The 142,921-nt window shown below is 45.6% G+C and overlaps 5 protein-coding genes, 2 long non-coding RNA genes and 4 pseudogenes across 10 annotated transcripts; 7 read left to right on the forward strand and 4 right to left on the reverse strand.

Annotated features, from left to right (window-relative positions):
- The first annotated feature begins 8,536 nt into the window (after positions 1-8,536).
- On the forward strand, positions 8,537-44,772 carry LOC130458795 (uncharacterized). Its single transcript, XR_008918174.1, has 3 exons — positions 8,537-10,357; positions 44,142-44,273; positions 44,594-44,772. It is a non-coding gene; the product is annotated as an uncharacterized LOC130458795 (long non-coding RNA).
- monDomV1R-ps1235 (vomeronasal 1 receptor monDomV1R-ps1235 pseudogene) lies at positions 39,254-40,036 on the forward strand (annotated as a pseudogene).
- On the forward strand, positions 39,254-40,111 carry monDomV1R1242 (vomeronasal 1 receptor monDomV1R1242). The gene has a single exon (NM_001166816.1). The coding sequence runs from the start codon at positions 39,254-39,256 to the stop codon at positions 40,109-40,111; it is 858 nt and encodes a 285-aa protein (NP_001160288.1).
- A 13,063-nt stretch (positions 44,773-57,835) lies between the features above and the next one.
- Positions 57,836-58,752, forward strand: monDomV1R1243 (vomeronasal 1 receptor monDomV1R1243). Its single transcript, NM_001166817.1, is given in 2 exon segments — positions 57,836-58,025; positions 58,028-58,752. Coding segments are annotated over 2 exon segments (915 nt in total).
- Positions 58,753-67,639: 8,887 nt separating this feature from the next.
- Positions 67,640-77,478, forward strand: monDomV1R1244 (vomeronasal 1 receptor monDomV1R1244). Of its 3 annotated transcripts, none has more exons than XM_056825089.1 (3): positions 67,640-67,836; positions 71,827-71,974; positions 74,226-77,478. In XM_056825089.1, exon 3 carries the CDS (start codon positions 74,414-74,416, stop codon positions 75,362-75,364), a length of 951 nt encoding a protein of 316 aa, XP_056681067.1. In that variant the 5' UTR covers positions 67,640-67,836; positions 71,827-71,974; positions 74,226-74,413; the 3' UTR covers positions 75,365-77,478.
- monDomV1R-ps1215 (vomeronasal 1 receptor monDomV1R-ps1215 pseudogene) lies at positions 72,335-72,655 on the forward strand (annotated as a pseudogene).
- On the reverse strand, positions 88,889-89,460 carry monDomV1R-ps1216 (vomeronasal 1 receptor monDomV1R-ps1216 pseudogene; annotated as a pseudogene).
- LOC130458796 (uncharacterized) lies at positions 100,910-124,003 on the forward strand. Its single transcript, XR_008918175.1, has 3 exons — positions 100,910-101,189; positions 120,713-120,903; positions 123,911-124,003. It is a non-coding gene; the product is annotated as an uncharacterized LOC130458796 (long non-coding RNA).
- Positions 119,077-129,657, reverse strand: monDomV1R1245 (vomeronasal 1 receptor monDomV1R1245). 2 transcript variants are annotated; one of them, XM_056825090.1, is made up of 2 exons: positions 128,585-129,657; positions 119,077-121,404 (listed from the first exon to the last, which is right to left on the reverse strand). In XM_056825090.1, the coding sequence occupies exon 2, from the start codon at positions 121,214-121,216 to the stop codon at positions 120,266-120,268; it is 951 nt and encodes a 316-aa protein (XP_056681068.1). In that variant the 5' UTR covers positions 121,217-121,404; positions 128,585-129,657; the 3' UTR covers positions 119,077-120,265. The 2 variants fall into 2 exon arrangements, with proteins under 2 accessions (XP_056681068.1, NP_001160291.1); NM_001166819.1 differs by lacking the exon at positions 128,585-129,657 and having other exon boundaries at positions 120,266-121,126.
- monDomV1R-ps1217 (vomeronasal 1 receptor monDomV1R-ps1217 pseudogene) lies at positions 122,781-123,565 on the reverse strand (annotated as a pseudogene).
- Positions 129,658-141,559: 11,902 nt separating the features above from the next.
- On the reverse strand, positions 141,560-142,477 carry monDomV1R1246 (vomeronasal 1 receptor monDomV1R1246). Its single transcript, NM_001166820.1, is given in 1 exon segment — positions 141,560-142,477. A coding segment is annotated over 1 exon segment (918 nt).
- Between the last annotated feature and the right edge of the window lie 444 nt (positions 142,478-142,921).

The following is a 142,921-nucleotide window of genomic DNA, read 5'->3' on the forward strand; positions in this document are numbered from 1 at the left end:
AAAAAAGGGCAGCGAGGACAAAGGGGCGGGGCGGGGGCGGGGCGGTTGGGGAGAAGGCCTGGGCCCTGGCAGAGCCATCCGGCGCCCGCCACCCTGAGTCCAGACGCTAGTCAGGAGGTGGGAGACGGGAGCCTTCACTGCCCGTCCCGTTGGGGAGGAGAAGGAAAAGGGACTCGGGAGACCCATCAAAAGGAAGACTTGAGGTCTCGGACTTAGGCCCAGGAGGGCCCTGGGTCGGAGGCCGCCCCTCCTCCTCCCTCCCTCCGTCCCTCCCTCCTCCTCCCTCCCTCCTCCCTCCCTCCTCCCTCCCTCCCTCCCTCCCTCCTTCCTCCCTCCCTCCCTCCCTCCCTCCTCCCTCCTCCCTCCCTCCCTCCTCCTCCCTCCTCCCTCCCTCCTCCCTCCTCCCTCCCTCCCTCCCTCCTCCCTCCTCCTCCCTCCCTCCCTCCCTCCCTCCCTCCCTCCTCCCTCCTCCCTCCCTCCCTCCCTCCTTCCTCCCTCCCTCCTCCTCCCTCCCTCCCTCCTCCTCCCTCCCTCCCTCCCTCCCTCCCTCCTCCCTCCTCCCTCCCTCCCTCCCTCCTCCCTCCCTCCCTCCCTCCCTCCTCCCTCCTCCCTCCTCCTCCCTCCCTCCTCCTCCCTCCCTCCCTCCCTCCTCCCTCCCTCCCTCCCTCCCTCCCTCCCTCCCTCCCTCCTCCCTCCCTCCTCCCTCCCTCCCTCCCTCCTCCCTCCCTCCTCCCTCCCTCCCTCCCTCCTCCCTCCTCCTCCCTCCCTCCCTCCCTCCTCCTCCCTCCCTCCTCCCTCCCTCCTCCCTCCCTCCCTCCTCCCTCCCTCCCTCCCTCCCTCCCTCCCTCCCTCCCTCCCTCCTCCTCCCTCCCTCCCTCCTCCCTCCCTCCCTCCTCCCTCCCTCCTCCTCCCTCCTCCCTCCCTCCCTCCCTCCCTCCTCCCTCCCTCCCTCCTCCCTCCCTCCCTCCCTCCCTCCCTCCCTCCCTCCTCCCTCCTCCCTCCCTCCCTCCCTCCTCCCTCCCTCCTCCTCCCTCCCTCCCTCCCTCCCTCCTCCCTCCCTCCCTCCTCCCTCCCTCCTCCCTCCCTCCTCCCTCCTCCCTCCCTCCTCCCTCCTCCCTCCCTCCCTCCTCCCTCCTCCCTCCCTCCTCCTCCCTCCCTCCCTCCTCCCTCCTCCTCCCTCCTCCCTCCTCCCTCCCTCCCTCCCTCCCTCCCTCCCTCCCTCCCTCCCTCCCTCCTCCCTCCTCCCTCCCTCCCTCCCTCCCTCCCTCCCTCCCTCCTCCCTCCCTCCCTCCCTCCCCTCCAGGCGTGATGGAGGTGGGAGGGGAGGCCAGGGCAATGCGGCCTTTTAGCGTTTTGGATCCGCCTTTCCAGCGTCGCTGGGAATCCTCCCGCTGGAGGGAAGCCTGAAAGCACACAGAAGGGTTCACACTGGGGAAAGCTCTTGGAGCCGTGAGTGTGGGAAACCCTTGGTCACAGGGCTGGACTCGCTGAGCATCAGACGGCTCGTGCGGGAGAGAAACCTGGAGTGTGAGGCGTGTGGGGAGGCCTTCGGGCCCAGGACCAGGCGGAGAATCCACAGCAGGGGGAAAGCCTCTGCTTGCAGCCCAGGCGGGAGGGTGGGGAGGCTGCAGAGGAAGCCTCTCTGATCGGCTGAGAATTGGTTTTGCAGAGGAAGCATCGCAATGAAGAGTGTGTGGGAGGCCCGCAGCCCGGGAGAGTCCCGGTGGCGAGAGGCGCCCCCTCGTGCACACGCTCGAGAAGCCTCCTGAGGGCGGACGGCTCCATCGGCTGGGATGTCCGAGCCGTGCGGGGTCTGCTGGAGGGCTTGGCGGACACTCGGCGGAGCCGCTCCTCAGCCCTCCCATGGCCCCGTGACTGTGTCAATGGCCAGCTCTCCTCCAGAGCCCTTCTTCCCCCGGCTACCTCCCGGGCCCTGGGCTTCACCCTGAATGGCCAGGCTCTAGCCGCGCTCCGGGCTCCTAATACACTATCTCGTTGCTGACGACTGTTTCTGGGCTCCCTCGTTCCTCTCCTAAGTCCTCCTGGCCTGCAGTTCTAGGCCTCGGCAGCAGCGCGCGCTCCGGCGTCTCAAGCCGGCGGACGCTCCTCCCGAGCCTCGAGCTTTCCTTCCTTCGGCTAGCCTGGGGACACCCGGCTCTCCTCTCTGGGCTCCCCACCCGAAGGGCCTTGGCTCAGGGGAGAGGAAACACAGAGGCCGCTTTTGCGTCTGCCGCAGAAGTGTGTCCGGTCAGTGCGCGCCCCTTAGCGGGCCGGGCTCTCGGGGGCCCCTTCGGACTTCTCCCGGGGATCCTCTTCAGGAGCCCCTCAGACTCGGGGCTGCAGGAAAGCCTGGCCCAGGCCTCTGGCTCCCGAGAGGTGACACTTCACTTTGATACGCCTTCCTCGCTTCGCCGGCCCTCCAGAACTGGGGTGCAAAGTGCGGGGCCCCCCTAGCAGTCTCTTGGGAGTTCCCTTCCCGGGAGTGGCCGAGTGTCAGTGATCACCAAGCACGATGCTCGCACAAGCGCCGGTTGCCTCCACTTAAAGGAAAGTCAGCCATCAGCACTCGCTGGCCCTGGAACACACACTTGTCCATTGTGACGGTTGCCCTCTGCAAATTGTCCCCCCCCCCCCCATCAGGGAGAGTCCTTGGCCTTTTACTTCACTAAACCCACCAACGCTTCCTCCCCAAACACCAGACTCCAGATCACCAAGGAAAAGCCTAGAATGACCTTTAACTCCGGATCCGTCCCCCGTCGCCTTCTCTTCTTGCTCTCATTTACCGCTAGCTCCAAAACTGCCTTTCCCTTGGCCTTGTTATGGGGTGCAGAGGTGCACCCCTGGGGTTCGGGAAGGGTACCTTTCTGCGAGACTCCGAAACCGAGCTTAGAGATAACAAGTGGCACTCATTGACTTGGAGAGGGATGTTGACAATGGCCAGGAGGGCACAGGTGGAAGAGCAAGATGGAAGGCTGCTCCTCGGGGGGGCAGCACGGATGGAAAGGCTGCCCCCCCGACATCCGTCCTGGGGATCGGATGTCCTTTACGACATGCTGTGTCATGCCGTGGACGCGGCTCCAGAGCGCTAAACCCTCGGGCGTTCCGTCCATCCGCGGTGCCTTGACAGAGTCACGCGTGGGAGCGGGGAGACCACAGAGGGTTCCCTGGTGACCCCGTCCATCAGGGCCCCTTACCCAGGGATCGACACGATTATTCCCCCTCATCTCAAGAGAAATGGCGGGAGCAAATCCACAGGCAATAAAGGTGTGGGTCAAGTCACGGCTGGAGACGAGGGGAGAGACGCTGTCATGAGGTGAATTAGCCACGGAGGGGGCTGAATAAAGGCAGGTCCCAGAGTGACCGACGGCCACGGTCCATCTGCGTCGGGCGGACTCCTTGTAGGGCAGGCTGCCGGCGATGCGGCAAGTGCAGTGATGCCCCAACGGGTGCCACGAAGGGTTTGGGGCGGTTTAAGCTGTTGGAGACCGATTGTGGGGCACAAATGCCCGGACCACCACGCCAGTCCGTGGTCATATTAACGGGGAGCGTAACAAAGGGTGGTTATTCAGCAGCAGATACGGCGCTGGCAGCCACGGAGGGACGAGACATTAAAGTGCACAGCAAGAATCCCTGTAAGTCTGGGGGAACACAGCGTGCAATCAGTGCACAGGCTGGAGTGCGCTTGGAGCTTGTCTTGTCGCCAGAGCGCAGTAATACAGCGGGGGAGAAGCAGTGAATTTCCTCAAAGAAACACGAGTAATGAGGGATGAGGGATGAGAGGTGAGAGGTGAGAGGTGAGAGATGAGAGGTGAGAGGTGAGAGATGAGAGGTGAGAGATGAGGGATGAGAGGTGAGAGGTGAGAGGTGAGAGATGAGAGGTGAGGGATGAGGGATGAGAGGTGAGAGGTGAGAGATGAGAGGTGAGAGATGAGGGATGAGAGGTGAGAGGTGAGAGATGAGGGATGAGAGGTGAGAGGTGAGAGGTGAGAGATGAGAGGTGAGGGATGAGGGATGAGAGGTGAGAGGTGAGAGATGAGAGGTGAGAGATGAGGGATGAGAGGTGAGAGGTGAGAGATGAGGGATGAGAGGTGAGAGGTGAGAGATGAGAGGTGAGGGATGAGAGGTGAGAGGTGAGAGGTGAGAGATGAGAGATGAGGGATGAGAGGTGAGAGATGAGGGATGAGAGGTGAGAGGTGAGAGGTGAGAGATGAGAGGTGAGGGATGAGGGATGAGAGGTGAGAGGTGAGAGATGAGAGGTGAGAGATGAGGGATGAGAGGTGAGAGGTGAGAGATGAGGGATGAGAGATGAGAGGTGAGAGATGAGAGGTGACAGATGAGGGATGAGAGATGAGAGGTGAGAGATGAGAGGTGAGAGGTGAGGGATGAGAGGTGAGAGGTGAGAGATGAGGGATGAGAGGTGAGAGATGAGAGGTGAGAGATGAGAGGTGAGAGGTGAGGAATGAGAGGTGAGAGGTGAGAGATGAGAGGTGAGAGATGAGGGGTGAGAGGTGAGGGGTGAGAGGTGAGGGATGAGAGATGAGAGGTGAGAGGTGAGGGGTGAGAGGTGAGAGATGAGAGGTGAGAGATGAGAGGTGAGAGGTGAGGGATGAGAGGTGAGAGGTGAGAGATGAGAGGTGAGAGATGAGAGGTGAGAGGTGAGGAATGAGAGGTGAGAGATGAGAGGTGAGAGATGAGGGGTGAGAGGTGAGGGGTGAGAGGTGAGGGATGAGAGGTGAGAGATGAGAGATGAGAGGTGAGAGATGAGGGGTGAGAGGTGAGAGATGAGAGGTGAGAGATGAGGGATGAGAGATGAGGGATGAGAGGTGAGAGGTGAGGGATGAGAGGTGAGAGGTGAGAGATGAGAGGTGAGAGATGAGGGGTGAGAGGTGAGGGGTGAGAGGTGAGGGATGAGAGGTGAGAGATGAGAGGTGAGAGATGAGGGGTGAGAGATGAGGGGTGAGAGATGAGAGGTGAGAGATGAGGGGTGAGAGGTGAGGGATGAGAGGTGAGAGATGAGAGGTGAGAGATGAGGGGTGAGAGGTGAGAGGTCAGAGATGAGAGGTGAGAGATAAGAGGTCAGAGATGAGAGGTGAGGGATGAGAGGTGAGAGGTGAGGGATGAGAGGTGAGAGGTGAGGGATGAGAGGTGAGAGATGAGAGGTGAGAGATGAGAGGTGAGAGATGAGGGATGAGAGGTGAGAGATGAGAGGTGAGAGATGAGGGATGAGAGGTGAGAGATGAGAGGTGAGAGATGAGAGGTGAGAGATGAGGGATGAGAGGTGAGAGGTCAGAGATGAGGGATGAGAGGTGAGAGATGAGGGATGAGAGGTGAGAGGTCAGAGATGAGAGGTGAGAGGTGAGGGATGAGAGGTGAGAGATAAGAGGTCAGAGATGAGAGGTGAGAGATGAGGGATGAGAGGTGAGAGGTCAGAGATGAGAGGTGAGAGATAAGAGGTCAGAGATGAGAGGTGAGGGATGAGAGGTGAGAGATGAGGGATGAGAGGTGAGAGATGAGAGGTGAGAGATGAGGGATGAGAGGTGAGAGATGAGAGGTGAGAGATGAGGGATGAGAGGTGAGAGATGAGAGATGAGGGATGAGAGGTGAGAGATGAGAGGTGAGAGATGAGGGATGAGAGGTGAGAGGTCAGAGGTGAGAGATAAGAGGTCAGAGATGAGAGGTGAGAGATGAGGGATGAGAGGTGAGAGGTCAGAGATGAGAGGTGAGAGATAAGAGGTCAGAGATGAGAGGTGAGGGATGAGAGGTGAGAGATGAGAGGTGAGAGATGAGGGATGAGAGGTGAGAGATGAGGGATGAGAGGTGAGAGGTCAGAGATGAGAGGTGAGAGATAAGAGGTCAGAGATGAGAGGTGAGAGATGAGAGGTGAGAGATGAGGGATGAGAGGTGAGAGATGAGGGATGAGAGGTGAGAGATGAGGGATGAGAGGTGAGAGGTCAGAGATGAGAGGTGAGAGATGAGGGATGAGAGGTGAGGGATGAGAGGTGAGAGATAAGAGGTCAGAGATGAGAGGTGAGAGATGAGGGATGAGAGGTGAGAGGTCAGAGATGAGAGGTGAGAGATAAGAGGTCAGAGATGAGAGGTGAGGGATGAGAGGTGAGAGATGAGGATGAGAGGTGAGAGATGAGAGGTGAGAGATGAGGGATGAGAGGTGAGAGGTGAGAGATGAGGGATGAGAGGTGAGAGATGAGGGATGAGAGGTGAGAGATGAGAGGTGAGAGATGAGGGATGAGAGGTGAGAGGTCAGAGGTGAGAGATGAGGGATGAGAGGTGAGGGATGAGAGGTGAGAGATAAGAGGTCAGAGATGAGAGATGAGAGGTGAGAGATGAGGGATGAGAGGTGAGAGGTCAGAGATGAGAGGTGAGAGATAAGAGGTCAGAGATGAGAGGTGAGGGATGAGAGGTGAGAGATGAGAGGTGAGAGATGAGGGATGAGAGGTGAGAGATGAGAGGTGAGAGATGAGGGATGAGAGGTGAGAGGTGAGAGGTGAGAGATGAGGATGAGAGGTGAGGGATGAGAGGTGAGAGATGAGAGGTGAGAGATGAGGGATGAGAGGTGAGAGGTCAGAGATGAGAGGTGAGAGGTGAGAGATGAGAGGTCAGAGATGAGAGGTCAGAGATGAGGGATGAGAGGTGAGAGGTCAGAGATGAGGGATGAGAGGTGAGAGGTCAGAGATGAGGGATGAGAGGTGAGAGGTCAGAGATGAGAGGTGAGAGATAAGAGGTCAGAGATGAGAGGTGAGAGATGAGGGATGAGGGATGAGAGGTGAGAGGTGAGAGATGAGGGATGAGGCTTCCATGGCAGACACGCCAGGAGTGCAGATGAAGTGGCTAGCATGGCACGGATTAAGGCACTAGTACAGTCAGGAGGCGCACGTTGTTGCTCGTCCACTCTTTGTTCTGCTGGGGCTGCACGCGTCCCATTTGTCCCCACGGAGGCAGAGCATCTTCTTGTTTCAGCACAGTCTCTGCGTTCTCCCAGGCTTGCTGGGATGGGAGTCACGGCAGGGATGGGCGGACCTTCTGGAACCCAAGTGTGTATGAGGGTAGCTGAGGGAGACACACACGGATCCTCGCCCCAAGGAGGGCTGGGGCTGCCGATGATTAATGATGATACGTTTCCAATGGACCTTTTGCCTTTTTTTATTGATTTCAAATTAGCAAGAGCTTTGGACGTACGTGTTGGGCCATTATGTGTTTTGAAGGTTGGGAGAGGCAGAGAGCATAGTGCGCCGCAGTAGTGCGGGAGGAAGCGAAGGCTGATTGGAAAAGCTCTGCAAGGCTACCCGGATGGGCAGGATGTAACATCTATTCCAAATAGCAGTTAGTAACATGGATGACACTTGAGCTGATTTTCTTTTCATCTTCATGGATCCTGTTTGTCGGGACTCTGATCTCTGGGGGCCGTGTTGCTTTGGATAAGTCCTTTTATTGAGAGAAATTCTGGGAGAGCTAACATATGTTGTGAAGTAAATTCTCCTACTTCAGGAGATATACATGTCCTGACGTCTTAACCTTTTGCTGAAAAAGTTTAATGCTCTTTCCCTCATAAATAACTAAATTATATTGGTAACACTTAATTGTAGGCCAATCAGAATCTCAGGAAGGAATGCAGGGAAAGGATGTTGTTTAAGAATATACATGCATAGACTAAGCGGCAAAAGCAGTAAAAGCAAGAGATCACGGGTGTGGCTGTGATGATTATTTTTTAGGAACAAAAACTACCCTTTATCAAGAATCCTCCAGTTGTCATGTTTGGAAACAGGCTGCTTGCGTGTCTACATAACGTAGCAGTTGTTAAACTATTTGCCCCAAATCAATGCAAGGTTCTCGCTAACTTTGCTGCATAGAAGCTTGATTTATATACTTGTCACTACAGTGATGGAAAGCTGTCCTGTCCTTTCTTAAAGTCTATGTAGAATGAGTATGATGGAACTTTTGTGTGCTCTCTAAGAATTCTCTTTACTGTAGAGGAAGAGGGAGGGGTAGCAGGTAACTTGCTGTAATGGGAGAAAGAGGGGGGGGAGTGTGATGAAACAGGTTTACTCAGAAATTAAAATAATCTTTAATAGTATTATTGTAAAGTCACAGGATTATTGTTTTCAAAATTATGTGGATTCCCATACATGTAGGTGGGTAATGGGATCCCTTTTCCAATAATCAATGAAATGATTTGTAATCAAAAACTGCTTCTGTTTGCCAGCTAGTGAGTGATGACTTAACTCTAGCTGTGGGCAGAAAGAAGGGGGGGGTGGCAGGGACTCCGAAGGAGCCATCACGTTTGTATCCTAGTGATTCTAAACAGTTCCTTTGAGGAGTTAATATACTTAGCTTCTCAAAATGGGATCTTAAATTTCTATCATGAATGTATTACGGTGCACACAGAAGCATTGATAGAAAAATCTGACCTGTTGATGTATGAAAAGCAATCCAGATATTTTCTCAGAAGTTTGAACCATAAGTTTTTTCCATTCTAATCTATTCACATCAGCATCTTAAATGGTTAATCCAATTATTCATAAATCATTGCATTTTTATTTTTGTTTAATTAACTGTAGTATATCAATTGTTGTTATTCAAAGGAAGGCATGTTCTCTAACCTGAGCTTCTTTAGGATTCTGGATTCATAGTTTGGACTTTTGCAGTTGTATCACACAGCCAAATTGTGCAGTTTCAATTAAAAACCCTTTTATTTCTGTCTGCTTCTAGAAAAGCTCACATTTTTTCTTAGTAGTAGTTTACGGAAATTATAATATTTAGGCAAACTCGAATAAACTCTTAAATTTCCTGTTCATTCTTTAAGCCTCAGTTGTGAGATGTCTTATTATCAGGTCAAGATTTATTCCAGCTAACCAGGTTTTTCAAATTATATCTCTAAAGTTTAGCTAAGGTAGCTGGAAACCTTTATCTGTTTAAAATGTCTTCTTGTGTTGGTCCCTTAATTACAAATGTAAAATAATTGCGAGCCCTTTTGTTCTCCGTCCTGTACCTGAGGAAGGGGCTGAATCACTTTTGGAACGTATCCAAGACAGTAGCTGCTTGACTGCACTTGTAGTCTGAGATCTTTCCTTTCTGTCCAATCCTTTTTTAACGCTTTAGTTACATGCTTTTAAAACCTTGCTATTAAATCACTGCCAATATATCAATTAAGAACTTCACACCTTCCAGACTCACGTTGTTTAAAGTTCCCTGACAGTGTTTCCTTAAGGTTCCAGTTTTCCTTCCAACCTTCCGCTCCAAGCAGGACAGAACCTTCCGTTTGGGGCGCTATCACTCTTCCTATAAGTAGGGGGAGGCGACTGCCTTATTTAATAGCCCAATAACGAAACCTAACTTGACTCCTGGGCTGCTCAGACTTCCTCTGCCAGGAGCACCGCGCACAATCTGCATAAAAGTGACCGCGCTTCGCAGCCCAGTGTCACACCTACTTTGTGCGCGTCTGTGATGACATCATAACAAAACATACTGGAATAGATGCGAGTTTCTCCTTAGTCCATAGCACGCGTCTTCCCAATCAGGAATGACGTTGTCTGAAGCCGCACATCACGCGCTTCACAGCGCTGCAAACTCCCTCGTGCTAACCGCCAGTCCTGAGCTCCTCCAATCCCGGCGCCCGCACTCAGCACTCACTCACTTGGAAATCCAACCTTAGAAGGAGTTCTCTGCTACAACTCGTGTCTGGCTGAGTTTGACGCAGAGACGTCGCCCGTCTTACTAAGCATCCAGGGCGGCTTTTGCCTTTTAGAAACCCCTCTTGGCGTCAGACTGAGTTGGTCACCTCCCGCCAGTCTGGACGTACTGCACGCGCGCGCTCGCGCGCTCTTATCGGTCCTCTGGCTTGCACTGAGCAAGCGCGCCGCTTCCACCTGGGCTCAGTCGTCGCCACAAACCCCACTTACGCCAGCGCGCTTCAGACTAACTAGCCGCTCCCCAGGTCGCCCGTGTAGATCTTTGATATCAGTTGTAAAAGAACAGCCGGTTTGGGGGACAAACGCGCCTTCTGTGTGTCCCAAATCACTTTCCTCCTTATCTTCTGGGCGGGCCCTCCCCAAAACAAGAGGAGAGACGGTTACGGCACAGACGGGCTCTGAAGCAATTTCTGCAAATGACCAATTAAGGAGCCGCGAACACAAAACTTAGGACGCAGACACACGGTGCATCCCACGTGACAGTCATTAAACACGGACTCAGGGAAGCGGGCTTGTAAGAGTTGACGTGTTCACGCAAGATCTTGAGGAAGAAAGAAAGAAGGGAAAATCCATCTTGCTCTTTCCAAGGCGCATCCCTGTGAGACTGGGACGGGTGGAAAAAGCTTTGGGCTCCACCAGCCTTGTTTGAAAAGGTAGGTGACGGGGTTGACAAATGGGCTTTTCTGGGCTACAGCCGAGGATCTGGGGGTCGTGGAGGAGGAGGAGGGAGGGGGACCCCTCCTTCCCGTCCATTCACTCCTCCTTCCCTCAGGTGGGGGGTTGCTGGTGGCTGTCTAGCCCGAACAGGGCTGTTATAAGCTTTTAAGTCAGCGCTGATTGTTTCTTCTGTGTCTAAATCTATCATCCTTACGTTGGGGAACCACAGACTGCAATTCTGAATAAACTCCAAGAACTTAGACAGCTGTGAAATGCTTGCTTTCTTTTAACTCACTGGGTCCCATGGCGGCCTGTTCTGACACCGCTCCTCCTTGGGAGCCCGCCCCTCTTATATTGGGGGGCCGTGCATCACTCCCCCCAAACCCTGCTCTATCCACAGGGGAGCCCGGGACCTCTTCTGGGGGGAGAACCTGATCCGTTTGAAACTTTTAGGGCAAGGGGAAGGGGACTTACCTAGAGCTGTTCCGGTGCCAGAATGCCGCGGTCAGGGTCCAGCCCCACTTGGGACTCCAGGGTTCCCGACAGGTGGTGAACAATCGGTTCAAATAAATAACATAAAATAAACAACAAATGGAAGACAGTTAATCATAACAGCCATGGGATTGCTTTGCATCTGACAGCTGCTCTGCTCTCCCGATGTCTGATCTTTATTTTCATACCCATTCTCTTGGCATGCAGATACACAAAATCAAAGAGAGATAATTGGGAAAGGGATACATCAACTTTCAACAAATCACCCGATTAACAGTCTATCTTCTTGTGCTGTGATTACAGGTGGCTCACTAGGGAGTTTGAGTTCCTGATTTGTGTAATGGAGTCACTGAGGCATACTGAAGCGTAGTGTACCTGTACTGTACCTGTACTGTACCTGCACTTATTGCTTGGGACTCTAGGATTGACTTGTGTGCTGCCTTCGTGAGAAAGTTCTGGGCTTGGCTTGTCACTCGGGTTTCACTGGGAATTATGTACCTAAGTCAAAGTTAACCCATGATAGTCTTTTGGGATTGGGTTTGAGGGTCTGATTTTTGGGGATTTGGGGGGACTTGGGGTACAGGTGTTTTGCTCTTGCATTATTCCTTCTGAGACTAGGAGGAATAATAATCATGTCAATTCATAGGTAAGGGGCATTGATGAAAGGGGTCATTCAAAGGGGATAGAGCAGGCAGTCATATCTCGCCAAGGACCACTCTGTGGTCTCCCCAGCTACCACGCGTGACTCTGTCAAGGTGTCATGGTCTGATGGCCCCCAGCACATTGGTACATGTGAGACACAGGAAGTGATGCAAAGAACTGCTTTTATATTTCCTGTCATTTTCCTGTGATCATGCTCAGCAGTGTTGAGAGCTCTTGGTGGCATTTGGTGTGCTTGCAGCTTTGGCAGACTTGGTGAGTAATATGGCTGACTCCCCTTTCCCTTGGCTTTCTGGAGAAGGCCCCTTGGCTGAGGCCTCTGAACTCCCCTTGGCTTAGGCCAAAGTGTAGAAAATCTTATACCCTTTCCTTCTTTTCCTTCTTAATTTCTTCCTTTTATAGTAATTAAACCACCATAAAATACCAAACGGACTTGAGTATTTTATTGGGATTGAATTTTAATCCCTGGTGACCACTAATATACTATATTCAGTCAGTAACCCTAAATTTTACCTTAATTTACTTTACCACAAAGAGTGCAGCTAGGAATATTCTTGTACAAGTTTTTTTCCTTATTATCTCTTTGGGGTACAAACCCAGCAGTGCTGTGGCTGGATCAAAGGGCAGAAAGTCTTTTATCGCCCTTTGGGCATAGTTCTAAATTACCCTTCAGAATGATTGGATCAATTCACAACTCCACCAGCAATGAATTAATGTCCCTACTTTGCCACATCCCCTCCAGCATTCATTACTTTCCATAATTGTCATGTTAGCCAATCTGCTAGGTGTGAGGTGATACCTCAGAGTTGTTTTGATTTGTATTTCTCTGAATATAAGAGATTTAGAACACTTTTTCATGTGCTCACTAATAGCTTTGATTTCTTTATCTGAAAATTGTCTATTCATGTCCCTTGCCCATTTATCATTTGGAGAACAGCTTGGATCTTTGTACAATTGACTTAGCTCATTGTAAATTTGAGTAATTAGACCTTTGTCAGAGGTTTTTATTATGAAGATTTTTTAACCTGATTTGTTGCTTCCCTTCTAATTTTGGTTGCTTTGGTTTTGTTTGTACAAAACCTTTTTAATTTAATGTAATCAAAATTATTTATTTTACTTTTTGTCATTTTTTCTAAGTCTTGCTTGGTCTTAAAGTCTTTCCTTTCCCAAAGGTCTGACATGTATACTAGTCTGTGTTCACATAATTTACTTATAGTTTCCTTCTTTATGTTCAAGTCATTCACCCATTCTGAGTTTATCTTGGTATAGGGTGTGAGATGTTGATTCAAACCTAATCTCTCCCATACCATCTTCCAATTTTCTCAGCTCTATTATATATACCTTTTAATATAATGTAGTTTCCATATTTATCTCTTTTAGATCTATTTTGGTCCTTAACGTTGAGATCATTATTGTCAATCCTTCCTTCCTTCCTTCCTTCCTTCCTTCCTTCCTTCCTTCCTTCCTTCCTTCCTTCCTTCCTTCCTTCCTTCCTCCCTCCCTCCCTCCCTCCCTCCCTCCCTCCCTCCCTTCTTTCCTTCCTTCCTTCCTCCCTCCCTCCCTCCCTCCCTTCTTTCTTTCTTTCTTTCTTTCTTTCTTTCTTTCTTTCTTTCTTTCTTTCTTTCTTTCTTTCTTTCTTTCTTTCTTTCTTTCTTTCTTTCTTTCTTTCTTTCTTTCTTTCTTTCTTTCTTTCTTTCTTTCTTTCTTTCTTTCTTTCTTTCTTTCTTTCCTTCTTTCCTTCTTTCCTTCCTTCTTTCTTTCCTTCCTTCTTTCTTTTATTTTTTGACTCATTCCATTATATTTGATTCAGCCTTGATGTTTCTATCTATAAGTGCTCCTTTGAACCACCAAAGTAATGAAATCTCTCTTAAGCTTTAAATACAGCATTTCTCACAGGAGAAGTAAACAGTTTGACCTTATTCAACCTTTTCTATGGCTCTCTCTTCTTACCTTCTTATGTTTTGTCTTATTCTAAAAATCACATTTTCCATTTAATTCTGGCCTCTTCTTCAAGAATGTGTGAAAGAGGAGGGTAGAGCCACGTTGGCAGAGAAGGTACAGGGACCTGTCTGATTTCTATCAAATGGCCCTCCAAAAAGCAATGATACAATGCCTCAAAATGATTGTGGTGCAGCATAAACCTAGAAAAGACAAAGTGAAGTAATTTTTCAGCCCCAAACAATTTACAAGTCTGGCATGAAGAATCTGGTGTGCCAGGGTAGAGATGGAGTGCCATGCAGCAGGGCAGACCCCACGAAGGCAACACCAAGCTTCTGGAACTCTTAGCCACTAATGGTAAGCGGGGGGCAGACAGCTGCTCAGAAGGAGATTACAGATGTCCCTTTGATGGCTCTGGGTGCAAGATTTTTGTCTCATTGCCCAAATGCAGAGCCGGGTCACAGCTCTGCAGGGTGAGGAGGAGTACCAGCACCCACCAGTGCTTCCAGTCACGGGGCAGCAGGGGACTCTGGTCACACTTCCAAAGAATAAAGGAGTGCTTGACATTGCTCACACACCAGAGCACCAGCTGGGAGAATATTATTAGACATGGCACTCCTTACATTATACGACCTTGGAAGAACTGAAAGCAGATAGATCCACAGTGACATGTCTGAAGGAATTTTGCACAAGGAACCTGAAGTTTGGGAGATTGCACCCTTTACTCCCATTATAGAGCCCAACTTTAATAGTTTATTTTAAACTAAAAGAAAAGGAAAATGCAGGAAAACGAGCAAACAATAAAAAAAGAAACTCAACATAGAATGTTATTTTGGTGGCAGGGGAGACTCAAACTCAGAAGAAAACAAAGTGAATACTGCAGCATCTAAGACCCACAAGACAAATAGGAATTGTTCTTAAATCCATAAAGAATTCATGGAGGAACTCAAAAAGGATTTAAAAAATCAAATAAGAGAAGTAGAAGAAAAAGTGAGAAAAGGAATGAAAGTGAGACAGGAAAATCATGAAAAAGGTGTCAAAAGGTTGGTAAAGGAGTCACACAAATACTAAAGAAACCAATACCCCCCAAAACAGAATAGACCAATTGATCGATGAGGCATACAAATCGAAAGACAAGAAAAACTTCTTAAAAAATAGAATTGGTCAAGTGGAAAAAAAAAGATACACAAAAATGCACTGAAGACAAAAACTTCTTGAAAGATAGAATTGGCCCTTTGGAAAAAGAGGTGCAAAAACTCACTAAGGAAAAGAATGCATTTCAAAGTCAATTTGGCCATATGGAAAAGGAGATACAAAAACTCACTCAAGAAAACCATGACTCAAGAAAAAAGTTAGAATTGAGCAAGTGGAAGCTAATGATTTCATTAGCTATCAAGGAATAATCAAATAAAGTAGAAAAAAGGGGAAAGTGGAAGAAAATATCTCATAGGAAAAACAACTTCCCTGGGGAAAAAAACCCAGGAGAAATAATTTAAGAATTATTGGACTACCTGAAAGCCATGATCAAAAAATGAGTTTAGTCATCATCTTTCAGGAAATCATCAAAGAATAACACATGTATAACCCAGTGGAATTGCTTGTCAGCTCCAGGAGGGAGGAGGGAAGAGGAGAGGGAGAAAAAATGAATCATGTTACCATGGAAAAATATTCTTAAAAATAAAAAAGAAAGCATCAAAGAAAACTTCTCTGATATTCTAGAATCAGAGGAAAAAATAGTAATTGAAAGAATCCACTGATCGCCCCCTGAAAGAGATCTCAAAAATATACTCCTAGGAATATTGTAGCCAAATTCCCAAACTCCAAGATCAAGGAAAAAATATTGCAAGCAGCCAAAAAGAAACAACTCAAGCATCATGGAGCCATAATCAGGATAACACAAGACCTATTAGCAGCATGTACATTAAAGGCTTGGAAGACCTGGAATATGATATTCCAGAGGACAAAGGAGCAAGAACTTTCACCAAGAATCACTTACCCATGTTATAAATAAAAATTAATCCCAAAGGCTTATTACTAGATTTATATGCATTTATTAGTAAAGAGAAATGAAACAAGAAATCAGGTTTCAACCTTTGTAATGTAAGATTTAAATTTAATTTTTTAACTAAATATGAGAGTTATAAAATAATATTGTGGTCACTGATTTTAAAACATTATAGCTTAAGTCATAATGACTTTTAGCAGCTTTTATTTACAAAGAGGTGGAAAGAGTGAAAGCATAAAATGTAGATAAAGAGACAGATTCCTAACAAGCCTACCAGCCCTTCTCTGGTAAAGTCTGGCTCAGCCCCAGCAGGGACTTCCCCAAGTCTCTATCCCTATGTGGATTTCCCAGTAATCCCTAGCCAGAGGTCCTGGTGGTGTCTTCAGCCAGTGTTCCATCAATGCAGCCTCCTCCAAAGCCAAGGCAGGAATCTCAGCCACTCACTCCAAATGCCAGGAAAAGAATGATGTTCCAGACCATGTTGGTCTCTCTTGATACCCCCTTTTCCACATCACTTCCTGTCACTCCTCTTCACAGAAACAAATGGTAGTCTTTCAGTTGGCCTAGCACTGTCCAAGGGGGCAGGCAGTGGCTTTTGGAGGTGTGAGCTTACTCTAGTAAGTGACTCTGAACTCTCATACTTAATGGTAAGTAGGGTGCTTTACGTTTTTGATTTGATTAGCTAAGAATAGGTAAGGGGAGAGTTAATCCTAGCTGCACAGTAACTTGAGGTAGGATGGGTCCCCCAGTGCAGCCTATGAGGTTCCCTCCTTGCCAGAGAAGACCAGACAAGGTAAGAGGGCTCAGGAAGAGTTAGTTCAGACATTAGTTGTGGAGAAATGAGAGCTCCTCAAGTGCCCAGCTGGACTTGCAAACCTCAGCTCTTTCCTTGGCGAATGGCTTTCACACATCATGCGGTCTCCCCTGACCTCCTGGTCTCCATGGTGATGGTACAGGCATTGATGCTGTCAGTCAAGTGATTCTGAGTTCTATATTGCATCACTGGAGTCCATGGGCTCCAAGCTGGGATCGAGGTCCCCTAAATATTTATGGCACGTATCCAGAAAAACTGAGCATAATCCTTTAGAGAAAAAATGGCTATTCAATGAAACAGGATTTTCAGACATTGCTGATGAAAAGACCAGAACTGAATGGAAAATTTAACTGTCCAATACAAGCCTCAAGAAAAGTGTAAAAAAGCAAACTAGAAGACAATAAAACATTCAGTAGGTTAAATTGTATACCCCCCTTCGTGGGGAGATGATTTGTGTCATGCCAAAGAACTTTGTCATGATAGTGGCACTTAGAAGGAGTAAACAGACAGACGGCAAAGGGTCTGAGTTGAATATGATGGGATGATGTAAAAAAATAAAATTAGGGTATGAAAAAGAAGAATGGATTGAGAGGAGGGGGAAGGGAAAAATAAATTGGAGTAAATTATCCCTCATAAAACAGGCATGAAAGGGCATTTACTATGGGGTGGGGGGGTGGGAGATGGGGAGGAAAGCTGGGAAACTTATTCTCATCAGAATTGACTTAATGAGAGAAGAACATACACAGTCAATTGAGCATAGAAAGCTATCCTACCCTACAGGGAAGTAGGAGGGGAAGGGGATAAGAGAAGGAGGATGGGACTGAGAGAAAAGACAGTAAATTGGGGGAAGGAGTGTCAGACACTAAACAGGGCAAATAAGATGCAAAGTAATACACAGCAATCATAATTGTTGCAGCCTGCAGAACATATAAACACCTGAGTCCTTAACCCGTGAGGGAAGACACGGACACAAAATATGGGAGAGGAGAGAAAGTAAAGGTGTGAGAAAACACACACAGACAGGTTTTGGAAGGAGCCTTAAAGCCTCTTCTCTTAGGGCTCGCAGCTTCAGCTTTTATTTGCAGCTGGACCCATTATCTCACTGACACTGCTGATAAGCCCCACAATGGTTCATTCCAAGTTATAAGTTGTGTTTCCATAAAGATAAGCCCAAACTTTTGGGACAGGATGTTTATTCCTCCAGCTGATGATCTTAGCAAGGTGGCCCCAAGATGTAGGTGTCTCCTGGAAATTATGATGTAGCACGAGCTTCACTGAGCTTCCTCTTCAATGTATCTTACCTATAGTGTCCTTTTCCTGCTGTGAAGGTTGTGTATCATGTAGAGAATGAATCTGCCTGCAGTGTTGATTTTGGAGAGCTGGCAGATGCCTTTTTTGGGGGAAGCCAATTCCAACTGGTATCCTGCCCTCTGAACTGAGCCTTTCAATCCCAAATCATTTCTTTTATTGAAGATTTCAGTAATTATGAATCCTGTGGATTCCTAATATGGCCACAACAAGAAAACTGCCTTTGCAATTATATCTTGCTTCAACTGTCCCTTGACCATTGCCACCAGGATCACTTTTGCTCATATTTAGCATCTCAGGGTTCGTTAGTTCTGATCTCTTCAGTTATGGTGCAGTTTTTTTAGAAGTCTCTCCAAGAAAGGCCTCATTTCCCAAATACAGAGAAATGAGTTGAATATATAAGAATACAAGTCATTCCCCAATTAATAAATGGCCAAGGATATGAACAGGCAGTTCTCACACAAAGTAATTAAGGGGCTCTCTATGGTCATACAAAAGGGATCTAAATCACTTATCATTTGAGAGATGCAAATTAAAACAACTCTGAGGTACCATGCCACATCTATCAGACGGATTATTATAACAGAGAAGGAAAAGGACAAAACTTGGAGGGGATATGGGAAAGATGGGACATAATGCTTTTTGGGGGAGTTGTGAATCACTCAGGAGAGCAATTTGGATCTATGCCTGGAAGGACTATAAAACAGTACAGAACCCTTTGACCCAGCAATACCATTACATTACTCTGTCTGTCTCTGTCTCTGTCTGTCTCTCTGTCTCTGTGTCTCTGTGTCTCTGTGTCTCTGTCTCTCTTACTCTTTCTCTGTCTCTCTCTGTCTCTTTCTTACTGTCTGTCTCTCTCTGTCTGTCTCTGTGTCTCTGTGTCTCTGTGTCTCTGTGTCTCTGTCTCTGTCTCTCTATGTCTCTGTCTCTGTCTCTCTCTGTCTCTTTCTTACTGTCTGTCTCTGTCTCTCTCTGTCTCTCTCTCTCTGTCTCTGTCTCTCTCTGTCTCTTTCTTACTGTCTGTCTCTGTCTCTCTCTGTCTCTCTCTCTCTGTCTCTCTGTCTCTGTCTGTCTCTCTGTCTCTCCCTCAAATATCTTCTTTGGGGTAAGTGTTAACAGGACACGAAGCCTGAGCTGGTAGTCCAGAGAAATCAGAGCATCAGAAGGGCCTGGAGGAGTGCTATGTGTTAAGAAGAAACGTGCCTCGGAGGAAACCCAGGAACGGAGGGAGCACGAGGGGAAAGATAAGAGGGGAAGCCAATGAAGCAGTCATGTGATCGTGACAGATCTGGTCGAGGAAATGGACAAGGAGTTTTTTGGGGGAGAGGAAATTGGCATGATGGCGTTACACAATAGTACCTTTCCTGCCCCCAATATTTGTCTCAAGGAAATACTGTAAGTGTACTTGGAGAAGCAGAAAGACAGAACTACAGAAGAAAGAAGCTTGTAGGAAGGAGTGTGGGCTGCCATTTAAAAAAGTGATTGAGGGGGCAGCTGGGTAGCTCAGTGGATGGAGAGCCAGGCCTAGAGATGGGAGGTCCTGGGTTCAAATCTGGCCTCAGACACTTCTCAGCTGTGTGACCCTGGGCAAGTCACTTGACCCCCATTGCCTAGCCCTGACCACTCTTCTGCCTTGGAGCCAATACACAGTATTGACTCCAAGATGGAAGGTGAGGGGTTGAAAAACAGTGATTGAGACAGTGACTTGTTGGGACCCTCATATGTCAGAGTGTGTGTACGCGTGTGGACTTCATCTAATCCCGGAGGTTTTCTTTTCTATGCGGAATCTGTGAAGAAGGCACGGGAAGGAGGCGAGGAGAACGAGGTTCTTTTTTTTTTAAACCCTTACCTTCCATCTTGGAGTCAATACTGTGTATTGGCTCCAAGGCAGAAGAGGTAAGGGCTAGGCAATGGGGGTCAAGTGACTTGCTCAGGGTCACACAGCTGGGAAGTGTCTGAGGCCAGATTTGAACCCAGGACCTCCCATCTCTAGGCCTGGCTCTCAATCCACTGAGCCACCCAGCTGCCCCCGAGAACGAGGTTCTTATTGGGACTCTTCATTCTAGGGCAAGCCTTTGGAAGCAGAAGAGGAGTCGGAGTGCTGATCCCGATGGGAGAACCCGACACTGTGTACAAGTCGGAGACTTTCTTTGGTATCTGGAGACGATTTTCAGAATCCATCTGAATCCATAGACAAGTGGAACGCAGTCAGCTCCGGCTCCACGGCGGGCTCAGGGCGACTCATGTTAGGGCCTTTGGGCAGAGCCAGGACACTGCCAAGAATGGTGGCGTTGGGCCTCGGTGGGGCTTTTCCGTCACGTCTCCATGGGCCAAAGAGCACAAGATCCCTTGGTCTTCTCTGGCTCTCCAGGTGTCTCCAAGTTCGAATTCGCTGCTTCCGTGGCACTGCTCACCGGCAGCCTGGCTCCTCCGTGCTTTATAACATCGGGGTCCTTCCCAGGGAGCCCCAAAGCTTTCCGCTTCAGAATGCGACCTTCCAGAGACCAGTCGGGCTTCGTTGCCTTTAGCTGATGTCCAGAAGATGCACCCCAAGCTGAGAGCATCCATTCGGAAGCACCCTGTTTTCCCTTCACACTTTCACAGCTAACCCCCCCGCCTGCCCCCCAGCTTTGACCGTATGGGCCTTTGGCAGTGAGGTGGCGTCTCTGTCCTCCAGATCGGCCAGATTGCCATCCAAGGGGGAGAGCTGGCAAATCCCAGCACAGCCTGCTGTGGTCTTCGAGCCCAAGAGTAGGGCCCGACACCACTCCCGCTTCTTCTAACCCCCTTGTCTTTCCTAGGGAACCCCCAAAGCACCAGAGAGCCCGAAGCCACGAACTAGTGAGTGAACTCTTCCCAGAAGGCTCCCTGCCCAGCACTCCCGTGATCGCTGTCCCTGCATTTCCCGGCTTGTGTCATCCTCAGCACTTGGACAGCTGCCCAGGATTTCTGGCTGTTCCCGCGGCTACTCCACTAGGCTTCCAATGGCATTTCTCTCCTGACCGAGTGCAAGTCCACTCAAGGGGCTTCCTAACGCTGGTCCAGATGTTCCTTCCCATCCTCAGCTGGGCCTCCCCTCTGCTTCTAGTCTTTATTCTCCTCCTGGCAATCTGGGATCCAGCCAAACTGGGCTTCTTGCCCCGCCTCCATTCCATGTTCCTTCACACGCAGTCCGCTTCTCGGGAGATGGCCTCCCTCCTCACTTCCTGTTCCCCTTGATTCTTTTAGCCATCAGGGCATATCTCACCTTGTGCCTGATGACCTTTCTGGGGAATTCCTTCATCCCCGATGCCAGCGGCTTCCGCCACTAGCCGTCGCCTTCAGTTACGCTGCCCACACCGGCGTTTGGCATTCGTGCCCCCATGGCCTCCCTCGGGAGAATAGGCTCTCCGTGAGAGCACAGACCTTACCTTTTTGCTTTTCTTTGGACCCACCGACCAGCACAGTGCCTGCCACATATTAAGGGCTGTCCACTGACTGCCTGACTCAACTTGGACTATGGCTCCCGAGCCAGTGCCTTTTCAGCCTCTACCCATCTCGGGTTAGTTCTGGGTCACACAGCTGTCAGTGCCTTCCTCTCTGCGATTTCTGTCTCTATACTTTGTGTATATGGTGCTAGTGGTCTCCATGCCCCCTGTTGCCGCCATTAGACTATGAGGCCCTTGAGCGCAGGGTCGCTCGTCCTTCCTTTGTATTCTCAGTGCTCAGCAGACTCTGGCTAATGGGAACCTTATGTGCAAATATGAATAATGCATCCACCAAGTGTCTAGAACATTAACTGCCACATAGCAGAGAATTAATAGATGCTCGGTGACCTACCTTGAGTTGAAAATTTGTAATACCTGTAGTATACCTCGTGATTGCCTTCCTGGCCCTAGCCATGTTTACTGAAGAGGGAAGCGGAATTCCTTCCATTATTCTCGATTTGCTTCAGAAATTTCTCCATTATTCTTAATTTGGTTCAATGACAATTTTATGTTTTAAAAGAGGGAGCAACCAATAAGTGAAATTTTTGTCACAGATCTGATTCTCAGTAATGGACAAGGAAGACCTTCTCTCTTGCAGTGTCCCAGGATTTCTTCTTGGATTGGTGCCACTTATCATTTTCTATCATTGGCTTAGATAAAGGCTTAGGTGTGTGAACTTTAGATTACTCCACCCTACTTAGTCTAACAAAATCAGGAATGTCTACACCCCCACTTAAGGATTAAGTGTTGAGGAGGATGGCCTGTGACAGACGTGTGCTAGCAAATGACAAATCAGAAACAACTGGCAGCCCCCTGGGCTATCCTAAGTCAAGCTTAAGCTACCACTGCTACATGTGAGACACAGGAAGTGATGAAAAAACAGTATATATTTCATGTCACTTCCTCTCTCCGGGCTCTTTTCGCAGAGAGGTGGCTTTTTTTTTTTTTGGTGGTGGAGGAGTTGAGCTCTGGGTTTCTCTCTCAGAGACATTGGGTTCGACTAGCAGTTTGGCTCATGGCAGCATTTTGGCATCTTGGTGTCTTGCCATGGGTCAGGTGAGGCGTCTTTTCTGAGCTCTCTCAGAGTTTAGGCTGATTCCTTTTTTTTTCCCTTTCCCTTTCCTAAAACACTGTCCTCCTAGGAGACCCCTCATCTTGGAGGAGGCCTTGTGGCTGAGGTCTCTGAACTCCCTTTGGTTAGGCTGGGCCTGAGAAATCTTATACCCCTTTCTCACTCTCGTATTCTTAATTCCTTCCCTCTATATTAATTAAACTACCACAAAATTCCCAAACTGACTTGAGTATTTTTACTGGGATTTGAATTAATCCCTGGTGACCAATTAGTATAATATATTAGTCAAAACCCCTAAATTTACCCCTTACAGGTGCAATAGTTATCAAATTAACAAGTGACAGAAGTGTGAAAGCAGCAGATACTACATTGGGTGATATGGTAAGTGAGAGTTCAAGAAGACTATCTAAGGTTAGGACAATAGTCCAAATCAAATAAAATTTGGATAAGGAAAAAGTCATACCCTTGGTTTCAAGAACTCAGTATCAGAAACACAAAATGAGCTAGGGGAGGCAAGGCTAGATTGAACATTGTAAGAGTTGTAAGAATTTAAATTTAAGCTTTAGGCAAAATATGAAAATTCTATGTAATATTATGGTGGCCAATTAAAAAATATTATAGTTTAAGTCAAAATGACTTTTAGAAGCTTTATTTACAAAGAGGTAGAAAGAGTGAAAGTGGAAAAATGTAGCTAAAGAGACAGATTTTAAGAAGCCTACCAGTCCTTCTCTGGTGAAGGGAGGCTCAGCCCTGGCAGGGGCTTTCCCAAGTACCTTGTCCCCATTCGGATTTCCCGGTAATCCTCAGCCAGATGTCTGGTGGTGTCTTCATCCAGGGTTCCAACAATGCAGCCTCCTCTAAAGTCAAGGCAAGAATCTCTGGAATCAATCTCTCCAGAAGCCAAGAAAGGAAAACCAGCTACTCACTCAGCAAGCTGACACAGGATCCAAGAAAAGAGTCTCCTCCTTCAGTCCAACTCACCAAAGTCAAGTTCAAAGACTAACGCCAAAGGAGAAGTCCCTTGGACAGGAAGTTCAGGACTTTTTATAGTACTTTTCCATACTACTTTCTGTCCCTTCCCCACTTTATGGGAACCAATCACAGTCTTTCAAATTGTCTAGGACTTCCCAGGGGCAGGGTAGTACCTTTGGAGGTGTGAATTTACTCTAGTAAGTGACTGATGAATTCTCTTACTTAGTGTTAAGTAGGGGTGCTTTGAGTTCTTGATTTGTTTAGCTAAAAATAGAAAAGGGGAGAATTAATCCTAGCTGCACAAGATCGAGGAGGTTTGATGGTCTATGAGTTTGATATGAGGTAAACGAGTAACAGGGAAGTCCCCCAACTCTTATTAGCTTGGTACACTAAGAGATACTTACAAGTATATGAATATGTATATAGATGGACTGTTGTGTGGTTTTATGCCCAGCATTCTATACAGGGTGCTACTAAGCTGAAGAGGATCTAGAAGAGGGTGATCAGGATTGTGAGCAAGAAAAATCTTCAGCCAAGAGAAAGTAAGGCCCAAAGTGCTGGGCATGGTCCGTAAGGTGCTGGGCATGGTCTGTTTACTAGCAAGGCTTGCAGTTTCCAAAAGGGGTTCCAGGTTTCTCACAGACAAATGGAGGGGCTTAAAGGGGGTATTTTTATATTCATTAAAGAGGAATCAAAAGATCTGGAATGTTGAGTGACTTATTTCAAGTGTGGGGTTTTCCTTAATGGACTTCCCTGACCAGCAGGGGCCCACAAGGGAAGGGGCTCCCCTTTGTGATGGGACCAAGGAGAGGTAGGAACCGAGAACCAGGGTGGAAATGAAAGACACGGACAAATCAGTGATTGGATAGGGCAGGCAACCCCTATGATTTTCCTTAAGGAGGAAAATGAGGATAATGGAATACAAGGTGGTTGAGGAGATTAAGATAGAGAATGAAGGCCCAGATGGTCACAGCCTCGGGGAAGGAGAAGGTCAAGAAGAGAGAGACAGAGTCATTGAGGAGCCCAGTGGAGCTCCATGGAAGGGAGAAAGGCCAGGAGGAAGTTCATGGGATTGCCTCTGGATTTATTCCTGTCCTGCCTGGGCCGTACTCCCAAGCACGCAGTACCCACATCACAAAGTATAGACAATTAAGATTGGGTGGCAAGGCAGAGGGAACACCTTTGGGCGTGTAGATGGGAAACCGCGCTTTCCCGGGGAATTGAGTCCGAGCATGTTAATGAGTTTGTCTTAGCCAAGGGCCGCATGGCCAGTTCAAGGTTACATTCACAAGCCTCCTTGGTATCACCTTATGCTTGGAGACACAGTAATCATACAGTCATTTATATTTCATAGATGTGAATATGCTTGGGATGCTACATCAAGACCCATCATTGATAAGCAAAGCATCTTCCCTCCAGGCTCCAAAGAGAAAAGGGGAGGGAAGACGCATTCCTTAAGTGCTTGCTGTGTGGCAGGCACATTCCTCCATCCTGGGAGGGGAGGGTCATCACTTCCTCCATTCTGCAGCTGAAGATAACCAGAAGGTAAACGGCTTCCCAGGCCCACGCTGACGTACGTGGGCTGCAGTTTCCCACAATCCCTTCTGCCAGGACTAGCTGATTCGCATGGAGCCGCCTTTCGGATATGTCGGATTGGCAAGAAGGAGGAAACGCCTCTGGGGACATCCTTTAGGTCCTTGGCTGGGTCTCTGGACAGCGAGTTCGAGGGATTCCGCTTTCCATTCACTCAGGACCGGGTTCAAACCAGGCTCACCTTCCGCACTCTCTGCCTTCTCAGAGTCTGCACGGAGAAGAGCAGGGTTTGACCTAAGGTTGCCCGGGGGCATCCCGTTTATAGGGTGATTTGCTGCCCCCCCTGGAGAGGGAGTCAGGTCAAAGGGCACCCCGGCTAACGTGACGCCAGGTCACTGCCCCAACAAGGCCCCCTTCCTGAGACTCCTGCCCACGCGCTTCTCGGTGTAAACTTTAGGTTCATCGGATGGGGCTTCATGGGAAGAGAGCAGCGCCGAGCTAAGGCCGCTCCCGCCCTCCGTGCCTTAGCACAGCATGCCCGAAGGAGCGAGCGCAGGGCGCTGGGATTTGGGACACGCCCTCCCCTGTCTCCCTCCTTCCTTCACCCCCCCAGGCCCCCCCCCCCAAATTGACGCGGGGGAGCGGAGACGCCGGGCGCAGTCAGGGAGCCGCTGGGTCCCCTGAGCGCTGCAGACACAGCTCAAACCAGAGGCCTGGATGTCACAGAGCCTCCAACAGCCTCTTCCCTGCCGAGGAATAGCTTTCTCCACCATGAGTCTTTCAGGAAGGGGCAGCTGGGTGGCTCAATGGATAGAGTCAGGCCCAGAGACGGGAGGTCCTGGGTTCCAATCTGGCCTCAGACACCTCCCGGCTGTGTGACCCTGGGCAAGTCACTGAACCCCCACTGCCTAGCCCTTCCCACTCTTCCGCCCTGGAGCCAAGACACACTATTGATTCGAAGCCGGAAGGGGAGGGTTAACAACGTAAAACGAGTCTTTCAGGGTGTCCCAGACTGTCCCGCTGCTGAGAGGAGCCAAGTTAGCACAGATAATCATTGTCCAATTGGCTGTGACTGTGCACAATGTCCTCCCAGCTCTGCTTGCTTTGCTCTGCATCGGCTCCTGCAGGCCTTTCAGCTCTCTTCTGGAATCATCTTGCTTCTTTCCGACAGCGTGAAGGGGTTCCATCCCCCGCACGCAGCACAATCTCCAGCCGTCCCCTCACTTTCCAATTCTGTGCCGCTACAAAAAGAGCTCCTAGAAACATTTCTGCACAGCAGGGCCTTTCTCCCTTTGCATTAAGTGCCTACTTGTGGTATTCCCAGGTCAAAGGGTCTGCACTGTTTCTCGCCCTTTGGCCATCGTTCCAAACTGTCTTCCAGAATGGGGGAATCAGTTCACAACTTCACCAACAATGCATGAGTGTCCCCATTTTGCCGCATCCCCTCCGACATTTATCACTTTCCTTTACTGTCACATTGGCCGGTCTGCTAGGAGTGACTGTAGTGCCTCAGTGTTGCTATAACTTCGTTAGGACACATTTTAATGTGATTATGGATGGCTTCGATTTCATCTGAAACTTGCTTATTCATCTCCTTTGTCCATTTCTCATTTGCACAATGGCTTGCACTCTCACCAGTGTGACTTAGTTCTCCATTTACAGAGAAATGTGTTGTAATTTTTCCCCGTTTCCCTTTTAATCTTGGTTTCATTCGTGCAAAATCCTTCTAATTGAATATCACCCAAATGATTCCTTTACATCTTATAAAAGGAGAGGGTGCGGCTTCTGCAGACTCTGGAAATACCAGTTCGAATCCTTCATGCAAGCTGGGGCCCCAGAGAGGATCCTGGTCCCTAGAGACGGCTCCCGGGAATGCTGGATGGGCTCGGTTGTCGCGGCCTCCGGCTCCACACTTGCTCAGAGGACACCAAGTGGCCTGCAGGCGTCCAAATGAGAAACCCGGCTGGGAGGGTGCGCGCGCTCGCCCACCTCCTTTCCCAATGCTTCTTTTATGTTCGGGAACCGATGAAAAGAGGCTCTAAGAGATTCGGAGGGCTTTCCTGCCACGTGGAGGATCTGCCGCCAAGTTCCTTCATGGCTCCGGACCTGGACCGCGTTGTATCCACCCAGACGACTCAGCTAGAGAGCCGCCCCTGCAAAGACTAGGCAGGACCGCGGAGTCTCCTACAGATGGCGCTGCCTTGCCACAGGGCCCAGTGGGTCAAACTGTAGCCCTCAGCCACGTAGCGCCCACAGATGTGAGCTCTCTTTAGGTATTTTGCTCACAAAGGGCTCCCTTCACACACGCATACACAACGCACACTGCAGGACGAGTGCCGAAGGTATGGCAAGTATTATATTTGATGAGATTTATTAATGATCACGAGCCGTGAAAGAAGTAAAAGGCAAAAGCAGATGCCTGAGTAAAGAAACCTTCCCCGGCCTTGTCCGTGGGAAGAGAGGTGGGGTCGCACCAGACTTGATCTCCGCACTGTAAGGGTGTGCTGTGAGGACACACACGGGAAGCTGGCATTTAGAGGCCCCAATTACACAATCCCTCCCGTGATTCCATTGGGAAACGAGCATGTAGAGTCGCCCAGACTTCGGCGCCGCCTTCCCCAGTGACTCAGGACCCAGAACCAAAATGGGTCTCTAAAAGCCTGTAGCTAGAGGCTTGTACCGCCTTGCCCTCCCTGAGGGGAAATTACAAGCATTTGGGGATAAGCGGGAAATAAAGCGAAGAGAACAAAACCAGGGATTGCTTGGCACGGTGACGGCAAGCCAATGAAGGGGCGGTCCCCTTCGGCAGAAGAGCTTGCGTTGAAAATCAATGTCCCCCCCCCCCTTCACAGTCGCCACATCCCAAAGCTCAGACGGGGGGTGCAAGATCTTCACTAATTATGACAAGGAGAAAATTGCTTATTCCTGCAATAGAAGGTAGAATGTGAGCGTTACATCTCTTAAGAGGCCTAACTTTCCCCCAGAGAACTGTTTATGGAAAGCCGCGACCCCAAACATTCTGGGGCCACTTCTGCAGACCTAAGCAACTGAGGGCTGTGCGAGAATCAGGGCCATTTGGTCGTGACACCACACAAGCTCCTTGGGTCGTCAGAGTAGTCAACCCAACAAGTCAAGGACGACTACGAAGGAAGGTTTCCAGAGATGTCGCTATCGAGTTGCAACTGAGACAACACTTTTGAACTGCCGTCTTGAGGTCCATTCCTGCCATGAAACCCCAGGCAAACTCACAAGCATGTCTTCCATGGCTGCTTTTCCCAGTGGGCCCAATTTGTCCTGGGTTCCTCCGTATATATTCAAAGAAAATAAAATCTCTTCTTTATTTGGATTCCAATCGGGAAGATTTGGAAAACAAGATCAATCTGTGACTTCTGAAAACGGTGCTTAAACAAAGGAGGCTATTCAACTGTCTGTCCGTCATTACTGGGATGTGCCCGTTTCTGCCCTCCATCTTGGTGTCTCCCGTTCCTCTCAACAGACAGACAGCTCAATACCACCCCCCACAGTGGCTTTCTAACCAGATCTTCAGCAGTTCCGCTCCCGCCATCAGAGGCTTCATGACAAACGGCCTGATTGCTGCTTTGCATGAATTTTGTCTCCAGCTGTACCCTCGTTGGTCTTCTCCAACAGAATGTAAGCCAGTACAGGGAAAGGAAGGCTTTTTTTTGCTCTTTGTAGCCTCAGCACTTGTTGGAGTGTCTCTCGGATAATAAGTGCTTAGTAAATCGTTGCTACACCGTGGATGGGTCATTGAATCGGACCTCAGATTTGCTAAGAACATGAATCGCCTTTCCAGGCCATTTTAGCGGTTGAACCCTGAAATGTCCATGGTTGCTCATGCTGTCGTGACAATTTAGCACACCAGCTAGTCTGAGTATAAGGCCAGCCCTCATTTTCTCTTTTAAAGAACTAAAATCCAACTTTTTTACATCCTTTAGATGATTACAAATGAGGAGGTATTGTGGAATACTTAGAGAACACAGAAGACCCATCAGCTCAGGAGAAACGATTCTCTGAATATTATGTCTCCAAAGAAAAGCTCTGTCATCCCCAAACTGGAGTGGAAATGCAGGAGAGCGAGCCTAATTCAATTAGAACATCAACCTTAAGAGGCAAAGGACTCCTTTGGACTCGCTGCAGAGCTGTCCGTGGTACTCGAACGTTGGTAGACTAGTCTGCTAGTTAAAGCTATCTGGTCCAGACGTTTCTTTCTCACACCATCTTTAAGGTTGAAAATTCCTCAAGGCCAGAGAGCTGGCTTTCTAAACTAAGCTCCTGACAGTCCAGATGAATTCTAAATTGCTTCAAAGACAAAGAACGATGATTTGCACAGCTACAGGGAACAAGAGGACCAAATCAATTACTTGTAAGTAGGATCAATGGGACAATGACGCAGGATCCATGTTCATATCTTCAGCAGAGAGAGGGTGGGAAGCAAAAAGAGAAAGACATTGAAGAGAATAGAATGGAAGGAAATAATACAACGATCAAAACTATGAATGTGAATGCAACAAATTCACCTGTAAAATGGAAAATTATTGTAAAGAGAGTGATCAGAACCCACTCATTACAAGAAACACATTTGAAACCTCAAGCTTCCCAAAGTGTTCTTTTTTAAAAGGTGGCTACAGCCAGATGCATTTTGTTCCAATGGACCTTAGAAAACCTCAACCAGGGCAAGCAATTGTGATTTTAGACAACTGACACTGAAACTAGCCTTGCTTAAATGAGAAAAAAGGAAACTACATTAGGCTTAAATATAACAGCCAATGAACAGTGTGCTAGTGGAAGAGCACCAGGCTAGCAATGAGGAAGACTTACATTTCTCAGGCTCTCACTAGTTGTGTGGCAATGAACAAATCCTTTCATCTCCTTCAGCCTCAGTTTTTTCTATTGCAAATGAAGGGAATAATTGGACAAGCCTGACAGGATTGCTGTGAGTTTAAAAATTATAAATAAATGACCAAGGTTTATGCACACAGCGGTGACCCAAGAGTCTGGATCTGATGACAGATCAGGAGCAGAGTTGAATGCATATTGGACTCCCACTAAATTATAAATTCGTCAAGGGCAGGAGGGACAACCTTTTCCCTTTCTTTCTTTACCCACCTCTTGGCACATGCCTTCCAGAAAAACCCAAGAGCCCATTTTGTTTTGTGGCACACAGGGTTTCCGGGAAGTAATTGTACAAGAATGGGAGGGTTGTGTGCTCATGGGTATGTGAAAGGGTGTATGGGAATGGAAAAGAAGCCCTGTTTCTTTGTGTGCTCATGCATGTCTGAAGGTGTTGATTGTGTGTGCTAAATCAGAAAGGAGGAAATTGTTTGGCCAACAGGTCACACTAGGTTATACCTTCATATCACTCTAGAATGGGAGTATGGGAATGAGTTGGACTGAACAAGAAATGAGCTTGCTTTCATTTGTCTTCTCCCTAGATCCCACTCGCGCTGACTACAATGCTCTCTACTGCTCCAAAAGGATGTCTCCAAATGATAAAGTTCTGAGAATAACCTTCTCAGATCATACGTGGAGTCCTTGGGAACCCCTTCTGTATATCCATTTATAGATTCATGTTTCAATAGGCATACAATGAGGCCCATGGACCCATTCTGACCCATCTTACTTTCTGAAACAGCATAGTACTACAATCTGGGATATCTCCCTTCTGCTTCTTATTCCCATTGGCTGAGCCATAGTCAGATCTTCATCTATTTACAATTCCCTAATTCTAGGTTCTCTCTAAGGTCATGCCCTAGACATTCTCTCCTTTCTCTCCCCTTGGAGATCTCATTAGCTCACATTGGTCTACAGATCATCTCTATACCGATTGACTATTAAGTCTTCTTGTGCAGTCCTAATCTAGTTCTTGAGTTCAAGTTCAGCATGACCAATTACTTATAGGATATGACCAACTGGATGATTCATTGGAATCTCAACAAACGTGTTGGAAAAATTCATTGCCATTGGTCACTCAAAATACATTTGTCTTCTAAACTTCTTTATTTGTATCAAAAGATTTACCATCCTTTAGACATCCAATTTTGAAGTCTTGGATTTGTCCTCAAAATTTAACTTTCTCATCCCTCTCAAGGTTTGTTGTATCTACCTCCAAACTCCATCACATGACTCATCTCCATAGCTATAGTCTTCATTTAAACCTTCATTGCCTTACCTGGACAAATACAATAGCCTCCCAAGTATTACTTCTATCTCTCCCCTCTACTGTCTGTCTTTTGGGGAGCTGCCAAATTATATCTTTTGTGAATCTTAAAATTTCTCAGACTCTACCTTAGAAGGTTAAGGTTAGGACCATTCCCCATTTTAAAACAATGAAGGGACTTTGGTCAGGAAGGTGGGAACTCTAACATTATTCCACCCATACTTAAGCATACTTTAGGGGAAGATAAAGTTGTAAAACTCCTTACTGAACAATGAAAAATACTTAACCCGTACTTAAAGTAAAGTTAAAACCCTTAAACTGAGTCTATTTTTAGATCTAATACAAAAAAGTGCTAAGTACCTGTGAAGGCCAAATTAATCACTAACAGTTCAAGCAAGCTCAGCAAGAGGTGTGAGGTTTTAGTCTACTCAGGTATGAATTACTCAAAAGTTTAGTCTATTCAGGTGTGAATTAAGAATGGTCAGTCCTGTGAAAAAGTCTACTGTGATTGGTAGATGTGAAAACTTAGGAGAGGTGACATAGGAGAAAATTCTCTTTAAAAAGGAGGCCAGAAGGCCTCTGAATGGGAATTCAGCTATGGAGCTGAATTGGAGGCTGGTCTCTCTCTTGGTGGCTGAAAAGGAGTGCAGCCTTGGTAGCTGAGTCAGAGCTCGGACTAGTTGGAGTAGCTGGGTCTCTCTGAACACTAGAATCTTGCTTGGACAAATCTTGTGGTGAGTGGATTAAAGACTGACTGATCTCTCTCTTAAGGCTTAAGGCTAGGCTGGCCTAGGCCCCTTTCCCATTATTTCCTCTTACTCTCTCTCTCCCTTTTCTTAATTCCTTCATTTGTATTAATTAAAATCTCCATAAAAACCCAGCTGACTTGTGTATATTTAATACTTGGGAATTTTCCCATGGTGACCACTTTATTTTTAATATAAAACCAAGACACTAAAAATTATCTTTACAGTTTTGGCTATTCAAAGTCTTGAAACCCATATTTTCGCAGTCACAGTTTAAGGCAACCACTCTTTTGTAAGTAACACTTTGCAGCAATGGTCCAGACATGTCACTTCCTTACTCAAGAAAGTCCAGTGGCTCCCTATTACATTGGTGGTTAATACACAGTTTTCTCTTTCCCTTTGGTATTTAAAGGCATCTACTAATTGGCTCCTACTCATTTTCTAGCTTCTTAAATATGATTAATCATTAAGTATCATGTAGTCCAGCCAAACTGACTTGTTTGCTATTCCTCACCCTTGAAATTAGAGTTTCTATATCTGTGGATTTGCATAGGCTGTTCTCATGTCTACAATGCATTGTTTCCTCCCCTCTGGCCTTTAGAAGTGTAAAAATAGACTCGAATCCAGGACTTCAATCCCCAGAAGCCCTTGCTCCACTTCCCCAGAATGCTTTGTAATCTCACTGAATTCTCACCTGGGATGAGAGCAAAATTTTATTTAAAGGGTCTTCGTTGTAGGCGGGGGCTCTCTTCTCTTCCTGGCTTCGCTGGCAAACAGACGTGTCTCATGATGTGAGTGAAAGTTGGGTGGGCCTCATGGCCCACCTAGCATGTGCTTTTCTTACTTGTATATTCTTTAATCCTTAATCTTCAATAAACCTCTAAAAAATATAATACTCCTTGCAGAGAGAAACTAATTTCTACCTGCCTCAGTCTCCCCTAAATTTCAATCTTTACAGAAGGAAACGTTGAGAGCAAAGTGGTAGAAATGGCAACTTATCCCTGTATGCTATGCACTACAAGGCTGAAACACCACCCTATTTCTCCTGCATTGTGTTGACTCTATTACTCATGCTACTTCACCTTTCACAGTTATCAGCGAATCAATGAACATTTATTAAGCACCTGCTCTAAACCAGGCAACGTGGCAAGGGGAGGGGATAAAAGAAGAGGTAAAAGAGAATCCCTGCTCTAAACGAGTTTACCATTAATGGAGGAAACCGTGTCCAGACAAATCCACAGAAGGAAAATGATATACAGGGTAAACAGGAAAGCATTGAAGAGGGAAGGCACTAGAATGAAGAGGGTGGGCAAGAAAATGGGAGAGGGGGAATGACAAAGAATATTATTCCAGCCAGCAATCTCAAAACTATCCTGAGTGCTGAAATCATTTACAAATGCATAGGCAAGGACTTCAGCAGAGGGGCAACAGAATCTAAGACTAACTGGGAGGTGGAACTGACGATTGTAGACAGAATTACTGATGGATGCCATCAGTGGTCATGGGGTAGATGTGTATAGGTAGACTAGGAACATCGTTAGTGTAGATACTGTGATTTTTAAAGATCAATGGACAGTTTTGTTGGTTGAAGACGTGGATAATCAAGTTTGGATCTCGGGGGAAGAGATCTAAACTGTGAGCTTAAAGCAACCTTTTTTCTTCTTGGCCCCACATTACTTTGTTTGCCAAGCAGAAGAGGTACACAGCACAGGTGAGCAGGATACAGCCCAAAGCCAGGGAGAAGTGCCAGGAAAAGAATCATTATTATTCAATTCCATCCTAAATAAATGACCCAAATAATATTTTATTGAACTGGAAAAAGCAAGAGCAAAATTCACTGAAAACCCAAAAGGCCGAGAATATCAAGGGAATGAATGTAAAAATGAAAATGAAGGAAGGCCAGATTTTGGACTATATTCTTAAAGGCGTTGTCAAAACTATCGCGTAGTCACTGAGAGAGAGAGAGAGAGAGAGAAACTGATCCGTGGAACAGAAGAGAGTCGTCTTACAACAAACAGTTGTAAAGGAGTTCAGTAACTTTATGTCTGTCAAAAGTAGACTCAAGGTTTGGGTTAAGCACTCATCTTCTGGAAAAAAAGTTATTGAGAAACGAGATACAGACCAATAGATTATACCTGTAAGAACGGGAATAGTAGTTCTCCCCAGATCCATATTTTATGCAGTTTTATTAGAAAGGGCAGACAATCTTTCCTCTAAGTAACCTGCCCACTGGTGCCCAGCCTGCAAGGCTCTTCCTTCTTCCCCCTTTACTGCTGGATGAGATCCAGATAGAAGAACACGGAACATATTACCTCGCTAATTCACGAGTGGAAGAATTTATGAATAAACAAGAGACAGAAAGAATTGTGAGATAGAAAACGGATGGTTTGGGATGCATTCATTAAAAAACCTTTTGTACGAATAAAATGAACATAGCCCAGATTAGAAGCAAAGCAGTAAGTTGGGAAAAGGTTTTATGGACAGTTACTCTAATGAAGCTCTGAAACATGTAGAGAATGTGATCAAATATGTAAGAAGATGAGCCATTCCCCAACTGATAGTCAGAAGATATGAACAGACAGTTACTGGATGAAGAGAAAAATTCTAGATATAAATATATGAAAAATACTCTAAAGCATTACGAATTAGAGAAACGCGAGTCAAAGCCACATCTCACACCCATCATGTTGGCCAAAAGGATAAAAGGGGGAAATGACAAACATTAGAGGCTATGTGGGAAAACAGGGACACCACTACACTGTTGGTGGAACTGTGAACTGCTCCAGCCACTTTGGAGAACAATTTGGAATCGTGTTCTAAGATTAGCCTTTTGGCCCAGCAATGCCCCACTAGGTTTCTCTTCTGAGGCGATCAGGGGAAAGAGAAGAGTCCACATGCTCTACAATATCGAGACCAGTCCTCTTGGTGTTGCCAAAGCTGTGGACACTGAAGGGACACTCATCCATTGAGCAATGGTTCCACAAATTGTGGCACATGGCTGTGGGGGAATCCTGGTGCACAGTCAGGATGCTGAGCAGATTCATTTGGGGGATGGAAAGATCTACGAGCAGTGATTAGGAGTGAGAGAAGCAGGAGCCAGAGAACGTCATCCACAGAGACAGAAGCCGGGCTTGAACGCCTTGTATCTGACCACCTACAGAGACAGAAGTGAGAAACAAATCAGTGACACGTTGTTTTCTTCATACATACGTGACCGTGTCTCTGACGGAGGCAGGAGTTACCGGGATATCTCAGTGTATCCGCCAATGAAGACACTTCAACTGGAAGAGAAAGGAAAGAGCCAAAGATCGCGTGGAAACGGATGAGCTTGAGCAGGGCAGCAGGACTGACTGCAGTGGCAGGAGGAAAGCAGGCAAGCACGGGGAGAGCTGCCTTTGGTTCCCTTCTCGGAGTCCAACTGGAGGGGCCAGCCATGGAGGGGAGGGAATTCCCAGACCCAGCTGGAAGCACTCGCAGCTCCCGATGCCTCTCGGGAGCTTGGAGGAGGGAGGGAAAGCTGGGCTCCTTGTGCCCATTGCTGGAGGAATCAACTGAGGCTTAGAGAAGAGGACGCGACCCTCGGAATCCCGCCAGAGAAGGTCCTTCAGCTCAGCTCCTCGGACGGGGGAGCCCGGCTGTTGGTCTGCAGGGAGCGCTCCCCGCTGCTGCGCACCCCGAGGGCCTGGAGCCAGGGAGCAGGCTGGGCTGGAGGCGGCCCTGGGGCTGTGGGCAGTTCTGGGCCCAGAGTCCGGGCCAGGCCAGCAGCGCCAGGCGGGCCCTCCAGGGGGCCACCGCCGCGTTCCCCTCTCAGCTGCCCCAGCGGCGGGGGAGCCTGTCATTACGCAGCCCTGATTGTCCCCCAGCCGGTCCCGGGAGCCCCAAGTCCCCCGCCGGCCCTCCCGCAGGTGACGGCATCCTGACAGCTCCGGAGGGAGCTGAGCGAGGGCGCCTATAAGTGGCGGCCCGCCGGCCTCTCCGCGGCGCGCTCCCAGGGCTGACGGCAGTCGGTGAGTGTCCCAGCTCGCAGCCAGGCTGTTGGCTGGGCGGTGGCGGGTCTCCTCGCCCTGGGGAGGGAGCTGTGGCTGGGTGCGCGGTGCGCTCCGCTCCGGAAGGGGCCGGGTGGGGAGGAGGCTGCCCGTGTGCCCCCCTCAGAGAAAGGACGGGCTCCAAATAGCCTCCCCCCGGCGCCAGGAGCTGCGCTCAGCACCCGAGGGTGGCAGGGATCCGAGCTCAGCAGCCCCTGGACTCCTCTGCCGCCTAGCGAACAACTGCCTGGTGCATCCCCTCAAGAAGGGGGCCGGAGGATTCTCCTGGCCTAAGCGGGGCTCAGAGGCTGCCATTGGGCCTGGGGGGGGGATGAGGAAGGTGGAACAAATGCAGACGTCAGCATCCCTCCTAGTGCAAGCCCCTCTCCAGGCCTGCACAGGCGTGTCTCTGTGAGTGTGCACTACACGAGTGTGCAAGTGTGCTCCCGAGTGTGTATGTGCACGTGTCTCTGTGGGTGTGCACACACATGTGAGTGTGCAAGTGTGCCCATGAGTGTGTGTACATGTGCCTCTGTGAGTATTCACACATGTGTGACTGTGTAAGGGTGCCCACAAGTGTGTGCACGTGTGTCTGTGGGTGTGCACTACACGAGTGTGCAAGTGTGCTCCCGAGTGTGTATGTGCACGTGTGTCTGTGGGTGTGCACTACACGAGTGTGCAAGTGTGCTCCCGACTGTGTATAGACGTGTGTGACTGTGGATGTGCCTGTGAGTGTGTATGTGCACGTGTGTCTGTGGGTGTGCACTACATGAGTGTGCAAGTGTGCTCCCGAGTGTGTATGTGCACGTGTGTCTGTGGGTGTGCACTACGCGAGTGTGCAAGTGTGCCCATGAGTGTGTGTACATGTGCCTCTGTGAGTATTCACACATGTGTGACTGTGTAAGGGTGCCCACAAGTGTGTGCACGTGTGTCTGTGGGTGTGCACTACACGAGTGTGCAAGTGTGCTCCCGAGTGTGTATGTGCACGTGTGTCTGTGGGTGTGCACTACACGAGTGTGCAAGTGTGCTCCCGACTGTGTATAGACGTGTGTGACTGTGGATGTGCCTGTGAGTGTGTATGCACACGCGGGTCTCTGTTCATTTATGTGTGTGTGAATGTGTGTGCTCCAGAAGAGCTCCTGAGCTCCTGAGCTGGCAGCCCTGGAACATGTGTGACTCACAGGCACTTTCTGGCTCCTCCATCTGTGAGTGTAACACTTTGGTGTCCTTCACTACCCTAAAGGCGCTTCAGAGAGGAATCACCCGGGACTCCCCCCCCCCCCAAAGCCTTCACTGCAGCAGCGTGTCCTCCTGCCAAAGGTAACCCCCAAGCACCAACAGCCCCCAATTTAACCACTTTGGCAGAATCTTTCTGCTCTCGGAGACAAACAAAACCTGGGGATCCCCATTGGATTCCCCATGTAAATACTTGGCGGCCAGGATTAGGCCAGTCTGTAGCTCCTCTGAGTCGTTTGCTCGTCTTCCTCTTTATTTAGGACACATGGCCCGCATTGAGTCAGACTTGGCCAGAGTCCCCAGTTGGGAAATAGTCCTTACATCTGAACTGACGTTGGGCTCTCGGGGCACTCTTCCTCACAAACTCCAGCTCGGCTCTGGCCTGTCTGGGTTTCACACAATGCCAGTGAACTGGAAATCTTTGGGCTGCAGCCTTCGTTACTGTTTCTGAGGAGAGACCAGGCTGGGGAGGAGCAGCCGGGCAGAGAACTGACTCTTTCGGGGAATTTCCCCAGGACTCTCCTGGCTCTCCTTTTGGGCCCTGGCTCAGCCTGCCCTCTGCCCCATGTCGGGTCCAGCGGCTAGAATTCAGACACGCAGTCTAGGTCTCCAATGTGCCCACGCTGCGTTTCCCTTTTCCTAAAAAGGAACTAGAGCCCAGGGCAGGCCCCCGAAACTGGCTTTGATCCCTCCCGCTCTGAAGCCGGATTCTCTCCCTGAGGAAGTAGTGGAGAGATCCAAGACGAATGTCCTCATCTTGGCACTTACAGTTGGCCTTTGCCTAAATATGTAAGTGGGGAGTGTTAAAGCCCCCCGGAGCGGGCAGGACTCAGACCAGGGACGCACAGGCAAGGAATGAGGAAAACAATCGAGGAGTAACAGAGGCCGAAATTCCGGAGACCTTGCCAGTAGGTAAGGGCAAAGGAACCGCTAAGAATCAAAATAATAACCGACACAGTGTGGAGTCGGAAGGGATTTTGCCCACTGATGGAGGACAAAATACAGTTTATTGCAGGCAACTCGGGTTGTTAAAGGTGCAGATCACAGAGAATGAGGTCACGCCATTGAGACGGGCCCTTGGGGAAAGTGCCACGAGGATGGCAGCTACGACACCTGCTGCAGGAGGATTCCAGGAATTCGGGTCAGAGGATTTCCAAGAACTGGGGATAGGCACTTGGGATGCGATCGTGCCCCAAACACCATCCAAGGTTCATGGAACGGTCAGCAACAGCATGTCTTTGCAGCAAAAGGTCGTGAGAGACCTGAAGAAGGGGAGGCAGGGAGAGGCACTTGGCTGGGATCTCAGACAGACTCTGAGCTTCCACCTCTTGTCAGAGGGCTCTCAGACCTAGATCTAGCAGCTCTAAGTTCTCAACCTCTGACAGCAGAGCGTCCATACTCTCGTCTTCAAAAGAGCCTGCCCTTCCCCAAGAGGGACTGCCGTGGCGCTTTGGTTCATTCTTAGTCCTTTCTTCAGCTCACAGGCCGGAGCCCTTGTGCATCATCTGAAATACAGATCAGGGTGTCACCCTGTGCGTTTAAATAGGCCTCTGTGAAAAAGACTGACATGAGGAAGGACTCTGCTAAGGCGAATAAAACTGCAGAGCGCGCATTGGCCCATGCCCGCTGCTTTCTGTAGGGCGCAGTTCACGCTCTTGGGACCTCACCTCGTATGGCTCACTCCTTATTAGGCAACTCCGAAAGATTCTTCTTTCACTGTCCTCAAGGACAAGAAGGGGGGCTTCGACTGCTCGCTGCCTGCATCTCCTCAAGTACTCTATTTGTCTGAGCTCTGAAGGGCTCAGGGACTAGAATTCCAGTGAGCGGAACTTACATGAGAGGGGAAGGATTGCTTTAAAGGGAAGGGAGAAAAGTTCTCAGCTGAAAAAGCAGAAAATCCCTCTTTTCCCACAAGAGAAAACTCCCAAAGGCTCTATGAAGGCAAGCTAGAAATGGGGAAAGGCTGAGGAATTAAGTCGCCGGCCCAGAGTCCTGGTAGCTCCTTCTGTCTCCTTACTCAAGACTCAGGAGCCTTTCATGAATCCAAAGAGGTGACTGAGAATTCTCTCCACCAACGTAGAGTCCAGTCTCCCACTACACATCCGCAATCATCCAAAGGTCTAGACATCATTGCACAAGTAGCAATCAGTGTGGCTCATGGACTCTGGAGAGCCCGCGGAGGATATCTGGGCAGAGGAAGAAGGATTGTGTTCCCATGAACATGGACGTGTATGGGACTGTGTGACTGGGAAGAAGGGGCTGGGATGTACCACTCTAGAGGATTCTGGAGGCACATGTGGCCCCCAGCTGCCACTGCATCGTGTACATCCATCACTACTCTCATAGGGAGATCATGAGCCTCATCATGAGACATTGTTTGATTGCTTTTCATCTCTTCTCTCATGCTATGTCCAGTGGGGCCTCCATAACACCCTCCAAGCCCATGTCTGTATTGGACACCGTCCTGGGGGTTATCTTCCTTTCTCAGACTGGAGTTGGGGTCCTGGGCAACTCCTTCCTTTGCTTTTACATCTTCACTTTGTTCAGCAGCCGCAGGGCAAGGCCGATGCATGTCATTCTGGCCCAACTGACAATGACTAATATCATAGGGCTCATCTCCAGGGGATTCCCAGAAGGTGTTTTCTTTTTGCAGAAAGGTTACTTACTGGGAAACCTAGGCTGTAAAATGGTCTTTTACGTCCAAAGGGTCAGCCGGGGCCTCTCCATTGGGACCACCTTCCTCCTGAGTGCTTTTCAGGCTGTCACCGTTAGTCCCAGCAACTCTAGGTTGGCCAAAGTCAAAGTCCAGAAGCTCATCAGGCCCTCGTGTGTCTCCTTGTGGATATTCAACATGATCCTAGAAATAAATGTGCCATTATATGTAACTGGACCGAGGAGCCACAACAGCAGTTACACAGGTGGATTTGATCTCCTTTACTGCTACTGGGGAACGGTGTCACAAGGAATTACTATCCTGCCCTCCCTTCGAGATATCCTTTTTGTCGGAGGCTTGGTCTGCTCCAGCGGCTACATAGTCTTTCTGCTGGACAGGCATCATCAGAGAGTCCAGTACATTCACAGCGAGAGCCTCTCCTCAGGGACATCTCCAGAGCTCAAGGCCACTGAAACGGTGCTGATGCTGGTGAGCATCTTTGTTTGTGCTTACTGCATCAGCTGTGGCATCACGCTCTACAAAGTGTACGTGACTCACTCTGGCGTCTGGGTGATGATTGTGGCTACCTTTGCTGCACTGTGTTTTCCAACCATCAGCCCCTTTTTGCTGATTCACAGGCTAATATGAGGCTGTGCTGCCTGGCAGAGGCCAAGACTCCATTCTGGGAGTAGCCATCAGGCTTTACAGATTGATTTTTCTCTGGCTAAAACTCCTTAGTGAAAGCCCCTGCCTGACACTCCCTTATCCTAATGAGGAAGTCAAAGTGGACTCGGATCTCTGGTTGTTGGAGCTGCAACTGTTCTCAACCAGAAGAAAACAGAATAAATGGGCTTGGAGGACTTGGCAGCCATTTGGGCATATGCTCCCCTCAGCTTAGAGTTTGACATGTTAAGCCTTCTGTGTCAGCCCTTGCCAACCTGACTCCAAACTCTCTTTCCAGCATCGTTGGTTGTCACTCCTCCTCCAGTCCTTTAGTGCTGGAGGCCAATGTACCCCGACTGATTGACAAGGTCCAAGGAGGCAAGGTCAGCAAAGCAGAGCCCAGAATGAAGGCCCCCCACTGATTCCCCTTTTGTGACTTCTTTCCCCAAATTTTCCCCACTAGTGGACTTGTTATGATTATTATTTTCTCTACAATACAGGAGAAATAACATGAGAGCAAATACTAATAGAATCAATAAATATATAGCCTACTTTAAGCCCCCCAGGTTATTACCCACAAAAGACTGCAATTACAGAATGAAAGCACAAAGATTACTGCCCATGACCCCTCCTTTCCCAAGCACAAGACATGCTCCAAGGCCCTACAGTAAACACCAGCTGAAAGCTTGAGGACTATAATGAATCTTGTCCTACAGTTACCACACTCGAGTGAATTTGTTGGAACAGAAGCCAAACAGCATTGCCAGGCACTTGAAAGTAACACAAGAAAAACAGAACCTGTAAATTGAGGAAAACCCCAAAATTGGTCTGCCTGAAGTCCTCACACCTAGATAGGAAGATGTTTTGTTGTTCATCTCCCAAGCAATTATGCTGGAGAGTGAAAGCTGGCCAAAAGCACAGGGATCCTCTCAGCAGGTCAAGGCGTAATAACCTACAAATGACTTTATTCACACTAATCATATCTATCACAGAGTGTTGTAGAAACCTTGTAAATGATCACAGAATTCTTTGTTGGAGTAACAGCACAAGAGTGTTGTTTAGGTGATTTGATAATATCCAATCAAACTGTAGAATGTCACATATGTAGAGAATTGGTTATGTGTGTGTACCCAAAACTATATAATAAATGTACCATGGTACTATGGCAGAGCACTGCGTGCGATGCCTGCATACATGGGCTGAATGCACGGTGTCTCTCACCTCATTTATCAGACCGTGACGTCATACTTGGGCAGACAAATTCTGGGTCCTCGGAGAGGCCACTGGACAGACCTCTGTACTTTACATTCCACCCAAATCTTAATTCTCTTTGGTTATCACACACTCTGTTAATGCTCTTCCTGCTTTGGTGCTGTCTTTCCCCGTACACAGGGATATTAAAACACTTCCTCCATCTTCTGGCTCTCACAGAGACATAGGTCAGTTTTGGAAAGAGAGACAGACAGACAGACAGACAGACACAGACATAGAAACAGAGAGAGAGACAAAGAGTCAGACAAAGACAGAGAAGGGGACAGACAGACAGATCCAGTGACAGAGACAGAAAAACAGAGACAGTGACAAAGAGATAGACACAGTCACAGATTGATACAGAGAAGCAGAGAGAGGGACAAGGATCAGAGACAAAGTCCATAGACTCAAACACAATCCTTCTGCCCTCTCCCATTGGTACACCATAAATGTCTGAATCAATACTTCAGAGATGCTACTCAATCTATCATTTGCAATCAGGACTGTTACAAAACTGATTTGATTTCTGTTCAATTGGCAAGGGACTCTTCAATGGGGAGTTCTAAAGTCTGTCTGTGTAAGTCCTTTGACTTTTAATGCTCAGGTTCAAATTGAGCTCGACCTTTTCCTCTGTATTTCAGCTCCTGGGTTCCTCCTGCTCAGGTTTTGGAATTTCCTATCTTTTCTTTGGAAACAGATGTCTCTCAGACCCATTATGTGTCCTGTGTTCTCTGTCTACAGCACAATAACTAACCTTTTGTAACAATCTAAATGGATTTTGTTATAAGTTCTTGAAATTAAAAAAAAAAAACAACAACCAAGTTCCGGAATTCCAATCAGGCTGTCTGGTGCAATGAATTGTCTACAGGAAAACTTGAACAACACTAGAGATTTCAAGGTCCATCCACTGAAGTGAGCTGAAATTTCAGTTCAGGAACTTAGTAATTCTGACATTGGTCAGATTTAATAATCAATTAAGTAGCAAGGATTGATTACATTTTTATTATTGAAGAGGAATCCTGTATCTGTGTACACACACACACACACACACACACACACACACACAATTCCGTCCCTTCACCATTGAACCCTGCCGAGGGGAAATCTCAAAAATGTAGATGTAAGTGTAGATAAGATCCATGCAAAGAAGCCTTATGGTAATTTTCATGGAGCCATCAGGAGCTGGGAGGCAGAGCTGGAGAAGCTTAAAAAAGTTCCTTGTGTAAGGTGGAACGTGAGCTGTCTATTGAAGGAAATGAGAGACAGTAAGAGATGGAGGTCAGAGGGGTTTGCATTCTAGGAATGAGAGACAGACACGCGAATTGCCTGATTTCTTTTTCTGAAATCACAAATTAATTTTGCTTTTGAAATCTTCAGAATTGGAATCCAAAAGAAAAAGACATTCCGTTGTCTCCTCATTTAGACTAATTGACAAAGGGAAGCTCTTCCCCAGGAATGAGTCCTGGAGAAATGGAAAATCCAAAGCATTGATGAGCAAGTTTACATAATCTGTTTCCCCTTTAATTGACGGACATTGGTCTTCCCTGTTAAGAACAATTCTTTATGCCTGTTTATCGCCACGATGTCCTTTTCCTGCCATTACAACTAGAGGAGAAATACTGAGGTGATAATATCCGGTACTGGGTGGCAGCTGTGAGAATGACAAAGAGGAAGCGATTGGAACTTGTAAAGTAGGAAGATGAGCAGATCATGAGAACTGAGTAAACTGAGGTAGGAAGAGGCTGTAGATTATGCAAGGGACTCTCTTGGCAGGTGATATGATGGCATACTTACGAATGGCACACTTTAGAAAATTAGCTGACAATTACCCGAAAGAATTAACAACTTTAGCACAGTTCCAGGATATAAAAGAATCCCACAGAAACCATCAGCATTTCTATATATTAACAACAAAGCCTGGTCACAGACCTCCCACTCAATGCATGAAATGGGTGTTCACACCTTTTTGTAGTTAGTTTGCACCTTCTTGTAGTTAAAATGGGTAGATCTACTTTAAATACTGAGTTAACACTTTTGAGGATTAAAATCTAAAAATACGGGTTTACAATTCAATCTTCCCAATAAAGAAGAGCGAAGTACCTTTGTTGTTACAGTCAGGAGATAGATAGCCAAATCCAATCTTCACACAAATTTTGCCCCAAAATTAGAGCCAAAAAAGAGGGCAGCAGTCTCAGAATCATTTAAAGCTCCTCTTTTAAAAACACGTCTGTGTCTAGAAAGGAAACAAACTTAGTGGGAGAATGGTGGAAAGATGATGGTATGTGAACTTGATAGAAAATACTTGATGAAAAGATATAATGGCCAGAACCAAGGAAATTTGGACAGACTTAGATGAAGTGATGGAGAAGGTCCTCCACTCTACCTCTCCTGAACTGAACATCCGCCATATGCTTTTTAGACATGGTGTGCAATGGCATGAAGAGAGAAGATTATTCACTCATGTGGATTGATTGCTCTCAGGATTATTTATTCTTTCTCATGGGTGCTCGGTCCACCTCCTTCTTGCAAGTCTAAATCACATCTTCAGGAATGTTTGATGGGCAAGTAAAGTTACTCAGGAGGGGGAGGGGATGAGCTTCATTGACACATAGGGAACAGAAAAAGCTTCGCAGCTGCTCCCACTCTTGGCTGAGCCCTCATTACTCTGTCCCAATTGCTGCCTGGGATGGGCTCAAGGGACCAAAGTTCCCCAAACACCTGGAGACATCTCTGGCTCTAATTGGATGAATCACTTCTCTGGTAGGTGACAAGATAATGGCGGCTCTGGAGGGAGATGAGGTCAGACATCCAGTACCTATAACTACAGCCCCGACGGGTCCCTGCATTCTGCATAGGATGAAACACAGAAATCTTCAGTGGCACAGCGGAGAGCCAGGTGAGTGTCAGTTGATAGATCCTGGGATCAAAACCCCCCTTTCCCTTCCCCAATCCCTACCGGGACTGACAGCCCCCCACCCCGTCCCCTGCACCTGCTGGGACTCCAGAACAAAGCAAGTAGTTCCACTTCCTCAGGGCACTGCTACTTCCCTGCTATGACCTGACAAATCCATGGTGGATGGATGTTCTGGACTTATACTGTCTGTACCATACTAAGGACTAGACAAGCCTGGGCAACAAAAGCCCCAACCCCAAAGCCAAGCCCCTTAGGGTCATCCAATCATCTGATCACAAGTACCCCAACTCTGCCCAATACAGGTTCCCCAATCCTGGACCAACACCCTATAAAAGATTCTCTCCTTCTTCATCCCCCATGGAGACCCCTAGCCTTCTATAGACTGTTGGCTCCCCCCTTGCTCTCCCATCCTCCCCCTCCTACTCCATGGCCACTGGCCTTCCATCCCCCTCCTTTCCTCCAATAAAGCCTTGCTCCATCACTCAAGCTCTCTGTCTCATTAGTCTTGGTTGGACTCCAGGTGAGCCATTAGGGTCTGCTTCAGACTTACATCCTAGGGCTGGGGAGGGTGCCATGGGCAGACTTGCTGTGTGCTAAGAAAGGGGCCGACACCTCCTAGCAAGGGACCCCAATGGGGAGGAGGGTTTTCTCTGTTTCTGGGTGATTTTCTCAGCCTCTGGGCTGAGATTATGGCTTTGCCATTTGGGTCTTGGTTGAAATGGTGTCATCTCCAGAGGTAGTAAGTCAAAGTTGGTGAGACTTCACCAAGACTAGGGCAGCCTGACCTGATGTTCCTTCATTGAGGCAGTAATTAGTCTGCTGGAGTAGGGAAGCACCACTGGCCTGGGGCTCTTTATGCTGCAGGAAACCATTTGCCCGAATTCCTCATGCCGGCTTTGGAGCCAGAACTGAGAACTAAAGAAGGATTATCTGGTTAAACGGACTTGGCACTAGGTGAATGGCTAGACCCCAAAGTGCCCACTAAGGAACGGATTCCCAATTGGATGCAGACCTCTGATGCATCACTGGAGACGAGTATGTGTGAACCTGGGTGGTTCCTTCCCTATAAACATAGAAGTCAGCCTTGTCAAATGCGGAGATGCCCCCTAGCTGCGGAGCAGCCATCACAGAAAAGCATTTGAAGGAGCCGGGGGGAGGGGTCAGATCCAAAGGGACGGTACCTGGCAGAAAAAGGGTGACTGTCTCCCCAGAGTCCAGCTAGCAACGTCACCCAGAGGAGGAGGTAGCCAAGCAGAGCACAGCACTGAACTGGCACGGAGGGCTTCCCAATAGGACAGAGCACTGGGAACAGGCCAGCGTCCTGCCCTCCTCTGCTGGATCAAGGCTCTGAGCTAAGCCAAGCAGGGAGATGGGCTTTCCCTTGTTGGGCCACGCCATGCCCAGGTTCAGCGGCCATACTTTAGGGAAGCCATTTGGAAACTGGAGCATGTCTGTAACCCCGGCAGACGTGGAGCTGGTGAAAGGCCTGGAGAACAACCCTCCTGAGGGTGAGCTGGAAAACCTGGGGAGGCACCTACGGAAGAACAGGAGACTTGGGGGCACATCTGCTGGTACTGGAAGGGTGTCGTGGGCTAAACAAGACCTGGGACGTTTCAATAGCCCCTCACCCAATGCAACTCCCCTGCAGGATCCCATCGATCTTCAGAGACACGAGAGGCAAGAACTAACTGTAATGCCGTCCCCTTCTTATACGTGAAGCCAAGCGAGGTGTGAGATGGGTTACTGGCTCCCCCTGGACACCCCAAACCCCAGAGGTGTCCCAGGTCAGAGAGCATGTAAGGAATCCCTTTTCCTTACACCCCTGCAGTGCCAAAGGAAGGTGGCTTTGAGCAACGGAAACCTATAAGGAAGGGTTTCCAAGAGAGACACTCCCTTGGCCTCTCCCTTGGCTCTTTGATAAGCACAGAGAGGCACCTCAGTTTGCTTCTGATGAGCATCTGTTTGTATCTCAGATATCTAATCATCTCCTGAACTGCCCAGTTCACCCCCTTTAGTCTTTGAGCCACAACGCATCCCCCCATCAACCCCTCTTGGGTTACAGGGAGCCCCTGTTGTCAAGAGGGTTTAAGAACCTGAAACTCCATCTTTTCAGGGAGGCAGCATTTGACCTGCACCTGCCTTCTGGCCGTTTGACTCAATAATTCAACTTGCATTCAACTCAATACATTTCTCTCTCTCTCTCTCTCTCTCTCTCTCTCTCTCTCTCTCTCTCTCTGTGTCTCTCTCTCTGTCTCTGTCTCTCTCTCTGTCTCTCTCTGCCTCTCTGTCTCTGTCTCTGTCTCTGTCTCTGTCTCTGTGTCTCTGTCTCTGTCTCTGTCTCTGTCTCTCTCTGTCTCTCTCTCTCTCTCTCTCTCTCTCTCTCTCTCTCTCTCTCTCTCTCTCTCTCTCTCTCTCTCTCTCTCCTTCTTGAAGGGGGACCTTCCCAGCCTGGGGTTTTTTCTCAAGCTGTCCCAGAACAAGTGTTTTTAATTCATTGTCCTCTGAGTTCAAGCGATGATCTTCCCTGTCTCTATAGGAATTACCAGTAAGTAGGTTCTTTCTCCTTTGTTTACTCATTTTATTCTAAAAAGTTTAAGAGCCGGCCCAGTACATTTAATTACTGGCTTTTTAGTGGATTCTCAGGGTTCCTATTGTGCTGCTGTATGTTACCTCAGATTCAGAATTGTTTTCTGTTTGTTTATACCTGGGTCCTATTCGTTTTTCCAGGTTTCATAGTCCAGGGTCAGTTATAATCCTGGGATTCCCACTCAAGCCCCAGTTCATGCTTGACCTCAGGCATTCCATGCAGAGCCAAAGGGCCGTTCTGCCCCTGCTAGTGCAAGCAGCCAGTCTGACTCCCAATGCCTTCAATCAGGGACTCCACTCTGGGAGTGACCACAGCTGACTGTCTCCAGTCTCTCAGCAACCACTGACTGGCGAGTGCTCCTTTCCCACTCCTCCTATTCCATCACCTCAGCTTTCGACAGAGCAGGGTCCAGTGTGGTTTCTATGCGTTTTGTCGTTGATGTGGTCATTTGTGCTGATGGTTTTCCTGTTATTGAACCTTCCCTGCCTTCCTGGTAGAAATCCCACCTGCCTGGGGCGTATGAGTCTTGGGATAGGATGTTGTCCTCTCCTTGCTGGTATTTTCTTTAACATTTTTGCATGAATGTTCCTTCGGGAGGTTGGTCTGTAGTTCTTCTTCTCTGTTCTAGCTCCCTCGTTTCGATATCAGACCCATATTGGTCTCATGAAAAGAATTTGGGAGGATTCCCTCTTCCCTCATTCTCCTAAAATTGCTGTAGTGCTGGGGTTAGTCATCCTTTGAAGGTTGGGCAGGACTCAGTGTGAGTTCATGTGGCCCCGGGACCCTTCTCTCAGGGAGGTCTTCGATCGTTTGTTCACTTCCTTTCTCGGTGATGCAGCTCTTTCAGTATTCCATTTCCTCTTTCATTAATCTGGCGAGCTTATATGTTGGTGATTATTCACCCATTTCACTGGGGTTGTCAGATTTCTTAGCATGTAGTTGGGCAGGAGATACAAGATGGCCTCCAGGGACTTCCCTCTCTAAATTGTATCAGAAATGGCGATGATAGACTAGCCTTACCTTGAGTGCACTGTATATATGGATGAGTTAGGGATTGTGTGCTGCAGGAAAGCGAGAGTGTGTGTGTTTGCATGCATGTGTGTGCGTGCGTGTGTGTGTGTGAGCGTGTGTGTCCGTGTGTGTTCTAAAATACCTCCTCCCGGCCAGTCTCAGCTCCGTAGAGCACCCCATAATATTGCCTGATGAAAGACGTTGGTCACCATTTCTCTTCCGGTTCCTCAGTCTGTGAATTTAGCTTTTAGTGAATTTTAGCAGCTCTTTGGCTGCCCTGAAGGCATTTTCGAGCAGGGGGTCCCCAGGGACCAACCGCAGAAGACACCTTCTCTTGGAGACGGAAAGTGCAGCCCCTCCTAAGCTCAGTCTTGTTTCCTTCAGATTTGACTCTCCAAGTGGAGGCCATCAGTGCCAGCCTCGTGGTCTTCTGGGATGTGCATTGGAAGGATGGCCAGAGACCACCTCATAACCATAGCTAGCACTGATGTGTGTGAAGCACTAGGCGGAGTGTTTTGTACTTAGTATATCAGTGGGCCTTGATAACAACCCTGGGAGGTAGGGGTTATTTTTATCTCCATTTTACAGATGAGAGAACTGAGTCAAAGAGTGGACACATGACTCGGCCAGATGACAAAACCAGTCACTGAGTCTGGATTAGAACTGAGACAGTTCTTCCTCTGGGCCCAGCACTCTTTCTGCCATTCTACCTCAGATAGCAGGAAGCCCCTTCACCATGGGACAGTCTATTTCTCTGACGATAACCCAACCCAGCCCAGCACGTCTGATCTTCTGATTTAGTCAAAATGAACTGAAATGTAACCTTTGGGGGGGCTGCCAGAAGTAAGGGTGAGTCAAGGAGGGCCTAGAATTTGTGCTTTTTCTGATCTTCCTTTACTTCTGCCTGGTGAAGTGAACTGATGATTAAAGAGGGTTCTGGGAGCGAGGCACGCTCATTGTCCCATCCATACAAAGTTCCATTCAGAGTTCTTTCGGGTAGTGTCCCCAAAGGACCATTTGGAAGCACAGACCTACGTGCATTGCTAAATTGGAAGGACAAGAACTTTTCTAACTTTAAGTCAGATATTTATCTGCGACCACTGCCCTCTCTTAGTAAGCACTAAAGACAAGAGCAAGGATTCCATTTTTCCTCTTGCTTTGTGAAAAGCTCTCACAGGTTCTCAGATTGTTTTTCTCTCTTCCTAAAAAATGGACTAGAGTGCGAGCCAATCTCTTACAAAATGACTTTGATTCATAAAAAGCATTATACAGTCCCTGTTCACATGGCAACCAATGACTTCATTCAATAAAAGTCTTTTTGAATGTATTCAAGATGCTGAAGACAAATGGGGGCTTCCTGACAAGTATATGTCCAGATTAAGTTGTCTAAATTTTTAAAGGGACATGATCATAGGGAGTTCTCTCTGTAAAGTGGCTCGCTCCTCTCCAAGAGAGGCGACTGTCTTTCTTTCTCTTGTTGACTCTTAGCCCTTAACTTAGGCTCATAGACCTGACCTGAACTTCAAGAAGCACCATTTAAAACATTACATAGTGATGTTAAAAGGGTTTAGCAAGAGTAAAAGCAATGCTACAAACCAGGAATAGGAAAGGAAATCCTGGTGTGCAGAAGCAGGGGCAAGATTCTGGAGCTCTGGAGAAGTTTCTTCTTCTGGGAGGAACAGTTAAGGAGCCACAAGGGTTTTCTGTCTGGTTCTTCTGGGGTGGACCTTGAGAACCAGATATTCCCTCTCCTGTGGCTTTCCTTGAGATCCTGCCTATCCCTGCTGCTGCCGAAGAGTGATTTCCAACAGAGCTTCTCAAGACACCAGAGCACAACTGTCAGTGAGACTTTCTTCTGAACCCTGTTCCTGCTATCTTCATTTCCTTCCCAGTTTTATATCTTAACTCAGGGGGTTTAATGTAACTAGTTGTGGGAGATAAATTCATAGGTAGAGAAGTGTTAGGTAGTGTAAGTTAACAACTTGATTTTTGGTTTTAGAGATATCATCCCAATTCCCTTCCCTTTCTTCCATTCCCTTAAAATAAATTATTGTTTTAGTTATATATATATATATATATATATATATATATATATGTATATATATATATATATATAATTTTAGTGTAGTTATTTCAGTTGGTGAGTTAAGTAGGTTGAATCTAGAGAAATTGGACTAGGATAGAGGAGTTTATAAGACTGACATTTGGGGCACTTTGCAACATTCCATTTTTCCTTGGGAGTGACTGCTGCTGTCCAAAGTTCTGAAAAATAGAATTTTCAACTGATTGACACTAGGAGGGATTTAAATTTTAAAGGGACAATTTAAAGAGCCAGTCAAAATGGACAAAATAGCACATGTGGTAGGGGAAATTTTTCTCTTTTCTTTTTCTGTTCTGTTGGTGATTCCTTTTGGTACTTGAGTGGATACTAATACCATCTATCCTACACTGTATTACACGATACTCCATACTATAGCATCATGACGGGAGACATGATTAATGTAATTTTACTGTTTCTATATGATTGTTTACTTTATATCTCATGTGAAATTTTTACATTTTTTCCAGAATATTGTTACATACTTTTAGGCTATGATTGGATAAAACCAATAATGTCTGTAAGAATCCAAACTATTTTTTCATATGTACCTCTTGTGAGTTTATGTTTTGGTTATGTATAAATGTAGAAAACTGTTTTTTTTTTGGCAATTGTTGGTAAAATGAGAGTAATATTTCAATGGCTGACCAGAGATTAAGAACTAAAACAAATGCAATTAGTAATGCAAGCAAAGACTGATGCTATAGAACAATGTATTAAAGATGTAATGGTATAGAATAATGTTGCGGGATATGGTTTAAAGGAGGATGTTATGGTTGAGGATGTATCTGAAGTAAAGGGTAAAGAACAAACTAGATTAGAAAGAGAGGCTGCTACGTTAAATAAGACCCCAGTAAATTTGTTCCCTCTTAGGGATGTGCCAATTATTAACCATGATGAAATCTTTAATGTAAAATCCCATAAAAAATTCACATCTAAAGATCTGGAAACAATTAAAAGTAGAATGCCTAAGTTTTTTGATGAGCCTAATAAAGTCATCAAAGAATTCCAAAGGGCAATTAAAATCTTTTACCTGGACAATGCTGATTTTTTTCCCTGTTGATGGAGGAATTCCTCACAAAGTGAGAGAGAAATGAGTTTATGAAGGAAACCAGGAATAGTCCTCCTCTGACCCAATGGCCGGAAAATTTCAAAGAACTGGATATGAATTCTGTGCCTAACTATAGAATGATGAAGCAGGCCATAAAAGCAAGCAATTATTGAAGTCATAAAGAGACACCCTAGGCATCCCAATGCATGGTCTAAATTTGAAAAAGTAAAATGATGAAACAACAGCTAGTTTTCTTGACAGACTTTTAGGTCTTGCTGTGATGGGAGATGACACCATTGCCCACATCAAAATATTATTTGTAAATAATGCCTGTCCAATGATAAAATGTTTTTTTTTCTAAGAATAATTGTCCATATAGGGAAATGCTAACTTTGGAGGAATTTAAATGGAAAGCAAAATCTATCTATCTATCTATCTATCTATCTATCTATCTATCTATCTATCTATCTAACTATCTATCTATCTGTCTGTCTCTCTGTCTGTCTGTCTATATATCTATCTTTAGAAGATGTGCATAGATGTTATGATGATAAAGAATGGTGATTGAAGATTTAAAGAAAAAAATAAGGGATGCAGAAAGTAAAGCAAGGGATAGTGAGATCAAAGAAATAAAAGTGGTGTCGGCACTTACATATCTACATAATCAATGCATGTTGAGAGGAAGGAGATCAGGAGTTCTGAGGTCTTTTCTATGTAATCTTGTAGGACATTTTGTAAGAGGGTGTAGCTACAGAGGACAATTTTCTAGACAAATCAATAGAAAAAATGGGTACAGTAGGCAATATAATAATAATGGATGGAGAAAAATAATTTGAATAACAATAATGGTTATCAAAGACAAAATAATGGTAAAAATTGTCCAAATGCTTATTGTCAGGGAGCTCATGCATCTGATTTGTACACGATGCAAGAGTGGGTAAAATCTGGAGCAAGTCCTCAATATAGCCAAGTTGTTAGTGGACATAAGAGTGATAAGAACAAAGGGCCATGTTCATTATGAAGCTGTACCCAGAGTTCTCAAGTATTTGAAAAATCAAAGGAAAATTGATTGGAAATAAATGGGATTGATTGTAATGGAGATAAGACTAATGAACTTATAAATGATGTGATTGAAACAAAGGATAATGTAAATAGTGTTAATAATTATGAGGAAAAAGAAAATTGTAACATAAAAGTAATTGAAAATTCTGATGATTGTGACATAATGGAAAATAATGAAGAATGAAAATTAGATAAAGATAATGCATTTGTAAATGAGAACAGTGATACCAAGGTAGAGGTTATAAGGACCAATGAGAGTAGTGAAAAATCTGATGAAGGTGTTAAAGATGTGAAATCCTGGGAATATCATGCAATTCAAGCAGATGTAAGTTTGGATGGACAGGAAATGACTGTGCTTTGTACTGATGTTACTGTGTTAGCTCTGGTGTTGGAAACATTCCAAGTACCAAATAGTACAGAACCATATGTGACTGTGACTATTGAAGATCAGATTTATGACCTTCTGGTTGATCCTGGAGCCATCAAATCAGTTTTCAAAGTTTTCCTGAGAATTGTAGAGCTTTTGGTACAATGGAAGTAACAGGTGCTACTGGTAAAACAGAGAGAGTAGCAAAATTACAACCTAAAATGATTACTTTAGGTCCTTTATCTGTGGAGCATGCATTCCTGTGTATGCCAGAATGCTCAATGGATCTTTTAGGTAGAGATTTGTTATGTAAATTAAAAGAAACAATTCAATGTACTGATATTGTTGATATCTTATTATATCTACCAGAAGAATCTTTAAAAGCTTTTCCATTGCTGTTCTTAGATTCAGTCAGTAAGGAGGGTTACAGAATCAATCTATTCTATAGCTGAAGACATCCTTGAAGATTTTTGGTCAAAGTCTTCCACAGATGTAGGTCTATTGAAATCAGCTACCCCTGTAAGCGTGAGGACTAAGGAAGGACTAGTTCCTTGTATACATCAATATCCCTTGACTAAAGAAGCAATTGAGGGTATAAGAACAATCATTGAGTCCCTAATCCAGCAAGGGATTATAATATGTTGCTTCTCAGAATTTAATACTCCTTTCTTCCAATTAAAAAGCTAAAGCTGGATGAGAATAGCATACCTATAAATCATTTTATCCAGGATTTAAGAGCAGTCAATGATTATATAAGCAAAACTCATCTTGTTGTACCAAGCCCAGCTGTTATAATTTCTTCCATTCCAAGTCAGGGAAAATATTTCACTGTGGTAGATTTATACTTAGCTTTTTTTTCAATTCCAAATCATGAGGATTCTCAAAAGATGTTTGCTTTTACCTAGGAAAAAACGCAGTGGACTTGGACTCATCAGTCCCTGGGGTATAAGGACTCACCTAGCCAATTTTCACAAATTCCAAATAGAGATCTGAAAAGTATAACATTCAAAGAAAGTAAATTGGTGCATTTTGTGCACAAGATATTCTTCTTGCATCCCCAACTGCAAATATGTGTCTGAGAGACAGAAAGATTCTTTTGTTAGAATTATATAAGCATAGGCATTAAGTCCCCAAGACAAATTACAATGGATTTTGCCTCAAGTGCAATATCTAAGTTATTTATTATCAGAGAGTTCAAGAAATATCACACGGAAAAGAATAACTGATATCCAGGAAATTGATGATCCTAAGAACAAAAAGCAACTCAGAGCTGTCCTTGGGACAACTGGATTCTGTAGACAATGGATACCTGGATATAGTGAATTAAAAAAATGTCTAATGAATTTAACCAGTAATGTAGAACCTGAACCCCTGAAACTAAAGCCTGAGCATCTGCAAACCTTAAGTAATCTTAAAGAATCCTCTTTATCTGCTCCAGCTTTGGGTATCCCAGATGATACAAAACAATTTGCTAATGAGACCAAAGATATTGCTTCTGGAGTACTGACACAGACTTTGGGACAAAGTTATCATCCAATTGGTTATTATAGTTGTCTGCTTGATCTAATAGCTGCAGATACTGTACTTTGTCTAAGGGGAATGGCTGCTGCTGCTCTGTTAATCCAGAAGTCAGCAGATTTAGTTTTGAGATGTCCATTGACTGTATATTGGTCACATCAAATAGAAGTATTAATGAGGAAGTTTCATACTCAAGTGTATTCAGATCAAAGAATTTCTAACTATGAAATTATTCTCCTGGGTAGTGAGAACATCCGGTTGAGAAGGTGTAGTGTATTAAATCCAGCTATGCTTTTTCCTGATTTGCCAAAGAATGGTGAAACATTACATGAGTGTGTAGAAGTAGTAGATCTAGTGGATATGCCTAGGATGGATTTGAAAGACATTCCTATTGAACATCCAGACTTGGTGTTATTCATTGATGGTTCTTCATATTTGTGTAATGGAATTCGATGTACTGATGCTACATTAGTCATAGAATTTGAAACACTGTGGTCTGGCTCATTACCTAGTAATCTTAGTGCTCAAGGAGCAGAGTTGGTGGCATTGAAGCAAGCCTGTCTTCTGGCTGATGGTAAAAGTGCTAATGTTTTTACAGATTCTCCGTATGTTTTTTCAGTATGTTGTGCAACAGGAAAAATCTGGAAACAATGAAGTTTCATTACTGCATCAGGAAAATCAATCACACATGCAGAAAAAATAACTGGCTTGTTAAGATGCTAAACTTTAGGTGGTAGACCTTTAGCATACTGACAATTTGAGAGTTTGCGAATGAATTATATAAGCATGCCACAATCTGGGAGATACAAGTTTTGTCTTGTAATTGTAGATAGATCAAGAAAGTGGCCTGAAGCTTTTCCACCTAGAACTAATACATCTAGCTTTGTGGTGAAAGTGTTATTTAAGGAAATTGTTCCTAGGTTGGTGTACCAATTACCATAGATATTGATAAGGGATCTCATTTTACACAAGATTTTCTAAAAAGAGTCTATGTGAATGTAGGAATAACACTTACATATTATGTTCCTTATCATCCACAAATTTCAGGTCAAATGGAGCATGTGAATAGGGAACTCAAGTCTATGGTGGGGAAGATTTGTGCTGAAACTCATCTAAAATGGCCAGATATTCTTTCCATACCTTTGTTTTACCTATGTACAAGATCAAAAGCACATTTTTTTCATATATCATCTTATGAAATGCTCTTCGGACATGCTCTATTACAGTCAAAAGCTTGTAAGTTTCTTTAGACATCTCTCCTAGGAGGAGATTGTCAACTAGCTTCATATTCAAGTGAATTACAACAATGACTTAAAGACCTGCATGATTTGGGAGAATAGATACAATCTGGTCCATTGTATTATTCTTTTCATAATTTTCAACCAGCTTATGTGGTGTATGTGAAAAATTTTGCAAAAACATCAGCAACACAAGAGAGGTGGGTAGGTCCTTACACAGTTTATTAGTGTTACACTCTTCAGGAAAAGTATTAGGAAGAGAATCATGGTATCATTATTTGTTTGTGGAAAGCTGAAATTCATGAGTCAAATAGAGTCTGCAGTCAAAAAAAGATCAGGAAGGAGAGTACTATTCCAGTGGAACAGGACATTCACATGGAGGACATTACTGTGGAAGAGGAGGATTGAGAAAATTGATGGACATTATACAAAGACTGAAAGACTTATAGATGTTAAGCAGATAAAGACTTTGAAGAGAATTTTCAATGAAGAGGATCAGGTGGTGGATGGACTAATGGTTCTAAGGAATTTAGGTAATGTAATATAGCAATATTACACATATTCATAAGCATTCACCAATACATATTATTACCATGGATTTTCATGAGGAAGAAATCATCAAACAAGGTGAGAAGAAAGAAAATCTGAAGTTTTGGTAAGTATATTGCATACAACAGTAATATAACATAGCATAGCATGAATAACAGCATCATAAAAAATATACACAAACATGGTTAGGATAAATTGATTCACTAGTTGGATTAGGGAAACAATGTATAGTTAGGTACTGACAATGTTATAATTAGTTATAAAGTGGTGAGTTACTAACAAAGAATAGTGACTTAGTACAGAATTTAAGATAGGATTTAGGTAGTTTAGAATAATAATAATATACGTAGATAGGATTAGTTTTAGGAGATTTTATTAAGATAGGGCTGTAATTTGATAGATAGGAGTTTAGGGTTGATAAAATAAGGTAAGATATTGAATTACATTACAAAATACATTGCAGCATACTTTACATAGTAAATATGACATATAACATCACATATCACACAAAAATGTAAATACACAAAATAGTGCGTAGTATAGTCAGGATTGCGGAATTGTATTATAGTGAATGTGTATATAAATATATATGTAACACATAAATATGAAGTATATGTATATTTATGTATAGTATACATTTATATATTGTGTGTATTGTAGGTATATGTAAATATTATGTAAATAGTTTTAGATTATGTTTAATTTTCATCTATTTTTGAATGTGATTTGCATAAGCAAGTTTGATGAATTGGTTTATTTTTTTAAACTTTTGCAATGTTGTGTTCATTGTATTTTTTCAAAAATTTTTTCATCTAAGTTTTATGTTTTTTACAATGCAATAGTAATAGACTTTTCCACATTACTTGATAAGAGTACTATTTAAGGATTTTAATGTTTTGCATGAAATTTGTGTTTGCATTTTAATTTTGATGTTATTTGGTTGCTTTCATTTTGCATATGTTTGATCTGTATTTTGAACTTTGTAATTGTTTATTGTATCATTTTCCTTTTCCTTTCCTTGATCAAATCCTTAGAGTAAGGTAGTATTAGATAGGATAAGACAGATGAGTGTAGGTTTTTTGTTTTTTTGGGTAAGAATTTCAGTTTTAGTAAAATATAAGTTGGTTTCCACACAATTTTGGCTTTGTGCAAAGGAGGGAACTGTTATAAGGGAAATCAGCAAGAGCAATGTCACCAACCAGGAACAGGAAATCCTGCAGAGAAGAAGCAAGAGGAAAATTCCAGAACTCTAGAGAGGGACAGGGCAGTTTCTTCTGGGAGAAACAATTTAGCAGCCCAGAGGGTTTTCTGCCTGGTTCTTCTGGGATGGACCTAGAGAGCCAGATATTCCCTCTCCTGTGTCTTTCCTTGAGATTCTGCTGCTGCTGAAGAGTGATTTCCAACAGAGCTTCTCAAGACACCAGAGCACAACTGTCAGTGAGACTTTCTTCTGAACACTGTTCCTGCTCCTTCCCAATTTTATATCTTAATTAAGGGGGTTTAATGTAACTAGTTGTAGGAGATAGATTTATAGGTAGAGAAGGATTAGATAGTGTAAGTTAACTTGATTTTTGGTTTTAGAGAAATCATCCCAATTCCCTTCCCTTCCTTCCCTTCCCATCAAATAAATTATTATTTTACATACATACACACACATATATGTGTATATATATACATATATATATATGTATATATATATATAATTTCAGTGAGCAAACGTGGTCATGCAAATTTGATTCTGTGAAAAACAGTTTGAAACTTCAGTGCTATGGACCCATATCCCAAAGAAATATTTATGGTAAAGGTAATAAACCTTGAGGTAGGACATTAACCCTTTCTCCCAACTTCTTTCTGTCTGACACAGTTAGAGTTATATTCTTGGGCTCCTGCTTCTCATTCCTCACTACTTATTCCTCAATTTAGAAAAGATTCTTCTAAACATCCATCATGACTCACAGGTAGACTATGAGCCTTCACTGTGTTTACTAGGAGAGATTTTTGATTGTTCTTTCCTCTCTTCTTTCATGATATCTCTAGATGTGCCCCTGTAACACTCCAAGATCATGTCTCTCTATGACACAGTCCTGGGGATCATCTTCTTTTCTCAGACTGGAGTTGGGGTCCTGGGCAACTCCTTATTCCTCTGCCTTTATGTCTGGACTTTGTCCAATAGCCACAGGTCAAGGCTATTGGACCATATTCTGGTCCAACTAACACTGACTAACACCATAGTGCTCCTGTCTAAGGGATGCCCATAGTAAATTTCTATTTTGGGAACATTTACTTCCTGGGAAACCTAGATTGTAAAATGGTGTTTTACTTCCAAAGGGTGAGCCGAGGCCTTGCCGTCTGCACCACGTGCCTCCTGAGTATCTTCCAGGCTGTCACTATTAGTCCCAGCAACTCTAGGTTGGCCAGATACAAAGTCAGAGTTCTGAAGCTCATCAGACCCTCATGTCCCCTCTGCTGGATATTCAACATGATCATAGAAGTAAACGTACCCATATACATTACAGGATCAAGGAGGATCAACAGCAGCCACACAGATGGATTTGATATGGTTTATTGCTACTGGGAAAAGGTGTTTAAGGAGGTGATCATCCTGCCCTCCCTGAGAGATATCCTCTGTGTAGGAGGCATGGTCTGGGCCAGTGGCTACATAATTGTTCTGTTATACAGACATCAACAGAAAGTCCGGCATATACACAGCACGAGTCTCTCCCAGAAGACGTCTCCAGAGATCAGGGCCACCCAAACCATCCTGCTGCTGCTGAGCATCTTTGTTTCTGCTTACTGCATCAACTGTGGCTTCACACTGTATAAGGTGTATGCGACTCATTCTGGTGACTGGTCGGTGGTTGTGTCTACATTCAGTGAATTGTGTTTCCCAACCATCAGCCCCTTTTTGCTGATTCACAGGGACACTCAGATCTTCAGGTCCTGCTGTGCTCCCTGGTGGAAGCCAAGTCTCCGTTCTTAGAAGCGCTGTTGGGATTTCCCAATCAATTCACCTGTGGATCAAATTCCTTAGTGAAGATTTCTGGGAAAGGTCCCATAACATAGTGAATCCAAGTGGACCTCGACCTGTGGGTGTGGGAGATTTCCACCTTTCCCCATGTTAATTATAGGACCCAAATAGAGTGAAGTGACTTGTCCAGAGTCACATAGCTAGTAAGTATCTGGCATGAAATTTGAACTCATGAAGAAGATTCTTCTTGACTCTAGTCTAGGCACAGCATCTCACCACCTAGCCAGGATTGGGGTTGCATGGGATGTTCAGGAAGGACTAGCACCTCTGGAATGAAGCTTACTGAGCCCTTCTCAGGCCTGCTCACCCACCCCTTCAAGGGTTCTACCTCACTTCTGGCTCCAAGTAGTTGTAACATGAGCAGCTGCCCACCCTGCTAAAACCATCTTAGCAGCCAAACTAAACCAAGTTGTGGGTCACTGACAGGCCTCAAATGTCTTGGTAAGCAGGTCAGTGGCTACCCCAGGCATGTGATGGCTTCCTCTGCCTGAATGGGTGGATGAGCACAATTTGATTCAACGGCCATGAAGGTAGCTGGAGCAGACGCTGTGGTCAGACCCTGAAGATGCCGAGGCCATTCGCTCTGTCCCAGGCCCTCGTCAGAGTTCTTGACTTTTGGGTTTCCTCTGAATTGGATGATCTGGAAGAACGAGTGAGGCTGATGCTTCTGGGCAATACAGCCTTACCTAAAACACTGCACCAGCAAGTCAAGGCATCATCCTGTGATGTCCCTGGTCCTCTTTGAAAGTGAGGAACAAGCAGCAACAAGAGCAACATGATGCCCTGAACCTGCTGCATTGTGAAGGAGACGATCATGTTATCCAAATATCTGTTGGAGATTTTCACAACCGAACAGCAGACTGGCAGATAGTTTTCTTTTTCTGCTGTGAAACGTCCCTTCTAAAGCCATTTTCCTATTCACACACACATTCATGGATGAGGTATCCAATCCCTGGCTGCTACTTCAAGTCACTGGTGTATTCCCACGTCTGCTTATTCCTCGTATTTTAGACCCAAGTGGCCAATGACACATTTCCCAACAACAACCACTTGCCTTATTTAGTGTAGAGCAAGGACATTTAATGAATGATTAGAGTAAAAACCATTGAGGGAAAAGCCCTGCCCACACCAGAGCACATGAATGGCACATTCTCCCAGCAAGAAGCTGGGAAGGGAGGGACCCGAGGTAGAGCCCACCGATCGTCAGTAACACGTGTGCCTTCCAAGGAAATGCATCTCCTGAGGCCATGGGGGTGAAAGCTGAAGAATCAGATGAGTCTGGTCCTCAGAACTGAGATTGGTGAGAGCCAAGCAGGGAACAAAAAGGGGATATAAAGGAAGTGGAAGAAGGAAGATGGAGTATGGTCACAAAACCAAAAGAGCTACTTCCCTCTTCTCTCTCTTCCCTCTCTGTGTGTGTCTGACGTTCTCTCCTCTCTTTGTATCTCTGTCTTGAGGTGTGAGTTTCTTTTTAAAACTTTGTACCTTGTCTCTAGTACTGTTCCAGTTTTCCTGTTGACAATTCACCACACCAGATAGTGTGATTAGGCTTCTAGAACTTATTTTTTCTTCTACTTAAAGAACTTATAATACAGTCCCTGCACACATCGTTTAGATCCCCCAGATGGTAGTTAGTATGGTGTGTAAGGAATTAAGTTTAGGGTTTGACCAAATTATGAGAATCTTCGCGTAATCTTGTGGCCACCAGTTTGAAAATACTGTAGTTCAAGCCAAAATGACTTTTAGTAGTTTTATTTACACAAAGGCAGAAGGAGTGAAAGAAGAGAAATGTAAGAAGAGAGTCAAGAAAATGTCTCGCCTGTCACACTAAATGCTGATCCAGTGTGTGGCTCAGACTGGCAGGGCTTGTGAACCCTCAGCTGGAGGACCCAGTGGTGAATTAAATAGAGGATCCTTCCACTCACTGGGCCTCCTCCAAGAAGAGAAGGGAGGCCACTCTGCAACCCATCTCTCCAGAAGCTAGGAAGGCAAGGCCGGCTTCTCACTCACCAGGAGAAGATCCTCCCAGAAGCAGCCCAAGAGCCAAAGTCCCAGTCCAAGCTGACTCAAAGGAGAAGTCCCAAGCCATGTCCAAGAGGTAAGTCCCCAGCCTGATGATCCCTTGGACAGGATGTTCAGGACTTTTATAGTCCTTTTCCCATGCCACTTCCTCTTCCTTCCCCTCTTGCCAAGGGCCAATCACAGCTTCCAAATTGCCTAGCCCTGCTCAGGGAGGCAGTGTCTGTGGGATCCACACCTCATCCTCTGAAGGTATAAACTCTCATTAAAGGATTCACAAGTTTCTGACTGACTCAGTTAGAAGAGAGGAGCTCTCCAAGTAAGTGACTGTGAACTCCCTTACATACTATTAAGTAGGGCTGTTTTCAAGTTTTGGGGTGATTAATTTACAATAGACAAAGAGAACAAAGAATTCCCTTTCCCAGGTGTAGTTAGAGAATACAGGAGACAAATCGGGTTTCAGGAGATGCCTGTTTGCAAAGAAAAGCCAGGAAACCCCCGAAGTTGAGCAGGAGGAGTCTAGGAGCAGAAATACAGAGGAAGAGGGTGGCCCCATTCCAACCCCAGCATTAAAAGTTAAAGGGCTTATTCAGAGACTTCAGAACTGTCCGTGGTACTGGAAAGTGAACAGAATCCCTTGTCAGTTGAATAGCTATCAGATAAGTTTGTGAAATAGGCCTGATTGCAAATGCTAAAAGAAAGAATCACTGTGGCATTTATTAACCTAATTATGGAGTCCAGTGATGGGGGGGGGGGGAGGCAGGATTGAGTGGATATGGGAGACTGTTTGTTCCTTACTTTGTATTATCTACATTACTTTTTCCTCAGGCAACACATTGATCCTTTTTCCTGGGCTTTTCAAAAGAAGAACCATTAACTGACAGGCTCAGACTGGCAGGGCTTGTGAACCCTCAGCTGGAGGACCCAGTGGTGAATTAAATAGAGGTTCCTTTCACTCACTGGGCCTCCTCCAAGAAGAGAAGGGAGGCCACTCTGCCTAACTGAAGAACCATTTCCATGACAGAAACTGGCTTAAAGAAGAACACATATGTGATCTATAAAACGTTTATTAAATGCCGAACATATATATCGCATCCTGCAAATTCTCAAAGGCTCATAGGCTACAACGGGGAAAAAATGAAACAAAATGTAATGAAATATTCCTTGCCCTCAAAGAGGCTGTATTTCACCGAAGGAAAACGGTATGGATCGAGAAAATGAAGAACAAAACACACTCAAAAGAGCTAGAGCTGTGGAGTGGAGGACACCAGCAGTCGAAGGCACCAGGATGGGATTCTTGTAGGATGTGGCCTGAGTCACCCGAGTCCTCAACGGAGTCCAAGTATTCCTTCAATCTGGAATTCTGGGAGACACGTGTCGCAGGCCTCTGGGGTCACCCGCCTGCCTTCCTTCCTTCCTTCCTTCCTTCCTTCCTTCCTTCCTTCCTTCCTTCCTTCCTTCTTTCCCTGCCTGCCTGCCTGCCTTTCTGTCTCTGCGTGTCAGCATATCTACATGCAGCAATATTTGCTTTTCCTAGTTATCGATATGCTTGTCTTTCCTAATTTAAAAAAATTGCTCCATAGCAGAAATGAATGACAGGGAAATAGGTTTCAAGTGACAACGTTTGTACCACCCAGGGGAACTGCTTGTTGGCTGGGGGGGGGGGAGAGGAAAAGGGGAGGGAGAGGAAATCAATCATGTTGACATGGAAAATATTTAAAAGACAAATGAATAAAATTCTTTTTAAGAAAGCATCTGAAGTCTCACTGGGAGCCACTTGCCGCACCTTCCCTCTTCGTGCCAGGCAGTCAGCCAGACAGGCATCACTCAGCATTTCAAGGATGGACAGCAGTTGGGCACCATTTACTTAGAGAAACACAGATTCCTTCCCAAATACCCGACCACGAGGTAGCTTTATGTAGAGCCATGGAAAGAGTCAGCTTCCCCAGAGAGGTCGGACCGAGTTCTCTAGTCTTCCCCTAGATTTCGACTGCAAGAAAGCCCAGATTAGGCAGCAATGTAGCACCATCTTTGGGCTCCCGGGAACTGTGGTTGCCTGATGAGAAACATCCAGAGATGAGAAATATCCAGAGAAGGAACTCTGTTGCCAATAATTCTTGCTTGCAAAAAAATAATTCCCAGAGAAGCCATATAAAGAATGGCAAAAGTCTTGGCGATTCCCATTGTAAGGGGTAAAAATTAGAAGCTTGGACTAAATATTTAACAATGTGGTTGTCCCAAGCCAGAATGACTTTATAGCAATTCATTTACAAAATAGAGTGAACGAGTGAAAATAAGGATGGGGGGGGAGAGAGGGAGGGAGAAAGAGAGAGAGAGAGAGAGAGAGAGAGAGAGAGAGAGAGAGAGAGAGAGAGAGAGGGGGGAAGAGAGAGAGGGAGAGAGAGACAGAGACAGAGAGAGAAGAGGAGAGAGAGAGAAAGAGAGAGGGGGGGGAGAGAGAGGGATAGTAGATAATTACTTTGGCCTGGTCCAAACCAGGCAGGGCTTCAGAGGCCCCAACAAAGGGGAGCCGTGAGGTAAATCAATCAAGGGTTTTAGCCACAAGGTCTCTTCCAAGTTGAGGGGCCTCTCTGGAGACTAGAACGTCCAGAAAGCCAGGGAAGGGAGTCAGCCTTTTTCACTCACTCACATGGCAGTTCTAAGGGAGCAGTCTGAGAGCAGCCTGAGAGCCTGAGCTGGAGTTCCTTCAAGGTCACGATCCCAGGTGAAAGAGATGGTCACAGGAAGTTCTTGCCACTTTTAAAGACCTTCCTTTCATTACTTCCTGTGCCTTCCTTCCACTTTATGTGGGCCAATTGCAGTTAGAGCTTTGCTTAGGGCTGTCCAGGGGGCACTCAGTAGGTTTCTGGTTTGTCACCCGCTATTGCACACGTGGGTCGCAGAGCTCCTCACACTGAAGGATAAGTGGGGCGCCCTCGCTTCTGGTGATTAAATCTACAATTGGGCAAGGGGAGAGTCCATCCCATCTTCACACCATGAGGTTACTAAGTACTGCTAAGCTCATTGATTTGATGCTATGCTAATGCATTGGCTGAATGCTTGTCTAATTCATAAGTTGATATTCTGACCCTCAAACCAGTTTCTGGAATATTTTAATCATTGTACACAAAGATGGATACATTGTAGCAGGATCAAATCTAACTGACTTTGCTACTAGCAGCAATGCAATGACCCGGGTCAATTCGGAGAGACTTATGAGAAAGAACGATATCCACATCCAGAGGAAGAACTGGGGGAGCAGAAACAGAAGAAAAACAACTGCCTGATCACATGGGTCGATGGGGATATGACTGGGGAGGTAGACTCTAAACGATCACCCTATTATGAATATTAACAACCTGGAAATGGGTCTTGATCAAAGATACATGTAAAACCCAGTGCAATTGCTCATTGGCTACAAGAGGAGGGGTGGGGGAGGGCAGGGAAAGAATGTGAATCTTGTAACCATGGAAAAATATTCTCCATTAATTAAATAAAAATTTCCAAAATAAAAAATAAAAATAAAATTTGATATTAATTTTTTAAAAAGTGAATGCAATGAAAAATCTAGCAGTACTGAAATGAAGAGGGGAGAAAATATCCCCAGGCTCCCTTTCAAGGAAGGGTGAGGTGTCAAGGCATTATATGTTGCAAACATTTTACTTTTTTTCAGTGTATCAGTTGGGCTGATATTTTCCTCTCTAAATATACTATTTATCTTATGAGAAGTCTGGGAAGGGGAGAGAGAAGACCACTGAATAACTGAGGATGTAAGAAAAAGAAAACATCAACAAAAATAATTTAATTTTTTAATGTCTAATATGATTCCTTACTAGCCTCATTGGAGTCATAATTTAAATGTTTCAGCTGAACACGTGTAACACAATTTTAGCAACCAGAAAGGTTAGGATGGAGCCAATATTTTATGATGAATACCCCAAATATTTCGTTATGCTGGGGAGGGTTTTCAGTTGTTTCAGTCATATCAAGCTCATTGTGACCCAATCTGGAGTGTTCTTGGCAAAGATACTGCTGGTTTGATCTTTATCTATTCAGCTTAGTATCCAGATGAGGAAAGGAAGCAAACAAAGTTAAGTGACTTATCCAGGGTCACAAAGCTAGGAAGGGTCTGAGGTGAGATTTGAATCTTAAAAGCTGAGTAGGTCCACAGTCAATGCACTTCCTTGAAAGGAGCTTCTCTTCTCTTGAGAACTGCTCGATTTCCCCCTGCATCTCCTACCTTACATACTTGTGGTAGCCGAGCTCCTTAAAAACTGGCAGGAGACGCCCAAATCAGAATGAAAGTCTTTGAGTTCAGGAAGATTGATTGAGGGTGGCCAGTGGAGGTCTCCTCTCCGCATGTGCCTCCACTCTGCCCTGTGCTAGTTTCTGCAGACCAGAAGCCATCAGACTTGTAGGCAGTCCCAAGGAAGGCCAGCCAGCTGGATGCATCTGTGTCACACCAGTGAGGAGAAACCAGGAGTCCAGCGGGGCAGCCTCCACCCTACCTGGAGCCCTGAGGGGGATCTTCAGCCGAGGAGACATGGCGGAGAAGCAGCTTTGGGACAAGAGCCAGTGTTTGGCCCAGCCCAGCCCAGCAGGTTGAAGCAGAAGGGGGAAGTCCAGAGGTAGCCCCTGGCATGTCCCTCCCCAAACAGGCCTGATCATGCTGCGGGACAGCTGTCCCATCTGCCTGGGGAGGACGGCTCCCTTCTAGAACCCCAGGCTCTAGATCAGTCTCAGAATGGAGAGAGTGATCCGGAGGGAGGTTAAATGGCCCTTCAGGCCATGAGGTGACGGGGTGGAACACCTTCTGGGTGGGGGCCACGGCAAGAGGCCCAGCTCCCAGGAGGCTGGCTGAGGCCCAGCGGACAGTAGCAAACAGCCTTGCTCCCCCCCTGGGGCTGCCCGCTTGGTCACGCTGGCTCTTACTCAGACCCTACGAAGGACCACAAAAAGTTTCTGTCTCAGCTGCCGCAGCTACTGGCTGCTGCTACAGCTACTGGCTGCGGCTCCCATGACTCGGGGCTCATTACTGCTCAGGCTGGCCCGAGGCCAGAGTTCCTCATGTGCCTAGACACCACCGAGTCCTTAATGAGACGTGCCAGGTGACACGATAATGGCTGCTCTGGAGGGAGATGAGCTCAGCCACACAGTGCCTTTAAGTTCAGCTCAGAAGGTCTTCCCAGGGCTGGGATGGATCACACGCAGCCTTCTTCATTGGCACCCAGATGGGGGCCAGGTGAGTGTTGGTGTCTGCTTTCGGGGGGCCTCCAGGCAGTTCAGGGCACCTGGGTGACCTCAGCCTAGGCAAGGCTGCTGCGGGGGCAGCTCAGACCCATCCCAGGAAGGGAGCCGCATGGGAAGGCTTTCCCCTCGCTCTGCGGGATGTTGTCCACCTTTGTGGTTGCCTTACGTGACCTCCAGGGGACGCCCTTTCTGAGACTCCCTTCAGAGCCCGGCACTCTCATGGCACTCTTCTCTCAAGAGATTGGCTGGAGCAAACCAGTGTAGCCCCTCTTCGCTTTTCAGGAATCCGTGCCCCGATCAATGTCCCAGCTAGCATGAGGCCTCAGCTGAGATCCAGGGAAAGATTAGCCCATTGCCTGGATTTGGAACTGGGTGAGGGCCCAGCCCAAAAGAACCCACTCAAAAATATCTGACCCCCTAGACGCAGGTCTTCACTGTGGCTTTTTATTTGTATTTATTTATTTTTATTAAACCCTCACCTTTCATCTTGGAGTCAATACTGTGTATTGGTTCCCAGGCAGAAGAGTGGGAAGGGCTAGACAGTGGGGTTTGGGGACTTGCCCAGGGTCACACAGCTGGCAAGTGTCTGCGGCCAGATTTGAACCCAGGACCTCCCATCTCTAGACTGGACTCTCCATCCACTGAGCTACCCAGCTGCCCCCCATGGTGGCAGTTTAGACACTAGCGATGAACAAGTCTGCAGAGACAGCATTGCCACGTTTGGAGAGGCAGCAATCCCAGAAGACAGTTTCAACAGCCGGGGAGAATGGGCCAAACTGAAAGGGATGCTTCCTCATGGCAGAAAAGGCCATCGCCCGGCCAGAGAGCCAGGCTCTCCATGAGACACACAGAGGACGAGAGAGCCAGCTCCAGGGCACTGGGTGGGCACGGGGGCTCCAGGGCAATTCCAATAGAACAGGCCCCTGAGAGACACTGCAGGAGTCCTACTCTCCTGGCCTGCCCCATCAGGGGCCCAGCGTAGTGAAGGGGACTGGCAATGGCTGCTGTGCATTCTTCTCTTAGTGGGTACCCCCAATAAGCCAGGGCTCTGTGCTCAGTTCCAGGAGCCTCGCTTTAGGGAAGCCATGTGGAAACTGATGTGGGCTAGCCTGGAGAATACCTGGGCAAGGGGAGCTGAGGCATTTGTAGGGAAGGGGGAACTCGGGGCACCTCTCTTCTTGCCAGGGTGCCTTCCTATGGAGCAATAGGAGCTCTCCCTGTGAAGCCGCTGGCCTGCATGATCCCATTGGTTTGCAGAGACCAGGAGGGAGAACCCCTAAGGATACTCTGGTGCTTGGGTTACAGATGGGGCCAGGTGGGGCTCTGAGACCTACTGGGATCGGGTAATAGCATGCAGAGAGCATTCTTGAAAGGGGATTTGAACCCAGTTCTTCCCTGACACTTTCTCTATTATAGGGCACCTCGAGGAGCAGTTGCAACAGGCCAGAGAACAATCAGGGGGTGTGTTCATGGGTAAGCATTTATGAAGTGCCTACTGTGTGCTAATCCCTGGGATGACAAAGATAGGCAAAAGGTCATCCAGATCCTTTAGGAGCTCACAGAGTAATGGGGAAGCCCAGCAAACCCATATTCATGAAGGAAAACTGTCAAGGGAAGGCAAGCATTAGAAATGAGAAGGAATGGGAAAGCCTCTGTGTGCAATGTGGAAATTTGGTCAGGACTGGAAGCAAGGCAAGAGGAGAAGTTGACTCTGAGAGAGCATCCCCGGCCAAGAGGACAGTCGGAGAAAATGCCCAGACAGGAGAGGTCTGAGTCTTGTGGGGGACCAGCAAGGAGGCCAGAGTCTCTGGATCTAGGAGGAATGGGCGTGTGTGTATGTCTGTAGGGTGATCTAAGGCAGAGGGAGGTGGGAAGGGGGGACAGAGGTTTGTGAGCGATGTTGAACACCAAACAGGTGCTCTTCTGCCTGATCTTGGGGGTTCTAGGAAGCCCATGATGGAATATGGGCGGTGACAGGGTCTAAACTGTGCTTGAGGAAGATACCTTTGGCGCCCCAAGGGAGGACAGACAGGGAAAGTGGGAGGATGGTGCCGAGGTGTCCGCCCCGGCCAGGGAGAGAGAGGGGTGCCCTCGGAAGTAACAGGGAAGCTTGGAGGGGGTGAAGGCTTGGGGGATAGAATGGGCTCATTTTCAGACATGTTGATTTGAAGATGTCTCCTGGACATCCCATTCACGATGTCTGAAAGGCAGTTCGAGATGCAGAATGGAGGGCAGTGAAGAGACTGGAAGAGGAACCTGTGAGAAGCATCAGTGAGGAGAGGGGACTAAATACACCAGCACCAGAGGGGAAAGGGAAGAGGGCTCAAGGCAAGCCCTGAGGGTTGCTGGAGGGAAGGATCTGCTAGAGGACAAGCCAAAGGAAAGTCCTGAAGAGCGATCATATGGCACTGACCATCGGGATTGGGCCATGGTATGATCTAAGCTCATTTGGGAAACGTTCCACAGCAATGAGAGCTGTACCAGTGTGGGATGGTATCTCTGGAGGTGAACTGAGGCTCTATTCTAACCCACTGAGGTCCTCAGCGGAAGCTTCCAGCAGAGACCAGGAGGAAGCATGTCACAATGGATTCAGCAAGATCTTCATTGAACTGGGTGCCTCCTGAGGTCATTCTACTGTATTCTACTGTATTCAAAGGCCCCAAGTGACATATTTCCTCTCTCGAGGCTTAAGCTTCCTCCTCACTGAAATGTGGATCATCCACAAGGCCTCTTCCATCTCGGAATGCTGTAGGAGAAAAGGCCTGTGGTGGCCCTCACCTTGTCTACAGTGGGCTGCATAGATGGCTGAGACGGGCTTGTGTGCTTAAGGAAGATTCTCCCACACTTGGGTCCTGACAGGCATCACTTTCATCCCTTTGGCAACAGTCTGGGGTGATCCCTGACTTTTTGGCCAATCCTATCCCCAAGCCAAGCCAGGCCCCTGTGTCAGGTGTGCATTGGAGACGCAGCCAGCAAGACGTGTGTCCTAGGAAATTCCCTTCCCCATCTGCTTCCCAAGAGCAAGTGCCCAGTGATGAGCTCAGCACCTGGACTTCTGGCTCCTGTGTCACTGCCCTGGAAGCCAGCTGGGTACCTGGACTCCTGCGTCCTGACACAGTCCCTTCAGGAACTGCCTCCTAGTGGGATGCTCAAATAGAGCCTCCACGCCCACCCAGTGGGCTGTCAGCTAGCTGAGAAGATGCAGAGAAGAGAGAGGAGGCTGCCTGGCTCCCATACAGGTCCTCTGCAGGCTAAGAGCCTGCCTTCCTTTCTAGCCCCCGGTCCAGTGGCCGTTTGAGTCCAAATCTGATTTCACTTCCATTTCCCAGCCCAGCTCTGAGCCTCCAGGGTTCCTCTGGTGTTCTCCCAAGTTACCAGCTGAGCGTGACGCCCACTCGAAAAATAGAAGGTGTTTTTGCCGGGGCCTACAGTCCTGACCTGGGCTTCTGGCCTCCAGGATCTCATTCAAACTCTTCAGCTGACTTACAGCAGGCGTCTGAGCCCTTTGTGACGCAGACACAATTCTTGCCTGCCCAGGCTAGATCAGCATGAGTTTCCTTTGTCTAACTGTGGCAATATGGCACAGGCTTTGGAGGAGGGTGAGTGAGATTCTGAGTGTCCATGTATATGAATATGTAAGTACGTGTGCATGGGTGAGAAGGTGAGTGTGTGTGTGCCTGAGCTTGTAGATATCTCTGAGTGTGAGGGACACGGACTGCCACTGTATCTGAGTGTGTGGGTGGATGCGTGTGGCTATGGGTTCTACATCTGGATGAGAGTCTGTGTGTGTGTGTGAGAGAGAGAATGTGAGTGTGTGTGAGAATGTGAGTGTGAGTGTGAAAATATGTGAGTGTAAGAGTGCTAGAATATGTGTGAGTGTGAGAATGAGTGTGATTGGGTGTGAAAATCTGTGAGTGTGAGAATGTGTGAATATGAGTGTGAGAATGTATGAGTGAGTATGAGTGTGAAAATGTGTGAGTGTGTAAGAGTGCTAGAATATGTGTGAGTATGAGAATGAGTGTGTAGGAGTGTGAAATGTGAGTGTGAGTGAAAATGAATGTGTGACTGTGTGTGTGAGTATGAGAACGTGTGAGTGTGTGTGAGTGTATGAGAGTGTGTGTCACTGAACACCTCCTTTGGGCTAGGTTCTCTCCTCCTGAGCCTAGGAGACTGTACTATGGCCGGCCATTAGACTGTGCCTGCCATTTATTTCCTGGCATCTCAGCCTGTGGGTTTCACCCTTTGAGCTCCTGGCCTACGCTACAGGTATTGCAGAGCAGGGGTACGAAGGGCTCTGCCTTCTCTCAGTATTCTTCAGTTTGGTGACAGAAGGTCCAGCTCCAGCCCTGACTGGTCCTGTATTGACTCAGGTTCACCATCCAAAGTAGTGCTGGTTCTTTCATGCTAGGCCCCTTTTGCTCCAAGGTTGCTCAGAGCCCACCTAGGACAATGAGTGCTGTAGAATGATAGCTACCATCATATAGTGCAAGGTTTGTGCTAACGCTGTACTGTGGGCTTTGCAATTATTAGAATGATCCCTATAACTGTTACCTGGACAGGTAGTATTATCTTCATTTTACAGATAAGGTAACTGAGGCACACTGTGGATAGGTGACTTGTCCAGGGTCACACAACTAGCAATTGTCTGAGGCTGGGTTAGAACTAGTTCTAATTCTAGGCCCCACACTCTTTCCAGTGCTTTACTTCAGGGAGCAGGAAGCCCCTGCCCCATTGCTCTGACTATGTGCCTATCCAATTCATCAAATCCTACTTCTGAGTTGGGAAGAAAAGAAAAAAGAACATATTGGTCTTTTGGGATGCTGATTAAAGGAGGGCAGGGCCCCCCAGTGCTTCACCTGGTCCTTTTGGGCTTCTGCCAAGTGAAATGGAGTATAATCAGAGAGGATCATGGGAGGGAGGCAAATTCACTGTCCAGTCCTTACAGAGCTCCCCAGAAGTTTTGGGGGCGGTTTCTGGGATCGTGGACCTCCACTAGTGTCCCTAAAGGTCAAACAACAGAACATACCCAAGAGCCTTTTGATAAAAAATTGACCAGAGCACAGGGCAGTGTCTGACACCTCTCATTGGCTCAAAGAATTATCCAGTCTTTGGTCACCCTGATGCCTGATTGTTTAATTCAATTAAATTGCCTCTGAATGTAGTTGAGACCCCAGAGTCAATGGGCTCGCCTTGCCATGGATACTTAGCTGCTGTGTCTAAATGGTTCAGTGGGCAGAAGAGCTTTCTCTTTGGTCCTCTTCTAGAGATCCAGCTATCTTGTCCTTGGAGATTCTTAGTGCCTGCTTAACCGGGATCCCAGTCCTGGCCCAGTTCCTGAGTTCCTGCCTCTCTCCTCCCCACTCACTAGGCCCTTTAGGAAGGCTCCTTCTGGCTCTGGTCTCAGGGATCTGTGGTTGGGCCCTGCTAGGGCCTGCTCCTTCTGTAATAATTGGTATCATTTTGAGCTCTGGAGGGCAATGGGCTTTCAAATAGAATTCCAGTGGTCAGGGATGATATAGAAAAGGAAAGGATTGCTCAAAAGGGAAGAGGAGCAAGTTCTCAGCTGAAAAAGAGAGAGCACCAGTTTCCCCCAAAGAGGAAGTCTCCAAAGTCTCTAGGGAGGGAAGCAGGAAACTGAGGCACTCGATGGACCTCACTTGCCCCAAGGCTTGCTACCTTTCTCTGTGTCATTACTCAAGAACCAGAAGCTCTTCATACATCCAAAGCTTTGACTCAGAATTCTCTCTGTCCACTTAGGGTCCAATTGACCTTCAAAGAGAGTGAATTATCCCCAATAACCCAGCAGTAGTTGGAAGCCCAGTTACACATCATTTCACAACTGGGCGTCGATGTGGCAAGTGGAATATCTACAAAGCCCATGGATGACACTGAGGGAGAGAAAAAGGTACTGTGTGCTCATTAATGCGTACGGGCTTGCGATGGATGGTTGGGAAGACGGGGCTGCCCATGTGTGTGCATCGGGGCCAGGATGCGGACCTTGAGAAGAGTCTGAAGGCACATTGGGCCACCAGCTGCTACTGCATCATGAGCATCCATCACTCCTGTCGCAGGGGATTTGGAGCCTTCATTGTGCTACCATGAGAGATTTCTGAATGTTCTTTCCTTTCTTCTCTCATCATATCTCCAACTGTGCCTCCTTCACACTCCAAGATCATGTCTGTATTAGACACAGTCCTGGGGATCATCTTCTTTTCTCAGATTGGATTTGGGGCCCTCCCTTCGAGACATCCTTTTTCTAGGATGCATGATTGGTGCCAGCAGCTACATAGTATTCCTACTGTGGAGACATCACCAGAGAGTCTGGCAGCTTCACAGCACCAGCCTCTCCCCAAGGACATCTCCTGAGGTCAAGGCCACCCAAACCATCCTGCTGCTGGTGGCCATCTTTGTCTTGGCTTACTGTATCAATTGTGGCTTTGCTCGGTAAAACGTGTATGCCATTCATTCTAGTGCCTGGGGGGTGATTGTGTCTACACTGGCTGTACTCTGTTTCCCAACCATCAGCCCCTTTTCCCTGATTTATAGGAACACTCAGATCTTCCAGTCCTGCTGTGCTCCCTTGTAGAGGCCAAAACTCCATTCTTAGAATAGTTCTCAGGGTTTGAAAATAGAATTTACCTCTAGAGAAATTTCTTTACTAAATATATTTGGGGAAGTCCCCAACTGACACACCCTTATCCTAATAGAGTTGTCTGGTCTGGGCCTTTTCTTAAAATGGAGGTGGTTGAGAACTCATCAGTGAGATAAACTGGGGATACAAAGACAGCAGAAGAAGCAAGTTGAGGCATGGGAACAAAGTAGAAAAGATCCTCTCCTTTCTCTTCTTCTCTTTCTCTTCCTCTCTGTCTCTCCTCTTTCTCTCTTTCTCTTCTCTGTCTCTCTCTCCTCTTTCTTCCTCTCCCTCTCTGTTTTTTCTCTCTCTCTGTCTCTCTCTTCCTCTCTCTCTCTCTCTCTCTCTCTCTCTCTCTCTCTCTCTCTCTCTCTCTCTCTCTTCCTCTCTTTGTCTCTCTCTGTGTCTCTCCTCTCTCTCTCACTCCCCCTTCACTCTGTATTCCTCTGTCTCTGTCTCTTCCTTCTCCCCCCCCACTTCCTCTCTTTGTCTGTCTCTCCTCTCTCCTTGTCTCTTCCTCTTTCTTTCTCCCTCTCTGTCTCTGTCTTTCTGTTTTTCTTTTCAGAACTTTGCACTGTCTCCTCTTCATCCTATAGCTATGATGAAATTATTGATATGATATACAGAAAGAGAAAAAATCGTGTTTTTGATTCTCCACAAAATCCTCCCAATCCTTGACTCCTCCACTCTGACTGCTTTCTGTAGGTCAATCAGGAAGCTTTTATTATGGTCCTATTATGTGCCAGGCACTACGCTAGTGCCTGCAGAGGATATAAAGGAAGGCCAAAGGCAGTCCCTGCCCCAATGGACCGCACGGTCTAATTAAGAAGTCCTCTAAAACACGCAAACAAGATATGGGCAAAAATATTTTTAAGATAATCAACAGGGAGAAGTATTAAGGATGCCTGGGAAGAGCTTCTTGTGGCCAATGGAACTTTAGTTGAGATTAGATGGAAGCTAGAGGCAGAGGGGAAGAGGGGCATACTCCTGGGCACCAAGGATGGACTGTGAAAATGGCCAGACTCAAGGGATAGAGTATCTTTGTCCAGGAATAGAAAGGAGCCCTGAGTGGCTGCACCGAAGGGAATGAAAGGGCGAGTAAGGTGCCAGGAGACTGGAAAAGTAGGAGCGGAGCAGGTTCTGAAGGGGTTTTGAATACTGAATCCTGGATTTTGTATTTGGCCATGGAGATCAGAGGGAGTTGAGTTGTGAGTGAGGAATCCCCCAGCCCCTTTACAATGATCAATTTTAGTGCTAGCACTAGGCTTCAGATAATCACAGTTTTAATTTGAGGACAGTTAAATAATATTAGCATCAGTGAATGACATTATAATACCCCTTATGATTTTAGTTTAGACTCTTTTAGGATCAATTTTAAGGTCTGATTCCATTAAACAACACTTTTAATATAGTTCATCACTGATAGTCAGCATTTGGTGAATATGGCCTTGAACTGGTAACCTTGCTGTGTCATGTTCCCTTGGCACTTTCAGCGTAAATCACATGAGTGTCTTTTTTCTTACAGAGTGGGGCTTTGCAGAGAAATCTGGGCAGAGAAAGAAGGATTGTGTTCCCATGAACATGGACGTGTACGGGACTGTGTGACTGGGAAGAAGGGGCTGGGATGTACCACTCTAGAGGATTCTGGAGGCACATGTGGCCGCCAGCTGCCACTGCATCGTGTACATCCATCACTACTCTCATAGGGAGATCATGAGCCTCATCATGAGACATTGTTTGATTGCTTTTCATCTCTTCTCTCATGCTATGTCCAGTGGGGCCTCCATAACACCCTCCAAGCCCATGTCTGTATTGGACACCGTCCTGGGGGTTATCTTCCTTTCTCAGACTGGAGTTGGGGTCCTGGGCAACTCCTTCCTTTGCTTTTACATCTTCACTTTGTTCAGCAGCTGCAGGGCAAGGCCAATGCATGTCATTCTGGCCCAACTGACAATGACTAATATCATAGGGCTCATCTCCAGGGGATTCCCAGAAGGTGTTTTCTATTTGCAGAAAGGTTACTTACTGGGAAACCTAGGCTGTAAAATGGTCTTTTACGTCCAAAGGGTCAGCCGGGGCCTCTCCATTGGGACCACCTTCCTCCTGAGTGCTTTTCAGGCTGTCACCGTTAGTCCCAGCAACTCTAGGTTGGCCAAAGTCAAAGTCCAGAAGCTCATCAGGCCCTCGTGTGTCTCCTTGTGGATATTCAACATGATCCTAGAAATAAATGTGCCATTATATGTAACTGGACCGAGGAGCCACAACAGCAGTTACACAGGTGGATTCGATCTCCTTTACTGCTACTGGGGAACGGTGTCACAAGGAATTACTATCCTGCCCTCCCTTCGAGATATCCTTTTTGTCGGAGGCTTGGTCTGCTCCAGCGGCTACATAGTCTTTCTGCTGGACAGGCATCATCAGAGAGTCCAGTACATTCACAGCGAGAGCCTCTCCTCAGGGACATCTCCAGAGCTCAAGGCCACTGAAACGGTGCTGATGCTGGTGAGCATCTTTGTTTGTGCTTACTGCATCAGCTGTGGCATCACGCTCTACAAAGTGTACGTGACTCACCTTGGTGTCCAGGTGATGAATGTGGGTACCTTTGCTACATTGTGTTTTCCAACCATCAGCCCCTTTTTGCTGATTCACAGGGGCGCAGTTTAATATGAGGCTGTGCTGCCTGGCAGAGGCCAAGACTCCATTCTGGAAGTAGCCATCAGGCTTTACAGATTGATTTTTCTCTGGCTAAAACTCCTTAGTGAAAGCCCCCGCCTGACACTCCCTTATCCTAATGAGGAAGTCAAAGTGGACTCGGATCTCTGGTTGTTGGAGCTGCAACTGTTCTCAACCAGAAGAAAACAGAATAAATGGGCTTGGAGGACTTGGCAGCCATTTGGGCATATGCTCCCCTCAGCTTAGAGTTTGACATGTTAAGCCTTCTGTGTCAGCCCTTGCCAACCTGACTCCAAACTCTCTTTCCAGCATCGTTGGTTGTCACTCCTCCTCCAGTCCTTTAGTGCTGGAGGCCAATGTACCCCGACTGATTGACAAGGTCCAAGGAGGCAAGGTCAGCAAAGCAGAGCCCAGAATGAGGGCCCCCCACTGATTCCCCTTTTGTGACTTCTTTCCCCAAATTTTCCCCACTAGTGGACTTGCTATGATTATTATTTTCTCTACAATACAGGAGAAATAACATGAGAGCAAATACTAATAGAATCAATAAATATATAGCCTACTTTAAGCCCCCCAGGTTATTACCCCCAAAAGACTGCAATTACAGAATGAAAGCCCAAAGATTACTGCCCATGACCCCTCCTTTCCCAAGCACAAGACATGCTCCAAGGCCCTACAGTAAACACCAGCTGAAAGCTTGAGGACTATAATGAATCTTGTCCCACAGTTACCACACTCGAGTGAATTTGTTGGAACAGAAGCCAAACAGCATTGCCAGGCACTTGAAAGTAACACAAGAAAAACAGAACCTGTAAATTGAGGAAAACCCCAAAATTGGTCTGCCTGACGTCCTCACACCTAGATAGGAAGATGTTTTGTTGTTCATCTCCCAAGCAATTATGCTGGAGAGTGAAAGCTGGCCAAAAGCACAGTGATCCTCTCAGCAGGTCAAGGCGTAATAACCTACAAATGGCTTTATTCACATTAATCATATCTATGACAGAGTGTTGTAGAAACCTTGTAAATGATCACAGAATTCTTTGTTGGAGTAACAGCACAAGAGTGTTGTTTAGGTGATTTGATAATATCCAATCAAACTGTAGAATGTCACATATGTAGAGAATTGGTTATGTGTGTGTACCCAAAACTATATAATAAATGTACCATGGTACTATGGCAGAGCACTGCGTGCGATGCCTGCATACATGGGCTGAATGCACGGTGTCTCTCACCTCATTTATCAGACCGTGACGTCATACTTGGGCAGACAAATTCTGGGTCCTCGGAGAGGCCACTGGACAGACCTCTGTACTTTACATTCCACCCAAATCTTAATTCTCTTTGGTTATCACACACTCTGTTAATGCTCTTCCTGCTTTGGTGCTGTCTTTCCCCGTACACAGGGATATTAAAACACTTCCTCCATCTTCTGGCTCTCACAGAGACATAGGTCAGTTTTGGAAAGAGAGACAGACAGACAGACAGACAGACACAGACATAGAAACAGAGAGAGAGACAAAGAGTCAGACAAAGACAGAGAAGGGGACAGACAGACAGATCCAGTGACAGAGACAGAAAAACAGAGACAGTGACAAAGAGATAGACACAGTCACAGATTGATACAGAGAAACAGAGAGAGGGACAAGGATCAGAGACAAAGTCCATAGACTCAAACACAATCCTTCTGCCCTCTCCCATTGTTACACCATAAATGTCTGAATCAATACTTCAGAGATGCTACTCAATCTATCATTTGCAATCAGGACTGTTACAAAACTGATTTGATTTCTGTTTAATTGGCAAGGGACTCTTCAATGGGGAGTTCTAAAGTCTGTCTGTGTAAGTCCTTTGACTTTTAATGCTCAGGTTCAAATTGAGCTCGACCTTTTCCTCTGTATTTCAGCTCCTGGGTTCCTCCTGCTCAGGTTTTGGAATTTCCTATCTTTTCTTTGGAAACAGATGTCTCTCAGACCCATTATGTGTCCTGTGTTCTCTGTCTACAGCACAATAACTAACCTTTTGTACTGATCTAAAAGGGTTTTCTTATAAGTCCTTGAAATTAAAAAAAAAAACAACAACTAAGTTCCGGAATTCCAATCAGGCTGTCTGGTGCAATGAATTGTCTACGGGAAAACTTGAACAACACTAGAGATTTCAAGGTCCATCCACTGAAGTGAGCTGAAATTTCAGTTCAGGAACTTAGTAATTCTGACATTGGTCAGATTTAATAATCAATTAAGTAGCAAGGATTGATTACATTTTTATTATTGAAGAGGAATCGTGTATCTGTGTACACACACACACACACACACACACACACACACACACACACACACACACAATTCCGTCCCTTCACCATTGAACCCTGCAGAGGGGAAATCTCAAAAATGTAGATGTAAGTGTAGATAAGATCCATGCAAAGAAGCCTTATGGTAATTTTCATGGAGGCATCAGGAGCTGGGAGGCAGAGCTGGAGAAGCTTAAAAAAGTTCCTTGTGTAAGGTGGAACTTGAGCTGTCTATTGAAGGAAATGAGAGACAGTAAGAGATGGAGGTCAGAGGGGTTTGCATTCTAGGAATGAGAGACAGACACTCGAATTGCCTGATTTCTTTTTCTGAAATCACAAATTAATTTTGCTTTTGAAATCTTCAGAATTGGAATCCAAAAGAAAAAGACATTCCGTTGTCTCCTCATTTAGACTAATTGACAAAGGGAAGCTCTTCCCCAGGAATGAGTCCTGGAGAAATGGAAAATCCAAAGCATTGATGAGCAAGTTTACATAATCTGTTCCCCCTTTAATTGACGGACATTGGTCTTCCCTGGTAAGAAAAATTCTTTATGCCTGTTTATCGCCACGATGTCCTTTTCCTGCCATTACAACTAGAGGAGAAATACTGAGGTGATAATATCCGGTACTGGGTGGCAGCTGTGAGAATGACAAAGAGGAAGCGATTGGAACTTGTAAAGTAGGAAGATGAGCAGATCATGAGAACTGAGTAAACTGAGGTAGGAAGAGGCTGTAGATTATGCAAGGGACTCTCTTGGCAGGTGATATGATGGCATACTTAAGAATGGCACACTTTAGAAAATTAGCTAACAATTACCTGAAAGAATTAACAACTTTAGCACAGTTCCAGGATATAAAAGAATCCCACAGAAACCATCAGCATTTCTATATATTAACTACAAAGCCTGGCAACAGGTGATACAAAAAGAAATTCCATTTAAATTAATGACAGATAAGATAAAATAGTTGTCTAACTGCCAAGACAAACCCAATAAATGTATGAATGTTCTTACAAAACCCTTCTCAAATGGTCAGATTGAAAAAAATTTAAAAATATTCATTGCTCCTGTGTAGGCAGCACCATAACAATCAAACTGAACAAAAATTATTTTACAGAGTTAGAAAAAATAATTAAGAAATTAATCTGGAGGTCAAAAGACCAAGAATATCAAGGAAATTAATGAAAAAATGTGAAGTGAGTAGCCTTAGGAGTACTGTATTACAAATCAGTAACCGTTAAACCAATCTGGTGCTTTCTAAGAAATAAAATGGTGCATCTGTGGAATAGATTAGGTCCACAAAACCTTGTAGTAAACGACCATAATAAGTTAGTGTTTGACAAATCAAAAAATCCAGTCTTTTGGAACAAGAACTTATTGTTTGGCAAAAACTGCTGGAAAAATTGTAAAATGGTCTGGTAGAGTCTGGGAACAGATCAACATCTCACAGAACAAGTAAGCTAAGGCCAATATGAGTAGATAATCTGAAGATAAAAGTTGATATTGTAAACCAAATTAGGAGAGCGTGGAATAGTTTACCAGTCAGATTTATGGATAAGGAAAGGGTTGTACAAACAAAACAAATGCAACCAAGAGTACAAGGAAAGAAGAAAGCTGGGAATTTTTACAAATTTAACTTAATTTTCCCCAGCAATGTGTAAAAACAGTTCCCAACATTTTAAACATAATTTTCCTCTTCAATTCTCTTTCTCTCTTTCTCCTCCCAGACAGTAAGCAATCTCATATTAATTTTACATGTGAAATTATGTATATAAAACAATATCTATATTAAACATTTTGTGGGAGGAAACTAAAAAATTTAAGAAAGTGAAAAAAAATTTACTCTTTTTCTGGATTCAGACTCCACTGGTTCTTTCACTAGAAGCAGATGGCATTTTAAAAATCACAATGTTGCTGGGATTATTTTGGACCATTGTATCTCTGAGAATAACGAAGGTATTCACAATTGTTCATGTACAGTATTCCTCTTATTGTGCATAGTGTCTTCTTGGCTCTGCTTATGTCACTCTGTTTCAATTCATGTAACACAATAATTGTATTCCAATAAAATCATATAGTATATCCTACTCAACGGTTCCCCAATTGATGAGTATCCCTTCACCTCTCAAAAATTTGTTCCCCAAAAAAGAGCTACTTTTAATATTTTTGTACATATGCATCTTTGCCCTTTTTGGTTTACAAATCTAGTAAAGTTAGTGCTGATTCAAAGGATATATAGTGTTTCATAGCCCTTTGGTCATGCATCTAAGCTGTTTTCCAGAAAGGAGAAATTGATGTATTGTCTATCAATTGGGGAATGGATTAACAAGTTGTATTTTAGGATTGTTATGAATCTCATTGTGTTATAAGAAATGACAGGCAGGATGATGTTGAAAAAAATCTGGAAAGAATTACATGACTTGAAACAAAATGAAGTCTTTAAAGCTATTTTTTGGTATTACTTTCATTATTTTTTCTCATTTTTCTTATACCTCTCTTATTTGGTCTTTGAATTCCTTTTTGAGCTCTTCTAGCACTTGAGACTAATTTCCATTTTTCTTTGAAGTTTTGAATGTGGCTGCTTTGAAATCCTCACCCGAGTCTGTGCTTTTCTCTTCTTGGTCTCTCTAAAAACTTTCTATGGTTAGGTGTTTCTTTTATTATTTCCTCATTTTCCTAGACTTGTTTTACATCTGTCTTAGAGGTGGGCTCTGTTCTCAGGGTAGAGGGGACAGTCTCTTAAACTTGAGTTTTTCCTTGCTGCTAGTTCTGGGTTCCTTCAGGTCTGATCTCTTCCAAGTTGGTGTAAAAATTAAAATTAAATCTCAATAATAAAATATTATATTTTAAGGTATTTATTAATGATCATTAGAAATCAAGGAATAAAGAGGATACAAAATAAAGACTAAGTTCCCGTGGCTGATTAGCCATTTCAAATCCCCACTCACTGCTGTCACCATGCTGACAGGATGCCAAAAAGGCCAAGCAGGACCACCCATTCAATATTTATCCCCTGTCTACTGGAAGTATGCAATGACAGGAAGTCAATGGGCTCCCGGGAAATGTAGTTCCTTTTTAGGGTAACAGATTTTCCATTATACATTGGTATGATGGCCTGTGGGCCAGGAGTCCTGAAAGTAGCTGATTCAATCCCTCTAGGGACTGCTGCAGCAGCACTCAGAGCTCTGGGAGCTACTTTGCCCTGGGGTTGGGGGCTTCCCCAGAGGTTTGAAGGGGCTGAGTGCTATAGACCCAGGGACTTGTCCCAGGGCTCAGGGTTTTCATGGGTGGGTGTGGGAGGTTATGCTGTTGGTTTAGGCAGGGCCCTGGGGTCTCAAAGTTGGCTTATGCCCAGAATCAGAACCTGGTGCAGCAAGTAGGGGGTGAGCTGCCTGTACTCCTCTGTGCCCAGTTTGGCTTTTGGTTTCCCCTTATATGATGTAAATAGATCCTTTCTGCCTGTCATGTTGTTCTCTGCAGGAGAGTTACTTCACTCCTTCCCCTTGTTGGTTCTGTGACTCCAGGTGTTTTGGTTTGAAAGGATTCTCAGAATGGTTCCAGCTTTCACTGGTCCTAAGCCATCATCGTCTCCCTTTTATGTTTTAACCAACTATCTTTACTATGATGCTTGTAACCAAGGAATAATCACTTTAAAAGCTGGCATTTCCATAGGGATCGGAGTCTTACAAAGCATTTTACAGCTATTATCTCATTTAATCGTCACACCAACCCTGAGGGGTAGATGTTCTTATTTCCTCCTTCTCTAGAGGGGAAAACTGAGGCAGAAATAGGTTCAGGCACAGCATTTAAGTGCCAGAGACCAAAATGGCATTCAGGCCTCATGGCTCCAAGTACAGAACATCATTATCTAGGCCACCTAGGTGCCAAGAGCAAGTATTACAGAAATCCATGATCAAGTTGCTGAAATATTGATATGAAGCCTTTCTATGGCACCAAACAACAGGAAACCAATGAGTACCAATCAGTAGGAGAGTGGCTGAAGAAATGATAGAATGCACATGCTGGGAGAGATGAAGGAATGACAACAAACATCAGGATCTTAGAGTCAGAAGACTTCGATGTAGAGGGCAATATAGAAGCGAACTAATTTTTCAAAATGTTGAGACAAGAAGGGGAGAAGAGTATAGACAATATTGAAATGGTGGCCTGAACAAAAACAGAGGGAGAGCTGAATGGGAAGTCATGGTGAGAATGAAGAGGGAAAGGGGTTATAAGATAAAGAAAAAGCTGAAATGGTAAAATATTATGAATAAAGGATTTGGAGAGCAATTTTGAGTAATGGAGAGGTCCAAAGTACGAACAATGGCTGAAGATGAGAAGAAGAATAGTTCATATTCAAATTGAGGTAGGGTAAAGACAAGTTATGTGAGGGAATAGCATACATGTGTTGAAATCTCCTGATATAAGGGAGGGAAGAAGTGAAGTGGGGGGAAAGGACCGAGTCACGCGCTGAACTTAGGAAGAAAGGAAGGACGGAGGATGCTCTGGGGATGAATCACTGACAAGTATCAATATCTCGATTAAGCTAAAATTTGTATTGAATGGAGGATTATTCCTGAAGGTGTAAGGAAAATCTAGAAGCTACCTTGGGAAGCTACTGCCAGAATTCTGACTTCCTCACCACGACCACTGTGTAAGGGGTCAATTTTATGGTTGGACTGAATAGATTTTTAGGTGGTCGCCAGGGATTTAAATTCTAAATCCCAATGAAATACTCAAGTCAGAATGGAATTTTATGGTGGTTTATTTACAACAAGAAGGAAGAATTTTTTTCCATTTGAATAAGTTTCTTTAGTCAATTATGAACATTATTGGACTTCCGGTTAAGATGGCGGCTTAGAGAAAGCTAAAGCTCAGATCTCCTGAAAACCCTTCCCGACCAATCTCAAACGATAAGCTCCTAAGGCGCCGAAATTCAAAACGATCAACAGCACAGACCCTGGGAACCCTCCTCCTGGACCTGGACCCGGATCAAAAGGTACGGCTCCCCTCAAAAGCCAGAACCCGAGATCACTCGGACCTCAGGGGTAGGAGCGCAGAGTCCAAGGCTCCCGGAAGCCGCAGCCCGGCTGGGCTCAGAGAGCAGAACCCTCAGGGCCTTCTACAGTCCCAGTGAAAGTTACTGCCTGGGGCTTCCGCTGCAGAGAGCTGGTCGAAACAACAGCAACCCTCAGGGTGGGCAAGACAGCCTCACGGGCTGGATCCTGCTATCCAAGTCTCAGTGAAAGTCCTTGCCCTAGAGCTTGGGAAAGCTGCAGCCCATCCCCCCGCAGGCCAACGAAACAGCCTCACGGCCAGCGATTCTGAAGGCAACTTCCGGAAAGCGAGCCGGGGGGAGAGTGTGGCCTCGTGGTCCGACCCTTCCATTCCAGTTCCAGTGAGGCATATTCAGTTTAACCCAGGGAAAGCTCATAGAACCATCTGCCCAGGACTAAAGCCTCTGAACACCAGACAGAGACAAGAAAAACTAATCCTCCACATTCAGAAATGGCAAACTCCACAGAACCACAGAAGCCCCAAAATACCAAGAAAAATAAGAAGAAAGGGGCGACTTTGGACACATTCTATGGAGCCAAAATACAAAATACAGAGCAGACAGAAGATAATATAAAAGAAAATGCTCCAAAACCTTCCAAAGGAAATGGAAACTCTCCACAAACCTATGAAGAATTTGAATCAGAAATGACCAAAAAGATGGAAGCCTTCTGGGAGGAAAAGTTGGAAATAATGCAAAAGAAATTCACGCATCTACAAAACCAGTTTGACCAAACTGTAAAAGAAAACCAGGCTTTAAAGGCCAGAATCAGGCAGCTGGAAGACAACGAACGTGTAAAAGAGCAAGAATCAATAAAGCAAAGCCAAAATACCAAGAAATTAGAAGAGAACATAAAATATCTCACCGACAAGGTGATAGATCTGGAAAATAGGGGGAGAAGGGATAATTTAAGAATAATTGGACTCCCAGAAAAGCCAGAAATAAACACCAAACTGGACATGGTGATACAAGATATAATCAAAGAAAATTGCCCAGAGATTCTAGAACAAGGGGGCAATACAGCCACTGACAGAGCTCACAGAACACCTTCTACACTAAACCCCCAAAAGACAACTCCCAGGAATGTAATTGCCAAATTCCAAAGCTATCAAACAAAAGAAAAAATCCTACAGGAAGCCAGAAAAAGACAATTTAGATATAAAGGAATGCCAATCAGGGTCACCCAAGACCTTGCAAGTTCTACTCTGAATGATCGTAAGGCATGGAACATGATCTTCAGAAAGGCAAGAGAGCTGGGTCTCCAACCAAGAATCAGCTACCCAGCAAAACTGACTATATACTTCCAAGGGAAAGTATGGGCATTCAACAAAATAGAAGACTTCCAACTTTTTGCAAAGAAAAGATCAGAGCTCTGTGGAAAGTTTGATACCGAAAATCAAAGAGCAAGGAATACCTGAAAAGGTAAATATTAAGGAAAGGGGAAAATGTTATCTTCTTCTTTTACTCAAACTCTCTTCTATAAGGACTACATTTATATCAACCTATGTATACTAACATGTGGGGAAAATGTAATGTATAAATAGGGGGTAAAGAAAGACCAAATAGAATAATCATTCTCACACAAAGATTCACATGGGAAGGGGAGGGGAAGAAAACTCCTATAAGAAGGAGAGGAAGAGAGGGGGGGGGTTACTTAAACCTCAATCTCAGGGAAATCAGCTCTGAGAGGGAAAAACATCCAGATCCATTGGGATCTTGAATTCTATCTTACCCAACAAGGGTAAGGAGAAGGGAAAACCAAGGGGGGGAGGGGGAGAGGGAGAACAAAAAGGGAGGGAAAGAGAGGGGGGGAGGGGGAGGGAACAAAAAGGGAGGGACTAAAAAGGGAAACATCAAGGGAGGGGACAAGGGGGACTGTTTCAAAGTAAATCACTGGACTAAAAGGTAGAGCCGAAGAAGAAAAGGTTAGAATTAGGGAAGGCAATCAAAATGCCAGGGAGTCCACAAATGACAATCATAACTTTGAACGTGAATGGGATGAACTCACCCATAAAACGTAGACGAATAGCAGAATGGATTAGAATCCAAAACCCTACCATATGTTGTCTTCAAGAAACACACATGAGGTGGGTTGACACCCACAAGGTCAGAATTAAAGGATGGAGTAAGACCTTCTGGGCTTCAACTGATAGAAAGAAGGCAGGAGTGGTAATCATGATATCTGATAAAGCCAATGCAAAAATAGACCTGATCAAAAGGGATAGGGAAGGTAATTATATTTTGTTAAAAGGGACTATAGACAATGAGGAAATATCATTAATCAATATGTATGCACCAAATAATATAGCACCCAAATTTCTAATGGAGAAACTAGGCGAATTGAAGGAAGAAATAGACAATAAAACCATACTAGTGGGAGACTTAAACCAACCATTATCAAATTTAGATAAATCAAATCAAAAAATAAATAAGAAAGAGGTAAAAGAAGTGAATGAAATCTTAGAAAAATTAGAATTAATAGACATATGGAGAAAAATAAATAGGGATAAAAAGGAATACACCTTCTTCTCAGCACCACATGGCACATTCACAAAGATTGACCATACATTAGGTCACATAAACATAGCACACAAATGCAGAAAAGCAGAAATAATGAATGCAGCCTTCTCAGATCACAAGGCAATAAAAATAATGATTAGTAATGGTACATGGAAAACCAAATCTAAAACCAATTGGAAACTAAACAATATGATACTCCAAAACCGTTTAGTTAAAGAAGAAATCATAGAAACAATTAATAATTTCATCGAGGAAAATGACAATGGCGAAACATCCTTTCAAACCTTTTGGGATGCAGCCAAAGCGGTAATCAGAGGTAAATTCATATCCCTGAATGCTTATATTAACAAACAAGGGAGAGCAGAGATCAATCAATTGGAAATGCAAATGAAAAAACTGGAAAGCGATCAAATTAAAAACCCCCAGCAGAAAACCAAATTAGAAATCCTAAAAATTAAGGGAGAAATTAATAAAATCGAAAGTGATAGAACTATTGATTTAATAAATGAGACAAGAAGCTGGTACTTTGAAAAAACAAACAAAATAGACAAGGTACTGGTCAATCTAGTTAAAAAAAAGGAAGGAAGAAAAGCAAATTCACAGCATTAAAGATGAAAAGGGGGACAGCACCTCCAATGAGGAGGAAATTAAGGCAATCATTAGAAATTACTTTGCCCAATTATATGGCAATAAATACACCAATTTAGGAGAAATGGATGAATATATACAAAAATACAAACTGCCTAGACTAACAGAAGAGGAAATAGAATTCCTAAATAATCCCATATCAGAAATTGAAATCCAACAAGCCATCAAAGAACTTCCTAAGAAAAAATCCCCAGGGCCTGATGGATTCACCTGTGAATTCTATCAAACATTCAGAGAACAGTTAATCCCAATACTATACAAACTATTTGACATAATAAGCAAAGAGGGAGTTCTACCAAACTCCTTTTACGACACAAACATGGTACTGATTCCAAAACCAGGCAGGTCAAAAACAGAGAAAGAAAACTATAGGCCAATCTCCCTAATGAATATAGATGCAAAAATCTTAAATAGGATACTAGCAAAAAGACTCCAGCAAGTGATCAGAAGGATCATTCACCATGATCAAGTAGGATTCATACCAGGGATGCAGGGCTGGTTCAACATTAGGAAAACCATCCACATAATTGACCACATCAACAAGCAAACTAGCAAGAATCACATGATTATTTCAATAGATGCAGAAAAAGCCTTTGATAAAATACAACACCCATTCCTATTAAAAACACTAGAAAGCATAGGAATAGAAGGGTCATTCCTAAAAATAATAAACAGTATATATCTAAAACCAACAGCTAATATCATCTGCAATGGGGATAAACTAGATGCATTCCCAATAAGATCAGGAGTGAAACAAGGATGCCCATTATCACCTCTACTATTTGACATTGTACTAGAAACACTAGCAGTAGCAATTAGAGAAGATAAAGGAATTGAAGGCATCAAAATAGGCAAGGAGGAGACCAAGTTATCACTCTTTGCGGATGACATGATGGTCTACTTAAAGAATCCTAGAGATTCAACCAAAAAGCTAATTGAAATAATCAACAACTTTAGCAAAGTTGCAGGATAAAAAATAAACCCACATAAATCATCAGCTTTTCTATATATCTCCAACACAGCTCAGCAGCAAGAACTAGAAAGAGAAATCCCATTCAAAATCACCTTAGACAAAATAAAATACCTAGGAATCTATCTCCCGAGACAAACACAGGAACTATATGAACACAACTACAAAACACTCGCCACAGAACTAAAACTAGACTTGAACAAATGGAAAAACATTAACTGCTCATGGATAGGACGAGCCAATATAATAAAAATGACCATCCTACCCAAACTTATTTATCTATTTAGTGCCATACCCATTGAACTACCAAAATACTTCTTCACTGATTTAGAAAAAACCATAACAAAGTTCATTTGGAAGAACAAAAGATCAAGGATATCCAGGGAAATAATGAAAAAAAACACATATGATGGGGGCCTTGCAGTCCCTGACCTAAAACTATATTACAAAGTAGCAGTCATCAAAACAATTTGGTACTGGCTAAGAAACAGAAAGGAAGATCAGTGGAATAGACTGGGGGAAAGCGACCTCAGCAAGACAGTATACGATAAACCCAAAGATCCCAGCTTTTGGGACAAAAATCCACTATTCGATAAAAACTGCTGGGAAAATTGGAAGACAGTGTGGGAGAGACTAGGAATAGATCAACACCTCACACCCTACACCAAGATAAATTCAAAATGGGTGAGTGACTTAAACATAAAGAAGGAAACCATAAGTAAATTGGGTAAACACAGAATAGTATACATGTCAGACCTTTGGGAGGGGAAAGGCTTTAAAACCAAGCAAGATATAGAAAGAATCACAAAATGTAAAATAAATAATTTTGACTACATCAAACTAAAAAGCTTTTGTACAAACAAAACCAATATAACTAAAATCAGAAGGGAAACAACAAATTGGGAAAAAATCTTCATAGAAACCTCTGACAAAGGTTTAATTACTCATATTTATAATGAGCTAAATCAATTGTACAAAAAATCAAGCCATTCTCCAATTGATAAATGGGCAAGGGACATGGATAGGCAGTTCTCAGATAAAGAAATCAAAACTATTAACAAGCACATGAAGAAGTGCTCTAAATCTCTTATAATCAGAGAGATGCAAATCAAAACAACTCTGAGGTATCACCTCACACCTAGCAGATTGGCTAACATTACAGCAAAGGAAAGTAATGAATGCTGGAGGGGATGTGGCAAAGTAGGGACATTAATTCATTGCTGGTGGAGTTGTGAATTGATCCAACCATTCTGGAGGGCAATTTGGAACTATGCCCAAAGGGCGACAAAAGAATATCTACCCTTTGACCCAGCCATAGCACTGCTGGGTCTGTACCCCAAAGAGATAATGGACACAAAGACTTGTACAAGAACATTCATAGCTGCGCTCTTTGTGGTGGCCCAAAACTGGAAAACGAGGGGATGCCCATCAATTGGGGAATGGCTGAACAAACTGTGGTATATGTTGGTGATGGAGTACTATTGTGCTCAAAGGAATAATAAAGTGGAGGAGTTCCATGGAGACTGGAACAACCTCCAGGAAGTGATGCAGAGCGAGAGGAGCAGAACCAGGAGAACATTGTACACAGAGACTAATACACTGTGGTATAATCGAACGTAATGGACTTCTCCATTAGTGGCGGTGTAATGTCCCTGAACAACTTGCAGGGATCCAGGAGAAAAAAACACCATTCATAAGCAAAGGATAAACTATGGGAGTGGAAACACCGAGAAAAAGCAACTGCCTGAATACAGCGGTTGAGGGGACATGACAGAGGAGAGACTCTAAATGAACACTCTAATGCAAATATTAACAACAAAGCAATGGGTTCAAATCAAGAAAACATCTAATGCCCAGTGGACTTACGCGTCGGCTATGGGGGGTGGGGGGGAGGAAAAGAAAATGATCTATGTCTTTAACGAATAATGCTTGGAAATGATCAAATAAAATATATTTTAAAAAAATTATGAACATTATTCCTTGGTTACAATAATCACATTATTTCCCTTCCCTCCCCTCCACCCACTCTTCCGATCACGCATCCCACAAGAAGGATGTCTTGCAGGGAGGGCAGCACGACAGCCTCCCTAAACACCTTTTTCCAGAGCAATAAAGAAGGTCAAATCCGCCTGAGTGACTGCTGTTGCTGCTCCGTGAGCCCGTCATGTAGAGCGGCACAGATTTCCATCATGCTGACTGTCCTGCTGAGGAGACGCGAGGGCCTGACGGGCTTCAGAATTCTGGCTTGGACTTTGGCCCACCTAGAGTTGCTGGGACTAATTAATAGTGATGGCCTGCAGGGCACTCAGGAGGCAGGAGGTAGACATGGAGAGGCCTTGGCTGACTCGATGAAGGTAAGAGACCATTTTACAACCTAGATTTCCTAGGACATATCCTTTCGCCAAATAGGAGATTGCTCATGGGCTTCCTTGCGAGAGGAGCACTATTGGTCACTGCAAGCTGGACCAGAAAGGGGCCCATCGGTCTTGACCTGTGACTGCTGGATGAAGCGAAGCCATACAAGCCGAGGAAGAAGGAGTTGCCCAGGACCCCGACTCCAGTCAGAGAAAAGAAGACAATCAATCCCCAGGACCGTGCCGTAGTGATACATGCTCCTGGAGTGTTGAGCAGGCGCAGCTGGATTTACTCTGAGAGAAGAGAGGAAAGAACAGACAGAAATGATACGTGGCCATCACGGGAGCTCCTTGGGAGAATAGAGGTGTAATGGGGATGTGGTGGCAGCTGGGGGCCATGGGACTTCCGAATCTTCCAGAGGAGTATGTATTGTGATCACCAAAACTCAGTCTGGAGGCTTATTGTGAGATTTGTGAGCATTTCTTACTAAAGAGAGAGGAAGATAGAAAAATGGGTTTGAAGATCCAGGCCTCCATTGCAGTGGACAGGCCACACAGTCTCTGGTGAGAGATGCCCTGGTGCGACGAGGGAGCAGAGGAGAGGGCAGAGCAGCCCAGGGATCCAGTTAGTTTAAGCCCCAAAGCAAAGACAGCTCTTTGCTTCTCACGCTGGCCAACAGCTTTCTGTAGTCATGGGTGATGGTGGGTAACTGCAACATTGCTGTAGCTGTCCAGCATCCCTGTAGGATATAAGCTACCTCTATTGGACCTTGATGGTGAGTCAAGGACCTGGTATGATTTGATATACTGTATTTCTATACATGCATGATTTTATTATATTCTTTAAAATTTAATTTTCTCTCTCCTTCTGTTTTGGGGGAGAATTGATTCATCTACCTTACAGCTGAGCCATGCGTCCTGTGTCAGTTCTTTTGTTGGTGTATATCCTCCTGAGGGGGGATTGGGTAATAATCGTAAGAGTCCAAAGTCTAAGATCTTTTAAAAGAACTTTAGGAGAAGAAATCTCCAATACCCTGGGCCAGGGAAGTGGATCTTCTGGAGAAGATGCTGTAGGGCTGCTTGCAGAAATCAGACACTACATTAGGGGATCTGGAGTGAACCTTTGGATATCATGAACTGAACTGAGGAGGAGTTCATTTATCCTGCTCATAAGCACTTATGCCAAAGGTGAAGGCCTCCTATATGGCTCTTTGTCGATGTGCCTATTGATCATTTTTCTTTCTCTCCTTCTCTTTCTTCTTACTACCTGAATTGTAGTAACTCCCTCCAGGAACTGTACAATATCTTTTGTGCTCTCGTGCCCCCAATGAGAAAATCCCAAGTGTATAAACTCCATATGTGGAATGATTCACTGGGGAAACCAACATGCTAATCTCCTGGAGAACTAAGAGTGGGGAGACTGCACATGCCGGTCTCCCAAAGAATCAGAAAGGGGGGAATTGTGTGAAGTAGAATTATCTGGGAGACCGATAATCCAGTCCAGTCGCGGAAGACGCACCCCAGCACTGACTGCAATGGAGGACGGGATCTTTACCTAAAGTTAGAAAGGTTAAACCCCCCTTTTTCTATCTTTCTCGCTCGTTACTAATAAATGCGTGCACAGCTCACAATAGGCCTCCAGATGAATTGTTATTTCCAACACTACCTTCTCATCCAAAGGCACCAGGGCCAGAAGAATGTTTTCTACATTGCCCAAGCGGTGAGAAATGGGAGGCAGGAACTCGGGAACTTGACTCTCACTGTGCCAAACAGAAGGAAGCTGGGAGAGGTGTTGATACCTTGCCTCAAGGTTTGCTTGCCTTAGCATACAGTATTCCTCAGGACTGGACCATAATAATAAAATTTTAACCTTTTTTAACAGATTCATATTTGAGAAAGATTCCTATTTGCTCGCTGTTCAGAATTTTAAATGATGCTTTTGTTTGGAAGGAGGGATGAGACCTGCGAGTCCAAGTTAAGGGCTTGCAATCAACAAGGTCAACATGGCAGCCCTGCGTGGAGAGGCCTGAGTCAGTTAGAGAGTTAACTGTCTATGCTGCCCACTTAGCTACTTGACAGCATACCTGGGCATACACATTTCAACAGGGAGTGTCAAGGTAGCATCATTTGCCTGGGATGTCTTGTCTGTGTTCAGGAATATTTTTTGTTTAATTGAATAATCAGGCTTTCGCACGAATAGTGCCTATACAAGATTTTGGGTCCAACAAAGCCATTTTGTGAGAGACTGTCTTGCCCTCTAGTCAATTTTTCTGAAAGGGAAAAGTAATCTGAGAGTTTGGGGAACTGCGCTTCTCAGTATCTAGACCGTAGCAGTTGGAACCAGCATAGGGCACAGGGAGGACGGAGCCATGGCAGAGAAGGGAGAAGCAAGGAGAGGTCGTGGTTCTCTGAGAATCATGCAAGGGATCTAGTCTCAGGGAAATCCCCAGAAAGAGCCCCTTTTCCAGATTCCCCTCCCTGGGCTTGTCTATCCAAGAAACTCTAATACTCTGTTTTGTAAACCAAAGGTTTCCAGTTCATTGAAATTGCCGGAAACACAGAGATCAGAGATGAAGCAGAACGAATGAGTCGAGTCACCCGGAGAATCCAGTCTCTGTTGAGGTATTAGGAAGAGTTGCTAGTTGGGGCCTCAGAGGGATTTTGGCTGAATTCAGAACTCTGTCTCCGAGTGACCCCCCTGAACGCCAAGAGAAGAAAAGCAAGTGGGTATGAGGAGGGTTTTGTTGATTCTGTAGGCTCTGAACCAGTGACTCATTGTCATGAAGTGTTCGAAATGGGACCCTCACTTGGCTGTGTGTCTGGCTACATGCATCTAGCGAGCTTTCTCCAGGAGAACTGAGACATGATGCGGAAAGGCATCTTTGCCACTGGTTGGCAAGGTTGCCCTTTAGGCCTGGCACGCTGCTCCACTGTATCCGGCGGGACCTTTTAGGGACTGTTATGACGGGAAACTTAATTCGGACTGAGAGCTCCTCGGCAGTTAGCACGGCCTCAGAGCCCTTTGGGCTGGGATCAGTAAAAGTCGCAGATGGGCAGATTCTGGGGCAGGTCGTGAGCTGATGAGAATGGAAGTGAAAACTGTTGATTCGGGAGTTGTTATCCATAGGGGGCTGCTGAAACCTGAAAGGGGCCGTTGTTGGACGCCAACATTTCAGGAACTTCAGGATCAGAGTGAGAACAAACTGTTGATGAGGCAGTCGTACTGCCGGAAGTCAAGCTCGCCCCGCTCAGATGGCAGAAGGGCTTTGAAGGGACTCAAAGATTGTGCCAGCCTAGTGGACAGACTTACCCTAACAACGCTTCACTGCCTGGAGACGCACAGAGGAGGTTCTGCTGGAGGCCAATGGCAGACGGTATGCATCGTTAGAGACAGCAAAGATAAGTCCAGTGTGGGAGAGTTGCCATCTGGGAAGATTCCTAGTTCCCCATTCAAAGCCTCTATGGAGCTCTGACCTGGGCATGGAATGGACAGGTTTGCAGAATTCCAGGCCTCTGACAATGGCAGGGTGTTTAATGCCTGGAAGGAGCTGCTTTGGGTTGTGCCACCCAAAGAAATCGCCTTCAGATGTATATGCGCCCAAGTGAGAATTAGTCTGGGAACCGAGCCATAACAGTAGCAAGGACACGCACCGTGCTTGAGAGCAGGAAATTCAGAGAGTCTCGGGAGAAGAACCATTTTTCCAGGATGGCAGCAAGGGCGCGCCAAGGACAAAGACTCGGCCAGAAGGTCTCAAGCAGCTCGAGGATTAGAGAGCTGGCCTGACTTAAAAGGACGCAGTTTCCGGAGGGTCAAAGCCCAGAAACCACCATTTAACTGGGATAAATTGATATGCTATGTGAAACCCTGAAGTGCCAAGAAATGTCTTCCAGGCAAATCGTTCCGAATAACAGTCTTACTTGGTACAAGGGAGCTAAATGGAAGAACGATCTCGGAGGCGCCAGTCCAGCTAAAGGATTTCACAGAAATGCCAGCATCCTGGAACCAGTGCCTCCCACCTGGAAAAGAAGTGGGAAACGATGGCACTTGGTTGTGCCATCCGAAGGAAGCCAGAAAGGTCCTTCTGATATGATTGTGGACGAGCTAACTATGTGCAGGTCGCAGGCATCCAGGAAGACAACGGAGCTTGGCTGGTGCAGAAGTTGAGGTCTACAGGATGGACTTCGGGAAAGGAAATGGAATCAGAGAAGACGGCCGTCCCAGTCCTCCCAGACTATGCCATAGTCTCAGCAGCCACCCTTAATAATTTTCTCCCACCTAGTTTTGTCATATAGGAATAGAAACCCTGTCACGGCGCCCGTTGGGAGGGGACGATTTGTTTATTTATTTTGCGATTTTGTTAGTGGTTTACCTTTATTTTATTTTTCATAACAAACTTCCACACAAGTTGTCCAAAGTTATAGGACTTCTGATGTCTCCATCCTTTCTTCCCTCCCCCTTCCTGGAGCTGCCAAACAATCCAGCCTGGGTTATACAGGTGTTACCACTCAGAAGCTATTTCCATATTATTTATTTTCGCAAGTGAATAATCTTGCAAAACCCAAACCCCAAACCATATGCCCAAATATGCAGGTGACAAACCGCGGGTTTTCGCCTGCATTTCCACTCCCACAGTTCTTTCCCTGGAGGCGGAGAGCACCCTTTTTCAAAAGTCCCTCCGAGTTGTCCTGGATCATCATGCTGCCATTGGTAGCAAAGTCTATCCCATGTGGGTGTCTGGGGGCGGTTTATTGATGAAGATGAACGTCCAGCTCCTGATGAGTGGTGGGCAGGGTCGGTGGGGGCAGAAGGGGCCCCGCCTTCTTTAGCCAGCTCCCAGGCTCTCAAGCTTTGGATTATTTTTGGCACATTTGACTTCCAGTTTCAAGAGGAAAGGTGGGAGAGGCCATCTCTGCCTCACTTAGCTGAAGGAAAAGAGCTGGGGAGACTTAGGAGGGAGCAGGGGCCCTCATCACACCCCTGCCCCACGTTGAGGAGTTTGGGAGAGGCCATCTCTGCCTCACTTAGCTGAAGGAAAAGAGCTGGGGAGACTTAGGAGGGAGCAGGGGCCCTCATCACACCCCTGCCCCACGTTGAGGAGTTTGAGACCAAGGACTATGTCTGGTATGGACTCTTGTTACTCACTGGGTGGCCATCGTGGACGCCGTGTTAGATGGGGAATGGAAGAAACCTTTGGTACAGAGCTGAGGTCTCGCCCTCATTTCCAATAAGGACCCAACCCTCAGAAGGTCGATTGAACCTGAACATGGCCGCCCAGCCAGACAACGTTTGAGGGAGCGGACAGACAGGGCGTTAGCCTTGTAGCCTCTCTCCTTCTGAAGAGGACAGAGGAGACACTGCTGACCCCACTTTCCTGCAGCTCCTCCTGGCGGGGATGAGTGTACCTTGGAGAACGCTGGGGAGCAGGGAGCGAGACATGAGATATGCCAGTGACTCCCCCGCGCTCCAGACTCCTTCACGCCAGGTCTTCTCTCCCAGGGACCCCTCTGTTTGCAGAATATTGGCGAGATTCGACTGTGAAAGGAGCAAATGGAGATGGGCGGCGCGAGTGGCTCTGATGTGACAGCCATTCTGTCAGAAGAGTCGAGGAAAGTACCCACACGGCATGCCTTGAAGGGCTGAGTGAGAGAACGCGGCATTCCTGAGGCTCGCTGGCGTCCCTGCAGCAACGACATGATGCGTGTCCTGATCTTGGGGTTCCCAAACTCAGTCTGCATCCATGGAGGGCCAGCTTTGGTCCTCAGCATGGCAGGCTGATTAGGGTTGGCGCCACCGGTTGGGGCTTGGGCATTCTTGCGGGAGAGGAGAGGCGGGGGGTCCCAGGGAAGAGCCCAAGAGTCCTGGACATCCATCTCAGAAGAAGCCTCGGACCCGCTGGCTTGGAGGGACCCTTTGCTACCCGAGAAGAGAACGGAAGGAGTGGCGGAGTCGGAAATTTAGCCAAGGAATAAATATCGTCCCCTTTTGGTGTTCAATTGCTGACCTTCTTTCTTAGAATCAATGCTAACTTCAAGGCAGAAGAGCAGTGAGGACTGGGCAATTGGGGTTAAGTGACTTGCCCAAGGTCACACAGCAAGGAAGTTTCTGAGGCCAGGATCAATAGATTTTGAGATCAACATGGTGTAAAGGGAGGGATTCATAAGACAATAATACTGCTGGCCGATTTTCTACCCCACCTTACAGCGTGCAGATGGCTCCGTTTGGATGGTCACAACAAGCTTAGGAGAGGCGCTGCTCTCACTCCCTAAGTGAAGAAGCAGAGTGGCTCCCCATGAACATGATGACACCTCAGTAAGCGTCCTGTAGGCCAGCTCGCACCCCCTCTCCGTGCGCTTGCACAGGCTGTGCCTCACGCCTGGAACGCACCGGTCCTCACTTCTGCTTCTTCCAAGGAAACGTTGAGAGCTCAGAGGTGGAAGCCGTGCCAGCCGGCATGGGAAGAAGAGCTCCAAGCTAAGACTCTCCCCTCGGGCTGGCTCCAGCTCACTCTTCCTTCCCTTCCATTTTCCTTTTCCTATCCGAGGGGCCGCGGAGAGGATCGTGCTTCTTCCCAGCGCTGTCCTGGGCGGGGGCGGGCGGGGGCGGGCGGGGGCGGGCGGGGGCGGGCAAGGGTGGGCGTCAGCTCTGCTTAGGAAGAACAAAGAAGCACTCAGAGGGGACCCAGGAAGAGCCAAGCTCTGTTTCTGACGGGCCAGGCAGACGGCTCGTGCTGAGTGGTGACGGAGAGCCCCCCTTCCGAGGAAGGGGGACGGCGGGCCGTGGGTGGCAAAGACCTCGTGGCCTCCCCTGCCACAGAGGCACGTCACAGGCAGAAATGATGCTCCAGAGATTCAGAAAGCGAAAAGGAGGCAGCAGCCCCAGTGGCCCCAATGGCCCTCAGTGTCTTCCGAGTCAGTCCATCCCATGCAGGGGGGACGCTGAGGGAAGGGAGTGTCTGCCAAAGAGGGCAGGAGAAGCAGGGGAAGCTGGAGCGCCTCGAGAACCTCCCAGCCTGCCCTGAAACAGGCCTCAAGGGAGAAGAACTACTTGAAAGGAAGGCCCAGAAGGGCTGGTCACTGGCCTGAAAGGGGACCAGGAGGCTCCCCCGGGAGCTCCTGGCCAAGCCAGCCACAAGCCCCCTCCCACCTCGCCTCTGGGCTGGGCCTGAGCCGCCGTCCAGATCCTCAGAGCCTGCCTAAGCCAGCAGCAGGCACGTCCCCTGGAAGGCCGGACCAGGCACAGCGGCCAGAGCACCGGCTGACTCCGCCAGAAGAGGAAAGAAGAAAACCGAATGGCCGGCATTGAAAAGGGGGTGGGGGTGGGGGTGGGAGTGGGGGTGGGGGTGGGGGTCCCCGAGGAGGAGGGAAGGCGGAGAGCTGCCCCAGGACCCCTGGCGCTCTGGGCCAAGTGGACGATGGGGACAAGGTCAGAAACCCACGCAGGGACAGAAGAGGAGACAGAAGGCTGGACAGAAAGCGATGGAAGGAGCCACCCAGGCCGTCCCCAGAAGGGATCCCAGGGCCAGGCGAGGCCTGAGGGGTGTCTGCCCACATTTCCAGGATGGCTGATCCCAAGACTGTGCAAACCACGGGAACAGGCAGAGACGGGGCCCCACCACGTTCTTCTTGTGACGCCAACACCATGCTGTGACCCGTCAGGAGGAGCAAAGCCAGAGAAAGGGAAGGATGGCCAGTCACTAATGACACAGGTGCCACCGCAGGGCGGAGACCAAAGCTCGGAGCCCAAAGGGGCTTCCCTGGGACCAAGGCAAGGCCACTTTGATGCTAGGAACACGATCAGCATAACTGATCCCCTCAGCAACCAGAGACATCCCAGAATCGCCACAATAGAAGCAGAACAAGCCTTCCACAAAAAAACACCCATTCCTGGGAAAAGCACTAGAAAGGGGCAGCTGGGTGACCCAGCGGATGGAGAGCCAGGCCCAGAGATGGGAGGTCCTGGGTTCCAGTCTGGCCTCAGACACTTGCCAGCGGTGTGACCCTGGGCAAGTCACTTGACCCCCCTTGGCTGGCTCTTATCGCCCTTCTGCCTTGGAGCCAACACGCAGCATGGGCGGAAGGTGAGGGGTTAAAAAAGTACCAGAAAGCAGAGGAATAAATGGGCCGTCCCTTATGATGACAAAACCTTCCCAAGAGAAGAGAGGCCTTGGGGTCTGGATGCCTGACCGAGGGTTTGTCTCGGGAGAACGACTAGGACAGGCCAGTGGAGCGGGACTGAGAGGATCAGTGACGGACGCCACGGATGGGGCACCCTGGAATAGCTGGCCGAGGGTGCCCCCCTGCCGCCCTCTCTCCCAGGACGAGGCCCCTCTCGGGCACCGCAGGACGCGATCCTGTCCGGCCTTTGGTCCTCTCGCTGAGCCCATGCCGGGCTCAGGATTCTTCCCTGGTCCTGGCTAGCTCCTGGTGTCCTCAGGCTCTACCCAAAGTCCGCCTCCTACCCGACACATTTCCCCAGCGGGCTTCCCTCTGTCCATGCTCTCCCTGTGGCCCTGCCTCCATCGTGCTGTGAGCTCCTGGGCCCCTCCTGGCCTGCCCCAGCCTCAGTAGGGTGCCCAACGCAGAGCAGGTCCTTAAAAATGTTTCTTGATTGACTTACCAAACTTGAGGTTTTCTGTGGAAAACAAAAGGAAACTTGAGACCTGAGGAGGCCCCAGTCAAGAGCATGTCTTTGGACCGACAAAGCGGGGGAGGCCAGGAAACAGGTTCTCTTTCCCCAAAGAAGGGCTCATTATTTTTATTATAGATGCTTAATTGATCTGTTATTAATAATTCTTTTATTTAAATTCATTCAATTCCATTGGGTGTATTCAATTTCATTTCATTATTATCAAAATAAAATAAAAACGTTAAAATAAAATTTCCTGCAGCTTTTACTTCTCGCCTGTGGGTGGCGGCACACCTGTGTGTAGAGGCTGGGCCTCCTAAGGCTAGAGGACGAGGCTTCCTAAACTTAAGAAGAGAGACAAAGAAAAAAAATGGTTTGGGTGTGGACACCTCTAGGTTAGCTTCAGAAAGAGGGCGGCAGAAGCCTTGAGTGTCAGCTAAGAGCTCTCTCCCTTCCCCTTAGGGGTAAAAAGACAGTGGCCACGTGCCTCCAAGTGGGAGTGCCAGGGCACTAGCCGAGAGGCACCCAGACCCTGGGGCTTTATGGGGAGAGGTTGTCAGGGAGGCCTGGGAGGGCCAGAGGCAGAGAAAAAACTGGTCTCGAGGTGAGGGAAGCCTGGGCTGAGGGCAGGGTCCCCTGCTGGGATTTTGCCCTTAGGGGGCCCCCAAATGCTTGTCAGGGTCAAGGGAGAAGAAATGGAGGTGGCTGGGCCTGGAACCCTCCTGGTAGTGAGGTAGCTTTAGGGATCCTCCTGTTGCTGCTCTCTACAGTGCCTACCTCCCACGTAGGCAAAGTGGGGGCTCAGAAAGGGCCTTAAAACAAGAAAAACAGACTCCCAACAGCAGAGATTTGGGCTATAGAGCTTACTCAGCCTTTCTCAGCAATCCAGGCTTTGGGGGCGGGAGGGGGTTGCTGCACCAGAAGGGGGCTGCAGGGCTGCAGATTGTTGCTAAAAGAGCCCACTCATTGTACAAGAACATTCATAGCTGAGCTCTTTGTGGTGGCAAAAACTGGAAAATGAGGGGCTGCCCTTCCATTGGGGAACAGCTGAACAAATTGTGGTATATGCTGGTGATGGAATACTATTGTGCTCAAAGGAATGATGAACTGGAGGGATTCCACGTGAACTGGGACGACCTCCAGGAACTGATGCAGAGTGAGAGGAGCAGAACCAGGAGAACATTGTGCACAGAGACAGATACATTGTAGCATGATCGAATGGAACTGACTTGGCTACCAGCAGCAATGATGATGCAGGAAAATTCTGAGGGACTTATGAGAAAGAACTGTGGGAGCAGAAACACAGAAGAAAAACAACTGCTTGATCACCTGGGTTGATGGGGATATGACTGGGGATGGAGACTCTAAGTGATCACCCTGGTGCAAATATCAACAATATGGAAATGGGTCTTAATCCAGGACCCATGTAAAACCCAGTGGAATTGTGCATTGGCTACAGGACAGGGGCGGCAGGAGGGGAGGGAAAGAACATGAATCATGTAACCAAGGAATAATGCTCTAAATTGATTAAATACAATTTTCTAAAAAAAAAAAAAAAGAGTCGGCTCACCAGGCAGTGGGGAGGGGACAGCCTGTGACTCAGCTGTCCTCAGTCACCCCTCAGCCTCAAGTTAGGTCAAGGGAAAAGGGGTCCATCTCTGGCAACAGGTGATCAGCTGAAGCAGTGGGACGGGCTTCTAAAGCTTTACAGTGTCAGGACTGGCTGTGCTAAGAATTTAATTTAGGTTTATGCTAAATAGGAGAATTCTAAGGTAATATTGTGGTCGCCCATTTAAAGAATGACAGCTTAAGTGAAAAGGATGTTCAGCAGCTTCATTTACAAGAGGAGGAAAGAGTGAACGTGGACCAATGTCCATAGAGACAGAAAGCTGCCTCACTACAAATCCCCTAAATTTAATCCTAACATCTCCAGATGCAAATGCAAATCCCAAAGCGAATCTCACCAGAATCCAAAGTCCTAATGAGGAAGCCAAACTCCGAGGAGCCAGGAGACTGTGAGGAATCCTCCAAGAGCCTTCCATGCACACGGCCAAGAATCACCCCAGAACTCACACTGATGGGAGGGTCCCACCAAGGCGCCAACCGCAGAGCGGCTCCTCACTGAAGAACCCAGCAAGGAATCGCTGCACTCACCACCACCAGCCCAGGCAGGATCCAGGGAGAGTCTCCTCCTCCAGGCCAGCTCACCAGTGTAGAGAGAGATGGAGTCCCCGAGCTGGCCTGTTTAAAGCACTTTCTCCAAGTCACCTCCTGCTGCTCCCCCACCTTACGGAACCCACGGCAGCCTTTCAATTTGCCCAGCACTGCTGGGTGGGTGGGTGGGGGCTCTGGAGTCGCCCAAGGGACCGGAGAACTCTCAGACTTAGTGCCTGGTAAGATACTCCATTGAGGTACTTCGGTTTTGGATGGATTTGCTTAAGAGTCGAGGATTGATAGACGAAGAGTTTGATTCCCTTCACACTGGGGCCTTGAAGCTAATCTGTCTTTTGGTCTCTAAACAAACACACAAACAACTGCGAGAATTACAGTGCTCAACTCCAGACTAACGTGGGTCGCCAAATCTGTCCCATTAAAACGAATGACTGCAGGGCCTTGTTTTCCATAGACTTTGCAGGGGGAAACAGATCTGTAGAGATTTAAGGCTAATCCAGCATCACTCTGCCCACTGGTCTTGCACAGGGCTGCCTCCAAGGGAAGAGAGAGCCTCAGCCCACACCATTAGCCTTTCTCTCGAACCCAGACCGGCACCTTTCGTTCTGGGTCATGTTCCTGGGGCTCTTCGCCTGCGCCCCATTGTGGCGAGGCCGGGACCGCTGGGGCAGGAGAGGATTCTCTGCACACCGTGTGCCAGGCTAGGTGTCGGGGTGACAGTTAAAGAATGCAATAAATAATCTTTGCCCTCCAGGACTTCCACTCCGAGGGGGACACAGGAAGGACCTCCAGTGACAGGCAGCTCCCTTGCAGCTCGTTTGTGACGGCGGAGGGGGGTGTGTGGAGGTGCCCAAGTGGTACGTGGGAGCCGGAGCAGGGGGTAAGCAGACACTCCCCAGCTGCGGGGGAGCAGAGATCATAGATAGAGGGTGGGAGGAACAGAGGGTCATTCTTTGGGCGGAGTCGGCTGGAGAGCTCGGGGTCGTCTGGGCGGGTCCACAACGCTTTGTAGTCCCGACAGAAGCAGACGCCAAGTGATGCGGCATCCTCCTGGGCCCTGAAGGCCGGGAAAGGCTGCCCTCTCGCCCACGGCAGGCCCACTTCCACTGGGCTTCTTCTCTCACAATGGGAGGTCAGCCAGGGGCTTTCCCAGAATCTGCACGAAGGAATTTCCCCCAAACCAGGTGAGTCCGTGTGCAAATCCTGGCGTTCTCCTCTGTGGAGGCTTGCTGTCTGCCAGGGAGCCCGCAGGACCTGAGCATCTATCTGCGTGTCCTGCGAGAAGCCCCAGGCAGCCAGGCACAGGATGAGGCGCGCAGCAGCAGGCGTTTGGGTGAGCTGCATCTCGGGAGCTGCCCTTGGAGGGAGGCTGCTGCGAAGGTGCCTGGTGGGCGTCGTCTGCACCTGAGCCGCCCGAGGGAGCCGCTGGCCCAGACCAAGCGGCCACAAAGGGCCTGGGGGGGGGGGGGGGAGGCGCCTCCTTAAATGCCTGTTTCCTGTGGCGATCAATGAGGGCAATTCGGCTGTGTAAGGGCCGCGGCTTCCCCTCGATCCTGTGGCCCTTATGGGCACTCTGGTTTTCTCTGGCAGAGGACTCACGAGGGGCTCCTGAGCTTCAGGACTCTGGCTTTGAGTGTGGCCACGCTAGAATCGGCGGGACTAAGAGCGACAGCCCGGCTCACCCTTTGGGCGTAAAAGGCCACTTCACGGCCTGGGCTTCCCAGAGAATAGCCTTTCCTCGTGGGCAGGCCAGCTAGTGGGCGTCCCTGGAATGGAGCAGCCGAACGGGGCCCATTGGCCTCCACCTGTGGCTTCTGAGCAAAGTGAAATGAAAGCACGCAAACGGGAAGGAGGAGCTCCCGAGACACCCACTCCAGCCTGAGGAAAGAGGATCGTTCCTTCCCAGGATGGTGCCAGATCCCTGTTCCTGGAGTATGCAGGAGGCACGGCTGGAACTATCACGAGAGAAGACAGCGATGAAGGGCCACAACCCTGTGAGAGCAGGAAGGGATGTCCACAATGCTGTGACAGCTGGTGGCCAAACGAGCCTTCAGAATCCTCTGCCCGGGCAGCCCCCTTTGCCCAGCCACAGTCCCCAACACCGACACATTCCCGGAAGCTTGGGGCTTCTTTCTTTCTCCGGAATCATCTGTGGGCTTTCCAGACATTCCATTTGCCACCCACACTGACTGCCGTTTGTGAAATGATCTGTAGCTGGGATGTCAGTCAATTCCGGGACCTTTAGGATGATTCAATATTTGTGGAAGCAATTTGCTTCTTACTTGGTAGAGGAATTCTGAATCCAGCTTTGGACCTGCAGAAGAGGCATTGGTTTGTGGGTAATGACTCAGTGGAAACAGCAAAATTTGTGAGGAATCGAGTTCCTTAATTTGTCCCGATTTCCAGCTTGCTTCCTCTTTGGGGCATAGATGGCCTTTCCCTCCATCCAGCGGAGAGCTTCCCTTTCTTCCACTGAAAGAAATTCTTTGTTCATATATAACTTCTGGTCATCAGAATTCTAGTTAAAGTTCTAGAGCCCTTCAGAGCTCAAGACATTTTTTAACCACTTACCTTCCATCTTGAAGTCAATACTGAGTATTGGTTCCAAGGCAGAAGGGTGGTAAGGGCTAAGCAATGGGTGTCAAGTGACTTGCCCAGGGTCACACAGTTGGGAAGCATCTGAGGCCAGATTTGAACCCAGGACGTCCTGTCTCTGAGCCTGGCTCTCAATCCACTGAGGTACCCAGCTGCCCCCAAGAGCTCAAAAATTTTAAACGGAACAAGGTGGAATCAGTAAAATAATACCTTCTCATGCTGGTCAAGGGGACCAGTAATAGAAGGATCTTTTCTAAATGCCTTTAAACACCAAACAGAAAATTCTTTTTTTAACCATAAATATAATAAGGAGCCACAGACTTTTGTTTCAAGAATATAATTTGGTAGTTCCCTGAAGGCTGAATAGGAGAGAGGAGAGATGGGAGGAACATCTCAGGTAAGACAATGAAGGCCAAAACTAGGATAAAGGCCAAGCAAGTAGAAATAATTGATGTGGCAGGGAATAGAGGTGGATGCCACAAACTTGGTACCCGATTGAGAGGGGTGAAGAAGTAAAGCTTTGAAGACAAATCCAAGATTTAAAATTAGGAGACTAGAAGGATGCTAAATCCCTTAACAGAAATATGGAAGTTTAGACGACAGATGGATTTGAGTAGGCGATGATAATGAATGTTTTTGGTTATGTTTAATTTGCAATGTCAACGAATCATCCAGTTTGGAATATCCTGTTTCTCTCTGAATCAGTCTATTGCATAGATCTACCTCTCTATTCTATAAGCAATACCAGATGGTGTTGATGACAGCTGCTTTATTTTTGTTTAAGTTTGGCTGCTGGGAGAGCTATTTGTTTCCCTTTTTTCTGCTTCTTTTCATCATTTTCTATGGCTTTCTGGATCTTTTATGTTTCCAAATGAATTTTGATATTGTTTTATTGAGTTCTAGATCTCTAATAGAAGTACTGTGTGATGCTCAACTGTGAAAGACTAAACTATTATCACTAAAAACAAGATTCTAGGAAACCTCAAAAGATTCCATGAATAATGCTACCATGGCCAAAAAAAAGGAAACACTGCAATCTGATTATAGATCAAAGTATGGGATTTATTACTTCATTTCCTTCATGAGTTTGTTGATGTTGTTGTGTGAGTGGAATGTCTTCTACCATGACATGAGGAGTCGGGAAGTGTGGGCGGCATGAGAGCACTGACATAACCAATATTCGATCATTTTCCACCTGGAAAGGGCAGAGAGGGAGGAAGGGAGGGAAGCTGAATCGTGAAATGTCCGAAAAGATTTTTCAAAAATGATTTTTACATATAATTTTTTTCAAGTTTAAAAACACTTCTCTGATCATTTGATTTTTGTAACACAAGTTTGAATTAACTTCCAAGTATCTTTCAGGCAGTTATCGTTTGTCCCCCTAGAGTCTCTGTTTTTGTCATTTTGATGTGGTGGGATCAAGGGGGAAGACCAGTCACTCCCCTCCTAACGACAGTCCTGTGCATTTCTGACCCAAGGTTGTGCCTCTTGGTTGGAGTGTGGTTGAGTTTCAATAGACGGGAGCTAGACTCCATCACTGTTAGCTCACTGGAAGTTTCAGCCAGTTCAGAGAGAGAGCAAATTGCTGCCTCCATCTCAGTACTGGTTTGCTGCCCAGCAGGATTATGTGTTTGGCTTAAGGTTAGAACTGAATCCTTCCTCTTCTCTTAGATACAGAGCCACACAACCGTGTTTCTAGGACTTGTTCCTTACATGGTTAATGTCTTTGCTCTCCCATGACTACATCTCTCTGCCATGAAACTGTTGAATTTAAACATGATGTAGTTTCCTCTTTATCTCACTTACTGTGTTCTAATTTGGTATGATCACACTGCTATCGCTTTTTGGTTTAGTGGAAGCAATGTAGATTATGCCACAGCCTCATATTTTATTTTATTTTATTTTTTAAATTTTTATTTAGTGTGCATCAGCTATGGGAGAGGTGGGGGGGAGGGAAGAAAAGAAAACGATCTTTGTTTCCAATGAATAATGTTTGGAAATGACCAAATAAAATAATGTTAAAAAATAAAAAAATAAAATGGTATTTAGTCCATTTAGAACATTATACCTTGGTTACAAGAATCATATTCTTTCCCTCTGTCCCCTCCTCCCACCCTTCCTGCAGCCAACGCACAATTCTACTGAGTATTACTTGTGTCCTTGATCAGAACCCATCTCCATGCTGTTGTTGTTGCACTAGGATGTTCATTTGGGATCTCCATCCCCAGCCATATCCCCTCGACCCATGTGATCAAGCAGTTGTTTTTCTTCGGTGTTTCTGCTCCCACCAGTTTTCCTCTGGATGTGGATCATATTCTTTCTCCTAGATCCCTCCAAGTTGTTCAGGATCACTGCATCACCACTAATGGAGAAGTCCATCACCTTCGATTGTACCACAGTGTATTAGTCTCTGTGTACAATGTTCTCCTGGCTCTGCTCCTCTCGCTCTGCATCACTTCCTGGAGTTCGTTCCAGTCTCCATGGAATTCCTCCACTTTATTATTCCTTTGAGCACAATAGTATTCCATCACCAACATATACCACAATTTGTTCAGCCATTCTCCAATTGAAGGGCATCCCCTCATTTTCCAATTTTTGGCCACCACAAAGAGTGCAGCTATGAATGTTCTTGTACAAGTCTTTTTCCTTATTATCTCTTTGGGGTACAAACCCAGCAGTGCTATGGCTGGATCAAAGGGCAGACAGTCTTTTATCACCCTTTGGGCATAGTTCCAAATTGCCCTCCAGAATGGTTGGATCAATTCACAACTCCACCAACAATGCATTAGTGTCCCTACTTTGCCACATCCCCTCCAGCATTCATTACTTTCTTTTGCTGTCATCTTAGTCAATCTGCTAGGTGTGAGGTGATAACAGTCCTATATTAAAAAAAAAAACAGTTTGTGAAGCTTGATAATTCAAATGTATTTCTGAGAAACAGATTGGTGCATTCTCATAATGCAGCCTACTAAAATCTTTCATTTCGTGGATGAATTTACCAATTCATATTTCTATTATGCATTTCCCTCCCTCCTCTTCTCTTCAACAGCTTTGTTGCCTTCCCTGGCTCTATAAAGGACACGAGAAAGGCATATTCTCAGAACTGTTCTCTGTTTGGTGTATTTTCCTGTCTCATCCCTTTTCTTCCCTTTCCCCATTGCAAGTATACTAAAAATTCTACTTTCTCTATTTCATTGTAAACATGCTCTTTGTACTCCAGTCAGTGAAGTTAGAATTGACTTTGTTCATGACTCATCCCTTCCTGAATCTGCCCTCCATTTTCTCCCTCTGTGTCCTCTCATAATTCCCTCCAGTTTCCCCTTTGAACTAAATGTATTTCTTCGTCCAGCTGCTTTTTCTGTTCTACAATCGTTGTCCACTTCAGATGAAAAGTGTCCCTGGAAATCTATGCCCAGATGCAGATGCCAAATGTGAAAAAACCAAACACCGTTCTTGGCCATCTTTTTCAGACATTTCCCCCTTTCTCTCTTTGAGAAAGATAAAGCAAAAGCATGTAGGAGCCTTCAAGACCATTGCACACCAATGGAAATGTCCCATCCGATAGGCCATTCTGTGAACAAGTCACGTTTCTGCAATGACTGTCACTTGGGCAGTGGCATCAGTATGGCCTAGGCAAAGAGGCCACATCATAGAGTATCCATTAGATGGACTGAGGAGCCTTCCAGCCTTACATCTTTCATGACGTGGAAATCAAGCAATGAGGGATTCAAACTGCTAAAACCCAGAGCAGACACTAAATCTTCTTTTAAATAACATGTTTCATTTTCCAGTTACATGCAGAAACAATATTGACAATTGATTTCTGGCATTTCAAGATTCACATTTTCTCTCTTTCCCTTCCCCCCTCCCAGACATGATTAATAATCTGAGAGGCCAAACAGTGCTTTTATGGAATACAAATTCCCATATTACTCATGTCATTATAGAAGACACATCTCAAACATTCATTAAAAAACTCATGAAGGAAATAAATGGAAAATGGCACACTAAGCTTTCCAGTCACTGCTCCTTTTTTGTTCTAATTGTTCTTTCTTTGGCTGTGTAGAGTATTTTTCATCATGAGTCCCTTGTGGTTATTTTGGAAGCTTGCTTTGTTGATTATGGTTTAGTCTTTCACAGTTGATCATTGTACAGTATTTCTGTTAGGGTATATTCTGTTCTCCTGGTTCTGCTTACTTTTCATCAATTCATATAAGCCTTTCCAGATATTTTTCTTTTTCTAGTTGTTGTTTTTTTAGTTGCATGTCCAGATCATTGATCTGCTCTTTCTCTGTTTTACTGTTGTAAGCATTTAAAGCTAAATTTTCCCTTTGCCTGTGTCCCATAAACTTTATTATATTTTTCCTTATTGTCATTGTCTTTAATGAAATTGTTGATTGCTGTTTTTTTAATTTGTTCTTTGACTCATTCATTCTTTAGGATAAGATTGGACAATTTTTGTGAAATTGCCATGTTCTAGCAAAACAAAGTATTCCTTTCAATTCTCATTCATTTTTCTCCAGAAGTCTCTCACATCAAAATTTTCTAAAATTTTATTTACTTCCTTAAGCTTTTTCTTCTTTATTTTTTTTGGTTAGTTATAACTACTTCTGAGTGGGGAAGGTTGAGGTTCCCACTGGTAATGTTTGACTATTTATTTCCTTCTATAACTCATGTAACTTTTTCTTTAGGAATCTGGCTACTATGCTATTTCTTACATATATACATGTATATATATATGGGGTGTATGGGGTGCTCAGGGAGGGGTAATATCTCTGGTATGGAGGGCTTGTCGTGCCCTCTTAGGGCAGGTCTCCAGCCACTGACCCTCACTTGACACCCAGCTCTCACTTGTGGCTCCTAGTAGCTGCTAGCATGTGGCAGCGGCCACACCCCAGACAACGGCTTCAACAGGCCGGCCAAACCTTGTGAGGGTAGCCATCAGGTCGTCGTGGACCCCTGGTGAACAAGGGCTTTGCTCACCCAACATGTGAAGACTGCTTCGGCGGAATAGGCGGAAGAAACCAATAAGAAGGTTCAACGGCTGAGATGGCATTGCAGCAAGGCCCTGTGGAGTGCTCAGGGCGTGCTGGAGCACAAAGGACAACACGGCCATCCAATGCGGCTGAGGAAGTCTCCAGGTGTAACAACTCTTCGTGCCAATGGACCCAGGCTTCCAACGCTGAGAGAGTGGGACTGTCTCTGTGCATCAACTTTTCCACTTAAATCTTCAAGCACAGGTGTCTTTGTGCACAAAAATGCACAAAGACAATTGTCATCCTTGGTTCGAGAGACAACCAACATGTATATATATATATATATATATATATATATATATATATATATATATATATATATATATATTACTGATAACAGTTTCACTACCTATAGGCCCTTTTTACATTACATCAGGATGTAATTTCTGTAATAGATAATATTGGAAGGGGTATATTTGATGGATAAATGATAACTAATGGATCAGCTAGTTATCTTCCTTTGAGTAAAAGAAGAAGATAATATTTTTCTCCTTTTCCCTTTCCTTCATATTTACCTTTTCAGGTATTCCATGCTCTTTGATTTTCGATATCGAATTTTCCACAGAGCTCTGGTCTTTTCTTTGCAAAAAGTTGGAAATCTTCTATTTTGTTGAATGCCCATACTTTCCCTTGGAAGTATATAGTCAGTTTTGCTGGATAGCTGATTCTTGGTTGAAGACCCAGCTCTCTTGCCTTTCTGAAAATCATGTTCCATGCCTTACAATCATTCAGAGTGGAACTTGCAAGGTCTTGTGTGACCCTGATTGGCATTCCTTCATATCTAAATTATCTTTTTCTGGCTTCTTGTAGGATTTTTTCTTTTGTTTGAGAGCTTTGGAATTTGGCAATTACATTCCTGGGAGTTGTCTTTTGGGGGTTTAGTGTAGAGGGTGTTCTGTGAGCTCTGTCAGTGGCTGTATTGCCCCCTTGTTCTAGAATCTCTGGGCAATTTTCTTTAATTATATCTTGTATTACGATGTCGAGTTTGCCATTTATTTCTGGCTTTTCTGGAAGTCCAATTATTCTTAAATTATCTCTTCTCCCTCTATTTTCCAAATCTGTCACCTTGTCAGTGAGATATTTTATGTTCTCTTCTAATTTCTTGGTCTTTTGGTTTTGCTTTATTAGTTCTTGTTTTAAGGCCTGGTTTTCCTTTTCAGTTTGGTTGAACTGGTTTTGTAGATGCGTGAATTTCTTTTGCATTATTTCCCACTTTTCCTCCCAGAAGGCTTCCATCTTTTTTATCATTTCTGATTCAAATTCTTCATGGGTTTGTGGAGAGTTTCCATTTCCTTTGGAAGGTTGTGGAGCATTTGTTTGTGTTTCTTCTTCTGTCTCCTCTGTGTTTTGTATTTTTGCTCCACAAAATGTGTCCAAAGTTGCCCCCTTCTTGTTTTTTTTTTTGGGGGGGGGGAATTTGGGGGCTTTTGTGCTTCAGTGTAGTTTGCCATCTCTATCTGAGTGGGGAAGATTAGCTTTTCTTATCTCTGTCTGGCGTTCAGAGGTTTTAGCCCCAGGCAGATTGTCCTTTCTATGAAGTTGTTGTTCTGTCTTGAAGGGGAAGCCAGGAATTGCTGGTGTGTCCCTGTTACTACTCTCCTTGGTTCCCTCCTGATGTTTCTCCATTGCCTTACTTCCACGCTCTAAGCCTGGCTTGGCCCTTGTTTCTGTGCCATAGCCAGCCAGATGAACCTGCTCTCTGAGGGGGGAGGGGCCGCGGCTTACCGGAGCTCCGAGGGCTCCTGATTAAGATTAGCTTTTCCTGGGTTGAACTGAGTTTGCCTTGAGGCAGGGACATCCCTGAGACTCAGATGTAAGGATCCAGCCAGGGGGTTATAAGCTTCCCCTGTCTCTCTGTTTCCCTGCTGTCTGGGTGCCCCCTTGACTGGGTCAGGTTGTTTTCAGGAAGCGGCCTTCAGAATAGCTGGCCCTGGGGTCCTTTTGCCAGCCCTGAGGATTATCAAAGTCATCACCATCACCCAAGCAGCCCAGAAAAATCAGTCAGTAGTTGGCTCTTGCCTTCAATTGTTTCCCAGTAACATTCCAAATGGAATCTTCCTTTGTTTGACAGCTGATCAATCTCTAGCTTCTTGTCTTTCTTCTTGTCCTTTTGCATGCCTTATAATTTCTCTCCTCCACATTTCCTTCCTTATTTCCTTTCATCAGACTGATTTTTATTTTTGTTTGTCTGAGATGATTGCTACCCTGCCTTTTTACTTTAACCAAGACATAGATGATTATGATCCAGCCCCCTTTTACCCTGTGTGTTTCTCTCTCCTTTGAATGTGTTAGTATATTGTGAAATTCTAGTTTTTAGCCCACTTGGCTATTCTTTTCCATTTTATGGGTGACCTAAGCCCATTCACATTCACATTCATGATTACTAATAATGTGTTTCTCTTCATCTTATTTTCCCTTTGTTTCCCTTACCTCCTTCTCCTTTTAACATTCCCTTGTTCACAGATGTTTTGTTTTCCATGACCACCTACCTCAATTTGCCATCTTTTTTTGTCCATCCCTCTCCTCTTATTCTCCCTATCCAATGACTTTACTATAGTGTAAAGTAGGTTTCTATAGATAACTGACTGTGCTGACTGTGTTATTCTCACTTTGACCTAATTATTATTTTTTTCCACTGAAACAAATTTATATTTTCCTTCCTTTTTTTAAAACATTATTTTATTTGGTCATTTACAAACATTATTCATTGGAAACAATGATCATCTTTTTGAGCCCCTCCCCCTTCCCTCCCCCTCTCTCATAGCCGATGCACGATTCCACTGGGTATCACATGTGTTCTTGATTCGAACCCATTTCCCTGTTGTTGGTATTTGCACTAGAGTGTTCATTTAGAGTCTCTCCTCAGTCATTTCCCCTCAGCCCCTGTAGTCAAGCAGTTGCTTTTCATTGGTGTTTTTACTCCCACAGCTTATCCTCTGCTTGTGGATAGTGTTTTTTAGATCCCTGCAAGTTGTTCAGGGACATTGCATTGACCCTAATGGAGAAGTCCATTACATTCGATTGTACCACAGTGTATTAGTCTCTGTGTACAATGTTTTCCTGGTTCTGCTCCTTTCACTCTGCATCACTTCCTGGAGGTTGTTCCAGTCTCCATAGAATTCCTCCACTTTATTGTTCCTTTGAGCACAATAGTATTCCATCACCAACATATACCACAATTTGTTCAGCCATTCCCCAATTGAAGGGCATCCCCTCATTTTCCAATGTTTGGCCACCACAAAGAGTGCAGCTATGAATGTTCTTGTACAAGTCTTTTTCCTTATTATCTCTTTGGGATACAAACCCAGCAGTGCTATGGATGGATCAAAGGGCAGACAGTCTTTTATCACCCTTTGAGCATAGTTCCAAATTGTCCTCCAGAATGGTTGGATCAATTCACAACTCCACCAGCAATGAATTAATGTCCATACTTCGCCACATCCCCTCCAGCATTCACTGCTTTCCTCTGCTGTCATGTTAGCCAATCTGCTAGGTGTGAGGTGATACCTCAGAGTTGTTTTGATTTGCATCTCTCTGATTATAAGAGATTTAGAACACTTTTTCATCTGCTTATTAATAGTCTTAATTTCTTTATCTGAGAACTGCCTGTTCATGTCCCTTGCCCATTTATCAATTGGAGAATGGCTTGATTATTTGTACAATTGATTTAGCTCTTTGTAAATTTGAGTAATTAAAGCTTTGTCAGAGGTTTTTATGAAGATTGTTTCCCAATTTGTTGCTTCCCTTCTGATTTTAGTTATATTGGTTTTGTTTGTACAAAAGCTTTTTAATTTGATGTAGTTGAAATTATTTATTTTACATTTTGTGACTCTTTCTATGTTTTGCTTGGTTTTAAAGTCTTTCCCTTCCCAAAGGTCTGACATGTATACTATTCTGTGTTCACCTAATTTACTTATAGTTTCCTTCTTTATGTTCAAATCATTCACCCATTTTGAATTTATCTTGGTGTAGGGTGTGAGGTGTTGATCCAAACCTAATCTCTCCCACACTGTCTTCCAATTTTCCCAGCAGTTTTTATCGAATAGTGGATTTTTGACCCAAAAGCTGGGATCTTTGGGTTTATCATATACTGTCTTGCTGAGGTCACTTGCCCCAAGTCTATTCCACTGATCCTCCTTTCTGTCTCTTAGCCAGTACCAAATTGTTTTGATGACTGCTGTTTTGTAATATAGTTTGAGATCTGGGACTGCAAGGCCCCCTTCCTTTGTATTTTTTTTTCATTATTTCCCTGGATATCCTTGATCCTTTGTTATTCCAAATGAACTTTGTTATGGTTTTTTCTAAATCAGTAAAGAAATTTTTTGGAAGTTCCATGGGTATGGCACTAAATAGATAAGTTTGGGTAGGATGGTCATTTTTACTATATTGGCTTGTCCTGCCCATGAGCAGTTAAAGTTTTTCCAATTGCTCAAGTCTAATTTTAGTTGTGTGGAGAGTGTTTTGTAGTTGTGTTCATATAGTTCCTGTGTTTGTCTGGTGAGATATATTCCAAAGTATTTTATTTTGTCTAAGGTGATTTTGAATTTCTCTTTCTAGTTTTTGCTGCTGAGCTGTGTTGGAGATGTATAGAACTGCTGATGACTTATCTGGGTTTATTTTGTATCCTGCAACTTTGCTAAAGTTGTTGATTATTTCAATTAGGTTTTTGGTTGAATCTCTAGGATTCTTTAAGTAGACCATCATGTCATCTGCAAAGAGCGATAACTTGGTCTCCTCCTTGCCTATTTTAATGCCTTCAATTTTTTTTCTTCTCTAATTGCTACTGCTAGTATTTCTAGTACAATGTCAAATAATAGAGGTGATAGTGGGCATCCTTGTTTCACTCCTGATCTTATTGGGAAAGCATCTAGTTTATCCCCATTGCAGATGATATTAGCTGATGGTTTTAGATATATACTGTTTATTATTTTTAGGAACGACCCTTCTATTCCTATGCTTTCTACTGTTTTTAATAGGAATGGATGTTGTTTTTTATCAAAGGCTTTTTCTGCATCTATTGAAATAATCCTGTGATTTTTGTTGGTTTGCTTGTTGATATGGTCGATTATGTGGATGGTTTTCCTAATATTGAACCAGCCCTGCATCCCTGGTATAAATCCTACTTGATCATGGTGGATGATCCTTCTGATCACTTGCTGGAGTCTTTTTGCTAGTATCCTATTTAAGATTTTTGCATCTCTATTCATTAGGGAGATTAGTCTATAATTTTCTTTCTCTGTTTTTGACCTGCCTGGTTTTGGAATCAGTACCATGTTTGTGTCATAAAAGGAGTTTGGTAGAACTCCCTCTTTGCTTATTATGTCAAATAGTTTGTATAGTATTGGGATTAAATGTTCTCTGAATGTTTGATAGAATTCACTTGTGAATCCATCGGGTCCTGGGGATTTTTTCTTAGGGAGTTCTTTGATGGCCTGTTGGATTTCATTTTCTGATATGGGATTATTTAAGAATTCTATTTCTTCTTCTGTTAGTCTAGGCAGTTTGTATTTTTGTATATATTCATCCATATTGCCTAGATTGGTGTATTTATTGCCATATAATTTGGGAAAGTAATTTTTAATGATTGCCTTGATTTCCTCTTCATTGGAGGTGATGTCCCCCTTTTCATGTTTGATGCTGTTAATTTGCTTTTCTTCTTTGCTTTTTTAAATTAGATTGATCAGTACTTTGTCTATTTTGTTTCTTTTTCAAAGTACCAGCTTCTAGTCTTATTTATTAAATCAGTAGTTCTATCACTTTCTATTTTATTAATTTCTCCTTTAATTTTTAGGATTTCTAGTTTGGTTTTCTGCTGGGGGTTTTTAATTTGATTGCTTTTGAGTTTTTTTATTTGCATTTCCAATTGATTGATCTCTGCTCTCCCTAGTTTGTTAATATATGCACTCAGGGATATGAATTTACTTCTGATTACTGCTTTGGCTGCATCCCAAAAGGTTTGGAAGAATGTCTCGCCATTGTCATTTTCCTCGGTGAAATTATTGATTGTTTCTATGATTTCTTCTCTAACTAAATGATTTTGGAGTATCATATTGTTTAATTTCCAGTTAGTTTTTTATTTGGTTTTCCATGTACCATTACTGATCATTATTTTTATTGCCTTGTGATCTGAGAAGTCTGCATTTATTATTTCTGTTTTTCTGCATTTGTATGCCATGTTTCCGTGACCTAGTATATGGTCAATCTTTGTGAATGTGCCATGTGGTGCTGAGAAGAAGGTGTATTCCTTTTTGTCCCTATTTATTTTTCTCCATATGTCTATTAACTCTAATTTTTCTAAGATTTCATTCACTTCTTTTACCTCTTTCTTATTTATTTTTTTATTTGATTTATCTAAATTTGATAATGGTTGGTTCAAATTTCCCACTAATATGATTTTACTGTCTATTTCTTCCTTCACTTCTCTTAGTTTCTCCATTAGAAATTTGGGTGCTATATTAGTTGGTGCATACATGTTGATTAGTGATATTTCCTCATTATCTAAAATCCCTTTTAACAAAATATAATTATCTTCCCTATTCCTTTTAATCAGGTCTATTTTTGCTTTGGCTTTATCAGATATCATGATTGCAACTCCTGCCTTCTTTCTATCACTTGAGGCCCAGAAGGTCTTACTCCATGCTTTAATTCTGACCTTGTGGGTGTCTACCCGTCTCATGTGTGTTTCTTGAAGACAACATATAGTAGGGCTTTGGATTCTAATCCATTCTGCTATTCATCTACATTTTATGGGTGAGTTCATCCCATTCACATTCAAAGTTATGATTGTCACTTGTGGACTCCCTGGCATTTTGATATCCTTCCCTAATTCTAACCTTTCTTCTTTAGCTCTAACCTTTTAATCCAGTGATTTACTTTAAATCACTACCCCTTGTCCCCTCCCTTGATATGTTTCCCTTTCTAGCCCCTCCCTTTTTGTTCCCTCCCCCTCCCCCCCTCTCCCCTCCCCTTCCCTCCCTTTTTGTGTTCCCTCCCCCTTACCCCCCTTAGTTTTCCCTTCTCCCTACCCTTGTTGGGTAAGATAGAATTCAAGATCCAATGGATCTGGATGTTCTTCCCTCTCATCGTTGATTTCCCTGAGAGTAAGGTTTAAGTAAAAACTCTCTCCCTCTCCTTCTTATAGGAGTTTTCTTCCCCTCCCCTTCCCGTGTGAATCTTTGTGTGAAAAAGATTATTATATTTGGTTTTTCTTTTCCCCCTATTTACACATTACATTTTCCACATATTAATATATATATATATATATATAGATTGATATAAATGTAGCCCTTATAGAAGAGAGTTTGAATAAAAGAAAAGATAACACTTTTCTCCTTTTCCCTTTCCTTCATATTTACCTTTTCAGGTATTCCATGCTCTTTGTTTTTCGATATTGTGACAAGGAAATCACTTTAAAAGACTGATATATATTAATTTAAGGTCGCCAAGGAATTCAGCTATGTAATTTCTAAATGAAAACTCAAGTCAGCTGTCAACTTTTTATAGAGTTTAATTACAAACAGGAGGAAGAAAGGAATTAGAGATAGAGAGAGAAAGGGGAGAGAAGGGAATAGGGCTTAAATACCCCTTCTGTTTAGGCTGGGCCCTTAGATAGCTGGGGCAAAGAAAAGAGATCAGTCCCTATCACTCACGTGACCAAAATGGAGAAACAGTCTCAGGGGCCTCCACCTCCAGCTTCCTTCAGAGCAAGCTTCTCAGAGCCAAAACTCTCCAACCAACCCCCTCAGTCCTTAGACCCCTCTATCTTTAAGGAAACGATCCAAGTCCCCCCCCCTCAGTTCTCACATCTACCAATCACTGTCCATCATTTTCCTTGTGCCAATGGTGGCTCTAGTTTAACCCAGGACCGCCCAGAGGTCTATGGCTTTGCACATGTCTGTTGAAGGTCATATTCTCAAATAATTAAATCTTGATCTATGCTGCAACCCTTCCTAAATCCTGTTAGGACTGAGTAGGGTGGAAACTGTATTTTCCAAGACCTTGTTCTGTCATTCCAAGTATCTCTATTGTATCAATTTTAAAATCAATCATGACTCAAAGAACGTCCTGTTCTATGCTTAAGCATAGGTCAAAGCCCTTTCCATTGTTTAGCAAAAGGTTTCTGTCCTAAAGTAATCTTAAGAAGGGAGGAGGAGGAACCTCCCATGCCAATGGGGTTCACATTCCAATAGACTATCAGTAAGAAATTTTCCAAGTATGAAATTTCCCAATGGTGAAATTTCCAACATTTATAAGTCTAAGAAATTTTGAGGTTTACAATATCGAACTTTCCACAGATCTCTGGTCTTTTCTTTGCAAAAAGTTGGAAATCTTCTATTTTGTTGAATGCCCATACTTTCCCTTGGAAGTATATAGTCAGTTTTGCTGGATAGCTGATTCTTGGTTGAAGACCCAGCTCTCTTGCCTTTCTGAAAATCATCTTCTATGCCTTACAATCATTCAGAGTGGAAATTGCAAGCTCTTGTGTGACCCTGATTGGCATTCCTTTATATCTAAATTGTCTTTTTCTGGGTTCTTGTAAGATTTTTTCTTTTGCTTGAAAGCTTTGGAATTTGGCAATTATATTCCTGGGAGTTGTCTTTTGGGGATTTAGTGTAGAGGGTGTTCTGTGAGCTCTTTCAATGCCTGAATTGCCCCCTTGTTCTAGAATTTCTGGGCAATTTTCTTTGATTATATCTTGTATTACAATGTCGAGTTTGTTGTTTATTTCTGGCTTTTCTGGTAGTCCAATTATTCTTAAATTATCTCTTCTTCCTCTATTTTCCAACTCTGTCACCTTGTCAGTGAGATATTTTATTTCCTCTTCTAATTTCTTGATCTTTTGGCTTTGCATTATTGATTCTTGCTCTTTTTCAAGATCATTGTCTTCCAGTTGCCTGATTCTGACCTTTAAAGCCTGGTTTTCCTTTTCAGTTTGGTCAAACCAGTTTTGTAGTTGTGTGAATTCCTTTTGCATTATTTCCCACTTTCCCTGCCAGAACGCTTCCATCTTTTTTATCATTTCCGATTCAAATTCTTCAAGAGTTTGTGGAGAGTTTCCATTTCTTTTGGAAGGTTTCAGAGCATTTGCTAGTGTTTCCTCTTCTATCTCCTCTGTATTTTGTATTTTTGCTCCATAAAATGTGTCCAAAGTTGCCCCCTTCTTCTCGTTTTTCTTGGTGTTTTGAGACTTTTGTGCTTCTGTGCTGTTTGCCATCTCTATCTGAGTGGGGAGGACTAGCTCTTCTTATATCTGTCTGGTATTCAGAGGCTTTAGCTCCAGGCAAATTGTCTGTTCTCCGCAGCTGTTCTGTCTTCCCAGGGAAGCCAGGAATTTGCTGGTGTTTCGGTGTTGCTGCTCTCCTCAGTTCCCTCCTGATGCTTCTCCGTTGCCTTACTTCCACACTCTGAGTCTGGCTTGGCACTGTCTGCAAGGTATTTCAGTGCCTTTGCCGGCCAGAAGACCGTGTACTCTAAGGGGGGAGGGGCCATGGCTTCCCAGAGCTCTGAGGGCTCCTGATAGGATTAACTTCAGCTGGGTTGGACTGAGTATGCCCTGATGCAGGGATCTTTTGTGAGACTCAGATGGAAGGATCCAGCCAGGGGGCTACAGCCCCCCCCCATCTCTGTCTGTTTCCCTGCTGTCTGTGTTGGGTGCCCCTGCGACTGGGTCAGGTTGTTTTCAGAATGTGGCCTTCAGAATAGCCAGTCCTGAGGTCCTTTTGCTGGCTCTGAGGTTCCCACTGTTGCCTCAGACTCAGTGCTCTGGGTTGGGGGGATGGGTCGTGGGACCTTCCTTCTGCCTACCCCTTAGATCTGAGTGATCTAGGGTTCTGGATTTTGGGGGGCGGGCCGTAGCTTTTGATCCAGGCCCAGGAGGAGGGTTCCTGGGGTCTATCCTGTTGTTCATTTTGAACTTCGGTGCCCTAGGAGCATACAGTGTGAGATCGGTCAGGAAGGGTTTTCGAAGATCTGAACTTTAACTCTGTCTAAGCCACCATCTTGACCGGAAGTCACTTTGAGCTAATTATGATGAGCTTTAAGTTCAAACATAGCTCTCTGACACCCCCAACTCCTCCTCCACTCTATTGATTCTTATGTATCTCTTCATGAGAGATATTTACCCCCTTCTACCTCTCCCTTTCTCATCTGCCCATGCATTCCTTTTTTCCACTCCCTTGATTTTATTTGGATATCCGTTCATCCTTTTCAGCTTCTTTCCTTCTTTCTACTTATACTTCTTTTCATTGATCTAATTCTGATAAAGGTTTTAAGTATCTCAACTATCATGTAAAAATAAAATCTCTAATAGTAGAAATTATGTTTTAAGGAGGTTTAGTAAAGATCATTAGAAATCAAGGAATTAAGAGGGTATAACAGATGCTTTTCCTGTAGACAATTCACTGCACCAGACAGCCTGATTGGAATCCCAGCACTAGTTGTTGTTTTTTTAATTTCAAGAACTTATAACAAAATCCATTTAGATTGTTACAAAAGGTTAGTTATTGTGCTGTAGACAAAGAACACAGGACACATAATGGATCTGAGAGACATCTGTTTCCAAAGAAAAGATAGGAAATTCCAAAACCTGAGTGGGAAGTACACAGGAGCCAAAATACAGAGGAAAAGGTCGAGTTCAATTTGAACCTGAGCATTAAAAGTCAAAGGACTTACACAGACAGACTTTAGAACTCCCCATTGAAGAGTCCCTTGTCAATTGAACAGAAATAAAATCAATTTTGTAACAGTCCTGATTGCAAATGATAGATTGAGTAGCATCTCTGAAGTATTTATTCAGACATTTATGGTGTACCAATGGGAGAGGGCAGAAGGATTGTGTTTGAGTCTATGGACTTTGTCTCTGATCCTTGTCCCTCTCTCTGCTTCTCTGTATCAATCTGTGACTGTGTCTATCTCTTTGTCACTGTCTCTGTTTTTCTGTCTCTGTCACTGGATCTGTCTGTCTGTCCCCTTCTCTGTCTTTGTCTGACTCTTTGTCTCTCTCTCTGTTTCTATGTCTGTGTCTGTCTGTCTGCCTGTCTGTCTGTCTCTCTTTCCAAAACTGACCTATGTCTCTGTGAGAGCCAGAAGATGGAGGAAGTGTTTTAATATCCCTGTGTACGGGGAAAGACGGCACCAAAGCAGGAAGAGCATTAACAGAGTGTGTGATAACCAAAGAGAATTAAGATTTAGGTGGAATGTAAAGTACAGAGGTCCGTCCAGTGGCCTCTCCGAGGACCCAGAATTTGTCTGCCCAAGTATGACGTCACGGTCTGATAAATGAGGTGAGAGACACCGTGCATTCAGCCCATGTATGCAGGCATCGCACGCAGTGCTCTGCCATAGTACCATGGTACATTTATTATATAGTTTTTGGTACACACACATAACCAATTCTACACCGTGCATTCAGCCCATGTACGCAGGCATCGCACGCAGTGCTCTGCCATAGTACCATGGTACATTTATTATATAGTTTTTGGTACACACACATAACCAATTCTCTACATATCTGACATTCTACAGTTTGATTGGATATTATCAAATCACCTAAACAACACTCTTGTGCTGTTACTACAACAAAGAATTCTGTGATCATTTACAAGGTTTCTACAACACTCTGTCATAGATATGATTAATGTGAATAAAGCCATTTGTAGGTTATTACGCCTTGACCTGCTGAGAGGATCACTGTGCTTTTGGCCAGCTTTCACTCTCCAGCATAATTGCTTGGGAGATGAACAACAAAACATCTTCCTATCTAGGTGTGAGGACGTCAGGCAGACCAATTTTGGGGTTTTCCTCAATTTACAGGTTCTGTGTTTCTTGTGTTACTTTCAAGTGCCTGGCAATGCTGTTTGGCTTCTGTTCCAACAAATTCACTCGAGTGTGGTAACTGTAGGACAAGATTCATTATAGTCCTCAAGCTTTCAGCTGGTATTTACTGTAGGGTCTTGGAGCATGTCTTGTGCTTGGGAAAGGAGGGGTCATGGGCAGTAATCTTTGTGCTTTCATTCTGTAATTGCAATCTTTTGGGGGTAATAACCTGGGGGGCTTAAAGTAGGCTATATATTTATTGATTCTATTAGTATTTGCTCTCATGTTATTTCTCCTGTATTGTAGAGAAAATAATAATCATAACAAATCCACTAGTGGGGAAAATTTGGGGAAAGAAGTCACAAAAGGGGAATCAGTGGGGGGCCCTCATTCTGGGCTCTGCTTTGCTGACCTTGCCTCCTTGGACCTTGTTAATCAGTCGGGGTACATTGGCCTCCAGAACTAAAGGACTGGAGGAGGAGTGACAACCAACGATGCTGGAAAGAGAGTTTGGAGTCAGGTTGGCAAGGGCTGACACAGAAGGCTTAACATGTCAAACTCTAAGCTGAGGGGAGCATATGCCCAAATGGCTGCCAAGTCCTCCAAGCCCATTTATTCTGTTTTCTTCTGGTTGAGAACAGTTGCAGCTCCAACAACCAGAGATCCGAGTCCACTTTGACTTCCTTATTAGGATAAGGGAGTGTCAGGCGGGGGCTTTCACTAAGGAGTTTTAGCCAGAGAAAAATCAATCTGTAAAGCCTGATGGCTACTTCCAGAATGGAGTCTTGGCCTCTGCCAGGCAGCACAGCCTCATATTAAACTGCGCCCCTGTGAATCAGCAAAAAGGGGCTGATGGTTGGAAAACACAGTGCAGCAAAGGTACCCACATTCATCACCTGGACACCAAGGTGAGTCACGTACACTTTGTAGAGCGTGATGCCACAGCTGATGCAGTAAGCACAAACAAAGATGCTCACCAGCATCAGCACCGTTTCAGTGGCCTTGAGCTCTGGAGATGTCCCTGAGGAGAGGCTCTCGCTGTGAATGTACTGGACTCTCTGATGATGCCTGTCCAGCAGAAAGACTATGTAGCCGCTGGAGCAGACCAAGCCTCCGACAAAAAGGATATCTCGAAGGGAGGGCAGGATAGTAATTCCTTGTGACACCTTTCCCCAGTAGCAGTAAAGGAGATCAAATCCACCTGTGTAACTGCTGTTGTGGCTCCTCGGTCCAGTTACATATAATGGCACATTTATTTCTAGGATCATGTTGAATATCCACAAGGAGACACATGAGGGCCTGATGAGCTTCTGGACTTTGACTTTGGCCAACCTAGAGTTGCTGGGACTAACGGTGACAGCCTGAAAAGCACTCAGGAGGAAGGTGGTCCCAATGGAGAGGCCCCGGCTGACCCTTTGGACGTAAAAGACCATTTTACAGCCTAGGTTTCCCAGTAAGTAACCTTTCTGCAAAAAGAAAACACCTTCTGGGAATCCCCTGGAGATGAGCCCTATGATATTAGTCATTGTCAGTTGGGCCAGAATGACATGCATCGGCCTTGCCCTGCGGCTGCTGAACAAAGTGAAGATGTAAAAGCAAAGGAAGGAGTTGCCCAGGACCCCAACTCCAGTCTGAGAAAGGAAGATAACCCCCAGGACGGTGTCCAATACAGACATGGGCTTGGAGGGTGTTATGGAGGCCCCACTGGACATAGCATGAGAGAAGAGATGAAAAGCAATCAAACAATGTCTCATGATGAGGCTCATGATCTCCCTATGAGAGTAGTGATGGATGTACACGATGCAGTGGCAGCTGGGGGCCACATGTGCCTCCAGAATCCTCTAGAGTGGTACATCCCAGCCCCTTCTTCCCAGTCACACAGTCCCATACACGTCCATGTTCATGGGAACACAATCCTTCTTCCTCTGCCCAGATTTCTCTGCAAAGCCCCACTCTGTAAGAAAAAAGACACTCATGTGATTTACGCTGAAAGTGCCAAGGGAACATGACACAGCAAGGTTACCAGTTCAAGGCCATATTCACCAAATGCTGACTATCAGTGATGAACTATATTAAAAGTGTTGTTTAATGGAATCAGACCTTAAAATTGATCCTAAAACAGTCTAAACTAAAATCATAAGGGGTATTATAATGTCATTCACTGATGCTAATATTATTTAACTGTCCTCAAATTAAAACTGTGATTATCTGAAGCCTAGTGCTAGCACTAAAATTGATCATTGTAAAGGGGCTGGGGGATTCCTCACTCACAACTCAACTCCCTCTGATCTCCATGGCCAAATACAAAATCCAGGATTCAGTATTCAAAACCCCTTCAGAACCTGCTCCGCTCCTACTTTTCCAGTCTCCTGGCACCTTACTCGCCCTTTCATTCCCTTCGGTGCAGCCACTCAGGGCTCCTTTCTATTCCTGGACAAAGATACTCTATCCCTTGAGTCTGGCCATTTTCACAGTCCATCCTTGGTGCCCAGGAGTGTGCCCCTCTTCCCCTCTGCCTCTAGCTTCCATCTAACCTCAACTAAAGTTCCATTGGCCACAAGAAGCTCTTCCCAGGCATCCTTAATACTTCTCCCTGTTGATTATCTTAAAAATATTTTTGTCCATATCTTGTTTGCCTGTTTTAGAGGACTTCTTAATTAGACCGTGCGGTCCATTGGGGCAGGGACTGCCTTTGGCCTTCCTTTATATCCTCTGCAGGCACTAGCATAGTGCCTGGCACATAATAGGACCATAATAAAAGCTTCCTGATTGACCTACAGAAAGCAGTCAGAGTGGAGGAGTCAAGGATTGGGAGGATTTTGTGGAGAATCAAAAACACGATTTTTTCTCTTTCTGTATATCATATCAATAATTTCATCATAGCTATAGGATGAAGAGGAGACAGTGCAAAGTTCTGAAAAGAAAAACAGAAAGACAGAGACAGAGAGGGAGAAAGAAAGAGGAAGAGACAAGGAGAGAGGAGAGACAGACAAAGAGAGGAAGTGGGGGGAAGAAAGAAGAGAGGAAGAGACAGAGACAGAGAGGAATACAGAGAGAAGGGTGAGGGAGAGAGAGAGGAGAGACACACAGAGAGAGTCAAATAGAGAGGAAGAGAGAGACAGAGAAGAGAGAGAGGAGAGACAGAGAGAGAGGGAGAGAGAAGAGAGAAGAAAAAGAAGAGAGAGAATCTTTTTTGACTTTGTTCTCATGCTTCCACTTCCTTCTTCAATTGTCTTTGTATCCCCATTTTATCTCACTGATGAGTTCTCAACCACCTCCATTTTAAGAAAAGGCCCAGACCAGACAACTCTACAGCCAGTGTAGACACAATCACCCCCAGGCACTAGAATGAATGGCATACACGTTATACAGAGCAAAGCCACAATTGATACAGTAATCCAAGACAAAGACGGCCCCCAGCAGCAGGATGGTTTGGGTGGCCTTGACCTCAGGAGATGTCCTTGGGGAGAGGCTGGTGCTGTGAAGCTGCCAGACTCTCTGGTGATGTCTACACAGTAGGAATACTATGTAGCTGCTGGCACCAATCATGCATCCTACCAAAAGGATGTCTCGAAGGGAGGGCAGCACAATAACCACTTTAAACACATTTTCCCAGTAGCAATAAAGAAGATCTAATCCAGTCATGTAAGTGCTGTTGCTGCACCTTGATCCAGTCATGTATACAGGCACATTTATTTCTATGACCATGTTGAGTATCCAGCAGAGGAGACACGAGGGCCTGATGAGCTTCAGAGCTCTGATGTTGACTTTGGCCAACCTGGAGCTGCTGGGACTAATAGTGGCGGCCTGAAAGGCACTCAGGAGGCAGATGGTGCAGACAGAGAGGCCCTGGATGACCCTTTGGAGGTAAAAGACCATTTTACAGCCTGTGGTTCCCAGGAAGTATCCTTTGCCCAAATGGAATCTTGCTTGTAGTCTGCATGGGAGATGAGCGCTATGGCATTAGTCATGGTGAGCTGGATCAGAATGGCATTCATTGGTCTTGACCTGTGGGTGCTGAAGGCATAAAGGCAGAGGCAGAAGGAGTTGCCCAGGACCCCAGCTCCAGTCTGAGAAAAGAAGATGATCCCCAGCACTGTGTCATAGAGAGACATGATCTTGGAGTGTGAAGGAGGCACAGTTGGAGATATCTTTTTTTTTTACATTATTTTATTTGGTCATTTTCATACATTGTTTGGAAACAGATCATTTTCTTTTCCTCCCCCCAAACTCCCCCCACCCCTTCCCTAGCCAACACGAGATTCCTCTGGGTATCACATGTGTCCTTGCTCTGAGCCCATTTCCTTGTTGTTGGTATTTGCATTAGGGCGCTCATTTAGAGTCTCTCCTCTGTCATGTCCCCTCAACCTCTGTAGTCGGGCAGTTGCTTTTCCTCGGTGTTTTCACTCCCCCTGTTTGTCCTCTGCTTGAGAATAGTTTTTTGTCTTTTTTTCTTGTAGATCGCTGCAGGTTGTTCAGGATCACTGCATTGACCCTAATGGAGAAGTCCATTATGTTCTCTTGTACCACAATGTATCCGTCTCTGTACCATGTTCTCCTGGTTCTGCTCCTCTCACTGCATCAATTCCTGGAGGTTGTTCCAGTCTCCATGGAACTCCTCCACTTTATTATTCCTTTTAGCACAATAGTATTCCATCACCAACATATACCACAATTTGTTCAGCCATTTCCCAATTGAAGAGAGATCGAAGTAGGCGTTATGACCAGTTTAAATACAAATTGTGATCTCCCCCAGGTGGGAATCTCAGGCGAGATTATAGGGAATTCTGGGAAGTACCAAGGACTTCTGGTGATTGAGGTCTGAGGTTCAAATCTCCATTTTATACCCCCTTTTGACCATTATTGGGAAACCAGTTTCCCCAAAAGGATCATGAAAACATAATCAAGTTAAGGATGACAATAATTTGAGGATAAGAAGAAAAAAAGAACAAAACAAATAATTGCTAGATGCACTGACAAAAAGCCAGTTAGGGGGCAGGCAGTCCCCTTTGGCATGAAAGTATACATACAAATAAGTGTTCGATCAACCACACCCAAAGTTCATTCTTGATCTTCTCGTGCAGCTTGTGGTCTGGAGGCTTCTTCATGGTGTCTTCTCCAAACAGTGCAGTTTCTGAATTCGGAGAGGTAGCATGTTTCTTAACCTAAAATTCTTCTCAAAAGGAATTTAAACTTTGCAATTTAAAATAATAATATTTTTTACATTCTCCCCTTGAAGAGGATGATTGAGAAACACAGGGATCATTTAGGGATGCATGGCTGAGTTATGAGGTATATGAATCAATTGGCAAGAGAAATTAAAAAGACATCAGAGGGGGCAGCTGGGTAGCTCAGTGGATTGAGAGCCAGGCCTAGAGATGGGAAGTCCTAGGTTCAAATCTGGCCTCAGACACTTCCCAGCTGTGTGACCCTGGGCAAGTCACTTCACCCCCATTGCCTAGCCCTTACCACTCTTCTGCCTTGGAGCCAATACACAGTATTGACTCCAAGATGGAAGGTAAGGGTTTAAAAAAAAGTAAAAAAAAAGACATCAGAAAAATCCAAATTAAAAAAAGATAATTTCTGGATGAAAATATAGACTATCAAAGTCTCATGTGTAAAAATTCCAAGTAAAGGAAAAATGAATCTATAACAGGTCCTTGAATCAGGACCCAATCAAAATGATCAAAGCAAGTAAGCATTTATCCAGTCAGTAGCCAGGACTACAGAAAGTTGCCACACTAGAAAAGACAGAAACGGGATTAGATTATAGGAGCCAGGTAGGAGCCAAGTTTGGGATACTCGTCTGTAAGTATTTTCAGAGTGTGGATACAAGGAAGGCCTATGTCTTAACTTATGTTAAGTGTCGCAACCTTGAGTCTTCACACTAGGTTCAAGTCCTTTGTATTGGCTTAGAAGTACATCGATCCTTCCTGGATTGGTTTCTTTGGCCCTTTGCAATGGCTCTTTTGTATATCTTGTCCTGGAATCAGACAGAATCATTGAGCAAAGTCCCATAATTTTTTAAACAATTAGTGGCATCATTTTTATAGTCTCAAGCTTTGGGGGCATGAATTGACATTATAGCAAATATATTTTAAACTTATATTACTGCAAAATCAAAAAGTTAAAGAAATCTTAATACTGGGACATGTGCTTCAAATAGAAAAAGGAGAGAAAAAATAAAAGACTGAGATAGTATATTGCACATGCAAGAATAATATAACAATAAAAGTGTTTTAAAATTCAAAATATAGCTTATAATCATTGACACATTGTGTCAACTAAGAAAATATAGAATACAAGGCTTTCTCACCAAAACTCCATTTCCTCTTCATATCTGGCCATGATCCACTGTGAGTATGAGCAAATGAATTTCACAAGGTAACAGTTTTTTTATAAAGAACAGTAGTACAAATATGTAGGTATCAATATCCCCCAAATTCTCAATAGCCCAATTAATTTCAATAGCAAAAAACCACACTATCATCTTTTACATGAGTCTGCTGTATGACATTTAAATAAAATGAATATTTGTCACAAGTTTTTTAGGTGTAGCAATGTTTCAACCTTGGCAAACATATTTTTAAACAAAGTAGAACTTATTTGGGTCTAGAACATCATCAAGAAATCTAGATATTATTTAAAAATGTGGCAGAGGAGTCTAGGAAAAACCCAAACCCCATTACTGTTGATGTTGGGTAAAGTGAGTTGAAGAGTTATAAATGAGAGATGATCCTCTTTTGGGAGTCATCCAGGGGTACTATATGCCCTGGGATTAACTTCCCAGTTCCTTGGTATGAGACTGTGATGTCCCATCTGTTCACATTGTTATAAATGTGGGAGGTGGGGATTAAAATTGTATTTCACTTCACATACTAAAATGGACCTTACCTCCTGTTAGGAGCAGGTAAAATGATCAGAGATTGTTTTTAAAAATCTAAAAATTATGTCTAAAACCCCCTTAAAATCAATTTGAGATATTTGGCTCATTAAATTTTCCAAAGGTTGTTATATAATTGTAACTGGTTCTGATGAAGTCCATATATCCTCTTGGTGACAATTTACAAAGTCAAAAATAGAAAAAGCTGTTTTTATATGGGCTTATTCAACAATATTTGTTCAGTGTAGTTATAGGGGAACAACAACAGAATATTACAGTAGTTAAAACCCAGTACATTAAAATGATTCCGTGTAACACAACAGTATTGAATACATTAATATATGAACTTAAAACCACAAAATTAAACCTTAAACAAAACAATCAGCAAATTGCAATAAAATACAGAGATTTTAATAAAACATTGGAGTCTGAAAAGCCTTAAAAATATAACCTCCAATCTCATTAAAGTTCCTTGGGTTTTTTCCATTTAGATGCCTATTGTCAGAAGGCAGAAGATTGGCAAGGGGTAGACAATGAGGTTCAAGTGACCTGCCCAAGGTCACACAGCCAGGAAGTGTCTGAGGCCAGATTCTAACCCAGGACCTTCCATCTCTAGGCCTGGCTCTCAATCCACTGAGCCACTGAGCTGCCTCCCCCTGGTGAGGGTGGGTTTTTGGAATATCACATTGGGCCAAAGAATTGCAGGGAGCTGAATTTTCCCCCTGAAGTAACAGAATCAGTGCACTCAAAAGATATTCTTTGAAATGCCCCATGCTTGTAATCAACTTCCTGTTTGGAAAAGTCTCTTCCTTCTCCTCTTTCTCCTTCCCTATGGTCCCCTGCCCCTTGCCACGTGGATGCTAATCATAGCCTAACGAAAAATCACCCCCATTTTTACCAGTTGGTTTGTGGTCCTAAAGAAACTGGGGAAGCAGCCTGCATCGATGAGTGATCGGAGGCCAGAGTTGCTCCTAGCAGGGTGCAGTAGCTGGACTGGGTGGACAGGGCTGTGACCAGGTGAGGGATCTGAATCAAGAAAGTCCAAAACGGATGACCACAGGCAGGGGCCTAGGCAAATAGGCAAGCAGGCTCGAGCTGATCAAGATGCTTTTCTGAAAAGCCTTGGAGAAACGTGGCTTAAAAGAAATTTATCTAGGCTATCATTGTTTTTAATTGAGAGTTTTTCTCTCATCCAATTTGGACTCAAAAGTTAAATTAGTTTCTAATTAATAAAGATATTATTTTTATGAGGTTTATTAAAGATTATTAGAAATCAAGGATACAAAATAACAAGCCACGTGCTGAGGGCATGGTTAGCCCATTCACAGCCTACTAATAACATGTTGCAATCTCTGAGTACAGGAAGAGAGATCGAAGTAGGTGCTACAGCCAGTTTAAATATAAATTGTGATCTTGCCCAGGTGGGAATCTCAGGTGAGATTATAGAGAATTCAAGGAAGTAGCAAGGACTTCTGGGGATTGAACCCTGGGGATCAAACCTCCATTTTTACAGGGACACTAGTGGAGGTCCACGATCCCAGAAACACCCCCCAAAAACTTCTGGGGAGCTCTGTAAGGACTGGGCAGTGAATTTGCCTCCCTCCCATGATCCTCTCTGATTATTACTCCATTTCACTTGGCAGAAGCCCAAAAGGACCAGGTGAAGCACTGGGGGGCCCTGCCCTCCTTTAATCAGCATCCCAAAAGACCAATATGTTCTTTTTTTATTTTCTTCCCAACTCAGAAGTAGGGTTTGATGAATTGGATAGGCATATAGTCAGAGCAATGGGGCAGGGGCTTCCTGCTCCCTGAAATAATGCACTAGAAAGAGTTTGGGGCCTAGAATTAGAACTAGTTCTAATCCAGTCTCAGACAATTGCTAGTTGTGTGACCCTGGACAAGTCACCTATCCACAGTGTGCCTCAGTTACCTTATCTGTAAAATGAAGATAATACTACCTGTCCAGGTAACAGTTATAGGGATCATTCTAATAATTGCAAAGCCCACAGTACAGCGTTAGCACAAACCTTGCACTATATGATGGTAGCTATCATTCTACAGCACTCATTGTCCTAGGTGGGCTCTGAGCAACCTTGGAGCAAAAGGGGCCTAGCATGGAAGAGCCAGCACTACTTTGGAAGGTGAACCTGAGTCAATCCAGGACCAGTCAGGGCTGGAGCTGGACCTTCTGTCACCAAACTGAAGAATACTGAGAGAAGGCAGAGCCCTTCGTACCCCTGCTCTGCAATACCTGTAGCGTAGGCCAGGAGCTCAAAGGGTGAAACCCACAGGCTGAGATGCCAGGAAATAAATGGCAGGCACAGTCTAATGGCAGGCCATAGTACAGTCTCCTAGGCTCAGGAGGAGAGAACCTAGCCCAAAGGAGGTGTTCAGTGACACACACTCTCATACACTCACACACACTCACACGTTCTCACACTCACACACACAGTCACACATTCATTTTCACTCACATTCACATTTCACACTCCTACACACTCATTCTCACAATCACACATATTCTAGCACTCTTACACACTCACACATTTTCACACTCACACTCACATTCTCACACTCACACATTTCACACTTATACACACACATTCTCACACTCGCAGATTTTCACACCCATACACATTCATTCTCACACTCACACATATTCTAGCACTCTTACACAGTCACATATTGTCACACTCACACTCACATTCTCACACACACTCACATTCTCTCTCTCACACACACACACAGAGGCTCTCATCCAGATGTAGAACCCATAACCACACGCATCCACCCACACACTCAGATACAGTGGCAGTCCGTATCCCTCACACTCAGAGATATCTACAAGCTCGGGCACACACACACTCACCTTCTCACCCATGCACACGTACTTACACATTCATATACATGGACACTCAGAATCTCACTCACCCTCCTCCAAAGCCTGTGCCATATGGCCACAGTTAGACAAAGGAAACTCATGCTGATCTAGCCTGGGCAGGCAAGAATTGTGTCTGCATCACAAAGGGCTCAGACGCCTGCTGTAAGTCAGCTGAAGAGTTTGCATGAGATCCTGGAGGCCAGAAGCCCAGGTCAGGACTGTAGGCCCCGGCAAAAACACCTTCTATTTTTCGAGTGGGCGTCACGCTCAGCTGGTAACTTGGGAGAACACCAGAGGAACCCTGGAGGCTCAGAGCTGGGCTGGGAAATGGAAGTGAAATCAGATTTGGACTCAAATGGCCACTGGACTGGGGGCTAGAAAGGAAGGCAAGCTCTTAGCCTGCAGAGGACCTGTATGGGAGCCAGGCAGCCTCCTCTCTCTTCTCTGCATCTTCTCAGCTAGCTGACAGCCCACTGGGTGGGCGTGGAGGCTCTATTTGAGCATCCCACTAGGAGGCAGTTCCTGAAGGGACTCTGTCAGGACTCAGGAGTCCAGGTACCCAGCTGGCTTCCAGGGCAGTGACACAGGAGCCAGAAGTCCAGGTGCTGAGCTCATCACTGGGCACTTGCTCTTGGGAAGCAGATGGGGAAGGGAATTTCCTAGGACACACGTCTTGCTGGCTGCGTCTCCGATGCACACCTGACACAGGGGCCTGGCTTGGCTTGGGGATAGGATTGGCCAAAAAGTCAGGGATCACCCCAGACTGTTGCCAAAGGGATGAAAGTGATGCCTGTCAGGACCCAAGTGTGGGAGAATCTTCCTTAAGCACACAAGCCCGTCTCAGCCATCTATGCAGCCCACTGTAGACAAGGTGAGGGCCACCACAGGCCTTTTCTCCTACAGCATTCCGAGATGGAAGAGGCCTTGTGGATGATCCACATTTCAGTGAGGAGGAAGCTTAAGCCTCGAGAGAGGAAATATGTCACTTGGGGCCTTTGAATACAGTAGAATACAGTAGAATGACCTCAGGAGGCACCCAGTTCAATGAAGATCTTGCTGAATCCATTGTGACATGCTTCCTCCTGGTCTCTGCTGGAAGCTTCCACTGAGGACCTCAGTGGGTTAGAATAGAGCCTCAGTTCACCTCCAGAGACACCATCCCACACTGGTACAGCTCTCATTGCTGTGGAACGTTTCCCAAATGAGCTTAGATCATACCATGGCCCAATCCCGATGGTCAGTGCCATATGATCGCTCTTCAGGACTTTCCTTTGGCTTGTCCTCTAGCAGATCCTTCCCTCCAGCAACCCTCAGGGCTTGCCTTGAGCCCTCTTCCCTTTCCCCTCTGGTGCTGGTGTATTTAGTCCCCTCTCCTCACTGATGCTTCTCACAGGTTCCTCTTCCAGTCTCTTCACTGCCCTCCATTCTGCATCTCGAACTGCCTTTCAGACATCGTGAATGGGATGTCCAGGAGACATCTTCAAATCAACATGTCTGAAAATGAGCCCATTCTATCCCCCAAGCCTTCACCCCCTCCAAGCTTCCCTGTTACTTTCGAGGGCACCCCTCTCTCTCCCTGGCCGGGGCTGATACCTCGGCACCATCCTCCCACTTTCCCTGTCTGTCCTCCCTTGGGGCGCCAAAGGTATCTTCCTCAAGCACAGTTTAGACCCTGTCACCGCCCATATTCCATCATGGGCTTCCTAGAACCCCCAAGATCAGGCAGAAGAGCACCTGTTTGGTGTTCAACGTCGCTCACAACCCTCTGTCCCCCCTTCCCACCTCCCTCTGCCTTAGATCACCCTACAGACATACACACACACCCATTCCTCCTAGATCCAGAGACTCTGGCCTCCTTGCTGGTCCCCCACAAGACTCAGACCTCTCCTGTCTGGGCATTTTCTCCGACTGTCCTCTTGGCCGGGGATGCTCTCTCAGAGTCAACTTCTCCTCTTCCCTTGTTTCCAGTCCTGACCAAATTTCCACATTGCACAGAGCCTTTCCTATTCCTTCTCATTTCTAACGCTTGCCTTCCCTTGACAGTTTTCCTTCATGAATATGGGTTTGCTGGGCTTCCCCATTACTCTGTGAGCTCCTAAAGGATCTGGATGACCTTTTGCCTTTCTTTGTCGTCCCAGGGTTTAGCACACAGTAGGCACTTCGTAAATGCTTACCCATGAACACACCCCCTGATTGTTCTCTGGCCTGTTTCCACTGCTCCTCGAGGTGGCCTATAATAGAGAAAATGTCAGGGAAGAACTGGGTTCAAATCCCCTTTCAAGAATGCTCTCTGCATGCTATTACCCAATCCCAGTAGGTCTCAGAGCCCCACCTGGCCCCATCTGTAACCCAAGCACCAGAGTATCCTTAGGGGTTCTCCCTCCTGGTCTCTGCAAACCAATGGGATCATGCAGGCCAGTGGCTTCACAGGGAGAGCTCCTATTGCTCCATAGGAAGGCACCCTGGCAAGAAGAGAGGTGCCCCGAGTTCCCCCTTCCCTACAAATGCCTCAGCTCCCCTTGCCCAGGTATTCTCCAGGCTAGCCCACATCAGTTTCCACATGGCTTCCCTAAAGCGAGGCTCCTGGAACTGAGCACAGAGCCCTGGCTTATTGGGGGTACCCACTAAGAGAAGAATGCACAGCAGCCATTGCCAGTCCCCTTCACTACGCTGGGCCCCTGATGGGGCAGGCCAGGAGAGTAGGACTCCTGCAGTGTCTCTCAGGGGCCTGTTCTATTGGAATTGCCCTGGAGCCCCTGTGCCCGCCCAGTGCCCTGGAGTTGGCTCTCTCGTCCTCTGTGTGTCTCATGGAGAGCCTGGCTCTCTGGCCGGGCAATGGCCTTTTCTGCCATGAGGAAGCTTCCCTTTCAGTTTGGCCCATTTTCCCCGGCTGTTGAAACCGTCTTCTGGGATTGCTGCCTCTCCAAACTTGGCAGTGCTGTCTCTGCAGACTTGTTCATCACTAGTGTCTAAAATGCCACCATGGGGGCAGCTGGGTAGCTCAGTGGATGGAGAGTACAGTCTAGAGATGGGAGGTCCTGGGTTCAAATCTGGCCGCAGACACTTGCCAGCTGTGTGACCCTGGGCAATTCCCCAAACCCCACTGCCTAGCCCTTCCCACTCTTCTGCCTGGGAACCAATACACAGTATTGACTCCAAGATGGAAGGTGAGGGTTTAACAAAAATAAATAAATACAAATAAAAAGCCACAGTGGAGACCTGCGTCTAGGGGGTCAGATATTTTTGAGTGGGTTCTTTTGGGCCGGGCCCTCACCCAGTTCCAAATCCAGGTAATGGGCTAATCTTTCCCTGGATCTCAGCTGAAGCCTGATGCTAGCTGGGACATTGATCGGGGCACGGATTCCTGAAAAGCGAAGAGGGGCTACACTGGTTTGCTCCAGCCAATCTCTTGAGAGAAGAGTGCCATGAGAGTGCCGGGCTCTGAAGGGAGTCTCAGAAAGGGCGTCCCCTGGAGGTCACGTAAGGCAACCACAAAGGTGGACAACATCCCGCAGAGCGAGGGGAAAGCCTTCCCATGCGGCTCCCTTCCTGGGATGGGTCTGAGCTGCCCCCGCAGCAGCCTTGCCTAGGCTGAGGTCACCCAGGTGCCCTGAACTGCCTGGAGGCCCCCCGAAAGCAGACACCAACACTCACCTGGCCCCCATCTGGGTGCCAATGAAGAAGGCTGCGTGTGATCCATCCCAGCCCTGGGAAGACCTTCTGAGCTGAACTTAAAGGCACTGTGTGGCTGAGCTCATCTCCCTCCAGAGCGGCCATTATCGTGTCACCTGGCACGTCTCATTAAGGACTCGGTGGTGTCTAGGCACATGAGGAACTCTGGCCTCGGGCCAGCCTGAGCAGTAATGAGCCCCGAGTCATGGGAGCCGCAGCCAGTAGCTGTAGCAGCAGCCAGTAGCTGCGGCAGCTGAGACAGAAACTTTTTGTGGTCCTTCGTAGGGTCTGAGTAAGAGCCAGCTTGGCCAAGTGGGCAGACCCAGGGGGGGATCAAGGCTGTCTGCGGCCGTCCGCTGGGCCTCAGCCAGCCTCCTGGGAGCTGGGCCTCTTGCCGTGGCCCCCACCCAGAAAGTGTTCCACCCCGTCACCTCATGGCCTGAAGGGCCATTTAACCTCCCTCCGGATCACTCTCTCCATTCTGAGACTGATCTAGAGCCTGGGGTTCTAGAAGGGAGCCGTCCTCCCCAGGCAGATGGGACAGCTGTCCCGCAGCATGATCAGGCCTGTTTGGGGAGGGACATGCCAGGGGCTACCTCTGGACTTCCCCCTTCTGCTTCAACCTGCTGGGCTGGGCTGGGCCAAACACTGGCTCTTGTCCCAAAGCTGCTTCTCCCCCATGTCTCCTCGGCTGAAGATCCCCCTCAGGGCTCCAGGTAGGGTGGAGGCTGCCCCGCTGGACTCCTGGTTTCTCCTCACTGGTGTGACACAGATGCATCCAGCTGGCTGGCCTTCCTTGGGACTGCCTACAAGTCTGATGGCTTCTGGTCTGCAGAAACTAGCACAGGGCAGAGTGGAGGCACATGCGGAGAGGAGACCTCCACTGGCCACCCTCAATCAATCTTCCTGAACTCAAAGACTTTCATTCTGATTTGGGCGTCTCCTGCCAGTTTTTAAGGAGCTCGGCTACCACAAGTATGTAAGGTAGGAGATGCAGGGGGAAATCGAGCAGTTCTCAAGAGAAGAGAAGCTCCTTTCAAGGAAGTGCATTGACTGTGGACCTACTCAGCTTTTAAGATTCAAATCTCACCTCAGACCCTTCCTAGCTTTGTGACCCTGGATAAGTCACTTAACTTTGTTTGCTTCCTTTCCTCATCTGGATACTAAGCTGAATAGATAAAGATCAAACCAGCAGTATCTTTGCCAAGAAGACTCCAGATTGGGTCACAATGAGCTTGATATGACTGAAAAACTGAAAACCCTCCCCAGCATAACGAAATATTTGGGGTATTCATCATAAAATATTGGCTCCATCCAAACCTTTCTGGTTGCTAAAATTGTGTTACACGTGTTCAGCTGAAACATTTAAATTATGACTCCAATGAGGCTAGTAAGGAATCATATTAGACATTAAAAAATTAAATTATTTTTGTTGATGTTTTCTTTTTCTTACATCCTCAGTTATTCAGTGGTCTTCTCTCTCCCCTTCCCAGCCTTCTCATAAGATAAATAGTATATTTAGAGAGGAAAATATCAGCCCAACTGATACACTGAAAAAAAGTAAAATGTTTGCAACATATAATGCCTTGACACCTCACCCTTCCTTGAAAGGGAGCCTGGGGATATTTTCTCCCCTCTTCATTTCAGTACTGCTAGATTTTTCATTGCATTCACTTTTTAAAAAATTAATATCAAATTTTATTTTTAATTTTTTATTTTGGAAATTTTTATTTAATTAATGTAGAATATTTTTCCATGGTTACAAGATTCACATTCTTTCCCTGCCCTCCCCCACCCCTCCTCTTGTAGCCAATGAGCAATTGCACTGGGTTTTACATGTATCTTTGATCAAGACCCATTTCCAGGTTGTTAATATTCGTAATAGGGTGATCGTTTAGAGTCTACCTCCCCAGTCATATCCCCATCGACCCATGTGATCAGGCAGTTGTTTTTCTTCTGTTTCTGCTCCCCCAGTTCTTCCTCTGGATGTGGATACATTCTTTCTCATAAGTCCCTCCGAATTGGCCTGGGTCATTGCATTGCTGCTAGTAGCAAAGTCAGTTACATTTGATCCTGCTACAATGTATCCATCTTTGTGTACAATGATTAAAATATTCCAGAAACTGGTTTGAGGGTCAGAATATCAACTTATGAATTAGACAAGCATTCAGCCAATGCATTAGCATAGCATCAAATCAATGAGCTTAGCAGTACTTAGTAACCTCATGGTGTGAAGATGGGATGGACTCTCCCCTTGCCCAATTGTAGATTTAATCACCAGAAGCGAGGGCGCCCCACTTATCCTTCAGTGTGAGGAGCTCTGCGACCCACGTGTGCAATAGCGGGTGACAAACCAGAAACCTACTGAGTGCCCCCTGGACAGCCCTAAGCAAAGCTCTAACTGCAATTGGCCCACATAAAGTGGAAGGAAGGCACAGGAAGTGGTGAAAGGAAGGTCTTTAAAAGTGGCAAGAACTTCCTGTGACCATCTCTTTCACCTGGGATCGTGACCTTGAAGGAACTCCAGCTCAGGCTCTCAGGCTGCTCTCAGACTGCTCCCTTAGAACTGCCATGTGAGTGAGTGAAAAAGGCTGACTCCCTTCCCTGGCTTTCTGGGCATTCTAGTCTCCAGAGAGGCCCATGAACTTGGAAGAGACCTTGTGGCTAAAACCCTTGATTGATTTACCTCATGGCTCCCCTTTGCTGGGGCCTCTGAAGCCCTGCCTGGTTTGGACCAGGCCAAAGTAATTATCTACTATCCCTCTCTCTTCCCCTCTCTCTCTCTCTCTTTCTCTCTCTCTCCTCTTCTCTCTCTGTCTCTGCCTCTGTCTGTCTGTCTGTCTCTCTCTCTCTCTTCCGCTCTCTCTCTCCCCCCTCTCTCTGTCTATGTCTCTGTTTCTCTCTCTTTTTCTCCCTCTCCCTCTTTCTCTCTCCCTCTCCCTCCCCCCCTCCATCTCTCTCTCTCTCTCTCTCTCTCTCTCTCTCTCTCTCTCTCTCTCTCTCTCTCTCTCTCTCTCTCTCTCTCTCTCTCTTGACTAGAGAACTCGGTCCGACCTCTCTGGGGAAGCTGACTCTTTCCATGGCTCTACGTAAAGCTACCTCGTGGTCGGGTATTTGGGAAGGAATCTGTGTTTCTCTAAGTAAATGGCGCCCAACAGCTGTCCATCCTTGAAATGCTGAGTGATGCCTGTCTGGCTGACTGCCTGGCACGAAGAGGGAAGGTGCGGCAAGTGGCTCCCAGTGAGACTTCAGATGCTTTCTTAAAAAGAATTTTATTCATTTGTCTTTTAAATATTTTCCATGTCAACATGATTGATTTCCTCTCCCTCCCCTTTTCCTTCCCCCCCCCAGCCAACAAGCAGTTCCCCTGGGTGGTACAAACGTTGTCACTTGAAACCTATTTCCCTGTCATTCATTTCTGCTATGGAGCAATGTTTTTAATTAGGAAAGACAAGCATCATATCGATAACTAGGAAAAGCAAATATAGCTGCATGTAGATATGCTGACACGCAGAGACAGACAGGCAGGCAGGCAGGCAGGGAAGGAAGGAAGGAAGGAAGGAAGGCGGGTGACCCCGGAGGCCTGCGACACGTGTCTCCCAGAATTCCAGATTGAAGGAATACTTGGACTCCGTTGAGGACTCGGGTGACTCAGGCCACATCCTACAAGAATCCCATCCTGGTGCCTTCGACTGCTGGTGTCCTCCACTCCACAGCTCTAGCTCTTTTGAGCATGTTTTGTCCTTCATTTTCTCGATCCATACCATTTTCCTTCAGTGAAATACAGCCTCTTTGAGGGCAAGGAATATTTCATTTCATTTTGTTTCATTTTTTCCCTGTTGTAGCCTATGAGCCTTTGAGAATTTGCAGGATGTGATATATATGTTCGGCGTTTAATAAACGTTTTATAGATCACATATGTGTTCTTCTTTAAGCCAGTTTCTGTCATGGAAAACCTGTAATTATCAGTTAATGGTTCTTCTTTTGAAATGCCCAGGAAAAAGGATCAATGTGTTGCCTGAGGAAAAAGTAATGTAGAGAATACAACGTAAGGAACAAACAGTCTCCCATATCCACTCAATCCTGCCTCCCCCCCCCCCCCATCCCTGGACTCCATAATTAGGTTAATAAATGCCACAGTGATTCTTTCTTTTAGCATTTGCAATCAGGCCTATTTCACAAACTTATCTGATAGCTATTCAACTGACAAGGGATTCTGTTCACTTTCCAGTACCACGGACAGTTCTGAAGTCTCTGAATAAGCCCTTTAACTTTTAATGCTGGGCTGGAATGGGGCCACCCTCTTCCTCTGTATTTCTGCTCCTAGACTCCTCCTGCTCAACTTCGGGGGTTTCCTGGCTTTTCTTTGCAAACAGGCATCTCCTGAAACCCGATTTGTCTCCTGTATTCTCTAACTACACCTGGGAAAGGGAATTCTTTGTTCTCTTTGTCTATTGTAAATTAATCACCCAAAAACTTGAAAACAGCCCTACTTAATAGTAAGAAAGGGAGTTCACAGTCACTTACTTGGAGAGCTCCTCTCTTCTAACTGAGTCAGTCAGAAACTTGTGAATCCTTTAATGAGAGTTTATACCTTCAGAGGATGAGGTGTGGATCCCACAGACACTGCCTCCCTGAGCAGGGCTAGGCAATTTGGAGGCTGTGATTGGTCCTTGGGAAGAGGGGAAGGAAGAGGAAGTGGCATGGGAAAAGGACTATAAAAGTCCTGAACATCCTGTCCAAGGGATCATCAGGCTGGGGACTTACCTCTTGGACATGGCTTGGGACTTCTCCTTTGAGTCAGCTTGGACTGGGACTTTGGCTCTTGGGCTGCTTCTGGGAGGATCTTCTCCTGGTGAGTGAGAAGCCGGCCTTGCCTTCCTAGCTTCTGGAGAGATGGGTTGCAGAGTGGCCTCCCTTCTCTTCTTGGAGGAGGCCCAGTGAGTGGAAGGATCCTCTATTTAATTCACCACTGGGTCCTCCAGCTGAGGGTTCACAAGCCCTGCCAGTCTGAGCCACACACTGGATCAGCATTTAGTGTGACAGGCGAGACATTTTCTTGACTCTCTTCTTACATTTCTCTTCTTTCACTCCTTCTGCCTTTGTGTAAATAAAACTACTAAAAGTCATTTTGGCTTGAACTACAGTATTTTCAAACTGGTGGCCACAAGATTACGCGAAGATTCTCATTATTTGGTCAAACCCTAAACTTAATTCCTTACACACCATACTAACTACCATCTGGGGGATCTAAACGATGTGTGCAGGGACTGTATTATAAGTTCTTTAAGTAGAAGAAAAAATAAGTTCTAGAAGCCTAATCACACTATCTGGTGTGGTGAATTGTCAACAGGAAAACTGGAACAGTACTAGAGACAAGGTACAAAGTTTTAAAAAGAAACTCACACCTCAAGACAGAGATACAAAGAGAGGAGAGAACGTCAGACACACACAGAGAGAGAAGAGAGAGAAGAGGGAAGTAGCTCTTTTGGTTTTGTGACCATACTCCATCTTCCTTCTTCCACTTCCTTTATATCCCCTTTTTGTTCCCTGCTTGGCTCTCACCAATCTCAGTTCTGAGGACCAGACTCATCTGATTCTTCAGCTTTCACCCCCATGGCCTCAGGAGATGCATTTCCTTGGAAGGCACACGTGTTACTGACGATCGGTGGGCTCTACCTCGGGTCCCTCCCTTCCCAGCTTCTTGCTGGGAGAATGTGCCATTCATGTTCTCTGGTGTGGGCAGGGCTTTTCCCCCAATGGTTTTTACTATAATCATTCATTAAATGTCCTTGCTCTACACTAAATAAGGCAAGTGGTTGTTGTTGGGAAATGTGTCATTGGCCACTTGGGTCTAAAATACGAGGAATAAGCAGACGTGGGAATACACCAGTGACTTGAAGTAGCAGCCAGGGATTGGATACCTCATCCATGAATGTGTGTGTGAATAGGAAAATGGCTTTAGAAGGGACGTTTCACAGCAGAAAAAGAAAACTATCTGCCAGTCTGCTGTTCGGTTGTGAAAATCTCCAACAGATATTTGGATAACATGATCGTCTCCTTCACAATGCAGCAGGTTCAGGGCATCATGTTGCTCTTGTTGCTGCTTGTTCCTCACTTTCAAAGAGGACCAGGGACATCACAGGATGATGCCTTGACTTGCTGGTGCAGTGTTTTAGGTAAGGCTGTATTGCCCAGAAGCATCAGCCTCACTCGTTCTTCCAGATCATCCAATTCAGAGGAAACCCAAAAGTCAAGAACTCTGACGAGGGCCTGGGACAGAGCGAATGGCCTCGGCATCTTCAGGGTCTGACCACAGCGTCTGCTCCAGCTACCTTCATGGCCGTTGAATCAAATTGTGCTCATCCACCCATTCAGGCAGAGGAAGCCATCACATGCCTGGGGTAGCCACTGACCTGCTTACCAAGACATTTGAGGCCTGTCAGTGACCCACAACTTGGTTTAGTTTGGCTGCTAAGATGGTTTTAGCAGGGTGGGCAGCTGCTCATGTTACAACTACTTGGAGCCAGAAGTGAGGTAGAACCCTTGAAGGGGTGGGTGAGCAGGCCTGAGAAGGGCTCAGTAAGCTTCATTCCAGAGGTGCTAGTCCTTCCTGAACATCCCATGCAACCCCAATCCCGGCTAGGTGGTGAGATGCTGTGCCTAGACTAGAGTCAAGAAGAATCTTCATGAGTTCAATTTCATGTCAGACACTTACTAGCTATGTGACTCTGGACAAGTCACTTCACCCTATTTGTTTCTGTTTCTACATCTTTAAAATGAACTGGAGAAGGAAATGCCCAACCACTCTTGTGGTTTCTTTTTGCAGGAAATTATCAGGCTCTGAGGGGCTAAGTGTAGGGTTATGAGTTACAACATATTCTGTTCCCTCAAAGAGCTTGTGTTATAATAGGGACACAGGAAGGACTTTTATTTATATTCATATAACATGACTACAAAGTTAATAAATACAAAGCAATCAAATCCAAGGGAGGTTGTGAAGGAAGAGGGCCTGATTGAGTAGAAATATTAAGTTTTCATATAGAGATAGCACCAAATGGGTGTCTTAAAGGAAGAGAGACTCAATAAGGGAGAAGTGAGAAGACAGCATGAGGAGGAAAGGATACATTCCCTAGGTCAGTGATGGCAAACATTTTGGAGCCTGGGTGCCATGCCCTGTCCCTTCCCTGCTCCCCATGTGCCATTCCTGCCCCCCAAACAAGTGCCACACCCTGCCACCCACCTTGTCCTCCAGTACCCCCATTACCCCACACAGGGGAAGGGGGAAGCACTCCTATTGGGGGGGGACAAGGCCTGCCCTCAGGTGCATGGCAAGGGGGAGAGGATCAGCTCCACCCTGAGTCCCTCGGGCTTTCTAATATCAACATCTGGAGGGTGATGGCAGGTGTTCCCATAGAGAGGGCACAGTATGCCCTTTGGGGCATATGTGCCATAGGTTCATCATTACTGTTCTAATTATAGGGGGAAAGTCATTGCAAAAGCATAGAGATCATAAATAAAGTGTATGGAGGACACCAAGAGAATTTTGATTTGTGAGGAAGGTAAAGTGCTAGCGGAAGAGTAACAATCAATATTGCTGGAAAGAGAGTTTAGAGTGAAGTTGGTAAGAGCTTCCACAGAGGGCTTTACAATTCAAAACATAAAGGAATGGGAGCATCCCATATCCTCCTTCAAACCTGTCTGTACTATACTTAGATGGGAAAGGCTGGCATCTTCCACACCCACAGGTCCAGGTTGTGAAGACTGGATTTGGCTCTCCCCTGATTGTAACAATGAAGGTATTTAGCTCTTCATTTATTGCAAAGATTGAAATGTAATCCCAAGCCTATTTTTAGATTTTAATCCCGAAAGTGTTAACTCAGTATTTAAAGTAGATCTACCCATTTTAACCACAAAAAGGTGTGAACTAACTACTAAAAGATATAACTAACTAAAAAAGGTGTGAACACACTTCATACATTGAGTGGGCAGTCCTGAAGAAGAGTGTCTGCTGTGACTGGTAGACGTAAAATTTAGGGGAGGTGACACAAGAGAAAAAGGTCTTTAAATATATGAAACAGAGGCACACAACAATCAATCAATATAGAGAAGTCAGTCAATCAGATTTGGACTGGAACAATCCATCACTAGAAGCTGGACTGGAAGACAGACACTCAGACTTGGAGTGAAGACACTCGGCTGTGGAACTGTACCTCTGGAGGAGCTCATGCAGGAGACCTCAGACTGCTTTTCTTTTAGATGGTCACCTTGGTGAGTGAAAGGCTGAATTAGTTTCCTTGCCCTTTCTGGAGGTGTGAACCTCCAGGAAAGGCCCATTGTCTTGTGACTCCTTTCCCCTGGCTAGGCTTAGAATTTCTATCTGGCTCTGAGGAAGCCAGAACTCTCTCTCCCCCTCTCTCTCCCTTTTTTTCTCTTCCTTAATATCTTTCATCTATTGTAAAAAGAAACTACCATAATTCCATTTACTTTAGTAATTCACTTTGGGATTTAGAAATTAAATACCTGGCAACCACCAATTAATATATTAAGTCCAACCAATATAAAATTTAACAAGGTCCACTTGGATTCACTATGTTCTGGGACCTTAACCAGAAATCTTCATTAAGGAATTTGAACCAGATATGAATTGATTGGGAAATCCCAACAGCTGTTCTAAGAACAGAGACTTGGCTTCCACCAGGGAGCACAGCAGGACCTGAAGATCTGAGTGTCCCTGTGAATCAGCAAAAAGGGGCTGATGGTTGGGAAACACAATTCACTGAATGTAGACACAACCACCGGCCAGTCATCAGAATGAGTCGCATACACCTTATACAGTGTGAAGCCACAGTTGATGCAGTAAGCAGAAACAAAGATGCTCAGCAGCAGCAGGATGGTTTGGGTGGCCCTGATCTCTGGAGAAGTCTTCTGGGAGCGGCTCGTGCTGTGTATATGCCGGACTTTCTGTTGATGTCTGTATAACAGAACAATTATGTAGCCACTGGCCCAGACCATGCCTCCTACACAGAGGATATCTCGCAGGGAGGGCAGGATGATCACCTCCTTAAACACCTTTTCCCAGTAGCAATAAACCATATCAAATCCATCTGTGTGGCTGCTGTTGATCCTCCTTGATCCTGTAATGTATATGGGTACGTTTACTTCTATGATCATGTTGAATATCCAGCAGAGAGGACATGAGGGTCTGATGAGCTTCAGAACTCTGACTTTGTATCTGGCCAACCTAGAGTTGCTGGGACTAATAGTGACAGCCTGGAAGATACTCAGGAGGCACGTGGTGCAGACGGCAAGGCCTCGGCTCATCCTTTGGAAGTAAAACACCATTTTACAGTCTAGGTTTCCCAGGAAGTAAATGTTCCCAAAATAGAAATTTACTAGTGGGCATCCCTTAGACAGGAGCACTATGGTGTTAGTCATTGTAAGTTGGACCAGAATAAGGTCCAATAGCCTTGACCTGTGGCTATTGGACAAAGTCCAGACATAAAGGCAGAGGAATAAGGAGTTGCCCAGGACCCCAACTCCAGTCTGAGAAAAGAAGATGATCCCCAGCACTGTGTCATAGAGAGACATGATCTTGGAGTGTTACAGGGGCACATCTAGAGATATCATGAAAGAAGAGAGGAAAGAACAATCAAAAATATCTCCTAGTAAACACAGTGAAGGCTCATAGTCTACCTATGAGTCATGATGGATGTTTAGAAGAATCTTTTCTAAATTGAGGAATAAGTAGTGAGGAATGAGAGGCAGAAGCCCAAGAACATAACTCTAACTGTGTCAGACAGAAAGAAGTTGGGAGAAAGGGTTAATGCCTTACCTCAAGGTTTATTACCTTTACCATAAATATTTCTTTGGGGTATGGGTCCATAGCACTGAAGTTTCAAACTGTTTTTCACAGAATCAAATTTGCATGACCACGTTTGCTCACTGAAATTATAATTATATATATATATATATATATATACACATATATGTGTGTGTATGTATGTAAAATAATAATTTATTTGAAGGGAAGGG

This window comes from Monodelphis domestica, chromosome 4, assembly GCF_027887165.1.
Source record: "Monodelphis domestica isolate mMonDom1 chromosome 4, mMonDom1.pri, whole genome shotgun sequence".
In the NCBI taxonomy this organism is placed as follows: Eukaryota; Metazoa; Chordata; class Mammalia; order Didelphimorphia; family Didelphidae; genus Monodelphis; species Monodelphis domestica.

Coding starts and splice junctions, on each gene's coding strand:
- monDomV1R1242 (NM_001166816.1), top strand. CDS start 39,254: ATGTCTGTATTGGACACCGTCCTGGGGGTTATCTTCCTTTCTCAGACT.
- monDomV1R1244 (XM_056825089.1), top strand. CDS start 74,414: ATGAGCCTCATCATGAGACATTGTTTGATTGCTTTTCATCTCTTCTCT.
- monDomV1R1245 (XM_056825090.1), bottom strand. CDS start 121,216: ATGAGCCTCATCATGAGACATTGTTTGATTGCTTTTCATCTCTTCTCT.